General features: G+C 39.7%; 4 long non-coding RNA genes across 8 annotated transcripts; 2 read left to right on the forward strand and 2 right to left on the reverse strand.

Moving 5' to 3' along the window:
* Positions 1 to 5,765: 5,765 nt before the first annotated feature.
* Positions 5,766 to 11,303, reverse strand: LOC149129206 (uncharacterized). The gene is made up of 2 exons (XR_016240267.1): positions 11,189 to 11,303; positions 5,766 to 7,675 (listed from the first exon to the last, which is right to left on the reverse strand). It is a non-coding gene; the product is annotated as an uncharacterized LOC149129206 (long non-coding RNA).
* On the forward strand, positions 10,267 to 74,029 carry LOC149129207 (uncharacterized). 2 transcript variants are annotated; one of them, XR_016240265.1, is made up of 3 exons: positions 10,267 to 10,759; positions 11,214 to 11,328; positions 69,987 to 74,029. It is a non-coding gene; the product is annotated as an uncharacterized LOC149129207 (long non-coding RNA). The 2 variants fall into 2 exon arrangements; XR_016240264.1 differs by lacking the exon at positions 10,267 to 10,759 and adding an exon at positions 10,850 to 11,130.
* Positions 74,030 to 75,511: 1,482 nt separating this feature from the next.
* LOC149129208 (uncharacterized) lies at positions 75,512 to 99,908 on the reverse strand. Of its 4 annotated transcripts, none has more exons than XR_016240263.1 (3): positions 99,774 to 99,908; positions 79,649 to 79,816; positions 75,512 to 77,300 (listed from the first exon to the last, which is right to left on the reverse strand). It is a non-coding gene; the product is annotated as an uncharacterized LOC149129208 (long non-coding RNA). The 4 variants fall into 4 exon arrangements; XR_016240262.1 differs by lacking the exon at positions 99,774 to 99,908 and adding an exon at positions 95,106 to 95,650; XR_016240261.1 differs by lacking the exon at positions 99,774 to 99,908 and adding an exon at positions 95,102 to 95,650.
* Positions 92,182 to 95,982, forward strand: LOC149129209 (uncharacterized). The gene is made up of 2 exons (XR_016240266.1): positions 92,182 to 93,030; positions 95,645 to 95,982. It is a non-coding gene; the product is annotated as an uncharacterized LOC149129209 (long non-coding RNA).
* Positions 99,909 to 118,097: the final 18,189 nt, after the last annotated feature.

Genomic DNA, 118,097 nt, shown 5'->3' on the forward strand with positions numbered 1-118,097 from the left:
GCGGCAAGAAGGGCATCCAACTGTAGAATCAAACCACAAGTGAACCCATTAGCTTGCTTACCAACCACACGGTTCCGGGTTCATTCCCTCTGCGTGGCACCTTGGGCAAGTGTCTTCTACTATAGCCTCGGGCCCACCAAAGCCTTGTGAGTGGATTTGGTAGACGGAAACTGAAAGAAGCTCGTCGTATATATATATATATATATATGTGTGTGTGTGTGTGTGTGTGTGTGTGAAACAGGTAAAAGAGAGTAAAGATTATCTATATATATAAAAATGAGAATGTGTGTCTGTCTGTCTGTCTGTCTGTCTGTGTGAATCCCTAAAACTCGAGAACTACACAACCAATTCCATTCAAATTTTACACATGCCTTACTTAGGGTTCCAGTTGTGTTTTAGTCAAAAAAAATTATTAACTTGTTGCAGAGTTCGAGCACACGGCAACATAATATCTCCTCCACTATTACGTGTCAAAAGTGAAACAAAAACACTCATGTCAAATACTTTCACTTTAAAAATGAAACTATTCCACTAACTGAAACAATCACATTTCGATACTGTAGTGACAGATACTTTCACAGAGAGAGAAAGAGAGAAAGAGAGAGAGAGAGATGTATATGTATACATATATATGTATATGTACACCATTTCGATACTGTAATGACAGATACTTTCAGAGAGAGAGAAAGAGAGAGAGAGATGTATATGTATACATATAGATTTACACGTATATGTATATATATATAGATCTATATATACATGTATATGTATACATATGTGTAGATGTATATATATATATATATATATATAGATGTACATGTAATATGTACACATATATACATATATACATGCATACAGATATCTATACATATATACACCCATCACACACACATACACATGCACACAAACACACACATGCACACAAACACACACATTAGTCATTTGTTTTCTTATCCAAAACTACGTCAAAAGTACTGAATGGATCTTTATGAAATTTGGAAATTATACTCTTTGCATATATTTTTGATGTTGATGAAATTTTAACCCGAACATAACAGATGAGCATTATTTAGAAAATGATGTCACACGTTATCGAGGCTACCATTCTTTCTGGATTTGCAAAAGGGGATGACGTCTTTATTCCAAGAATTCCTCTTACTCCATCAGGAGCAGACATTCCTTTTACATTCAGAAGACTAGAATTCCCCCTTCGTGTGACTTTTGCCATGTCCATAAACAAATATCAGGGCCAAACACTGTCTGTAGCTGGTCTTCTCTTGGAAGAGCCCTGCTTCTCACATGGACAACTGTATGTTGGCTGCTCAAGAGTGGGAAGCAACAAAAAACCTATTTGTATATGCTCCACAAGGGAAAACAAGGAACATAGTTTACAATGAGGTGTTATAATCACAACAGCAAGAAAGTATGTACATGATCACCTTCTTTAACGAAACTTCATTGACTTTCATATATTTATATTGATATACATATATATATACATGTGTTTGGGTGCGTGTGTGTATATACATCTCTATATATAAAGATGATGCGTAGTCTAGACAGCGTTTTTAGATTTCATTATTCTCTTTAACCCGGGCAACGCCGGGTATTTCTGCTAGTGTATATATATATATATGTATATCTGCTTATCTGTCTGTCAGTCCATCCCCCTATCTATCTGTCTGACTGTCCGTCAGTACACCCATCTGTCTGTCTATCTGTCGGCTGTTTGTTACGTTGACTTCCGTAAGCTGAAGTCATTTTTCTCTGTTAAAAAGCTGCCCAACAACTTTTGCCTGGCCTCAAGCGAGGCTTTCACCCTTTAAAGGGTGAATTTTCGAATTTAAAACATTTCATAAAAATGTTTTTCATCTGTCTAGAAAAATGGACAGCCTTTCTAAGACTGCCAAGTGTTTCGGTCTTTAAATTAAAATTGGGATTTCCACCATTGCCGCCGACGAGGCAGACTTCAAATAACACTCAACACATTGAGACACCGTCACACTCACCCTTTTGAATAAGGACAATACACATACTGATACAAGTGGGAAGGGGAGGCAGAAACAACGAAGACACTGATGAAACAACGAGCAGCAGGGCAACCCCGACTATCACTTCTCCTCTCACCACTACTCTCACTTCCGTCCTGAAAACTGCCATCACCGAACAACAAACAATGTCACGGACAAACTAAATGATTTTGCTTCTGTTTTAAAGCAAAAGAAATATTTAAAGTCCTTCTCAAAGGAAGAACTTCTACAATGTAAACAATTATTACATAAAGAAGACAGAACCATTAAACTGAACACCTCACACAGCATTTTGTAAGACATCCCCACCCCAAAAAACCCCATTATTTACAAAACCCTGAACATAAAAAATAAGATATTAGAAGGGGCCACTTAAGAAACAGTTGGGAAATGTGTACAGGTCATAATGAGCATTCAAAACATATATTGCAAGAGTGCAAAGATTTGCCTGGATCGAGGTTAGATTTGATACGGAAGAACGGGCAAAGGGACACTCGACAAAAAGTGTTTGGATTGCAGGGGATTTCTAAGGATTCCCACTTACCTTGGTTATCGGGTGACAACGGTAAAAATTAAAAGAAGAATGGCAAATGGCCATGGAGGGGGGGGGGGGAGAAGAAAAAGGGGAAAGAAAAGAGACATAAAATCAAACAAAGCAGGGAGGGTTCACCGCTCAGAAGAGCAAAACTCCCACACAAAATAAAAAAGATTGACAGCAACACTACAAACACACGAATACCAAATGGCCCTACGAAAGTTGATAGCAATAAACACAAACAATTCAGACCTAATGTAATACACCAACAGAAGTGAATGTGAAAACAAACAATCACCCATGCACAACACAAAAAAACCTCCTTCACGTGACACAAAACATACTGAAATCTCTCTACCTTGATGCAGGAGGGAGATTTCAAAAGTAATTAACAGGAAAAAAAAAATGGACAAAAAACATTCTGAGAAATGATTTTGAAGAGGGGAACAACCAACCTTCAAACAGTGACTTTCTCTCTCTCTCTATCTCTCTCTCTCTCTCTCTCTCTCTTTCTCTCTCTCTCTCTCTCTCTCTTTCTCTCTCTCTCTCTCTCTCTCTCTCTCTCTCTCTCATTCTTTTCCTTTTGTTTGTAAAACACAACTTTCGATAGGAACATGCTTAGAATAGGTTGTATAAATGTGCGTGGCTTGGGGTCCCCATGGAAACAAGGCTGTCTGTTAAATGAGATCGAGTCACAGAATAGACATATAGCCATCAGTGAGACCAGACTCCACAACCCACGGTCTCCCCAACACATGTTCAGCAGACAATTTGACGTTTGTTTTTCTCCGTGTCTGCCAAGAATGGGAGGAGGTGGTACCATGGTGCTTTTAGGAAGAGTCTGGACCTCAAAGTAAGAGCAATATTCCTAGACCCGGAGGGTAGGCTGGTCGTTTTGGATGTCAATGGTAGTAATGGGTGTGCTTTTCGACCGATAACAATTTATGCACCGTCCTTAACAGGTCAGCTGGATTTCTTTCGACGTCTAGAGGTTTTCCTGGGAACGTCTCGACTTTTACTTTCAGTGGGGGATTGGAACGCTACCTTGGACATGCAACTAGACTACGTGGGTAGAGATAGAAATAGAAGGGGATGTAAATGCTTCAAAGACCCACTCAGACATTTCCAACTGTCTGATAGGTACCGACTGGACCACTTGAATGCACTAAAGTGGACATGGACCAATCGCATCGGGCCATCCTGATCATAGTTAGATAGTGTTCTACAGGACAGTGGATAGGGATAGTGTAGGTTGTCCACAGTTTCATATAGTCAGCTACACAGGTCATAAATTTGTGACTTGTATGTTTGACTTAGATAAGAGTCATAGGCAGGGTCCCAGTTACTGGAAACTAGATGCGTTATTCACGGCGTGCCAGGCTTATAGAGACCGGATTAGCACACTAGTTAAGAGGGCGTTGACGGGCACCAGCATCAACAATAGATGGTGGTATGCCCTAAAGAAAGCAATTAAAATAAACTCGGTTAGGTATAAAAAGGCTCTAGTGATAGATCGAAATAGAATAGAGGGAGACCTAGTTAAGAAATTAGAAGAGGCACATACATGTGGCATCATGTCCAATGTGTTGGCAGTGAGGTTGGCCCATGACCAACATTTCAACGCCAAACACGAAGGATATGTTGTCAGAGCTAGGATGAGTGCTCTGGGAAACGAAGGAGTTGGAGCCACCTGAGAGGTCAAAGTGGCAGAGGCGCAACAAGGCAACAAAGCCACCATTCGGTCTCTGACAGATGAACAGGGGCGCGAATTACTCGAGCCCGAAAGGATGTGTGAGGCCTTTCAACAGTAATTTGCCCGACTGTACGGGACAACTGGTGGGTCAGAATGCAGGGTGGACTTTAGTGCCTACCTGCATGGCTTGGAGTGTATGTGGTGCAATGACAGGCTGGGCTTGGACGGTCTGCCTTACGAGCCTTATTGTCATATTCCAGACTTGTTTGGAGGCATTTTGGCTGCAGTCTACTGTCACTGGCATCAAAATGGGAGTATCCGCAGTTTTGTGAGGTGGGGAGCGGTGGTAGCGTTAAAGAAAGATCCAAACAAGGAGATTGTTATAGATCATTTTCAGCCCATCACTCTGCCCAACGCGGATTTGAAAATTTTGGCCACGGTGCTAGCCGAGAGGTTGGAGCTTATCGTTGAGACGCAAACATGCGCTGTGCCGGACAGGAGTATCCATGACAACTTCCATCTGATGCGTTACATCATAGACAGGGTAGTTAAGGAATCGTGCATGGTTGGGGGCACCGATCAGTTTGAATCAATCGAAAGCCTTCGATAAGGTTGACCATCGTTACTTAGAAGCTGTCCTTAGGGCACTGGTTTCGGTTCCTTGCCTGAGGTCACCGTGGTCTTTTTCGCAGACTCCTCTTTCCACAGATAAACTTAATTTGTTTTACCTTTTTACTCCACTTTATTTTGCTGTTTACACGCCCCAAACTTTTTTAATCGTTTTTGTTTTCCTTTCTTTCTTTCGAATAGAAAAGTTCTACATTGTATTTTCCCCTCTGTATACGGCCCTGTGTAGCTAATAAAGAAATCTATCTGTCTGTCTAACGGTCTACGTTCTGTCTGTCTATCTACACACACACACACACACACACACACCTATCTATGAAGGGTTACGTAAGTTACTCAAGAGTTTCGTAATTCAGACTCGTCAAACTTTGACGAAATCCATTCACGGAACTCTCGCACTTTCCCTCATTTATTTAACTTAACAACTAAATCTTAAATAGATTTTACTCAAATTTACTGCTCCCCGCCTCTTCTTTTATATATATATATAAATTTGTGGGCTTCTATGAAGCACATACACGCTATATATATGTATGTGTGTATATATATATAAATATAAACAGGCATATATACAAGGGCCGGGAACAGGGGGTGCAGCGGGTGCACCCACACCCCCTAGAGTTTTCAGGGGTTGCAAGATCAAAATTTGCATCCCCTACAAAATCTTACCAGTTGCAGAAAAAAAGTGTTTAAAATCTATCGGTATAAAATGCTTAAGTTCGATCTCGTTTCAAAACAAAGAAAAAAATAAACATATAAATAAATAAAAGTAATGAAGCTGGCATAAAATTCCCTAGGGAGTTTAGAACCACTAACTTCTGAACTGAAGGCAAATAGCGTCAAAATACCAAAACTTAATTGACAATAACAACAGTAGCAGCAACAATAACAACAAAACCAGCATGTATGGTTAATTTTGAATATATAGCATTACTTGAATTCTTGAAGACAGCTCCCACCTAGTTTCTGTCTGTCAATACTTCTCTCCATCTTTTAGTACCACTCCCAAGTTCTTTGTAATTGGTGTTGCTAAAGACTTAAAACACGGTTGACTGGATTCGACCGTTTGACCCCAGTCTAAAAATAAAACCCCTTCAAAATTCTTTCAATACAAAACGACCATTTAATACTCCATACCATTATTTGCTTGACCACTGCCTGGGTAAGTGCCTTTTTTTTCAACTCCAACCTGATTCACCTTTTCATTAAATCTTTACTTTCCTTTTGTCTTTATTCCTCTCTATCTGCTTGAGTTCCTTAGGAAATAGTTTCCTTTTTGCGTTACTACTAACAAATCGTATCTTAAAGACGTAGTTTAGGCAGAATACCTTATATATTGACAACTTTCATTTTTTATCTTGCCTTAATTCTGTCATATTATTAACCAAAATTCTTCCCGCCTATATATAAAATAGTATCTGCGTCATATCTGTTTCCGATACTGTCCTGCTTTTTCGTTTTATATAGAAAACGTTGATTTAATTAGTTTGATAAGTGCCTCTGCACGAAACTCTCGAACCTTCAGTCACTATGTAACTTTCTCCGATGAATAAATCTATACTTATTGAGACTGACTCAACATAAATTCTATTTTTCATGTTTGATGAGAACCCAATAATGTTCGGAAATCGATTACAGTTGTTCATCTTTTTTTTCAATCTACGGAGAAATGGCTAATTTTGCCCTCTTTATAAATATACGATATATATATAAATCTAAATAGACCTCGATAATCGGCTCGGGAATCTCCCCAATGACTTTACAAAGGTCACTTGGGGCCCCAATTCGCCGTGAAACCATTTGGAAGCTGGTATCGTTACGAGGTCTATTTATATTTACCCACTTCTCTACTTGGAGAGTAAGCTCCCCTCCGGTTATATGGTTTTACCGTATATTATCACATATGTATATATATATATATATATCTCTATATATATATATATGTATATATGTGTGTGTGGAGAGAGAGAGAGGGAGAGAGAGACGTAGGTAGGTACATATGTAAGCACACAAACACGCACGCATATATATACGAATGTATGTATTTGTGTGTCTGTATGTCACCCCACCATCGCCGTATAACTAATGTTGATGCGATTATGCCCCTGTAACTTGTCGGTTCGAAAAAAGAGGCGTATAGGCTACTTTTGTATTATAGTGTGCGTGTTGTTATTTAACCCAGGGTCAAACCTGACTGAGCAGGCTCGTGCTCAAAGTCACTCTGGCCGTGACCATCCCATCCTATTCCTACGTCTCTGCTTGAAGTAGTTGTGTGGGATTTTAATCGAGATTTGGTTACTACTTCTAGCAGTTCGAGCCAAAACGTATAGGCCAGTTGTTGTTGTTTAATCCCAGGTCAGTCCTGATCCGGGCAGCTCTACAATCAAAGATGTTCCAGCAATGACCATCCCTTCTGTTATTCAGACAGAGTGTATCTAGGACTACATTGTGTAATGTATAGTATAGTGTTCAGTCTTAATAGCTACAGTTGTAGTTAGTTCCGTCTTGGTTCAACTTGCGCTTGGTCGCCTCTTCGTTTACACCCTTTAAATCCCACTTCAACTCAACAAAACTCTGTTACACACACACACACACACATACATGCAGAGCCACCTTTGAAAGTGTCAGTCTTTAAGGGATTATGTTCGTCCACCACTGTTTGGCCTTCATTGCTGCACATTCTCTGTGTGTTTTGTGGATAAAGTTTCCTTTCGATCTCAGCAGAACTTTTTGCCAGACACTTTGTTCACGTCGATTGAAGCAATGACAAATAAAGGGTCTTCAATGTACCTGAAAATTGAAGGAAAAGATGATGGATAATGAAACGAATAATGCATGGCAAATTGAATGCAATTTAATAAATGATAATATACGTGTGTTTAATTGTAATCGTCTAAGCCCTCTAACCACTAAGCTACACACCTGCACTTGTACGTATCTCCTGGTAGTTTTGTCTCTTGCATGTGAGATATCTCTGTGGGTTTAAGTGGAGCGGGGTCAGTTGTCTGATGTTCCATGGGGTTTGCTGCTAAGAAATCAGATAGGGTTTGGCAGTCTGTTATTTTGGAACCAGTTTTCTTGGTGATTTATCCAGGGTTGAAATAGTTGCCTGGCAATGTCTGGGGGACAAAGGATTAGATGTCGGTTGATTATCCTGTTATGTTGTTATTTTATAGGTGTGTGGCTCCTGGTTAGGAGATTCAGCTCATAATCGTAAGGGTGTGGGTTTGGTTCCCACACTTTACTTCAGCTCACTCAGCTGGCAGAAATGAGTCATACCTGTAATTCAGTGGACCAGCTTATCATGTTCTGTGTTCTGTGTTGGATTTCCCTGAGAACTACATCTACCGTATGCATGTCAGTCGCATCTTGTCTTCTACTATAGTCTCAGGTTAAGCAAATCCTTGTGAGTGGATTTGGTAGAAAGAAACTGGAAGAAGCCCATCACATATATGTGTGTCTTTGTGTTTGTCCCCACCATTCCTTGACAGCCAATGCTGGTGTGTTTGTGTCCCTGTAACCTAGTGGTTCAACAAAAGAAAGCGATAGAATAAGTTCTGAGGTTGATTTCTTCGACTAACACTCTTTAAGGCGATGCTCCAGCATGACTACAGTCAAATGGCTGAAGCATATAGAAAACAGTAAAAAATGTCTGTGGTGCACTTAGCCACTTGCTTGTTAATTTCACGAGCAGGCTGTTCCAGTGATCGGAACAATCCTAATTGACCAACAGCATTTTTAGATGGTGTTGGATCACTTGACACTTTGGTTTGCCCTCATTCTGCGCTGTGGTTCTGTCTTCAAGTGGTTGTGAAGTGTTTTGTTTGCCAGATGGGAATGTGGTTGAACACCATCCTCTTTTCTGATGTTGTGAGGATGCTGAAGGATTAAGGGGGGAGTGTGGTGGCTGTTGTTGTTGGTGTTGTTTAACCTCAGGTTAGTCCAGATTTAGCAAAATCCATGATCAAAAGTATCACAGCCATGACCATCCTGTCATTAACAAATCCAGAACCACATGACACAGCATATCCTGAGTCTAGCCACCATGTAGTGGTCTCCCTCATTGGCTCATACATACATACATACATATATATATATATATATAGATAAGAGAGTAGGGTGTGATTTGAGGGAGATTTGGCTGCTATTTCTAGCAGGTCCAGCTACCATGTAGAGGTCTCCCTCATTGGCTCATACATACATATATACATAGGGAAGAGTGTAGGGTGTGATTTGAGGGAGATTTGGCTGCTATTTCTAGCAGGTCCAGCTACCATGTAGAGGCCTCCCTCATTGGCTCATACTTACATATATACATCGATAAGAGAGTAGGGTGTGATTTGAGGGAGATTTGGCTGCTATTTCTAGCAGGTCTAGCTACCATGTAGAGGCCTCCTTCATTGGCTCATACATCATCATCATCATCACCATCGTTTAACGTCCGCTTTCCATGCTAGCATGGGTTGGACGATTTGACTGAGGACTGGTAAAACCGGATGGCAACACCAGGCTCCAATCTAATTTGGCAGAGTTTCTACAGCTGGATGCCCTTCCTAACGCCAACCACTCAGAGAGTGTAGTGGGTGCTTTTACGTGTCACCTGCACGAAGGCCAGTCAGGCGGTTCTGGCAATGGCCACGCTCAAAATGGTGTCTTTTATGTACCACCCGTACAAGAGCCAGTCCAGGGGCACTGGCAACGATCTCGCTCGAAAATCCTATGAAGGCCAGTCAGGCGGTACTGGCAACGGCCACGCTCAAAATGGTGTCTTTTATGTGCCACCCGCACAAGAGCCAGTCCAGGGGCACTGGCAGCGATCTCACTTGGCTTGCCGGGTCTTCTCACGCACAGCACATTTCCAAAGGTCTCGGTCAGTAGTCATCGCCTCGGTGAGGCCCAATGTTCGAAGGTCTTGCCTCACCACCTCAGCCCAGGTCTTCCTGGGCCTACCTCTTCCACGGGTTCCCTCAACTGTTAGGGTGTGGCACTTTTTCACGCAGCTATCCTCATCCATTCTCACCACATGTCCATACCAGCGCAATCGTCTCTCTTGCACACCACAACTAATGCTTCTTATGTTCAGCTTTTCTCTAAAGATACTTACACCCTTTCTCTCAAGATACTTACACCCTGACGGGTATGCACACTGACATTACACATCCAGCGGAGCATACTGGCTTCATTCCTTGCGAGCTTACGCATGTCCTCAGCAGTTACAGCCCATGTTTCACTGCCATGTAGCATGGCTGTTCAATGAATTTTCAATAATTCTAGTCGTTCTATTGACGGGATTTTGTCAAAAGAAAGTGAGCTAAAAGTAAAAAAGATACAATTCCTCTTTCCATCAGGAAAGGAACCTTTGGAGAAAACTCCAAGCTGCCATTATATGGAATTTTTTTTTTTATTTAGTGTTTAATTTTATTTTTCATTCTCGAATTAACTGTCACGATATCTGCAAGAATAAATTGCATTGATATAAGAACTGCCGTTCAGTGGCACCAGTTCTGTAGAGATGTTTGTTTGGCAAAAAACTGGTGCCGGACAAAACTCCAATTGCTGGTCCGGACCATAGAGTGGAGTTCCATGAAAGTTTGTTCTTCAAAAAGAAGAACAATGGACGACGAATGTGTCGCAAAACTTGGGTTGTTGGATGTTATGACACCACAACCAGAAAAAGGATTTCTTCAACGTCTACCCGATAGGAGTGCAGAGATGTTGGAGAATGTTATCAGACAAAACGTTCTTGCAGAAAATTTATGACTGACAATTTGGCAAGCTATTGGAATCTGCATATACTCGGTTCCATTCACCAGACAGTAAATCGTTCCCCAAATTTCTTAGATCGGTCATCGGGGCATGTAAAAATCAGCGGAGGTAAAGATTATGGGAGATTATTTTTGTTGGTTTTATTTTGAAATGAAAACATTATATCAAGGTACGATTCAAGAAGATTGGATCCAGGTCGCGCATCCGCGCATGCGAGACGTGACTAGTGGATCCTACGACTACCTAGCGCGCGTGCGCCACGCACAAAACATGTATGAGGGTGTTTGCGTTTTGTTTACAATGTGTTTTATTTCCTTTGTTCAAAAAACCCAAAACAAACCGTCCTGCATGTTTTGTGCATACATGCATTGGCAATAGATTGTTATTGTAGGATCGACTAGTCACGACTCGCGTGCGCGTGCGCAATAGCAGGTGTGTGCGCATATTAATGGCGGTGAATTCGAACGTGTGAAAAAAAGGTAAATTTCAACATTTCTCTCGTTCAACACCCGACAAAGCATAAACCACAAAATTCACCTTTATTCTGTAATTCTATCTCCAGAAAATCGAAAAATACAAGTTATTCGCTGAAAAATTCTGCGCCAGAAATCGCAAAAGAAGCCAAAACCATTTCACAGCTGATGTCTTCTGCTGAATCGCAGACATTTTCGAACAAGGTAAGGCAAAGAGATTTCCTTTTAATTGGCTTTCGCTTGTTTCAATAAAGACAAAACAAAACACTAACATGCTTTTGCTTTTGTTCAGACTTCGGTACTACTAATTTTTATAATTTCAGCATTCGTTTATTATTGTTTTCAAACGTATTTCTGCCAAATGTCATTTATAAAACATGTTTAAAGAAAAAGGGTGCGGATGCAGTCACGCCCCTCACCTTCGAAAATGTGTTTTTTAGTGAAAGGTTTTTAAGGAAACGTGTCTGTTTATTATTACATGTGTGTTTATATAGATGTCTGTAGGTATATAACGTGTGTATTTGTCTTTCTATAGCTCGAGAGAGAGAGAGAGAGAGAAAGTTGTAATGGAATTGAAGGCTTGTAATGGCTGTGGAGTATCTCTGGGTCAGTTCGTCGTACTTTATATTGTCTGATATCGTCTTTAAATCACATTTCACCTTCCAACACTTATAACCCCTCCTGAATCTCAATATTTCGTCGTCTTTTTGGCTTTCGGACATCGACATGCACAAATCTTGCGGTCCTCCATTTTGTTCTCTTCTGGATCCCTTCTTGGTCTACGCCTTTCAAACACGCGCGAAACAATTTCCAGTGGGAGGGGGGGAGCCTGTTGAGCCTTGTGTTTTTTTGTATTTGTTTTTTTTTCACTTGCTTTGTATCGGAGGGGAATGGGTGGAGGGGGGGGGATGAGAAGGTGGGGTGGGACGGGGTGTATGGCTTGGGGTTCTAATTCAATCTGTCCTTTCTTCCTCTTCCTTCAGCTACCATCCACTGTTCTTTGTTTCTCTTTTCTTCCTGTTGCACCTTCTCCGGCCCCTTTCTAACTTCTTCCTGACTTCTCTGCTTCTGCAGAGGCCTTTTTTAGCCACATTTAAAGCAACGAGGGGTTCTGCCCTCCACCCCCACTCTCAACACTACGTCTCCAATGGTCACCGTTTCCACCATATTTTCAGTGGTTCTGCCAATACCCAATATGATCAGGTCCAATGTTTGCTCTTTCCATACAGAATTTTCTGTTTTCGTGGCCTGCAGGACGGCTATTTCTTCTTTACTTCCGAGAAGAACAGCCGCCACAACCCAAGCCACATCTGTTTCTGGTGGGATTCTCTCCACCCTAATCCTGGAAGTCCTTCTTCCAAGATATGTAGGTTACTGTGGTTACAGCATATTCTTTTGCCTTTCCTGCCTTCTTGAACCACAATTGTTCCAAATCTGCTTCCTCTGCCTCAACGTTTTCAATTTTCCTTTCTTCCACTGAGTACACCTTATATATTTACTGTTTTCTTACCCATATTTTCCAATACTTTCTGGAGTAGGGACAACTTAGCATCACCACCGATCCTACATGCCATCTCCTCATATTTCTCCATGTTTGTCAGGTCCACCTCCTTTTTTGTGACTTCTGTCACTTCAGCAAATCTTTCTTCTTCCTTAAACACTTGTCCATTCTATCAACTGCTCATACGAGCCACTCCTCCGAAGAGGACAATTCGGACCCCCTAAGGTCTGAATAGAACATGTTCCTTACTGTTGGCATTGCTGATCCTGCTTAAGGCGGAGAGAAAGCACAAGACAGTCGACCCCTCCTCACACAATCAACAAATACACCAACACTATGTAAAAGCGTGAGAGGAAATGGGAAAGAAGAAAGAGAGCGAATGTCTTAATTCTCCTGCTTAAATAGTCTTGCCGATGAGAGTCTTGCTGTTGTATTAGATTGATAGATAGAGAGATATTGATATATGTAAATATATATGTGTGTATATATTTAAGTGCAAGATCTCAGGATCAAGGTGTAGGAAGTGAGTAAGCTTCAAGCAGTCCATAGTAGAAAGTATAAAAAGCAACTTTGAAGAACATTAGTGGTTTATTGTCAAAGAAGATTGTAAATGTTTTCGAAAATTAGGGAACAGAGGAGATAAAATCACCAGCAGAACCTCAGAAATAGTAATTAGCCTAACGAGGGGTACTCCACTAGCTACTGATAAGAGTGAATACACCTTAGTTAAATGAAGGTTACATTGTTGTCAAAATATCTCAAGAGAATAAGGTTCTGCTAGCTGGGAGACATATGTTACTGGGATTTTCACCTGTTCCAATCCCTAAATTTGCATGTGTCTGTAGTTATATGTGTGTTTGTGCATGTGTGTGTGTGTGTGTGTGTGTGTGTGTGTGTACATGTATGTAGAAGAGAAGAGATGAGAAAGGAATAAACGATCATCTTCTGAACTTTCTAGGATGATTGCTCCTTCCTTTGTCATTCCTTTTCTTATTACTGCTCCCTACTTGACTAATGTGTCATTCTGGTGTATATTCAGTTTCACACCAGGTTATTTGGATCTCAATGCCTTAGCAATATATTCTTTTACTTGTTTCAATCATTTTGATTGTGGCCACGCTGGAGCACCACCATTTAGTCAAAGAAATCGACCCCGGGACTTATTCTTTGCAAGCCTAGTACTTCTGTCGGTCTCTTTTAATGTATTTTAATTATCATGTGCTTTTCAAGAGGCTTTTATAATTGAAGATTTCAACTTCACAATTCAGTCTTAATTCACTGTGAGATACATGTTTCAAGGTTGTATTAATGTCCAACAGAAGTGTACCCCAACACCGTAACTTTGTTTCCTCATAGCTGCATGCAACAAACATGAATATTTGAAGATAAAATTCTTTACAAATGGAGTAGATTACAATTTTATCTGGATTTGTTGTGAAAAAAAGTTTTGAAGGAGGGTGAAAAGAGGAGTTTCAGATAAATCACCCATGGGTTGTGAATAAAAATAGGGAAACAGAATACTTTGAGAGAAAAACCCCACCCTTTTTTTTTTTAAAGCTAATTTCAATAAGGCAAACCCCCATCTGTGTCATAAACAGATTCACTGTAGACACAATAAACATATGGTCCTGTGATATTGGACTGGGGTGGAACAGTTCTCCACTATCTACTTGAAGCTCTTCTATAGGCACTGTACTAAAAATAGCAACCCTTTATATTCTTAAGGTAGTGATATACAAAAAAGAAAACTTAATAAATTTATCATACAGACAGAGACATGGCTGTGTGGGAAAGAAACTAATTTTGTAATCTCATGGCTTCAAGTTCAGTCCCACTGCATAGCACCTTGGGAAAGCGTGTGTATATATATATATACATATATATATTGATTGAAGTGTACAGTATTATAGTACTATGTATCCATTGTGGCCATCCTTACCAGTCGGTTTTGCACTTGGGGCTTAATAGGTTGTTAGATAACAGTCCAATTATGTAACCCTGCACTCTTCAGAGCAGCTCTACTGTCTGTTTTGTATGGTTTCTATGACTGAATGCCCTTCCTAACTAATGCCAGCTACTTTACAGAGTGAACTGAGTTCCTTTTTATGTGGTGCCCATGCACATATGTTAGTACATTACAATATTAGAGAAGTATTTCAGTTGATTTCACCAATCAGGCTCCCACACAACAGCAGAAAATCCCAATCCTGGTGCTTGTTAGAAGAAGGGCTCATGCAAACAAAGAAGATTGTGCTGAAATGGATTTGTTGTATATATATAATATATATACATGGGTTGCATGGAGGCAAAGTGACTGAGTCCCTTTCAAGTGTTGGGCCTCATGGAGGCAATGACTGAGAAGACCCATCAAGCTGAGCAAAACCGCAGTTGTGGCAGATACTGGTACAGTACAAATTGGCATGTAAGGGCATCCAGCTATAGAAAACCATGCCAAATCAGAGAGGAGCCTGGTGCAGCCTTCCAGTGTGCCAACCCAGTCAAACCATCCAACCCATACCAGCATGGACAATGGATGCTAAATGATGATGATGATGACACACACACAATAAATACATATGTGTGTATAAATATATATATATATATATATATATATACATACATATAATTATATATATATATTTCGTTTTTTTGGATTTGGTTCCCAAGACTTATTTTATGTCATTTCGTGTGTTGAAGCATCTTCTGTTGTGTCTGGGGAGAGTCATTTTCTTATTGTGCCTTCAAATTTAACACTCACCGGTAACATTTCCACTTATTTCTTATTTTAATTTTCCTAAAACTTTCGTTGCGTCTTGCAAACTTATCAATAGTCTTGACTCTGTCCGTTATTTATGCATGTGTGTGTCTCAGTGTGTGTGTATGTATGCGTGCATGTGTGTGTATGTATGTCTGTGTGTGTGTGCATATGTATATATGTATGTATGGGTGTGTATGCATACATGTATGCATGTATGTATTCTGCATATTCCTGTGTTTGTGTGTGTTTTTATGTATATGTGTGTATATGTATGTATGTACCTCTGTCTCCTTGTGTGTGCATGTCTGAGTGTGTGTGTGTGTGTGTTTTGCTGCTATGTACCATGTTTTTATGTATGGGTGTATACACATGTGTGTGTGTGAGTGTATCTGTGTGTATGTATGTATATATGTATACTTGTGTGGGTGTGTGTACGTATGTTTGTAAGTATATATGTGTGTATATGTGTACATATCTATGTATATGTATATATAATTGTGTATGTATTTGTATAAATCCATATGTATGAGTTATTAGGTTCTGTATGTATGTACATATATCTGTATGTATGTGTGTATATATGTATGTATGCGTGTATGTGTGTTTGTGTGTATATATATGTATGTATATGTGTATATATATATATATATATACATATATATATATATATATATGTATGTGTATGTGTATGTATGTATATATGAAAACACTTGAGTTCTTTTTCTTTTATATATATGTATTTGTATGTATGTATGTATGTGCATGCGTGTGTTTACGTATGTGTTTGTATACATGTATGTATATGTATATGCGAATCTGTTTATTCGGTTATAGGCGTAGATGTATATGTATGAGTATATGTATGTGTCTATTTCTATTTATACATGTGTATATATATATATGTATATATGTGTGTATGGGGACATGCACACATATGGGTATATTTGTATAGGCATGGGTACGTATGTGCATATGTGTAAATGTGGACGTATGCGTGTATACGTGTGTGTGTGTATATATATATATATATATATATATATATATATATATGTGTATATATATGTGTATATATATGTGTATATATATGTATGTATATGTGTATATGTCTTTATGTATGCATGTATGTTTTCACACAGTTATATGTATGTGTTGTCCAACCCACTATCCGGTAGCGTCCAATTCTCTAACGGTTTTTTTCAAATGAATCAAGTCATAACCTTATCCATCTATTGTTTTCATAATCGGTCATAAAGTCTTACGTTTAAGATGATTCCATGCATTCCCTGAAGAGAAGGTTACAATTTTAATATCACAGATCCCTATGGATCACACAGGTTGTAATCCTTTGAAACATATGTAGGAATAAAGTATGCAATTATAACATGCGTTTTCTCCATTCCTTAAATTTTTAATATATATATATATATATATATATATATATATATATATATATATATATATATATATATATATATATGTATGTATGTATGAGCCAATGATGGAGACCTCTGCATGGTGGCTACACCTGTTAGAAGTAGCAGCCAAATCTTCCTCAAATCACACCTTACTCTCTTATATTTTAGATGAGGAAAGTATTTGAATATCCCAGGAGATTCTTGTGGTGGTGGTGTGGTGGTGGTGGTGTATAGGGCAATCATTGTTAAGAGGAAGGGCTGCAGAACTGTCCCTGAATACTTAAGGGATTACGTAGTAGAGATACAGCCAATCCAGGGAGGGTCCTGCAACGTTGTGTGAATGTAGTTCCTTGTTTTTGTGTGTTGACTGTGACCTTGAGCATGATAAGAGGGTCTGCCATGTTGTTTAACCCTAGGGCAATACTGATCCAGTAGACCTATGATGGTGGGTGTTACAACTATGATTATCTTGATTTTGTTTGGTTTTAATTCAGCCCTAGTGTATCTTGGAATATATAATTTAATGGGTCTTTCCAACTTTAAGACAGCTAAGCAGTGATTTCAGGGAGAGTTAGCTGCTATTTCTTGTAAAGTAAGGTACCACATAAAAGTTACTCACCAATTTTTGATGATGATGATGGTGATGATAGTGGTAGTAGTGGTGGTAGTGGTGATGATGATGATGATGACAATGATGGTGGTAGTAGTAGTGGTGGTGGTCATGACGATGATAGCAGTAATGCTGGTGACAGTGATGATGATGATGATGATGGTGAATGCGATGGTTGTGGTGGTGGTGGTGGTGGTGTTAAGTAGAACACAATGAATCGCCCCCAAGAGGCTCTGTGTGAAGGAAGTAAAACAGCAGACTATTTTCTTAGGACACCCAAGAGAGAGGAGGGGGGTGCAATGGGGTGGGGGTGGGGGGATATAACATTTCACTGTTGTCATGTTGACGTGGGTGGTGCATATATATATATATACACACACACGTATGCATGATATAATCTCGTATATATATATACATAGATATATTCACTCCCTCACACCCTCTCCCCTCATACACGGCTTTTTTTTCCTCGAAGTGTCTTGAAGTACACAGAGGAAGCTATAAATAAGGCCTTGTAAATACTGAGTTGAGAAAACTATTTTGGACCCCAAAAAAAAAACAAATCAGTTTCTAAAATGCTTTGGTCCAATGGTAGAACATCTGTCATGTTCAAAGATGTGGGTTTGAGTCTCACTGGCAGCCTCTTTGATTTTTACTCTCCAAATAGTTTCCATGTTTCTATTTATTAGCTTCACGTTTGTGCTTCGAAATCCACCATTTCCCAAAAAAAGGGATTCTTTTACATTCGTCGAAAAATTTATTACAAGAAGGCAAAGCTGTGTGGTCAGGAAGACCCCTTTGTAGCCAGTTGGTTTTGGGTTCAGTCCCACTGTGTGGTACCTTGGCTAAGTCTTTTATACTATACTGTCAGACCAATCAATGCCTTAGACATGAATTTTGTAGATGGAAACTGGAAGGAAGCCTATTCTACTGGGTTGGCCATATGATTCAGATACCAAGTAGCCAGTTCCCAAAGATGGTCCTCTTCAGCAAGATTCAGACTGGAAGTTGGCCCCGTCGACTTTCGAAAGTTTGTTTTGCTGCAGGTCTCAAGTGGTCTCTCATTTTACGTAGTATCCTTCCCAATTGGCGAGGGTCCCTGGCTGTTAATTGGAAGCCATGCAAGTCCTTGTGCTTTTACCTGTCTCTTCTCAAAGCTCGTTACTCCAGCGTTCACCACATCAGCTCGTTAAGTCTCAACAGTCCTCACCGTTTGTTTTTACTGTTTTGTTCTTGTTGTTCTGTTTTTGTTACCACTTTAACCTTCTGCGGGAAGGACTGTTTTAACGAAGTCTCATCTGGTCCCTGCCTTTGAAATGCGGAGTATATAAAACAGGGGGCAACTGATGAAGGGAATGTTCTTTATGTTGCCTGTTTCGTTTCTCTATTTGTTTCTTTCTTTGTTCATTGTTTGTGATTTTTTTATGTTCTCGTTTCTCTTTTTGTTCACATTTCTTTGATGCCCTGTACCAATATATGCATGTATATATATACATATATAAGTAGGCATGTACATGTATGTGTGTACATATGCATATACTTATATGTTGCTTTCCAGAATTCTTTGCTACCAGCATAAATAAGTTATTGATAAAATGGCAAAATTGTGTTGATGATTTAGGTGCATTCTTTGATTAACTGCATTGCTTTTCGTTGAGATAAAGTAAAATAAACTTTCAGTTCAAAATCGGATCATTTCATTCTTAACGACCTGATATAATGTAGCCCTGTACGTTTACTTTAAATCCACAGGTTGGTCGTGAGTGGAACACCTTTGTTCATTGAACAGCCGTATCAGGGTTGGCCTAGGGCTAAACAATCACAACACCCACAGATTTCCATAACAATACAATCATTGGCATTTGGGGTGGCCACCAGTTGCAAACAGATGGTGCACTTTGAGTGCAAACATGTACACACACTTTTACTGTCCTTGTTGTTTTTGTTGTTGTTGGTGGCGGTGGCGGCGGTGGTGGTGGGGTGTTGTCCCTGTTTGGTGTCAATGTTGTTTTCTTTGTCTTTCATGGATTATTTAATGAAATATATTTATACGTACATAGACGCATACACAAACACACACACACACATTCATACACATACCTATATATATCTTGCATTCATGCATACACACACAGTACATGCATACATGTATAGTGACATGCAATGACATTAACTCCCACATACATGTTAGTCAATACACACACAGCCTGGAAGACTTCCTAAAAAAAAAAAAACCCCAGATATCACAACACCACCACCACCACCACTACCACCTCAGCCACCACTGTCACCACTACCAACACCACTACAAGTGCTGCAACATATACCATCACAAAATTGCCACCAGAACTACCACCACCACCACCACCACTGCCACCGCCCTACTCGCTACTCACTTCATAACCACTGCTACTATCACCTAAGCTGCAACTCCTACTTTCACCACCACCACTTTCCACCACAAACCAATGAGGGAGATCCGCCACTACTAACTACATTATTAGAAATAGCAGCTAAATCTCCCTCAAATCACACCCTACTCCTCTCTTATGTATGGACCAATGTGGGAGGCATCTACATGGTAGCTAGAGCTGGGAGAAATAGCAGCCAAATCTCCCTGAAATGGCTCCCATTTTAGAAATAGTTACATTGTATAAACAAAATTTTAGGGGAAAGGCAAGATGGTCACAGCTGGAGTGTCTGCTGTGACTGGATTGACCTGGGACTAAACTACCACCACCACCATGTTGTTATTATTCATGTCAACATTTCCATGGCAACAGAAAACTCTTCACACACAACACGGTGGGGGAGGTCAGTGTGTGTGTGTGTGTGTGTGTTTATCTGGTGCCTGGTGGTGATGGAGACATCCTGTTCTATAAGTGTCACTGTTGGTTTTTCGTTGTTTAACCCTAGGCCAGCCTCGGTGGAGAAGGTCTATGACCACAGATGCCTCAACCATGACCATCTCATATTTAGAAGTGCATGACTTCAGGTGTCCTCCTTTCTTTATTGAAGAAGTTCAGAAGTGAGGTGAGGATCATTTAGCTGTTATTTTCAGCAGATAGAGCAACCATACAACAGCTCTCATTTTCCTGTGCCTGGTTTCAGCTGCAGTCAGAGTCTTGACTTATGATCAAAGGGTTTCCATCCTTGACCATCCAACATGATCTCGTGTTTTTTGAAGACAGCAATGTGGTGTGATTTTGAGGGAGATTTGTCTGCTATTTCTAAATGAAGACCAGTTCCCACATGTGGGCTGATTTGTGTCAGGAGCAGTGGGGAGAGGCAGGGTGATAGGGTGGGGGGCAGATATCGTGTGCTTATGTTGTCATTTTGCTCCAGCTAAACCCTGAGTAAGCAGAAGTATGATCACAGGCAATCCAGTTGTGACTATCCCCTCTGTCTCCGATGTTTAGGGAGCCAAAGCTCCCATTAGCAAGTAAGCATGATTTGTAGGAGATTGTGGAGTGAAGGAGGAATTGCGAGAAAGAGAAGAGACGTGGATTGGTTTGTCGAGGTAGGGTGAGGGCAAAATGTTCTTGTTATGTGTTGGTGGAACATCCAGGTTGGGGGGGGGGTCTAGCAGATGGCAATACTAGAGTGAGAGAAGGCATGTGGGTAGAATACACAGGTCGGGGGCAAGCAGAGAGTAAGGATACAGTGGCCCTGGGCCAAGAGGACAACAAGATTGGGGAGTGAGAGGTAATCATAATGCGTGAGAAAGAGATGTAGTTTGGTTCATTGTGTAAGAAGTTTTCTTGTTAAGTGTAGGTGGGACACACAGCACTTGTAGAACTCAGTTTCACTGATGTGGGTGGGACAGATTGAAGGATGTGCTGAAACGATTGTCATGATGAATAAAAGATTCTAAATCCATCTTCTGTTTCTTTTATCAACAATAAACACAACAAACATTGTGGGTTTCCTGACATAAATCCAGTGAAAATTGTAGAGTTTCTGTGGAGGATGACATCAGGTAGCCTGAAACGGTGAATGTGCTTTGACTGACATAAGAATAGGCATATACTCAAAGTCCAAATAGTTACATGTGTGTGTGTATATATGCATCTGTGTGCGTGTGTATATATATATATTTATATATATATATATATATATATATATATATATATATATATATAGCAGTGTATATGTCTGTGTGTGTATATATATATATATATATATATATATATATATATGTATATATATAACTTTTATGAGTAATATTCTAAAAGAATATATAATTGAACTTATGTTGAGTGCTCAATTATCTTGAGCAAATAAATGTGTATATATGTGATTTTATATTATTAATTCATCAATAATATATTTAGGAAATCAATATTTAGTATTTCAAAAGATATATATCCAACATAACATGGTAGCATAATAAATTTAAAAGTTTAAAACATAAAAATAAAAATATGGAATATAAATATCGATACATATAAAAATATAAAAATAGATAAATATATGTTTAAATATATATGCGTATAAAAATTTATGTGTAAATAAGCATGAATATTATGTTTATTTTTATGTTTTAAACTTTTAAATTTATTATGCTACCATGTTATGTTGGATATATATCTTTTGAAATACTAAATATTGATTTCCTAAATATATTATTGATGAATTAATAATATATATATATATATATATATATATATATATATATGTATATATATATATATATATATATGTATACCCATGCACTTTTACACCCTGATGTGGGCTGATGCAAACAAACAGCCAAAGAAACTGAGTCAGTGACTGCGTGCGCGTGTATGTATGTGTGTATCTGTGTTCTACATGATACGGGGAGGGGGGACAGTTATGTGGTGGTGGTGGTGTGGGGGGATCATGTTTCAAGTGAGACTGGGAAGGAAGTTGAGGCAGGGTAACCCACATAGACGCCCCCCCCCCCCTTGCCACCCCATTCCGATGGTGGGACAGACCCAGACAAACACACACACCAACGACAAGGAGTTCATATGGGGTGGGGGTGGGGGGGTAAGTATTGGGTGGCTGGTGAGGTGGGAGTGGGGGCTAAGGAATGCCCAGCAAACACAATAACATATACTCACTCCCTCACACACACACACACCTACCCAAGCAGCCAGAAAGGCAAAAACACACACAAAACCAAGTCTTAAAAGCTGAGGAAGCTCTGACCTGATGTGAGTTCTTTTTACTTGCTAAAAATAGCAGTCAAATTTCCCCTGTCACATGATGAAAAGAAGAACACATAGCATCATGGGCTTGTTGATAGAAGAAGAAATGGGGGGGGGGTCAAAGATGGAACCCTTATGACTAAAGCTCTGCTCAGGCTGGTTTAGCCTGGGGCTAAACGAATACAACATTTCCATGGAGCGCACAGGCATATATACACATACGTATATAAACAAGCACTCCTTTGTTTACAACGACAAGTGTTCCGGTTGATCTGATTCACGGAACAACCTCCTTCAATTGGATCAGTGCCCTACACACACCTGCACCATTAACATAGTTCTCAGGAGAATTCAGTGTCACACAGAATGGGACAGGATTGGTCCTTTGAAATACAAGTACGACTCTTTTTTGCCGGCTGAGTGGACTGGGGCAATGCAAAATAGAGTGTCTTGCTCAAGGATACAACGCACCATTAAGGATCGAATTGTTGACCGTATGATTGTAAGCTCAACACCCTAACCAGTAAGCCATGTGCCTTCACCATATATATCATCATCATCATCATCATCATCGTTTAACGTCCGCTTTCCATGCTAGCATGGGTTGGACGATTTGATTGAGGACTGGTGCAACTGGATGGCTACACCAGGCTCCAATCTAATTTGGCAGAGTTTCTACAGCTGGATGCCCTTCCTAACGCCAACCACTCAGAGAGTGTAGTGGGTTCTTTTACGTGTCACCCGCACGAAAACGGCCATGCTCGAAATGGTGTCTTTTATGTGCCACCCGTACAAGAGCCAGTCCAGGGGCACTGGCAACGATCTCGCACAAAAACCCTACAAGGCCAGTCAGGTGGTACTGGCAACGGTCATGCTCAAAATGGTGCATCTCATGTGCCACCCGCACAAGAGCCAGTCCAGGGGCACTGGCAACGATCTCACTTGGCTTGCTGGGTCTTCTCACGCACAGCACATTTCCAAAGGTCTCGGTCAGTAGTCATCGCCTCGGTGAGGCCCAATGTTCGAAGGTCTTGCCTCACCACCTCAGCCCAGGTCTTCCTGGGCCTACCTCTTCCACGGGTTCCCTCAACTGTTAGGGAGTGACACTTTTTCACGCAGCTATCCTCATTCATTCTCACCACATGTCCAAACCAGCGCAATCGTCTCTCTTGCACACCACTACTGACGCTTCTTATGTTCAGCTTTTCTCTCAAGATACTTACACTCTGATGGGTATGCACATTTACATTACACATCCAGCGGAGCATACTGGCTTCATTCCTTGCGAGCTTACGCATGTCCTCAGCAGTCACAGCCCATGTTTCACTGCCATGTAGCATGGCTGTTCGTACACATGCGTTATACAGTCTGCCTTTTACCCTGAGTGAGAGTCCCTTTGTCGCCAGCAGAGGTAAGAGCTCTCTAAACTTGGCCCAGGCTATTCTTATTCTAGCAGTTACACTTTCAGCGCACCCACCCTCACTACTAACTTGGTCACCCAGATAGCGGAAGCTATCAACTACCTCTAGTTTTTCTCCCTGGAATGAGATAGAAGTTGTTTCCTGTTTGTTCACAGTGTTTATTGCACCTGAACATCTGCCACATACAAAGACTAACTTTGTAGTTAATCTGCTTTGATATTGCTGCACCTCTTATGTGTCCATAGCTTGCACCGGGTACATCTTATAGAGTTACTGCCTACTCCTTTACTGCATACTGAGCAGGGCCATCTACCTGAAGGGGTTTGTGTTTTATCTACCTTCCTACTTATTAGGATTTTGGTTTTTGCTAGGTTGACTCTAAGGCCCTTCGATTCTAGTCCTTGCTTCCACACCTTAAACTTCTCCTCTAGTTCTGATAGTGACTGCGCAATTAGTGCAAGGTCATCAGCATAGAGGAGCTCCCAGGGGCAACCTGTCTTGAATTCCTCTGTGATCACCTGGAGGACTATGATAAATAGGAGGGGGCTGAGGACGGAACCTTGGTGGACCCCTACCTCTACCCGGAATTCATTACTGTACTCATTTCCAACCTTCACCTTACTGACAGCATCTCTGTACATGGCTCGCACAGCTCTCACTAACCATTCTTCTATCCCAAGTTTCCTCATTGACCACCAGATAAGGGATCGGGGGACCCTGTCAAAGGCTTTCTCCATGTCAACAAAGGCCAGGTACAGAGGTTTATCCTTGGCTTATTTCTCCTGCAACTGTCTCACTAGAAATATGGCATCAGTGGTGCTTTTACCTGGCACGAACCCAAACTGCATCTCATCTAAATTGATTCGCTCCCTAATTAGTTGGGCTATGACCCTCTCCGTAACTTTCATAACCTGATCTAACAGCTTGATGCCTCTGTAATTATTAGTGTCTAAAGCATCACCTTTACCTTTGTAGCAGTTGACTATGGTGCTGCTACACCAGTCATTGGGTATGACTCCTTCGTGTATCACCTGGTTCGTAATACGGGTGACTAGGCTGTAGCCAACACTGCCAGATATTTTGAGCATCTCTGCAGTGATTCCTGATGGGCCGGGGGGTTTCCCTGTCTTCATACTCTTGATTGCTTTATCTACCCTGGTACTGTCAACTCGGATAGCTGGTCCCTCTGTTGGGTCGACATACGGCAGGCTCTATTTCTCCCATTCATTCTCTTTATTAAGCAATCTATCGTAGTGGCATCTCCAGACCTCTTTCTTTGCAGCCTCATTTAGTGCAAGCGTACCGTCATCCATGCGAACACATTTCTCTCCTACAACATCACTATTCTCTCTCCTACACTGTCTTGCAACACGAAATACCTCGAGTCTTTGGTCCTCACGGCGCAGAACATTGGCAAATCTTTTCTTATCTGCTTCCCCTCTGGCTAAATAAACCTGTCGCCTAGCTTCCCTTCTGGCAGATTGGTACAATTCCCTGCTACCACCGTTCTTCCAGTCCTTCCAAGCCTGTTTCTTTTGTCTAATAGCCCCGTCTACATCCTTGTTCCACCACCACATATATATATATATATATATATATATATATATATATATATATATATATATATACATGTATATATACATGTATATATACACACACATGTACATACATATATATGTGTGTATATATATATATATATATATATTATTATTATTATGTAACTTAGATAGAACCATCCCTATAAGAGTTTTTTATTCTCATATTGACTGAATATATGTATGTATGTATGTATGTATGTATGTATGTATGCGCCTTTGTGTGCCTTTGTGTCTGTCTCTCCTACTAGATAACAACAGCTGTTGGTTTGTTCCACCCTACCCTCATAACTTAGCACAAAAAACCCCCCAAAAACCCTGCACTAAAGACAAAACTTGAAACGTGGAATGAAATAAAAAATCTATATTAATGACAACCAGTGAAGAGAAACATAACGAGAGTGTTACGAGACTGAAAGATTATGGGTGGAAGTTAATGAAGAAGCTGGAGTGAGTTTCAATTTGGAGTCCATGTTGAAAGAAAGAGATTTGGAAGAAGACAACGAAGAGGAATAGAAAACTAATTGTATTCAATGAAATGTATCTGAGAAAGATGTTGAGAGCACACTGGCAGATCAGGTCAGAAACAAAGAGATTCTGAGAAGAGCGAGGTTGTGACCATTGCAAGGGATTCCATCTGGCTGGCTCCATTCTGTACCTAACCAATCAGCAGGACTTGAAAACAACCATGGCTTGAGTACTACCTGATAACGAGTGTGAAAAAAGGGAGGCCAAAGATCCCATGCTACCCGGTGGTGGCCATTTCAAGATGACCCGAAGACTTGCTGGGGCTGCCTACTGGACCCTAGCAGCGGGAAATTTAGACACTGTCACGTGACAACTTGCTGGGGCAGCCTGCTGGAGCCTAGCAGCAGGTATAAAAAGGGGAATTTGACAAGACAATCAGTCGGACGCTGACACTCGTTGATGCTGCATTGAAGAGGCCAGGGAATAGAAGAAAGAAGACATGCACCCAACACCGGAGCTGAAGACACCTCCGGAGGGGGGGGGAGGCGCCATGTCAAAATGGTAGGGGAGTAGGGGCCGAAACCGGACGTGGATCCTCCTGATGATGTCTTGAGCTAACTGGATCCTATAAAGGAGCTGTTGTGGTAGCAGACCACGAAACATGGTTGAAATTCCTCAGCATTATGTAGAATGGATGTGTGACGATAGAAGCTGAATGGAACCCACTGGAGGAGGCTGGTTGCCCACTGCCCTGAGCAAAAGTCAGTTTGCTTTGAATTGTAGACATTGAATGAAGTTTTAATTATCCGTTTCCTAAGCAACAAGCAGAGCATCAACGATGTTCCTAATCATGTGATATAAAAGCATTTTGTCGTTTGTTTTAAAAGCTGGGACAAAGACCGTTTAAAAAAGTCTGTGTTTCCGACCACTTGGATAAAAACCTGAAACTATCGCGTAAAAGTAGTTGACAAGTGATAAATATAGATTAATGTATAATAGAGTCTATGAGACTGTGTGTGGGTGAATAATTAGCTGTTTGTTGTTGGTTTGAATAAAATTAAACATCATTTAACACACGCACACAGATGTACATCAGGTGGAACATGAGACTAACTTTAATGAATGCTTTTAATCTCATAGGATACATATATATATATATATATATATATATATATCATCATCATCATCATCGTCGTTTAACGTCCGCTTTCCATGCTAGCATGGGTTGGACAATTTGACTGAGGACTGGTGAAACCGGATGGCTACACCAGGCTCCAATCTGATTTGGCAGAGTTTCTACAGCTGGATGCCCTTCCTAACGCCAACCACTCTGAGAGTGTAGTGGGGGATTTTTATGTGCCACCAGCACAAAGGACAGTCAGGCGGTACTGGCAACGGCCACGCTCAGAATGGTGTATTTTACGTGCCACCTGCAAAAGAGCCAGTTCGAGGGCACTGGCAACGATCTCACTTGAATGTCTTTACACGTGCCATCTGGCACAAGTGCCAGGAAGGCGACGCTGGGCACAGGTGCCATTAACGGTGCTCGAAACGTCAAAGACTTTCTCTATTCCCGAGCGTTAAACTAATACATCCTTTTGTTGTTTACACCACCTGTCCTCGTCTGTTGTTTTTTTCGTAAATTCTCCCATTTATATGTATGAATGTATTTATGTGTGTATATATGTGTGTGTGTGTGTGTGTGTGTGTGTACGTATGCATATGTAACTAACAGGCATTCCCGTCAGTTATGACGATGAGTGCTCAATGATCTGATCAATGGAACGACTTGCTTGTGAAATTAGCATACAAGTGGCTGAGCACTCCACAGACATTGCATAATCCTTAACATAGTTCTCATGGAGGTTCAGTGTGACTGAGAATGGGACAAGAGTGGCCCTTTTTGAATCCCATGTACAACTCCTTTCTGCCAGCTGAATGACAGGACACAACACCACCACCGGGAACTCACAGCCTTGCAATTGAGGGCAGGACACACTGCAACCACTAAGCCACAGGCCTCTACGATGCAAACACATACATACATACATATATACATGTATATATGTATATACAGTGGCATGTAAAAAGCACCATTTGAGCATGGTTGTTGCTAGTGCTGCCTGACTGGCCCACGTAAAAGCACCCACTTCACTCTTGTAGTGGTTGGCATTTGGAAGGGCATCCAGCTGTAGAAACCTTACCAGATCAGAATGAAACCTGGTACAGCCTGCTGGCTTGCCAGTCCTCAGTCAAACCATCCAACCCATGCCAGCATGGAAAGTGAACATTAAACAATGATGATGATGATGATGATGCATATGTACATATGTATATCTTAGATAAAACTTTGATATGTTTCAACCAAAGATTGGTCCAGGCCATGTCCAATTTAATAGCACCATCTGATAGGATTATCTAAATCCTTTTAAAGCCAAGTTTTGCGGTATCGTGGTCCACTCAAGTGGGGAGTTCTTGTTGAGTGAGTAGTACCCAGGTATGGGTGGCTCACCTGGTATTCCTTGAAAAAGCTGATAGGATCCTTTTCCTCTTTGATCAGTTTTGGGACAATGTTAAATAAGGCAGGGCCCGTTGAGGCCCAAATATTCTGTTTTAGGTTCAAACTGGCCAGATCTGGCCACTCACACCTCCCTAACAATGCCATTCCAAAAAGGAACAATTACATCGCATATAAATAAAAGTTGGTTCTAACTATGATATTAATGTCATCTTCATATCTGCTGTAAAGTAGAAGAGTTGTGGACCGTTCTGCTAACATATGTTTGAGTTTTCTGTCCCAACAGGTCATGAAGAGGCCGGCCACATCTCCAGCTACACCAATGCCGATGGCTGCACCTTGAACCTGCATGTATAGTTTTTTGTTGAACTTTACTATGTGGTTCTTCAAGGTGGTTTTTATACTGGCCCCTATTGCATGAGCCATCATTTCCTTCACCTGATTGCTGTTCTCAGGTTTTGGGTGGGTGCAGTCCAGCCACTCCAGCGTTGAGTGGTGCTTCTTTTTCACTGCTGAAGTGATGATGGGTGGTCTTCTCCTCTGTGGCCTGGTGGGGCAGAATCTACTGAGGTCATGGTCATCCAAATAGTTACTGTCGTAGCTTAGTCTGAGGAGGAGGCCCAGTTCCCTCGTGTTGACCTTGCGGAACTCCACTTCACTCTCACAGATCACCTGAATGCATATCCCCACAGCAAAATCTATGTCTATAGATGGGTAGAGTGAAATCACATCCATACTACCCACTACACAACCTGTGAGGTCGTCGGAGTAGTTGCAAGTACTGATTCTACTGAGGAGATCTTCCATGCTTATACAGACATCTGGAGACATCTCTATGAGAGGTCGTAATACTTGTGAGAGGAAGTAGGACAGTGTACAGTTGCTGGAGATATTTGCTCCACAAACTGGTCTGGTTGGAGGTCCCATGACAGGGTTTATGTAGGGTTTGTGGTCTTTGCGTAACCCGTATAGTGTAGGAATGTCGTTGTTGGTAGCTTGGAAATTGTGTGCTGTCCTTTTTGTACGTTGGAGTATGTTGCACCACATTCCCATGTGTGCGTTGAGGATTTTTTTCCACTTTTTCATGTTCTTGTGTAACTTCTCTCATGTTACTGATGTGTTGTTGCATGGTTTGGACATAGTTCTGACGGCTGTCTATTGACAGTCTGCCAGACTTGTCCGTAGGGAGGCACACTAATTCCCTGTTCCTAATTCGCTGTCTCAGTTTATGTAGGCCTCTGTTAACAGAGGAGCTGATTTGGTGGGTCCCCTCCTCACTATGTTTTTTAGTGGATTTGTTGTATTAGTCTAAGATATGTCGGAGTCTATTTCTTGCTAAGGAGATCTTTGCTTCTGTTTCACTGTCGATTTGGGGTGGGATACATGCCCTTTTGTTGAAGGGTAAGTCTGTGGGGGAGATCCTTGTCATGTCATAAGATTAGTTGTTAGGGTTAGGGTTGTAGAAGGCAGAGTGTAGGGTGTTACTATCATTGTGGTTGTTGTTGTTGTTGTTATAATAATAATAATAATAAATAAGTAATCATCATTTTCTCCATACTAGCACGGGTTGTATGTGTCCTGTTGATATCTGTTTCAGTTTAATTCCTTTTGCAATGTTTTCATAAAATACAGTTGTTCCTTGGCTTACACAGTTTTCTGTTTCTTAGTTTCACTTTAGCAACGAAAATGTGATAATTAGATGCGGGGTAGCCATGTGCTTTCTCTGCAGCAACACACCTCTATCTGTCCCTCTATCATACTACAGCTGAGGATGAAGCCACCTCTCTCACTACTAGCAATCTACTCTGCCTTGAAATTTACTTGGTAATTTTACTTGTGTCAGTGTTACCGAAACTGTTTCTCAGACATAGAGAAACCATGTCAAAACACACATTAGAGCTAAGTGTAGTAATTCGTCTCAGATCATGTGAAATAGTCCAACCCATGACAGCCTGAAAAACGAATGTTAAATGATGATGATGATACATATACATGTTAATTGTATTTCTTATTTTCATTGCAATAATTAATTTGTTTCTATTATAAATAAAAACATCAACTTCATTTCGCATGATAATGATTAGCTTGATGACTTGTGGATGCAATGCACTTTCACGTGTGTCGCAGGCACAGATGCCAGGAAGGCGACGCTGGTAACGATCCCGCTCAAAAGGTGCTATTTACATGCCTTCTACCTTACAATTAACTAAATTGGCATAGAATAATGGTTCATATTTTTTTATAATTAAGATCTAAACTGTTAATATATGAATGCAAAAGAGATTGTTGAAGAACTGCGAACCTACTTTTGGGTCCCCCTGTATATAGTAATTTCATTCTAAGACAATGTGGTAAGAACCTTATGTGGTTGATAAGTTTCGATAAAGAATACTGTGTGAATACAAGGACAACTGTATTTAGTAAACAAGTGTATTTCATGATTCAACACATTAAAAAAATCAAAAAAATCTGACGTTCAAATGTTGTTGGTTGATATTTTGCTCGTTGTTTGTATATCATGTTTTCTGTTATAGTTGGCAAATTGCCAAAGGTAAGTAGTTTTTCTATTTCATGATTCGACATAAGAAACAAAAAAAAAAAAACAATCTGACTTTAAAAATTAAAAATTTGACTTTAACCCTTTCGTTACTATATTTCTGGCCAAAATAGACCCCTCATGAGTTTCAATTAAATTCTAAAATAATCATGAATTTAGACTAGTCTCATTAAACACCTGTAACTTTTTTATTTATCAACATATTAATGTGATATTTGGAACATAATTAAAGAAAGGGTTCTTAATCAATTCTATTGCATAAGTTTTGTCTCAAAGTTCTCCACGTACTGGGGGGGGGGTACTGCTAGTGTCTCTCACATGTAAATATTGGTTCAGCTTCACGAATCGTACTCGTTCATAATACTGGAAATATATTCATCGCCAAAAGGTTCCTGATCGCTCCAGTAATTTGTTATTCTGGGTAACTGTCTAATATCCATGATAATATTTATGGCAAAAAATGCCCGTATTTCATCTGCAGTTTCAGGAAACTGCAAGCTATCTTTTTTTTTCCCGGTTCGTTTACATTCTTCGTAACGGTTTGTTTCCGCAGTAATCAGTTGAAACAAGCATGAAAAGGAAGTCTAAAGGTTTCGCTTCCTGAGAAAGACTATGGCTAGACCCTGTTTCCTCACAAAAATTGTTAATAAAAACGTTTGTTTTAATTTTTACTCCATTCTGGTGTAAAATCATCCTCGCTGTCACCGTCGCCGCTTTCAGAATCACTGATTTCGGTTTCGGATCCAGAAATATCCGATTCATTATCGTTCACCACGTGCTTTTGTAGCTCATTCATTCTTTTCTTCGATATCTCCATATCTTCTGTTGAAAAACCTTCAAATTCGGAATCACTGCTTGATAGCATGAAACTCCTCTCCATCTTCAAAGTTGAAAAAAATCAACGCCGCAAAAAATGTGGAAAGAAATCTTCCAAAATTCACTGAGTTCAAATATCAGGCCAAACAATGTGGGAGACAATAACTCAACTGTTTGCAAAGTGAAATCAGGTGTTTTAACGACTGTATTAACGAGATTTGGGTTCAAATATACATTTAAATAACAATGGGTATGCTCGGCCGGCTACGGCCGGGTTAGTCTTATGAACCAAAAATTTTTTGGGCCGGCTACGGCCGGGTTAGTAATGAAAGGGTTAAAAAAAAAAAAATAATAATCTGAATTTAAAAAAAAAAAACAATCTGACTTTAAAAATAAAAAATTTGACTTTAAAAAAAAAAATAATAATCTGACTTAAAAAAAAAATCTGACGTTCAAATGTTGTTGGTTGATATTTTGCTCGTTGTTTGCATATCATGTTTTCTGTTATAGTTGGCAAATTGCCAAAGGTAAGTAGTTTTTCTTATTTTGTTGAGTATTTGCTGTTTTTCTTATTTTGTTGAGGGTTTGTTGTTAGGATTGGGGTTCAGACTATATTAGGGTTAGCTTGGGGATTTGTGAACGGTTTTTAGAGAGAATAGTTAGGTAAGAGATCAAAGTTTGAACTAGGGGTTAGGCTTTGTGGCGATGGGGAGGGTAGAGATTAAACAGGATCAGTACTGAAGATGAAGGTTTATTGCGAGTGTTGATCATGGTTTAATGTTGGGTTTAGCAGTGAAAGACAGGGATGAGGGCTAAGGTGAATGTTTTGTGCGATCATGCCTCATCCCCTACTAGAATAGGAGGGAAGAGGTAGGCCCAGGAAGACCTGGGATGAGGTGGTGAGGCACGACCTTCGCACATTGGGCCTCACCGAGGGATGACTTCTGACTGAGACCTTTGGAAATATGCTGTGCGCGAGAAGACTCGGCAAGCCAAGTGAGACCTAAATCTAAGGCCTCAGCCAGTCCACTTATGCGTACCTTCCTTCATTGGACACTAAACTCCACTTGCGAAGACCAGTTGAGGCAAGTGAAATTGAAATGGAGTTGAATTGGACGCTAAACTCCACTTGCGAAGACCGGTTGAGGCAAGTGAAATCGAAATCGAAATCGAGTAAAATTCGATGATTGGCACCCATGCCAATGTCGTCTCCTTCATTAGACACACAACTCAGCTTGCGAAGACTTATTGGGGCAAGCGAAAGCGAAATTGTGATGGCACCTGTGCCCAGCGTCGCCTTTCTGGCACTTGTGCCTGCGGCATATGTAAGGACTTTCGAGCGAGATCGTTGCCAGTGCCCCTGGACTGGCTCTTGTGCGGGTGGCACATAAAATACACCATTTTGAGCATGGCCGTTGCCAGTACAGCATGACTGGCCTTCGGGCCGGTGGCAAGTAAGAAACACCCACTACACTCTCTGAGTGGTTGGCGTTAGGAAGGGCATCCAGCTGTAGAAACTCTGCCAAATCAGATTGGAACCTGGTGTAGCCATCTGGTTTCACCAGTCCTCAGTCAAATTGTCCAACCCATGCTAGCATGGAAAGCGGACGTTAAACGACGACGATGATGATATATATATATATATATATATATATAAATTGGAAATGTAAAATAAAAACAAAAGAGAAAGGATTCTGTATATATATATATATATATATATATATATATATATATATATATATATATACACTATATATATATAAATATATATATATATATATACATGTATACTCTTTTACTCTTTTACTTGTTTCAGTCTTTTGACTGTGGCCATGCTGTAACACCACTTTTAGTCGAGCAAATCGACCCCAGGATTTATTCTTTGGAAGCCTAGTACTTATTCTATCGGTCTCTTTTTGCCGAACCGCTAAGTTACGGGGACATAAACACACCAGCATCGGTTGTTATGTGATGTTTGGGGGACAAACACAGACACTCATACACACATACATAGATATATACGACGGGCTTCTTTCAGTTTCCGTCTACCAAATCCACTCGTACATACATCTATACATATATATATATACATATGTATGTATATATATATATATATATGTATGCATGTACATATGTATGTATGTATGTATATATATATATATATATATATATATATATATATATATGTATGTATGTATGAATGCATGTATGTATGAATAAATGAGTGTGTGGGTATGTATGTAGATATGTATGTATGTATGTATGAATAGACAGACATACATGAGGTGTGTCTGACAGATAGTGTCAGGCTCCATTAAACTTGAAATATGATATCCCTGGAGTGACTGGTCATCCATGGGATAATTACAATTTAAGTAGAGAGATTTTTTATTCTATTTGTCTATACCACTTGTCTAGAAGATAAAAGGATGTGTGTATATATGTAAATGTATGTAAATGGTAATTAGAAGTATATAAAACCCAAAAGAATGAAGAATTCGAATAATAATGAAACTAAACTTAAAAATATAAAGAAACATATATATGGTGCCGGGGTGGCTATGTGAATGGGCGAAGGGGTGGCTGTGTGGTAAGTAGCTTGCTTACCAACCATATGGTTGTGGGTTTAGTCCCACTGCATAGTACCTTGGGCAAGTGACTTCAACTATAGACTCGGGCCGACCAAAGCCTTGTGAGTCGATTTGGTAGACGGAAACTGAAAGAAGCCCGTCGTATCTATCTATCTATATATATATATATATATGTGTGTTTATGTTTGTGTTTGTGCCCCTAGCATTGCTGGACAACCGATGCCGGTGTGTTTACGTCCCCGTAACTTAGTGGTTTGGCAAAAGAGACCGATAGAATAAGTCCTGGGATCATTGTGCTCAGCTAAAGGTGGTGCTCCAGCATGGCCGCAGTGAAATGATTGAAACAAGTAAAAGAGAAAAGATATGTATATATATATTATTAATTTTTCTATATGTGATAGTGGATTTTCATCGATGAGTTCTTGAAAATTGGTTCTTTTCTTGAATGGATACAACGAATGTATGCATATATGCACATATATAACCTTGCTTATATGCACATATATAACCTTGCTTATACATATATACAAGTACACACAATCATATTGTCACTCACACACACTCACACACGCTCACAAATATACGTATAATCTTAAAGTATGCACACATATACGCTTATCCATCACTACACCTATACATATATACACATATATACACACACACATACATATATACAAATATATATGACACTAATACAAGGATAACGGTTAAAATTCAAATATGCATTTTTTTAATATTGTTATTTTATTATAACCTTTTTTTTAACACACATAAACATGCCACACATAGATGTATCTACACATACTCATATCTACACATGTTCATACGCACATAGTCATATACACAACGCGCAACACATACACACACGTGCACACACATATGCATCTGCACATACGTACATACATATCAAACTATATACGCTCATACGGTTATATATAACTACATATATGTATGTATTATGCATCTCAACATGTATGTAGGGAATGGAATTCCACATGTAAAAGAGAGAGGAGGGTGATTATAGAGGTGTACTCCCGAGTGGAATCTGGATGTTACCCCACTCGCATTTACGGTTGAGAGAGGGTTTGTATTCCTGTATACAGACAGCTTCAGTGACTTGTCTCAGCATTGCATCAGTGGGATGTGTGGATAAGATATTTAAATTAAGTCTCCCTAACGAGCCCTTGTGGCAGTCTACAGCATGCTGGTAGAAGATGGAGTTTGGTTTCTTTTCAATGCAGTTGTCCAGGTGTTCTTTGAACCTATCATTGATACTCCTAGAAGTCTCATCAATGTATGACCCTGGGTTAGTCGCGCAAGCTCCTTCTTGGCACTTGATCTGGTATACAGTGTTCTTGGTTTTGCAGTTCACGTGTGGGTTTGTAGGACATACTGCACAATTATTTTGACAGATGATTCTATCAAACGGATATGATCTACATAATACAGATTTGATAGTCCTACCAGTCTTTTCTACAACTTTGATATTAAGGCCAGTTGTGTGCAGGATTTTCTTGAATGCCTTACTTAATACGTTCATAGGTGTAGCATCAACAAACATTACACTGTGAAACTTCTTGTTATCATACGAAGTATCGTTCTTATTTCTTTTGTTGGCCTCCCCCTCTAACCTATTCCAGAACTTGTTGCGGTACAGGGGCCATATACCGTTTTCAGCATCTCTTAGGATGTGTTCGAATTTTGTTTTCGCTCCATTGTACACCCTGATTCTATAATGCTGTGTGTATCCGGAACGTTGCATTCGGAATATATGGTGCTGGATGTGTTGTTGTCGTTGTTGTGGTTGGCATAGTGGCGATACTTTCCTCATTACACCAACTAAGGCTGCTACGAGGATGTTGACCTTGGCAGTACTTGACATCGCAGAGTCACTACGGGTTACCCGTGGATCAGCCACAGGTTTAGAGTAGTGTGAGTGGAGTAGACAGGGTTGAACAGTTCCATCAATTCTAGTATTTTCTCTCCAGAGCTCAGTATCTAGGACGGGTAACTGTTACTGGGGTGTTTAGAGCGGTAGTCTACGGTAGCCGTTCTACTGCTGCTATGGATAGGGTCAGCCATGTGTTGTATAGCTGTCATCACCTGTTGCTCATTTAGGGGAGTGTTCGTATCTGTATGTGTATCTGTATTATTATTACATTTCACGACGAGGTTAATGTGGTCGACGTATCGAGAGTACATAGCTAAGTGGATGTTACGGGTCGCAAAGCACTCTGTAAAATTAGCTATGCACTTAGCTATGTACACTCGATACGTTAACGACAGTACCTTCCTTGTGTTTCACACCACAAGACGGACGTTTTGCGGAGGTTGTGAGTTCGAAACTCACTCGGGGCACAATTTTTTTGTTTCTTTCTACTGTGAATCTTTAAATATATTATATCTACATATATATATATGTAAACATGACAGGACCATTTACGTATATAGAGATATATTTCATGCACGTGTGTGTATATACATATACGTATACTTTCGACTAAATAGATTTGAGTGGGTACGACCTTGAAGATCAACATTGAAGTTAGACAGAATTTCTGAGGTCAAAACTCGTTAGGAGCACAAATTTTTTTTTAACGTACTTTTATCATCAAACTTTAGATATATCATTTTGTAGAAATATGTAAATATATTTGACGATTTAAGTATCTGTATATTTAACGTGAATGTATATATAACGTTCATATATATATATATATATATATATACAGAGAGAGAGAGAGGGGGGCACACACATATACTTATATCGCATAATCATCTGTGTACATGCAAATTGGTGGGTTAGGGTTAGAGTTAGGGTTAATTGTTTCAGAATCGTTTGTTTATGTAGTCGGCACTTAATGTATATCGGCTGAATGGACATCAGTGATTGGCTGAAATTATCGAAAAAAGACAATTTTTTACATGAAATAAATTCGAATACAAAAATATTTTTCTGTTCTACAACATAAAATAGATAAGTATACGAAGTTTGAAAGTCTTTCGGTACCAAAAACACTACGTAAAACATTAATGAAAAATGTGGCCCCCGTTTTAAAAAAGATCCTATATATATATATATATATATATATATATATATATATATATATATATATACAATGATAATAATAAAGTGACAACAAAAGAATGAAACCTCAATATTAGGTAAATATAGCATTATTTATATATGTATATAGATAGGACAATCAGTAAGTTCTCATAATAGTGTTTGGAGTGTGGATATGTGTATACATATGAGTACGTACATGCACATATATGTTTGTGTGTGTATGCCCATATACATGTTTGTGTGAGTGTGGATGTATGTAGACATTATGAACACAGGAGGTGTTTCTTTCTTTTTTTTATAAATCTCCTTTTACAAAACCACTACATTATAGGGATGTCAAAAAACCGACACCGGCCCCTAAGTGATGGCCTTGAAAAATTCTGTTTTAGTCGAATGAATCGAATCCAGCACTTATTTTGGTCTGCTTTGCTGAACTGCTAGGTTATAGGAGCATAAACACCAACACCAGTTATCAAGCAGTGATGGGAGACAGACACACAGACATGAGGAGACACACACACACATATATATATTCGATGGGCTTCTTTCAGTTTCCATCCACCAAAACCACTCACAAGGCTTTGGTCGGCTTGAGACTATAGCAGAAGACACTTGCTCAAGGTGGCACGCAGTGAGACTGAACCCAGAACCATGTGGTTGGGAAGCAAGCCTCTTACTACACATAATATATGACAAAGATGGTGGGATAGGCTGGAAGTATAAGGTAAGTGATGACGTATGAACGGTCAAGGGGCCTTGCAAGTAAGACAGACATGTAAGCAGAAGGACAACTAGTGCGTATGACTTTTGCTTTCGGGCTTTCGCTTGGGACAGACATGGTGACCCCGCAAGAGTTTAGGGAAATTGGCGTTAGGTTCTGGCCAGAGGTTATGTCGGTGTATCCTAAGTGGACAGTATAAATGTTGCGAGAGGACCCATGTGACAGATGAACCAAGCTTTTTAGCCCATTTCACACACCTGCTTATACCCACTGATCCACTGACTTGTACGAGTTAAGGCAGCTGGTGTATATATATATATACAAACATATATGCTGTGTGTAGCATCGTGTGAAAGAGGGAGGCTAGTATATATTATATAAAAAAAACTTTAAGGCGCTACTCCAGCATGGCCGCAGTCTAATGAATGAAACAAGTAAAAGAAAGAAAGGAACATGAGAAAAAAAAACCCATACATTTCGTACGTATACCTGCGGCTAAAGACACGCAGCTAGCTTTACTGATTGAGTGTGACAAGGGACGGATTGATGTCTAGCAAGATATATTTAAACGAAGTCTATGAAAAGCATTCGACAATCCAGAATCGACCCACCCTCTCTGATCGAAGTAACCAAGTCTCGAAGGTAAATTCTTCCATTTATTGTGAGATGATGGGGGGGGTGGATTGGTTCGCAAAAGTTTTGCTTCGTCTCGACGTTTCCATGGAACCTTTGATTTCTTTGTAGGATGCCAAGAAGATTCCGTCCAGATTCTCTGTTGTCGGCTGAATTCCTGATTGTTGTTTCTAAGTTATTTGGGGATGTAAGGTCGGTGGAGTTGCCTCCCCTTGTCCGTCTCTGGTTTGTGTTCGATAAGCTTGGGTTCATTTCTGTGTATGTTTTTGGTTTATTTTCCTTCAGCAAGGGCTTATCCGATGCCTATTCTACGATGAACTGTCTTTCGTAGTTAATAAACAAATTGCTTTGTCTTTGCCAGCCTTGTAGCGAGTTTGTTTCTTCAGCTTCACAAGTTGTTTGCCACAGTTTAAAGACACTTTCCAAGCGTTGACCATCTCAATGTTTCTTTAATTCGTTGTAGATTTCCTCATCTATGTTCTTCAATTTTTCTTCATTGCTCAGCGCTCTAAGCTTAAGCAGTTCTATTTCTGTCTTCATGTTTTCCAAGTGTTAGTTTCTCCCATAATTGTCTTTGTTGGTCCTGTTCGTTTGGAATACGTTTAATTTGGAGTTTATGAGGCAGAATTTAACCAGTGTTCATAAATTTCTGCCTTGTGCTTGTTTTTGATGATGTTCCAGAAAGTAACCTTTCTGGCTTTAAGTTTTTCATTCTATATGTGTATAATGCGGTTTTTAGTTGCTAGTGGAGGGGGATGGGCTTCTATCTTGTGTATCATCTTTAGGTGGATTTTCATTTAAGCAATTATTATGTGGTAAAGAATGAAGAGTGGTGCATAATTTGGATAAATGTTGATTGAGCTGTTGCAGGGATTGTTCTTTCTCTTCTTTTCCTCTTGTGTGGAGCGAGTGAGTTCATCAGTGTTGCTAATCAAAAGTCTCAAATTCGTGTTCATCTCTCTCAGTTCCTTAAGAGTCTCTTCATTCCTTAAGAGTCTCTTCGTCTCAAGAAGATTAAGTTTGTCCAAAGACACCTGGAAAAGGTTTAGTTTTTGAAAGCATTATATTTCGGTTGCCTACTTCCATGAGAGTTACCTTGTCTGTTGGAATACATTTTTAGATTACTGGCGTGTACAATACATGCTCACACATGTATGTATGTATATATATATATATATATATATATATATATATATATATATAGGTAAGTGGTAGGTTTGCCTCGATCCTTCAGGGGTAGTCTGAAGCATCCAAGCAACCAGGGGATGTTTAAATCCGGAGGCACTCCTGGGGATCACCTGTATGGGTACCGTCATGGGAAGAGGGCGTCCAGAGGCAGGTAATATGTTGCTTAAACCGTAGTTTATGCATTTACTTGGAGGACAATCAGTAAGTTGTCATAATAGTGTTTGGAGTGTGGATATGTGTATACATATGAGTACGTACATGCACATATATGTTTGTGTGTGTATGCCCATATACATGTTTGTGTGAGTGTGTTTGTATGTAGACATTATGAACACAGGAGGTGTTTCTTTCTTTTTTTTATAAATCTCCTTTTACAAAACCACTACATTATCGGGATGTCAAAAAACCGACACCGGCCCCTAAGTGATGGCCTTGAAAAATTCTGTTTTAGTCGAATGAATCAAATCCAGCACTTATTTTGGTCTGCTTTGCTGAACTGCTAGGTTATAGGAGCATAAACACCAACACCAGTTATCAAGCAGTGATGGGAGACAGACACACAGACATGAGGAGACACACACACACATATATATATTCGATGGGCTTCTTTCAGTTTCCATCCACCAAAACCACTCACAAGGCTTTGGTCGGCTTGAGACTATAGCAGAAGACACTTGCTCAAGGTGGCACGCAGTGAGACTGAACCCAGAACCACGTGGTTGGGAAGCAAGCCTCTTACTACACATAATATATGACAAAGATGGTGGGATAGGCTGGAAGTATAAGGTAAGTGATGACGTATGAACGGTCAAGGGGCCTTGCAAGTTAGACAGACATGTAAGCAGAAGGACAACTAGTGCGTATGACTTTTGCTTTCGGGCTTTCGCTTGGGACAGACATGGTGACCCCGCAAGAGTTCAGGGAAATTGGCGTTAGGTTCTGGCCAGAGGTTATGTCGGTGTATCCTAAGTGGACAGTATAAATGTTGCGAGAGGATCCATGTGACAGATGAACCAAGCTTTTTAGCCCATTTCACACACCTGCTTATACCCACTGATCCACTGACTTGTACGAGTTAAGGCAGCTGGTGTATATATATATATATATATACAAACATATATGCTGTGTGTAGCATCGTGTGAAAGAGGGAGGCTAGTATATATTATATAAAAAAAACTTTAAGGCGCTGCTCCAGCATGGCCGCAGTCTAATGAATGAAACAAGTAAAAGAAAGAAAGGAACATGAGAAAAAAAAACCCATACATTTCGTACGTATACCTGCGGCTAAAGACACGCAGCTAGCTTTACCGATTGAGTGTGACAAGGGACGGATTGATGTCTAGCAAGATATATTTAAACGAAGTCTATGAAAAGCATTCGACAATCCAGAATCGACCCACCCTCTCTGATCGAAGTAACCAAGTCTCGAAGGTAAATTCTTCCATTTATTGTGAGATGATGGGGGGGTGGATTGGTTCGCAAAAGTTTTGCTTCGTCTCGACGTTTCCATGGAACCTTTGATTTCTTTGTAGGATGCCAAGAAGATTCCGTCCAGATTCTCTGTTGTCGGCTGAATTCCTGATTGTTGTTTCTAAGTTATTTGGGGATGTAAGAGAGGTGCAATTGTATCCCCTAGACCGTCCCTGGTTTGTTTTCGATAAGCTTGGGTTCATTTCTGTGTATGTTTTTGGTTTATTTTCCTTCAGCAAGGGCTTATCCGATGCCTATTCTACGATGAACTGTGTTTCGTAGTTAATAAACAAATTGCTTTGTCTTTGCCAGCCTTGTAGCGAGTTTGTTTCTTCAGCTTCACAAGTTGTTTGCCACAGTTTAAAGACACTTTCCAAGCGTTGACCATCTCAATGTTTCTTTAATTCGTTGTAGATTTCCTCATCTATGTTCTTCAATTTCTCTTCATTGCTCAGGGCTCTAAGCTTAAGCAGTTCTATTTCTGTCTTCGTGTTTTTCAAGTGTTAGTTTCTCCCATAATTGTCTTTGTTGGTCCTGTTCGTTTGGAATACGTTTAATTTGGAGTTTATGAGGCAGAATTTAACCAGTGTTCATAAATTTCTGCCTTGTGCTTGTTTTTGATGATGTTCCAGAAAGTAACCTTTCTGGCTTTAAGTTTTTCATTCTATGTGTGTATAATGCGGTTTTTAATTGATAGTGGAGGGGGATGGGCTTCTATCTTGTGTATCATCTTTAGGTGGATTTTCATTTAAGCAATTATTATGTGGTAAAGAATGAAGAGTGGTGCATAATTTGGACAAATGTTGATTGAGCTGTTGCAGGGATTGTTCTTTCTCTTCTTTTCCTCTTGTGTGGAGCGAGTGAGTTCATCAGTGTTGCTAATCAAAAGTCTCAAATTCGTGTTCATCTCTCTCAGTTCCTTAAGAGTCTCTTCATTCCTTAAGAGTCTCTTCGTCTCAAGAAGATTAAGTTTGTCCAAAGACACCTGGAAAAGGTTTAGTTTTTGAAAGCATTATATTTCGGTTGCCTACTTCCATGAGAGTTACCTTGTCTGTTGGAATACATTTTTAGATTACTGGCGTGTACAATACATGCTCACACATGTATGTATGTATGTATATATATATATATATATATATATATATATATATATATATATATGTATATATATATATATAGGTAAGTGGTAGGTTTGCCTCGATCCTTCAGGGGTAGTCTGAAGCATCCAAGCAACCAGGGGATGTTTAAATCCGGAGGCACTCCTAGGGATCACCTGTATGGGTACCGTCATGGGAAGAGGGCGTCCAGAGGCAGGTAATATGTTGCTTAAACCGTAGTTTATGCATTTACTTGGAGGACAATCAGTAAGTTGTCATAATAGTGTTTGGAGTGTGGATATGTGTATACATATGAGTACGTACATGCACATATATGTTTGTGTGTGTATGCCCATATACATGTTTGTGTGAGTGTGTTTGTATGTAGACATTATGAACACAGGAGGTGTTTCTTTCTTTTTTTTATAAATCTCCTTTTACAAAACCACTACATTATCGGGATGTCAAAAAACCGACACCGGCCCCTAAGTGATGGCCTTGAAAAATTCTGTTTTAGTCGAATGAATCAAATCCAGCACTTATTTTGGTCTGCTTTGCTGAACTGCTAGGTTATAGGAGCATAAACACCAACACCAGTTATCAAGCAGTGATGGGAGACAGACACACAGACATGAGGAGACACACACACACATATATATATTCGATGGGCTTCTTTCAGTTTCCATCCACCAAAACCACTCACAAGGCTTTGGTCGGCTTGAGACTATAGCAGAAGACACTTGCTCAAGGTGGCACGCAGTGAGACTGAACCCAGAACCACGTGGTTGGGAAGCAAGCCTCTTACTACACATAATATATGACAAAGATGGTGGGATAGGCTGGAAGTATAAGGTAAGTGATGACGTATGAACGGTCAAGGGGCCTTGCAAGTTAGACAGACATGTAAGCAGAAGGACAACTAGTGCGTATGACTTTTGCTTTCGGGCTTTCGCTTGGGACAGACATGGTGACCCCGCAAGAGTTCAGGGAAATTGGCGTTAGGTTCTGGCCAGAGGTTATGTCGGTGTATCCTAAGTGGACAGTATAAATGTTGCGAGAGGACCCATGTGACAGATGAACCAAGCTTTTTAGCCCATTTCACACACCTGCTTATACCCACTGATCCACTGACTTGTACGAGTTAAGGCAGCTGGTGTATATATATATATATACAAACATATATGCTGTGTGTAGCATCGTGTGAAAGAGGGAGGCTAGTATATATTATATAAAAAAAACTTTAAGGCGCTGCTCCAGCATGGCCGCAGTCTAATGAATGAAACAAGTAAAAGAAAGAAAGGAACATGAGAAAAAAAAACCCATACATTTCGTACGTATACCTGCGGCTAAAGACACGCAGCTAGCTTTACTGATTGAGTGTGACAAGGGACGGATTGATGTCTAGCAAGATATATTTAAACGAAGTCTATGAAAAGCATTCGACAATCCAGAATCGACCCACCCTCTCTGATCGAAGTAACCAAGTCTCGAAGGTAAATTCTTCCATTTATTGTGAGATGATGGGGGGGTGGATTGGTTCGCAAAAGTTTTGCTTCGTCTCGACGTTTCCATGGAACCTTTGATTTCTTTGTAGGATGCCAAGAAGATTCCGTCCAGATTCTCTGTTGTCGGCTGAATTCCTGATTGTTGTTTCTAAGTTATTTGGGGATGTAAGGTCGGTGGAGTTGCCTCCCCTTGTCCGTCTCTGGTTTGTGTTCGATAAGCTTGGGTTCATTTCTGTGTATGTTTTTGGTTTATTTTCCTTCAGCAAGGGCTTATCCGATGCCTATTCTACGATGAACTGTCTTTCGTAGTTAATAAACAAATTGCTTTGTCTTTGCCAGCCTTGTAGCGAGTTTGTTTCTTCAGCTTCACAAGTTGTTTGCCACAGTTTAAAGACACTTTCCAAGCGTTGACCATCTCAATGTTTCTTTAATTCGTTGTAGATTTCCTCATCTATGTCCTTCAATTTTTCTTCATTGCTCAGCGCTCTAAGCTTAAGCAGTTCTATTTCTGTCTTCGTGTTTTCCAAGTGTTAGTTTCTCCCATAATTGTCTTTGTTGGTCCTGTTCGTTTGGAATACGTTTAATTTGGAGTTTATGAGGCAGAATTTAACCAGTGTTCATAAATTTCTGCCTTGTGCTTGTTTTTGATGATGTTCCAGAAAGTAACCTTTCTGGCTTTAAGTTTTTCATTCTATATGTGTATAATGCGGTTTTTAATTGATAGTGGAGGGGGATGGGCTTCTATCTTGTGTATCATCTTTAGGTGGATTTTCATTTAAGCAATTATTATGTGGTAAAGAATGAAGAGTGGTGCATAATTTGGACAAATGTTGATTGAGCTGTTGCAGGGATTGTTCTTTCTCTTCTTTTCCTCTTGTGTGGAGCGAGTGAGTTCATCAGTGTTGCTAATCAAAAGTCTCAAATTCGTGTTCATCTCTCTCAGTTCCTTAAGAGTCTCTTCATTCCTTAAGAGTCTCTTCGTCTCAAGAAGATTAAGTTTGTCCAAAGACACCTGGAAAAGGTTTAGTTTTTGAAAGCATTATATTTCGGTTGCCTACTTCCATGAGAGTTACCTTGTCTGTTGGAATACATTTTTAGATTACTGGCGTGTACAATACATGCTCACACATGTATGTATGTATGTATATATATATATATATATATATATATATATATATATATATATATATATATATATATATATATATATATAGGTAAGTGGTAGGTTTGCCTCGATCCTTCAGGGGTAGTCTGAAGCATCCAAGCAACCAGGGGATGTTTAAATCCGGAGGCACTCCTAGGGATCACCTGTATGGGTACCGTCATGGGAAGAGGGCGTCCAGAGGCAGGTAATATGTTGCTTAAACCGTAGTTTATGCATTTACTTGGAGGACAATCAGTAAGTTGTCATAATAGTGTTTGGAGTGTGGATATGTGTATACATATGAGTACGTACATGCACATATATGTTTGTGTGTGTATGCCCATATACATGTTTGTGTGAGTGTGTTTGTATGTAGACATTATGAACACAGGAGGTGTTTCTTTCTTTTTTTTATAAATCTCCTTTTACAAAACCACTACATTATCGGGATGTCAAAAAACCGACACCGGCCCCTAAGTGATGGCCTTGAAAAATTCTGTTTTAGTCGAATGAATCAAATCCAGCACTTATTTTGGTCTGCTTTGCTGAACTGCTAGGTTATAGGAGCATAAACACCAACACCAGTTATCAAGCAGTGATGGGAGACAGACACACAGACATGAGGAGACACACACACACATATATATATTCGATGGGCTTCTTTCAGTTTCCATCCACCAAAACCACTCACAAGGCTTTGGTCGGCTTGAGACTATAGCAGAAGACACTTGCTCAAGGTGGCACGCAGTGAGACTGAACCCAGAACCACGTGGTTGGGAAGCAAGCCTCTTACTACACATAATATATGACAAAGATGGTGGGATAGGCTGGAAGTATAAGGTAAGTGATGACGTATGAACGGTCAAGGGGCCTTGCAAGTTAGACAGACATGTAAGCAGAAGGACAACTAGTGCGTATGACTTTTGCTTTCGGGCTTTCGCTTGGGACAGACATGGTGACCCCGCAAGAGTTCAGGGAAATTGGCGTTAGGTTCTGGCCAGAGGTTATGTCGGTGTATCCTAAGTGGACAGTATAAATGTTGCGAGAGGACCCATGTGACAGATGAACCAAGCTTTTTAGCCCATTTCACACACCTGCTTATACCCACTGATCCACTGACTTGTACGAGTTAAGGCAGCTGGTGTATATATATATATATACAAACATATATGCTGTGTGTAGCATCGTGTGAAAGAGGGAGGCTAGTATATATTATATAAAAAAAACTTTAAGGCGCTGCTCCAGCATGGCCGCAGTCTAATGAATGAAACAAGTAAAAGAAAGAAAGGAACATGAGAAAAAAAACCCCATACATTTCGTACGTATACCTGCGGCTAAAGACACGCAGCTAGCTTTACTGATTGAGTGTGACAAGGGACGGATTGATGTCTAGCAAGATATATTTAAACGAAGTCTATGAAAAGCATTCGACAATCCAGAATCGACCCACCCTCTCTGATCGAAGTAACCAAGTCTCGAAGGTAAATTCTTCCATTTATTGTGAGATGATGGGGGGGTGGATTGGTTCGCAAAAGTTTTGCTTCGTCTCGACGTTTCCATGGAACCTTTGATTTCTTTGTAGGATGCCAAGAAGATTCCGTCCAGATTCTCTGTTGTCGGCTGAATTCCTGATTGTTGTTTCTAAGTTATTTGGGGATGTAAGGTCGGTGGAGTTGCCTCCCCTTGTCCGTCTCTGGTTTGTGTTCGATAAGCTTGGGTTCATTTCTGTGTATGTTTTTGGTTTATTTTCCTTCAGCAAGGGCTTATCCGATGCCTATTCTACGATGAACTGTCTTTCGTAGTTAATAAACAAATTGCTTTGTCTTTGCCAGCCTTGTAGCGAGTTTGTTTCTTCAGCTTCACAAGTTGTTTGCCACAGTTTAAAGACACTTTCCAAGCGTTGACCATCTCAATGTTTCTTTAATTCGTTGTAGATTTCCTCATCTATGTCCTTCAATTTTTCTTCATTGCTCAGCGCTCTAAGCTTAAGCAGTTCTATTTCTGTCTTCGTGTTTTCCAAGTGTTAGTTTCTCCCATAATTGTCTTTGTTGGTCCTGTTCGTTTGGAATACGTTTAATTTGGAGTTTATGAGGCAGAATTTAACCAGTGTTCATAAATTTCTGCCTTGTGCTTGTTTTTGATGATGTTCCAGAAAGTAACCTTTCTGGCTTTAAGTTTTTCATTCTATATGTGTATAATGCGGTTTTTAATTGATAGTGGAGGGGGATGGGCTTCTATCTTGTGTATCATCTTTAGGTGGATTTTCATTTAAGCAATTATTATGTGGTAAAGAATGAAGAGTGGTGCATAATTTGGACAAATGTTGATTGAGCTGTTGCAGGGATTGTTCTTTCTCTTCTTTTCCTCTTGTGTGGAGCGAGTGAGTTCATCAGTGTTGCTAATCAAAAGTCTCAAATTCGTGTTCATCTCTCTCAGTTCCTTAAGAGTCTCTTCATTCCTTAAGAGTCTCTTCGTCTCAAGAAGATTAAGTTTGTCCAAAGACACCTGGAAAAGGTTTAGTTTTTGAAAGCATTATATTTCGGTTGCCTACTTCCATGAGAGTTACCTTGTCTGTTGGAATACATTTTTAGATTACTGGCGTGTACAATACATGCTCACACATGTATGTATGTATGTATATATATATATATATATATATATATATATATATATATATATATATATATGTATATATATATATATAGGTAAGTGGTAGGTTTGCCTCGATCCTTCAGGGGTAGTCTGAAGCATCCAAGCAACCAGGGGATGTTTAAATCCGGAGGCACTCCTAGGGATCACCTGTATGGGTACCGTCATGGGAAGAGGGCGTCCAGAGGCAGGTAATATGTTGCTTAAACCGTAGTTTATGCATTTACTTGGAGGACAATCAGTAAGTTGTCATAATAGTGTTTGGAGTGTGGATATGTGTATACATATGAGTACGTACATGCACATATATGTTTGTGTGTGTATGCCCATATACATGTTTGTGTGAGTGTGTTTGTATGTAGACATTATGAACACAGGAGGTGTTTCTTTCTTTTTTTTATAAATCTCCTTTTACAAAACCACTACATTATCGGGATGTCAAAAAACCGACACCGGCCCCTAAGTGATGGCCTTGAAAAATTCTGTTTTAGTCGAATGAATCAAATCCAGCACTTATTTTGGTCTGCTTTGCTGAACTGCTAGGTTATAGGAGCATAAACACCAACACCAGTTATCAAGCAGTGATGGGAGACAGACACACAGACATGAGGAGACACACACACACATATATATATTCGATGGGCTTCTTTCAGTTTCCATCCACCAAAACCACTCACAAGGCTTTGGTCGGCTTGAGACTATAGCAGAAGACACTTGCTCAAGGTGGCACGCAGTGAGACTGAACCCAGAACCACGTGGTTGGGAAGCAAGCCTCTTACTACACATAATATATGACAAAGATGGTGGGATAGGCTGGAAGTATAAGGTAAGTGATGACGTATGAACGGTCAAGGGGCCTTGCAAGTTAGACAGACATGTAAGCAGAAGGACAACTAGTGCGTATGACTTTTGCTTTCGGGCTTTCGCTTGGGACAGACATGGTGACCCCGCAAGAGTTCAGGGAAATTGGCGTTAGGTTCTGGCCAGAGGTTATGTCGGTGTATCCTAAGTGGACAGTATAAATGTTGCGAGAGGACCCATGTGACAGATGAACCAAGCTTTTTAGCCCATTTCACACACCTGCTTATACCCACTGATCCACTGACTTGTACGAGTTAAGGCAGCTGGTGTATATATATATATATACAAACATATATGCTGTGTGTAGCATCGTGTGAAAGAGGGAGGCTAGTATATATTATATAAAAAAAACTTTAAGGCGCTGCTCCAGCATGGCCGCAGTCTAATGAATGAAACAAGTAAAAGAAAGAAAGGAACATGAGAAAAAAAAACCCATACATTTCGTACGTATACCTGCGGCTAAAGACACGCAGCTAGCTTTACTGATTGAGTGTGACAAGGGACGGATTGATGTCTAGCAAGATATATTTAAACGAAGTCTATGAAAAGCATTCGACAATCCAGAATCGACCCACCCTCTCTGATCGAAGTAACCAAGTCTCGAAGGTAAATTCTTCCATTTATTGTGAGATGATGGGGGGGTGGATTGGTTCGCAAAAGTTTTGCTTCGTCTCGACGTTTCCATGGAACCTTTGATTTCTTTGTAGGATGCCAAGAAGATTCCGTCCAGATTCTCTGTTGTCGGCTGAATTCCTGATTGTTGTTTCTAAGTTATTTGGGGATGTAAGGTCGGTGGAGTTGCCTCCCCTTGTCCGTCTCTGGTTTGTGTTCGATAAGCTTGGGTTCATTTCTGTGTATGTTTTTGGTTTATTTTCCTTCAGCAAGGGCTTATCCGATGCCTATTCTACGATGAACTGTCTTTCGTAGTTAATAAACAAATTGCTTTGTCTTTGCCAGCCTTGTAGCGAGTTTGTTTCTTCAGCTTCACAAGTTGTTTGCCACAGTTTAAAGACACTTTCCAAGCGTTGACCATCTCAATGTTTCTTTAATTCGTTGTAGATTTCCTCATCTATGTCCTTCAATTTTTCTTCATTGCTCAGCGCTCTAAGCTTAAGCAGTTCTATTTCTGTCTTCGTGTTTTCCAAGTGTTAGTTTCTCCCATAATTGTCTTTGTTGGTCCTGTTCGTTTGGAATACGTTTAATTTGGAGTTTATGAGGCAGAATTTAACCAGTGTTCATAAATTTCTGCCTTGTGCTTGTTTTTGATGATGTTCCAGAAAGTAACCTTTCTGGCTTTAAGTTTTTCATTCTATATGTGTATAATGCGGTTTTTAATTGATAGTGGAGGGGGATGGGCTTCTATCTTGTGTATCATCTTTAGGTGGATTTTCATTTAAGCAATTATTATGTGGTAAAGAATGAAGAGTGGTGCATAATTTGGACAAATGTTGATTGAGCTGTTGCAGGGATTGTTCTTTCTCTTCTTTTCCTCTTGTGTGGAGCGAGTGAGTTCATCAGTGTTGCTAATCAAAAGTCTCAAATTCGTGTTCATCTCTCCCAGTTCCTTAAGAGTCTCTTCATTCCTTAAGAGTCTCTTCGTCTCAAGAAGATTAAGTTTGTCCAAAGACACCTGGAAAAGGTTTAGTTTTTGAAAGCATTATATTTCGGTTGCCTACTTCCATGAGAGTTACCTTGTCTGTTGGAATACATTTTTAGATTACTGGCGTGTACAATACATGCTCACACATGTATGTATGTATATATATATATATATATATATATATATATATAGGTAAGTGGTAGGTTTGCCTCGATCCTTCAGGGGTAGTCTGAAGCATCCAAGCAACCAGGGGATGTTTAAATCCGGAGGCACTCCTGGGGATCACCTGTATGGGTACCGTCATGGGAAGAGGGCGTCCAGAGGCAGGTAATATGTTGCTTAAACCGTAGTTTATGCATTTACTTGGAGGACAATCAGTAAGTTGTCATAATAGTGTTTGGAGTGTGGATATGTGTATACATATGAGTACGTACATGCACATATATGTTTGTGTGTGTATGCCCATATACATGTTTGTGTGAGTGTGTTTGTATGTAGACATTATGAACACAGGAGGTGTTTCTTTCTTTTTTTTATAAATCTCCTTTTACAAAACCACTACATTATAGGGATGTCAAAAAACCGACACCGGCCCCTAAGTGATGGCCTTGAAAAATTCTGTTTTAGTCGAATGAATCGAATCCAGCACTTATTTTGGTCTGCTTTGCTGAACTGCTAGGTTATAGGAGCATAAACACCAACACCAGTTATCAAGCAGTGATGGAAGACAGACACACAGACATGAGGAGACACACACACACATATATATATTCGATGGGCTTCTTTCAGTTTCCATCCACCAAAACCACTCACAAGGCTTTGGTCGGCTTGAGACTATAGCAGAAGACACTTGCTCAAGGTGGCACGCAGTGAGACTGAACCCAGAACCATGTGGTTGGGAAGCAAGCCTCTTACTACACATAATATATGACAAAGATGGTGGGATAGGCTGGAAGTATAAGGTAAGTGATGACGTATGAACGGTCAAGGGGCCTTGCAAGTAAGACAGACATGTGAGCAGAAGGACAACTAGTGCGTATGACTTTTGCTTTCGGGCTTTCGCTTGGGACAGACATGGTGACCCCGCAAGAGTTTAGGGAAATTGGCGTTAGGTTCTGGCCAGAGGTTAGGTCGGTGTATCCTAAGTGGACAGTATAAATGTTGCGAGAGGACCCATGTGACAGATGAACCAAGCTTTTTAGCCCATTTCACACACCTGCTTATACCCACTGATCCACTGACTTGTACGAGTTAAGGCAGCTGGTGTATATATATATATATACAAACATATATGCTGTGTGTAGCATCGTGTGAAAGAGGGAGGCTAGTATATATTATATAAAAAAAACTTTAAGGCGCTGCTCCAGCATGGCCGCAGTCTAATGAATGATACAAGTAAAAGAAAGAAAGGAACATGAGAAAAAAAACCCCATACATTTCGTACGTATACCTGCGGCTAAAGACACGCAGCTAGCTTTACTGATTGAGTGTGACAAGGGACGGATTGATGTCTAGCAAGATATATTTAAACGAAGTCTACGAAAAGCATTCGACAATCCAGAATCGACCCACCCTCTCTGATCGAAGTAACCAAGTCTCGAAGGTAAATTCTTCCATTTATTGTGAGATGATGGGGGGGGGTGGATTGGTTCGCAAAAGTTTTGCTTCGTCTCGACGTTTCCATGGAACCTTTGATTTCTTTGTAGGATGCCAAGAAGATTCCGTCCAGATTCTCTGTTGTCGGCTGAATTCCTGATTGTTGTTTCTAAGTTATTTGGGGATGTAAGGTCGGTGGAGTTGCCTCCCCTTGTCCGTCTCTGGTTTGTGTTCGATAAGCTTGGGTTCATTTCTGTGTATGTTTTTGGTTTATTTTCCTTCAGCAAGGGCTTATCCGATGCCTATTCTACGATGAACTGTCTTTCGTAGTTAATAAACAAATTGCTTTGTCTTTGCCAGCCTTGTAGCGAGTTTGTTTCTTCAGCTTCACAAGTTGTTTGCCACAGTTTAAAGACACTTTCCAAGCGTTGACCATCTCAATGTTTCTTTAATTCGTTGTAGATTTCCTCATCTATGTCCTTCAATTTTTCTTCATTGCTCAGCGCTCTAAGCTTAAGCAGTTCTATTTCTGTCTTCGTGTTTTCCAAGTGTTAGTTTCTCCCATAATTGTCTTTGTTGGTCCTGTTCGTTTGGAATACGTTTAATTTGGAGTTTATGAGGCAGAATTTAACCAGTGTTCATAAATTTCTGCCTTGTGCTTGTTTTTGATGATGTTCCAGAAAGTAACCTTTCTGGCTTTAAGTTTTTCATTCTATATGTGTATAATGCGGTTTTTAATTGATAGTGGAGGGGGATGGGCTTCTATCTTGTGTATCATCTTTAGGTGGATTTTCATTTAAGCAATTATTATGTGGTAAAGAATGAAGAGTGGTGCATAATTTGGACAAATGTTGATTGAGCTGTTGCAGGGATTGTTCTTTCTCTTCTTCTCCTCTTGTGTGGAGCGAGTGAGTTCATCAGTGTTGCTAATCAAAAGTCTCAAATTCGTGTTCATCTCTCTCAGTTCCTTAAGAGTCTCTTCATTCCTTAAGAGTCTCTTCGTCTCAAGAAGATTAAGTTTGTCCAAAGACACCTGGAAAAGGTTTAGTTTTTGAAAGCATTATATTTCGGTTGCCTACTTCCATGAGAGTTACCTTGTCTGTTGGAATACATTTTTAGATTACTGGCGTGTACAATACATGCTCACACATGTATGTATGTATGTATGTATATATATATATATATATATATATATATATATATATATATATATATGTATATATATATATATATATAGGTAAGTGGTAGGTTTGCCTCGATCCTTCAGGGGTAGTCTGAAGCATCCAAGCAACCAGGGGATGTTTAAATCCGGAGGCACTCCTAGGGATCACCTGTATGGGTACCGTCATGGGAAGAGGGCGTCCAGAGGCAGGTAATATGTTGCTTAAACCGTAGTTTATGCATTTACTTGGAGGACAATCAGTAAGTTGTCATAATAGTGTTTGGAGTGTGGATATGTGTATACATATGAGTACGTACATGCACATATATGTTTGTGTGTGTATGCCCATATACATGTTTGTGTGAGTGTGTTTGTATGTAGACATTATGAACACAGGAGGTGTTTCTTTCTTTTTTTTATAAATCTCCTTTTACAAAACCACTACATTATCGGGATGTCAAAAAACCGACACCGGCCCCTAAGTGATGGCCTTGAAAAATTCTGTTTTAGTCGAATGAATCAAATCCAGCACTTATTTTGGTCTGCTTTGCTGAACTGCTAGGTTATAGGAGCATAAACACCAACACCAGTTATCAAGCAGTGATGGGAGACAGACACACAGACATGAGGAGACACACACACACATATATATATTCGATGGGCTTCTTTCAGTTTCCATCCACCAAAACCACTCACAAGGCTTTGGTCGGCTTGAGACTATAGCAGAAGACACTTGCTCAAGGTGGCACGCAGTGAGACTGAACCCAGAACCACGTGGTTGGGAAGCAAGCCTCTTACTACACATAATATATGACAAAGATGGTGGGATAGGCTGGAAGTATAAGGTAAGTGATGACGTATGAACGGTCAAGGGGCCTTGCAAGTTAGACAGACATGTAAGCAGAAGGACAACTAGTGCGTATGACTTTTGCTTTCGGGCTTTCGCTTGGGACAGACATGGTGACCCCGCAAGAGTTCAGGGAAATTGGCGTTAGGTTCTGGCCAGAGGTTATGTCGGTGTATCCTAAGTGGACAGTATAAATGTTGCAAGAGGACCCATGTGACAGATGAACCAAGCTTTTTAGCCCATTTCACACACCTGCTTATACCCACTGATCCACTGACTTGTACGAGTTAAGGCAGCTGGTGTATATATATATATATACAAACATATATGCTGTGTGTAGCATCGTGTGAAAGAGGGAGGCTAGTATATATTATATAAAAAAAACTTTAAGGCGCTGCTCCAGCATGGCCGCAGTCTAATGAATGATACAAGTAAAAGAAAGAAAGGAACATGAGAAAAAAAACCCCATACATTTCGTACGTATACCTGCGGCTAAAGACACGCAGCTAGCTTTACTGATTGAGTGTGACAAGGGACGGATTGATGTCTAGCAAGATATATTTAAACGAAGTCTATGAAAAGCATTCGACAATCCAGAATCGACCCACCCTCTCTGATCGAAGTAACCAAGTCTCGAAGGTAAATTCTTCCATTTATTGTGAGATGATGGGGGGGTGGATTGGTTCGCAAAAGTTTTGCTTCGTCTCGACGTTTCCATGGAACCTTTGATTTCTTTGTAGGATGCCAAGAAGATTCCGTCCAGATTCTCTGTTGTCGGCTGAATTCCTGATTGTTGTTTCTAAGTTATTTGGGGATGTAAGGTCGGTGGAGTTGCCTCCCCTTGTCCGTCTCTGGTTTGTGTTCGATAAGCTTGGGTTCATTTCTGTGTATGTTTTTGGTTTATTTTCCTTCAGCAAGGGCTTATCCGATGCCTATTCTACGATGAACTGTCTTTCGTAGTTAATAAACAAATTGCTTTGTCTTTGCCAGCCTTGTAGCGAGTTTGTTTCTTCAGCTTCACAAGTTGTTTGCCACAGTTTAAAGACACTTTCCAAGCGTTGACCATCTCAATGTTTCTTTAATTCGTTGTAGATTTCCTCATCTATGTCCTTCAATTTTTCTTCATTGCTCAGCGCTCTAAGCTTAAGCAGTTCTATTTCTGTCTTCGTGTTTTCCAAGTGTTAGTTTCTCCCATAATTGTCTTTGTTGGTCCTGTTCGTTTGGAATACGTTTAATTTGGAGTTTATGAGGCAGAATTTAACCAGTGTTCATAAATTTCTGCCTTGTGCTTGTTTTTGATGATGTTCCAGAAAGTAACCTTTCTGGCTTTAAGTTTTTCATTCTATATGTGTATAATGCGGTTTTTAATTGATAGTGGAGGGGGATGGGCTTCTATCTTGTGTATCATCTTTAGGTGGATTTTCATTTAAGCAATTATTATGTGGTAAAGAATGAAGAGTGGTGCATAATTTGGACAAATGTTGATTGAGCTGTTGCAGGGATTGTTCTTTCTCTTCTTTTCCTCTTGTGTGGAGCGAGTGAGTTCATCAGTGTTGCTAATCAAAAGTCTCAAATTCGTGTTCATCTCTCCCAGTTCCTTAAGAGTCTCTTCATTCCTTAAGAGTCTCTTCGTCTCAAGAAGATTAAGTTTGTCCAAAGACACCTGGAAAAGGTTTAGTTTTTGAAAGCATTATATTTCGGTTGCCTACTTCCATGAGAGTTACCTTGTCTGTTGGAATACATTTTTAGATTACTGGCGTGTACAATACATGCTCACACATGTATGTATGTATATATATATATATATATATATATATATATATAGGTAAGTGGTAGGTTTGCCTCGATCCTTCAGGGGTAGTCTGAAGCATCCAAGCAACCAGGGGATGTTTAAATCCGGAGGCACTCCTGGGGATCACCTGTATGGGTACCGTCATGGGAAGAGGGCGTCCAGAGGCAGGTAATATGTTGCTTAAACCGTAGTTTATGCATTTACTTGGAGGACAATCAGTAAGTTGTCATAATAGTGTTTGGAGTGTGGATATGTGTATACATATGAGTACGTACATGCACATATATGTTTGTGTGTGTATGCCCATATACATGTTTGTGTGAGTGTGTTTGTATGTAGACATTATGAACACAGGAGGTGTTTCTTTCTTTTTTTTATAAATCTCCTTTTACAAAACCACTACATTATAGGGATGTCAAAAAACCGACACCGGCCCCTAAGTGATGGCCTTGAAAAATTCTGTTTTAGTCGAATGAATCGAATCCAGCACTTATTTTGGTCTGCTTTGCTGAACTGCTAGGTTATAGGAGCATAAACACCAACACCAGTTATCAAGCAGTGATGGAAGACAGACACACAGACATGAGGAGACACACACACACATATATATATTCGATGGGCTTCTTTCAGTTTCCATCCACCAAAACCACTCACAAGGCTTTGGTCGGCTTGAGACTATAGCAGAAGACACTTGCTCAAGGTGGCACGCAGTGAGACTGAACCCAGAACCATGTGGTTGGGAAGCAAGCCTCTTACTACACATAATATATGACAAAGATGGTGGGATAGGCTGGAAGTATAAGGTAAGTGATGACGTATGAACGGTCAAGGGGCCTTGCAAGTAAGACAGACATGTGAGCAGAAGGACAACTAGTGCGTATGACTTTTGCTTTCGGGCTTTCGCTTGGGACAGACATGGTGACCCCGCAAGAGTTTAGGGAAATTGGCGTTAGGTTCTGGCCAGAGGTTAGGTCGGTGTATCCTAAGTGGACAGTATAAATGTTGCGAGAGGACCCATGTGACAGATGAACCAAGCTTTTTAGCCCATTTCACACACCTGCTTATACCCACTGATCCACTGACTTGTACGAGTTAAGGCAGCTGGTGTATATATATATATATACAAACATATATGCTGTGTGTAGCATCGTGTGAAAGAGGGAGGCTAGTATATATTATATAAAAAAAACTTTAAGGCGCTGCTCCAGCATGGCCGCAGTCTAATGAATGATACAAGTAAAAGAAAGAAAGGAACATGAGAAAAAAAACCCCATACATTTCGTACGTATACCTGCGGCTAAAGACACGCAGCTAGCTTTACTGATTGAGTGTGACAAGGGACGGATTGATGTCTAGCAAGATATATTTAAACGAAGTCTACGAAAAGCATTCGACAATCCAGAATCGACCCACCCTCTCTGATCGAAGTAACCAAGTCTCGAAGGTAAATTTTTCCATTTATTGTGAGATGATGGGGGGGGGTGGATTGGTTCGCAAAAGTTTTGCTTCGTCTCGACGTTTCCATGGAACCTTTGATTTCTTTGTAGGATGCCAAGAAGATTCCGTCCAGATTCTCTGTTGTCGGCTGAATTCCTGATTGTTGTTTCTAAGTTATTTGGGGATGTAAGGTCGGTGGAGTTGCCTCCCCTTGTCCGTCTCTGGTTTGTGTTCGATAAGCTTGGGTTCATTTCTGTGTATGTTTTTGGTTTATTTTCCTTCAGCAAGGGCTTATCCGATGCCTATTCTACGATGAACTGTCTTTCGTAGTTAATAAACAAATTGCTTTGTCTTTGCCAGCCTTGTAGCGAGTTTGTTTCTTCAGCTTCACAAGTTGTTTGCCACAGTTTAAAGACACTTTCCAAGCGTTGACCATCTCAATGTTTCTTTAATTCGTTGTAGATTTCCTCATCTATGTCCTTCAATTTTTCTTCATTGCTCAGCGCTCTAAGCTTAAGCAGTTCTATTTCTGTCTTCGTGTTTTCCAAGTGTTAGTTTCTCCCATAATTGTCTTTGTTGGTCCTGTTCGTTTGGAATACGTTTAATTTGGAGTTTATGAGGCAGAATTTAACCAGTGTTCATAAATTTCTGCCTTGTGCTTGTTTTTGATGATGTTCCAGAAAGTAACCTTTCTGGCTTTAAGTTTTTCATTCTATATGTGTATAATGCGGTTTTTAATTGATAGTGGAGGGGGATGGGCTTCTATCTTGTGTATCATCTTTAGGTGGATTTTCATTTAAGCAATTATTATGTGGTAAAGAATGAAGAGTGGTGCATAATTTGGACAAATGTTGATTGAGCTGTTGCAGGGATTGTTCTTTCTCTTCTTCTCCTCTTGTGTGGAGCGAGTGAGTTCATCAGTGTTGCTAATCAAAAGTCTCAAATTCGTGTTCATCTCTCTCAGTTCCTTAAGAGTCTCTTCATTCCTTAAGAGTCTCTTCGTCTCAAGAAGATTAAGTTTGTCCAAAGACACCTGGAAAAGGTTTAGTTTTTGAAAGCATTATATTTCGGTTGCCTACTTCCATGAGAGTTACCTTGTCTGTTGGAATACATTTTTAGATTACTGGCGTGTACAATACATGCTCACACATGTATGTATGTATGTATGTATATATATATATATATATATATATATATATATATATATATATATATGTATATATATATATATATATAGGTAAGTGGTAGGTTTGCCTCGATCCTTCAGGGGTAGTCTGAAGCATCCAAGCAACCAGGGGATGTTTAAATCCGGAGGCACTCCTAGGGATCACCTGTATGGGTACCGTCATGGGAAGAGGGCGTCCAGAGGCAGGTAATATGTTGCTTAAACCGTAGTTTATGCATTTACTTGGAGGACAATCAGTAAGTTGTCATAATAGTGTTTGGAGTGTGGATATGTGTATACATATGAGTACGTACATGCACATATATGTTTGTGTGTGTATGCCCATATACATGTTTGTGTGAGTGTGTTTGTATGTAGACATTATGAACACAGGAGGTGTTTCTTTCTTTTTTTTATAAATCTCCTTTTACAAAACCACTACATTATCGGGATGTCAAAAAACCGACACCGGCCCCTAAGTGATGGCCTTGAAAAATTCTGTTTTAGTCGAATGAATCAAATCCAGCACTTATTTTGGTCTGCTTTGCTGAACTGCTAGGTTATAGGAGCATAAACACCAACACCAGTTATCAAGCAGTGATGGGAGACAGACACACAGACATGAGGAGACACACACACACATATATATATTCGATGGGCTTCTTTCAGTTTCCATCCACCAAAACCACTCACAAGGCTTTGGTCGGCTTGAGACTATAGCAGAAGACACTTGCTCAAGGTGGCACGCAGTGAGACTGAACCCAGAACCACGTGGTTGGGAAGCAAGCCTCTTACTACACATAATATATGACAAAGATGGTGGGATAGGCTGGAAGTATAAGGTAAGTGATGACGTATGAACGGTCAAGGGGCCTTGCAAGTTAGACAGACATGTAAGCAGAAGGACAACTAGTGCGTATGACTTTTGCTTTCGGGCTTTCGCTTGGGACAGACATGGTGACCCCGCAAGAGTTCAGGGAAATTGGCGTTAGGTTCTGGCCAGAGGTTATGTCGGTGTATCCTAAGTGGACAGTATAAATGTTGCAAGAGGACCCATGTGACAGATGAACCAAGCTTTTTAGCCCATTTCACACACCTGCTTATACCCACTGATCCACTGACTTGTACGAGTTAAGGCAGCTGGTGTATATATATATATATACAAACATATATGCTGTGTGTAGCATCGTGTGAAAGAGGGAGGCTAGTATATATTATATAAAAAAAACTTTAAGGCGCTGCTCCAGCATGGCCGCAGTCTAATGAATGATACAAGTAAAAGAAAGAAAGGAACATGAGAAAAAAAACCCCATACATTTCGTACGTATACCTGCGGCTAAAGACACGCAGCTAGCTTTACTGATTGAGTGTGACAAGGGACGGATTGATGTCTAGCAAGATATATTTAAACGAAGTCTATGAAAAGCATTCGACAATCCAGAATCGACCCACCCTCTCTGATCGAAGTAACCAAGTCTCGAAGGTAAATTCTTCCATTTATTGTGAGATGATGGGGGGGGGGGGGGGTGGATTGGTTCGCAAAAGTTTTGCTTCGTCTCGACGTTTCCATGGAACCTTTGATTTCTTTGTAGGATGCCAAGAAGATTCCGTCCAGATTCTCTGTTGTCGGCTGAATTCCTGATTGTTGTTTCTAAGTTATTTGGGGATGTAAGAGAGGTGCAATTGTATCCCCTAGACCGTCCCTGGTTTGTTTTCGATAAGCTTGGGTTCATTTCTGTGTATGTTTTTGGTTTATTTTCCTTCAGCAAGGGCTTATCCGATGCCTATTCTACGATGAACTGTGTTTCGTAGTTAATAAACAAATTGCTTTGTCTTTGCCAGCCTTGTAGCGAGTTTGTTTCTTCAGCTTCACAAGTTGTTTGCCACAGTTTAAAGACACTTTCCAAGTGTTGACCATCTCAATGTTTCTTTAATTCGTTGTAGATTTCCTCATCTATGTCCTTCAATTTTTCTTCATTGCTCAGCGCTCTAAGCTTAAGCAGTTCTATTTCTGTCTTCGTGTTTTCCAAGTGTTAGTTTCTCCCATAATTGTCTTTGTTGGTCCTGTTCGTTTGGAATACGTTTAATTTGGAGTTTATGAGGCAGAATTTAACCAGTGTTCATAAATTTCTGCCTTGTGCTTGTTTTTGATGATGTTCCAGAAAGTAACCTTTCTGGCTTTAAGTTTTTCATTCTATATGTGTATAATGCGGTTTTTAATTGATAGTGGAGGGGGATGGGCTTCTATCTTGTGTATCATCTTTAGGTGGATTTTCATTTAAGCAATTATTATGTGGTAAAGAATGAAGAGTGGTGCATAATTTGGACAAATGTTGATTGAGCTGTTGCAGGGATTGTTCTTTCTCTTCTTTTCCTCTTGTGTGGAGCGAGTGAGTTCATCAGTGTTGCTAATCAAAAGTCTCAAATTCGTGTTCATCTCTCTCAGTTCCTTAAGAGTCTCTTCATTCCTTAAGAGTCTCTTCGTCTCAAGAAGATTAAGTTTGTCCAAAGACACCTGGAAAAGGTTTAGTTTTTGAAAGCATTATATTTCGGTTGCCTACTTCCATGAGAGTTACCTTGTCTGTTGGAATACATTTTTAGATTACTGGCGTGTACAATACATGCTCACACATGTATGTATGTATGTATATATATATATATATATATATATATATATATATATATATATATATATATGTATATATATATATATAGGTAAGTGGTAGGTTTGCCTCGATCCTTCAGGGGTAGTCTGAAGCATCCAAGCAACCAGGGGATGTTTAAATCCGGAGGCACTCCTAGGGATCACCTGTATGGGTACCGTCATGGGAAGAGGGCGTCCAGAGGCAGGTAATATGTTGCTTAAACCGTAGTTTATGCATTTACTTGGAGGACAATCAGTAAGTTGTCATAATAGTGTTTGGAGTGTGGATATGTGTATACATATGAGTACGTACATGCACATATATGTTTGTGTGTGTATGCCCATATACATGTTTGTGTGAGTGTGTTTGTATGTAGACATTATGAACACAGGAGGTGTTTCTTTCTTTTTTTTATAAATCTCCTTTTACAAAACCACTACATTATCGGGATGTCAAAAAACCGACACCGGCCCCTAAGTGATGGCCTTGAAAAATTCTGTTTTAGTCGAATGAATCAAATCCAGCACTTATTTTGGTCTGCTTTGCTGAACTGCTAGGTTATAGGAGCATAAACACCAACACCAGTTATCAAGCAGTGATGGGAGACAGACACACAGACATGAGGAGACACACACACACATATATATATTCGATGGGCTTCTTTCAGTTTCCATCCACCAAAACCACTCACAAGGCTTTGGTCGGCTTGAGACTATAGCAGAAGACACTTGCTCAAGGTGGCACGCAGTGAGACTGAACCCAGAACCACGTGGTTGGGAAGCAAGCCTCTTACTACACATAATATATGACAAAGATGGTGGGATAGGCTGGAAGTATAAGGTAAGTGATGACGTATGAACGGTCAAGGGGCCTTGCAAGTTAGACAGACATGTAAGCAGAAGGACAACTAGTGCGTATGACTTTTGCTTTCGGGCTTTCGCTTGGGACAGACATGGTGACCCCGCAAGAGTTCAGGGAAATTGGCGTTAGGTTCTGGCTAGAGGTTATGTCGGTGTATCCTAAGTGGACAGTATAAATGTTGCGAGAGGACCCATGTGACAGATGAACCAAGCTTTTTAGCCCATTTCACACACCTGCTTATACCCACTGATCCACTGACTTGTACGAGTTAAGGCAGCTGGTGTATATATATATATATACAAACATATATGCTGTGTGTAGCATCGTGTGAAAGAGGGAGGCTAGTATATATTATATAAAAGAAACTTTAAGGCGCTGCTCCAGCATGGCCGCAGTCTAATGAATGATACAAGTAAAAGAAAGAAAGGAACATGAGAAAAAAAACCCCATACATTTCGTACGTATACCTGCGGCTAAAGACACGCAGCTAGCTTTACTGATTGAGTGTGACAAGGGACGGATTGATGTCTAGCAAGATATATTTAAACGAAGTCTATGAAAAGCATTCGACAATCCAGAATCGACCCACCCTCTCTGATCGAAGTAACCAAGTCTCGAAGGTAAATTCTTCCATTTATTGTGAGATGATGGGGGGGGGGTGGATTGGTTCGCAAAAGTTTTGCTTCGTCTCGACGTTTCCATGGAACCTTTGATTTCTTTGTAGGATGCCAAGAAGATTCCGTCCAGATTCTCTGTTGTCGGCTGAATTCCTGATTGTTGTTTCTAAGTTATTTGGGGATGTAAGAGAGGTGCAATTGTATCCCCTAGACCGTCCCTGGTTTGTTTTCGATAAGCTTGGGTTCATTTCTGTGTATGTTTTTGGTTTATTTTCCTTCAGCAAGGGCTTATCCGATGCCTATTCTACGATGAACTGTGTTTCGTAGTTAATAAACAAATTGCTTTGTCTTTGCCAGCCTTGTAGCGAGTTTGTTTCTTCAGCTTCACAAGTTGTTTGCCACAGTTTAAAGACACTTTCCAAGCGTTGACCATCTCAATGTTTCTTTAATTCGTTGTAGATTTCCTCATCTATGTTCTTCAATTTTTCTTCATTGCTCAGCGCTCTAAGCTTAAGCAGTTCTATTTCTGTCTTCATGTTTTCCTAGTGTTAGTTTCTCCCATAATTGTCTTTGTTGGTCCTGTTCGTTTGGAATACGTTTAATTTGGAGTTTATGAGGCAGAATTTAACCAGTGTTCATAAATTTCTGCCTTGTGCTTGTTTTTGATGATGTTCCAGAAAGTAACTTTTCTGGCTTTAAGTTTTTCATTCTATATGTGTATAATGCGGTTTTTAGTTGCTAGTGGAGGGGGATGGGCTTCTATCTTGTGTATCATCTTTAGGTGGATTTTCATTTAAGCAATTATTATGTGGTAAAGAATGAAGAGTGGTGCATAATTTGGACAAATGTTGATTGAGCTGTTGCAGGGATTGTTCTTTCTCTTCTTTTCCTCTTGTGTGGAGCGAGTAAGTTCATCAGTGTTGCTAATCAAAAGTCTCAAATTCGTGTTCATCTCTCTCAGTTCCTTAAGAGTCTCTTCGTCTCAAGAAGATTAAGTTTGTCCAAAGACACCTAGAAAAGGTTTAGTTTTTGAAAGCATTATATTTCGGTTGCCTACTTCCATGAGAGTTACCTTGTCTGTTGGAATACATTTTTAGATTACTGGCGTGTACAATACATGCTCACACATGTATGTATGTATGTACATATATATATATATATATATATATATATACGTATATATATATATATATATATATATATAGGTAAGTGGTAGGTTTGCCTCGATCCTTCAGGGGTAGTCTGAAGCATCCAAGCAACCAGGGGATGTTTAAATCCGGAGGCACTCCTAGGGATCACCTGTATGGGTACCGTCATGGGAAGAGGGCGTCCAGAGGCAGGTAATATGTTGCTTAAACCGTAGTTTATGCATTTACTTGGAGGACAATCAGTAAGTTGTCATAATAGTGTTTGGAGTGTGGATATGTGTATACATATGAGTACGTACATGCACATATATGTTTGTGTGTGTATGCCCATATACATGTTTGTGTGAGTGTGTATGTATGTAGACATTATGAACACAGGAGGTGTTTCTTTCTTTTTTTTATAAATCTCCTTTTACAAAACCACTACATTATAGGGATGTCAAAAAACCGACACCGGCCCCTAAGTGATGGCCTTGAAAAATTCTGTTTTAGTCGAATGAATCGAATCCAGCACTTATTTTGGTCTGCTTTGCTGAACTGCTAGGTTATAGGAGCATAAACACCAACACCAGTTATCAAGCAGTGATGGGAGACAGACACACAGACATGAGGAGACACACACACACATATATATATTCGATGGGCTTCTTTCAGTTTCCATCCACCAAAACCACTCACAAGGCTTTGGTCGGCTTGAGACTATAGCAGAAGACACTTGCTCAAGGTGGCACGCAGTGAGACTGAACCCAGAACCATGTGGTTGGGAAGCAAGCCTCTTACTACACATAATATATGACAAAGATGGTGGGATAGGCTGGAAGTATAAGGTAAGTGATGACGTATGAACGGTCAAGGGGCCTTGCAAGTAAGACAGACATGTAAGCAGAAGGACAACTAGTGTGTATGACTTTTGCTTTCGGGCTTTCGCTTGGGACAGACATGGTGACCCCGCAAGAGTTTAGGGAAATTGGCGTTAGGTTCTGGCCAGAGGTTAGGTCGGTGTATCCTAAGTGGACAGTATAAATGTTGCGAGAGGACCCATGTGACAGATGAACCAAGCTTTTTAGCCCATTTCACACACCTGCTTATACCCACTGATCCACTGATTTGTACGAGTTAAGGCAGCTGGTGTATATATATATATATACAAACATATATGCTGTGTGTAGCATCGTGTGAAAGAGGGAGGCTAGTATATATTATATAAAAAAAACTTTAAGGCGCTGCTCCAGCATGGCCTCAGTCTAATGAATGAAACAAGTAAAAGAAAGAAAGGAACATGAGAAAAAAACCCCCATACATTTCGTACGTATACCTGCGGCTAAAGACACGCAGCTAGCTTTACTGATTGAGTGTGACAAGGGACGGATTGATGTCTAGCAAGATATATTTAAACGAAGTCTATGAAAAGCATTCGACAATCCAGAATCGACCCACCCTCTCTGATCGAAGTAACCAAGTCTCAAAGGTAAATTCTTCCATTTATTGTGAGATGATGGGGGGGGGGGGATTGGTTCGCAAAAGTTTTGCTTCGTCTCGACGTTTCCATGGAACCTTTGATTTCTTTGTAGGATGCCAAGAAGATTCCGTCCAGATTCTCTGTTGTCGGCTGAATTCCTGATTGTTGTTTCTAAGTTATTTGGGGATGTAAGGTCGGTGGAGTTGCCTCCCCTTGTCCGTCTCTGGTTTGTGTTCGATAAGCTTGGGTTCATTTCTGTGTATGTTTTTGCTTTATTTTCCTTCAGCAAGGGCTTATCCGATGCCTATACTACGATGAACTGTGTTTCGTAGTTAATAAACAAATTGCTTTGTCTTTGCCAGCCTTGTAGCGAGTTTGTTTCTTCAGCTTCACAAGTTGTTTGCCACAGTTTAAAGACACTTTCCAAGCGTTGACCATCTCAATGTTTCTTTAATTCGTTGTAGATTTCCTCATCTATGTTCTTCAACTTTTCTTCATTGCTCAGCGCTCTAAGCTTAAGCAGTTCTATTTCTGTCTTCATGTTTTCCTAGTGTTAGTTTCTCCCATAATTGTCTTTGTTGGTCCTGTTCGTTTGGAATACGTTTAATTTGGAGTTTATGAGGCAGAATTTAACCAGTGTTCATAAATTTCTGCCTTGTGCTTGTTTTTGATGATGTTCCAGAAAGTAACCTTTCTGGCTTTAAGTTTTTCATTCTATGTGTGTATAATGCGGTTTTTAATTGATAGTGGAGGGGGATGGGCTTCTATCTTGTGTATCATCTTTAGGTGGATTTTCATTTAAGCAATTATTATGTGGTAAAGAATGAAGAGTGGTGCATAATTTGGACAAATGTTGATTGAGCTGTTGCAGGGATTGTTCTTTCTCTTCTTTTCCTCTTGTGTGGAGCGAGTGAGTTCATCAGTGTTGCTAATCAAAAGTCTCAAATTCGTGTTCATCTCTCTCAGTTCCTTAAGAGTCTCTTCATTCCTTAAGAGTCTCTTCGTCTCAAGAAGATTAAGTTTGTCCAAAGACACCTGGAAAAGGTTTAGTTTTTGAAAGCATTATATTTCGGTTGCCTACTTCCATGAGAGTTACCTTGTCTGTTGGAATACACTTTTAGATTACTGGCGTGTACAATACATGCTCACACATGTATGTATGTATGTATATATATATATATATATATATATATATATATATATATATATATATCATCATCATCATCATCATCATCATCGTTTAACGTCTGCTTTCCATGCTAGCATGGGTTGGACGATTTGACTGAGGACTGGTGAAACCGGATGGCAACACCAGGCTCCAGCCTGATTTGGCAGAGTTTCTACAGCTGGATGCCCTTCCTAACGCCAACCACTCAGAGAGTGTAGTGGGTGCTTTTACGTGTCACCCGCACGAAAACGGCCACGCTCGAAATGGTGTCTTTTATGTGCCACCCGCACAAGCTAGTCCAGGGGCACTGGCAACAATCTCGCTCGAAAATCCTACAGGAGCCAGTCAGGCGGTACTGGCAACGGCCACGCTCAAAATGGTGCATCTCATGTGCCACCCGCACAAGAACCAGTCCAGGGGCACTGGCAACGATCTTACTTGGCTTGCCGGGTCTTCTCACGCACAGCACATTTCCAAAGGTCTCGGTCCGTAGTCATCGCCTCGGTGAGGCCCAATGTACGAAGGTCTTGCCTCACCACCTCAGCCCAGGTCTTCCTGGGCCTACCTCTTCCACGGCTTCCCTCAACTGTTAGGGTGTGGCACTTTTTCACGCAGCTATCCTCCTCCATTCTCACCACATGTCCATACCAGCCCAATCGTCTCTCTTGCACGCCACAACTGATGCTTCTAATGTTCAGCTTTTCTCTCAAGATACTTACACTCTGACGGGTATTCACATTGACATTACACATCCAACGGAGCATACTGGCTTCATTCCTTGCGAGCTTACGTATGTCCTCAGCAGTTACAGCCCATGTTTCACTGCCATGTAGCATGGTTGTTCGTACGCATGCGTCATACAGTCTGCCTTTTACTCTGAGTGAGAGTCCCTTTGTCGCCAGCAGGGGTAAGAGCTCTCTAAACTTTGCCCAGGCTATTCTTATTCTAGCAGCTACACTTTCAGCGCACCCACCCCCACTACTAACTTGGTTGCCCAGATAGTGGAAGCTATCAACTACCTCTAGTTTTTCACCCTGGAATGAGATAGAAGTTGTTTCCTGTTTGTTTGCAGTCTTTATTGCACCTGAACATCTGCCACAAACAAAAACTAACTTGCTAGTTAACCTGCCTTTGATGTTGCTGCACCTCTTATGTGTCCATAGCTTGCACCGGGTACATCTTATAGAGTTACTACCTACTCCTTTTCTACATACTGAGCAGGGCCATCTACCTGAAGGGGTTTGTGTTTTATCTACCTTCCTACTTATTAGGCCCTTCAATTCTAGACCTTGCTTCCACACCTGAAACTTCTCCTCTAGTTCTGATAGTGACTCCGCAATTAGGGCAAGGTCATCAGCATAGAGGAGCTCCCAGGGGCAACCTGTCTTGAACTCCTCTGTGATTGCCTGGAGGACTATGGTAAATAATAGGGGGCTGAGGACGGAACCTTGGTGGACCCCTACCTCTACCCGGAATTCATTGCTGTACTCATTTCCAACCCTCACCTTACTGGCAGCATCTCTGTACATGGCTCGCACAGCTCTCACTAACCATTCTTCTATCCCAAGTTTCCTCATTGACCACCAGATAAGGGATCGGGGGACCCTGTGAAAGGCTTTCTCCATGTCAACGAAAGCCAGGTACAGAGGTTTATCCTTAGCTAGGTATTTCTCCTGCAACTGTCTCACTAGAAATAAGGCATCAGTAGTGCTTTTACCTGGCACGAACCCAAACTGCATCTCATTTAATTGATTCGCTCCCTAATTAGTTGGGCTATGACCCTCTCTGTAACTTTCATAACCTGATCTAACAGCTTGATGCCTCTGTAATTATTTGTATCTAAAGCGTCCCCTTTACCTTTGTAGCAGTTGACTATGATGCTGCTACACCAGTCATTGGGTATGACTCCTTCGTGTATCACCTGGTTCGTAATACGGGTGACTAGGCTATAGCCAACACTGCCAGATATTTTGAGCATCTCTGCAGTGATTCCTGATGGGCCGGGGGCTTTCCCGGTCTTCATACTCTTAATTGCTTTATCTACCCTGGTACTATCAACTCGGATAGCTGGTCCCTCTATTGGGTCGACATACGGCAGGCTCTCTTTCTCCCATTCATTCTCTTTATTAAGCAATCTATCGTAGTGGCATCTCCAGACCTCTTTCTTTGCAGCCTCATTTAGTGCAAGCGTACCATCATCCATGCGAACACATTTCTCTCCTACAACATCACTATTCTCTCTCCTACACTGTCTTGCAACATGAAATACCTCGAGTCTTTGGTCCTCACGGCGCAGAACATTGGCAAATCTTTCCTTATCTGCTTCCCCTCTGGCTAAATAAACCTGTCGCCTAGCCTCCCTTCTGGCACATTGGTACAATTCCCTGCTACCACCGTTCTTCCAGTCCTTCCAAGCCTGTTTCTTTTGTCTAATAGCCCTGTCTACCTCCTTGTTCCACCACCACGTTACTCTGGGTCGGGAGGGGACCTTACACCACCCACAAATCTGGTCGGTGGCTTTCAACAGGTTGTCCCGCAGAAATCTCCAATTGTCTTCCACGTTGTATGATGCTTTTTAGCCCATTTCACACACCTGCTGTAAAGCGGTTGGCATTTGGAAGGGCATCCAGCTGTAGAAACCTTGCCAAATCAATTTGAGCGTGGTGCAGCCTCTTAGCTTGCCAGTCCTCAGTCAAACCGTCCATGGGAAGCAGAATTAAATGATGATGCTTTATTCACAATTTTATAAACTTCTCTCTCACTCTTCCCCTCTTTTTCTCTCTTGTTCTTCACTTTTCCCTTCAACCAATCACATGAAGAAGGCATTACAGTCAGACGAAATAACTAAGGAATAAGACTGAGTTAAAAAGAATTCCACGTTTCACTCCCAGCCTCCCCGACTTCAGCCAATCACATGACAGCCTCACGAATGGGCTGAGTAACGGAGGAAGAAGCAGAATTATTATAAGATTGAATTTTCGTTACCAGCCCGGCTGAAACTGGCTCTGGCTCCAACTACAAATGTTGTGTTGTTTTTAGAAGTTCTCAATTAAAATCTCCCACCATACCTTAGTCACGTTCTGTTCCTAAAACTGGCTGAATGATAACTGAGTTATTCAACACAGAGCATCTCGAAATAAATGCACCACTGGGAATGATGTATATTGGCTAATACTGGGTTGGGTACACAAGAAAGTTTTAATATAGAGTTGCACATATTAGTGGATGATCAGTTTGTAATTCTGGATCATTTCCTTGTATCCAGAATAATGTGGCTCCTGGCCTTGCCCGGTTCCATGGTGGTAATGTAAAAAGCATCCTGAACACTATTTATTTATTTACTTATATATTTATTCATTTATTTATTTATGTATTTATTAATTTATATATATATATTCTTTATTTATCTATATTTTTATTTATTTATTTATTTATATATATATATATATATTTATTTATATGGTGTGGCTCCTGGCCTTGCCCAGTTGCTCCCAAGATGTCCAGCCGATGCCAGCAGACAAAATGGATGGTAAATGAGGATAGAATTTATCTATTTTGTATTGTTTTATTGTCTAATCTTTTTTTCTTTTTTTTTCTTTGCAGCTTTTCCACATAGATGTTGGTATATATAACATTATACATTACATAAATGTGTATGTGCGTGTACAACATGTCCATATACGCATGCATATATACACAGACTGAGAGAAGAAGAGTTAGCTGCCTGCTTATATTTGTACTGATGATGTTATTGAAATTACAATAATTATTATTCTTATTAATCTCCCTTCCAACATTCTTGCCTCCTGTTTTCATTTCTTCCTTATTCCTCCTCTTCCTCCCCATCATACCACAACCTCTGACCCCTTGCTGCTTCTCCTTAACCATTTATAGACACGCTCGTGCACATAGACGTCATCTGCCAAATTTCTTTTCTGCTGTGGTGGCGGCAGTGCTGGTGTTGTCCTTTTCTCTCACTATCAGCTTGGTGTAATAATATTTTTCCTTCATAAATGGTAGCTGACCGCACCATACAGTAAGGTTTTAGCAAAGTTGTATTGGAATAATGGGGCTGGGGAGCGGGACATCTTTAAAAATGTGTGTGTGCATGCGTCTTTCTGTAAAAATATATACAAGTTGAGGGGGGGGGGGCCAAAGGTCATGTGCCAAGATTAAGACTCTAATATCTCTATTGCACATTTCAAAAACAACCCATTTATATTTAATTAGAAAGCAAAACAAATTAGCAAATGTCTGTAGCTTTTATTCTTCGTTGCATTGTTGTGTGAGGAATATCAACTCCCTGTGACAATGTGTGCACGAATTTCTTTGGACTTTTTTTCTTTTTAAAGCCTCTTTCTGACAGAGACATCTCGGTGGTGAGGGGTCCACTTTGCTATGTGTTGGGCACACCGTATTGCATGAACTTCTCGGACAAATTGACCGGCCGTTGTATGCGATGTTGCTTTTTCTCACGATGCTTTTGGTTGGAGATGTCCACAACTGTTCTGTTCTGTTTTGTTGCACCATCGCAACCAGACTGAAAAACAAGTCCAATGTGCTCCGGAATTGTCAAAGACGTGTTTCAGTTTTTCTAAAATGGAGTGAAATAAAATAATAATAATAATGATTTCTTGTTACTCTTATCAAACTCATTGGGCCCCAGGTTAAGCTAAACTCTCCTTATTCTCCCCACCAAAGTGAGGGAGTTTGTGTGTGCTCAATGTTTTCCCATTTGATAGTCTGGTAGGTCTGTTGTCCCTTCATTTAGTTCCTTAGCCATCATAACTGCCCCCGTTTCTCTCTCTCTCTGCCTCTTCAGTATGTATGTGTTGGGGGAGTCTGTAATGTCGTCATGGTTACTGTTTTTTTTTTTCGTTTGTTTTTTCACCACCACAGCTTTACTATTAACAATATTTCAGTCGCATTTTTAAATCTGATAATTTCAGGGCAGGAAACTCATGATTGTCACCTCATCCCTCCCTCCCTCCTTATTTCTAATATCTTTCTAAATTCTGTTGCTACAACTACTTTGACGACGACGACCACCACCCACAAGTACTGCTACTACTACTACTACTACTGTCATGTCTCTGAATCGGCAGAGCGTCAGACAAAAGGTGCTTTATGGGTAGGTAAGTCTGTTTCCCTTGCTAGCTTTGAATCTGTCAAAATACAGGATGGGCCCAAAGTCACACACTGAGACCCCCCTCTCCCCCATATTTCAAAAACAGCACTTTATGGTTAATTACAACACAAAACTAATTAGGAAATGTCAACATCCTGATTACAAGGGTTCGAAACATTCACCATTTGCAGATTTTTTTATTGTTTGTTGTACAAGGAACAGAATTTCCTGCAGAGATCTTTGCACAGGTAGGGGAGGGGGCAACCATTGGTATTTGTCCTGCACACTGCATGTTGCATGGACTCTTTGCACTAATCAAGCGCAGGCTGTGTGGTAAAGAAGCTTGCTTTCCAACCACATGGTTCCTGGTTCAGTCCCACTGTGTGGCACTTTAAATAAGTGTCCACTAAGCCTCGGGCCAACCAAAGCCTTGCGAGTGGATTTGGTTGACAGAAACTGAAAGAAGCCCGTCGTGTGTATATATATATATATATATATATATATATATATATGTGTGTATGTACATGTGAGTGTATCTGTCTGTCCCTGCCACCATTGTTTGATAGCCGATGGTGTGTTTACGTCCCCCGTAACTTAGCAGTTTGGCAAAAGAGATAGAATAAGTACTAGGCTTAGAAAAAATAATTCCTAGAGTCAATTTGTTCGACTGAGAGGCAGTGCTCCAGCATGGCTGCAGTCATGTGACTGAAACAAATAAAACAATAATCGACCAACAGTGTTTCAATGTTACACAAAATAATAATGATGATTAATAGTAGTATAAGATGTTATATTTTCGTGTGTGACTTTTGGCCCACCCTGTACCCAGAAATATGACCACCACCACAAAAAATAATATTTTTTTTTGCTATTGAAGTATCGAACGGGGTAGACAACTCTAGATATGTTTTGCTCTTATTTGACCTCCGTGAATTACAGCTTGTTTTTGCCAGATGGTAAGATGCATCTGTATACACACACATATACATACATGCTGCTGCATGCAGATAGAGAGATTTGAGTGCACACGGAATTACATTGTGTGTGCATGGTGCGAGATATATAAATTCTGTGCACACATACTTCATGTATATCTCTAGTCTTTAAACATATTTAAAGCTGTGGTCATGCTGGGGCACCACCGTTGCCTGTGCTACACTATTATTTGGAACCTCCTCTGATAGGTGGCATTTGGTCAATGAGAGAGTCTGATCACTGCTGCTCTCACCTGCCGTGAAGTAGTCTCATCTGGAACCCTTGGCAGGAAGAGACCCCGTTTTGTGTGTATATATATATCTAAATGTATATGTATAAATCTTGTGTGATCTTAGTTATTGTCTGGTTGCTTGAGGAGGTCAATAACACTGAAACCTATCCAAGGTTGTCCCCCCACTATTGCAATTTATTTTAATTTCTAAACCTTCTTTCTCATTTAATTTACCTTTGTTGGGTTCGTTCTCTTCAAATGAACCTTCATACTTAATTACTTCTTCTCTCGTTATGGATGTAACTTCTGTAATAAAAGTCAGTGGTAGTTTTAACTCTGGGGCAGTGTTCCAACCATGGCCATCTCGTCTTAGAGGGGAATATCTAGCATTTTAATCTATTGTTTTTTTTTTCATTCTTTATTCAAAGCAATTAGAGCGGAAGGGTTGATTGGTCACTATATCTAGCGAGGGAGAGGTTAGTAGTTGTGGTGGGAGTAGTGTGAAGCACAGCAGAAGCTGTTGTAACCATTAACAACTTGGATCATTACCATAGTAACTGGTTGTGGTGGTAGTAACAGCAGTTTGGGTTAGTGGATGTCTAAGTGCACCTTAGTAAGTGGTTGATGGAAGGTGACAGCAGAAGCAACTAGTGGTCAAGGGTCCTTTTTCTTCTTCCTCCCATCCACTCCATGCCAATCACTCCCCCCTTCTATCATGTATACATACCTCTTCCTTCATCATTTCAATTTCAACTCTATTTTGAGAGGGTAAAAAAAAAAAAGGATTGACCCTCCCACTTACAGTGTTTGTCTTTTTTATTTGACTGGTGGGTCCACCTGCTGTGTGGTCCTGATCCCTTTCGTCTTTGGACAAAAGGATTCTAGCTGTAGTGAATTATTTTGACTGTGGCCATGTTGGAGCAAATCAACCCTGGGACTTCTGAAGCCTAGTACTTATTATTCTATTGGTCTCTTGTTAAACTGCTAAGTTATGGGGGACGTAAACACACCAACATTGGTTGTCAAGCGATGGGAAAGTGTCTTCTACTTATAGCCTCAGGCCAATCAAGGCCTGGAGGAAGCCTGTCGTATCTATGTGTATGTTTGTCTCTCCACCATCGCTTGGCAACCAATGTTGGTATGTTTAGCAAAAAGAGACGGTACTAGACTTACAAAGTGTATGTCCTGGGGTCGAATTGGTTTGACTGAGCATGGCTGCAGTCAATTGACTGAAAACAAATAAAAGAATGTCTACATAGTCTTTTTTATCATCGAAAATATGTTTTTCTCGAATAAAAAAAATCATTTAAAGATGTTTTTTGTTGAATAAATAAAATAAAAACCACAAAAATTATGCAAAGAAGAAGAATCCACTGCAACAGGAAGAAGAAAACAAGTCTTAATCCAGAAAATCCCATCGTGGGACGCGCGGAAGGTAATAATGTCAAATCGATAATGTTTATAGTATAACCAATAGGTGAGGAGTAGCTAAAAACAAAAAAAACGACGCCATTATAAGGCCCCCCCCTTAAAAATTTTTCCGGGTTTTGACACTTTAGCGACATCAAATCTCGAAAATCTTCTGGAGAAAATCTGGGGATCCGATGTCGCTAAAGTGTCAAAATTTTCTAAGTTTTGACACTTTAGCGACATCGGATCCCCAGATTTTCTCCAGAAGATTTTCGAGATTTGATGTCGCTAAAGTGTCAAAACCCGGAAAAATTTTTAAGGGGGGGGGGCCTTATAATGGCGTCGTTTTTTTTGTTTTTTAAACATACTCCTCCCGTATTTTTCGATTTTCTGGTTATCGGAAAGACACCGGGTTTCCTACACATTTTTTATTATTTTTATTTTTATTTCCAGGTAATTAAATAATATTTTTAATTAAGATAATTAAATAAATATTACATTTTGGAAATGCTTCGCTTAGGGGACAATTGGATCTTGTCGCGTTGGTTTCAAGGGAGGTAACTCTCTGCAATTTCCATTCTGTTTGGTGGTCAAGAGATAAATAAAATAAAACTATATCTACGTTGTGATTTCGAATCCTGGCTTTGTCAGCTTTATTTTTCAAGTTTCTACAACATTTAAGTATGATAATTTAGTGTCTACAATGTCTAGTAATGTATGTGTATATATTATGAATCAAGTAGTAATGTGTGTATATTATGAACCTAGTGATCTATGTATGTGTATATATTATGAATCGAGTAATGTATGTGTATATATTATGAATAGCGTAATATATGTGTATATATTATGAATCGAGTAATGTGTGTGTGTATATATTATGAACCTAGTGATCTATGTGTGTGTATATATTATGAATCTAGTAAGGTGTGTGTACATATTATGAATCGAGTAACGTGTGTGCATATATTATGAATCGAGTTATGTATGTATATATTATGAATCTAGTAATGTATGTGTATATATTATGAATCGAATAATGTGTGTATATATTATGAATCAAGTAATGTGTGTGTGTATATATTATGAATCGAGTAATGTATGTATATTATGAACCTAGTAATGTATGTGTATATATTATGAATTGAGTAATGTGTGTGTGTGTGTGTATATATTATGAATCGAGTAATGTATATGCTTGTGTGTATATATTATAAATCTAGTAGTGAGAGTGTGTGTGTATATATTATGAATCTAGTAGTGTATTATGAATGGAGTAATGTGTGTGTGTATATATTATGAATCGAGTAATGTATGTATGTGTATATATTATGAATCTAGTAATGTATGTGCTTGTGTGTATATATTATGAATCTATTAATGTATGTGTATATATTTGTCAGCTTTATTTTTCAAGGTCAATAAAACAGTATGAAGCGAAAGTGACATATCGATTACAATTCAATCAACAGAAAATTAGCATGCAAGTGGCTCAGTACTCCGCAGACACGTCTTCTTCACGTAATTTACAAAGAAATACAATGTGACAAGGCCGGTCCCTTTGAATTACAGGTGTAAGTGATTTTTGCCAGGTAAGTGGACTGGGGCACGGTGAAATTAATGTTTAAGTGGCTGTGTATTCCACAGACGTGTTCCCTGTGAACGGTTTTCGTCGAACGAATCAAACTTAATAAATTATCGAAAAGAAAATAAAATGTCTGGTCCTGGGGTTGTAAACAAGTGATGGCGGATACAAATACTGACTGAAACCGGTCAAAGAAATAAGACAGAGAAAGAAATAAAGACCGTAAGGAGTGGATTTGGTAGGCGGAAACTGAAAGAAGCCCGTTGTATATATGTATGTGTGTGTATATGTTTGTGTGTCTGTTTGTCCCCACCTCCCAACATCGCTTGACAACCGATGCTGGTGTGTTTACGTCAACGTAAATTAGCGGTTTCGGCAAAAGAGACCGATAGAATAAGTACCAGGCTTACAAAGAGTAAGTCCTGCGGTCGATTTGACCGACTATAAAGGCGGTGCTCCAGCTTGGACGCAGTCAAAAGGACTGAAACAAGGAAAAGAGTAATTTTAACGAGTTCCTACCGCCATCTTCACCGCCATTGCTATGACAAACCAACAACAAACACCAGCGCCATCTATCTGTAACGTCTCTATTTTACTCTGGCTTCTCCGAGTTACTTCCCTTTGTTTCTCTGCGATCAGAATCTTTATTTCGCTGGACGAATGTGTTTTAGCTTCTAAGATCCTTCTGGGACCGATTATTAATTAAAAGACGAACATTGAGGGGTCAATGTAATTAACTACCCCCGCCCATGCGTATAATTGAAAGGATTACGAACATTATTATTATTTTTAAAGGCAGAATCGTTAGCACGCCGGAGAAAGTGCTTAACGGTGTTCAGTCCGTCTTTACGTTCTGAGTTCAAATTCCGCCGATGTCGACTGTTCCTTTCAACCTATAAGGGTTAGGGTAATTAAAACGCTAGGGGGTCAACATAATCGACTAGTCCCCTCCCTCAAAATATGTAGGTGTGTTTGTGTGTCTGTGTTTGTCCCCCCACCATCGCTTGACAATCGATGCTGGTGTGTTTACGTCCCCGTAACTTAGTGGTTTCGGCAAAAGAGAATAAGTATTAGGCTTACAAAGAATAAGTCCTGGGGTCGGTTTACTCGACTATAAAGGCGGTGCTCCAGCATGGCCGCAGTCAAATGAGTGAAACAAGCAAAGGGAGCTGGCTGAGTCGTTAGCACGTGTGGGCGAAATGTTTGGCAGCCGTTCGTTTGTCTTTATGTTTCGAGTTCAATTTCCAGAGGCCTCTCGTTCTTTCGGGGGTCGATAAAATAGGTGCCAGTTGACCACTGGAGTCCATGTAACCAACTAGTCCAACATTTTAGGCGTTCTACCCCCACAAGCCACATTCCTAGCGCTCCCCACCCCCATCTAACCATTACAAACATGCATACAATTCGTATAAATTAATTAAAGAAACTGTCCCTGTCAGATGACCGCACAGACCTATTATGGGGCCAACTGACCCCATAATGGTTTCTGTCAAATGATGTAAGATTAAAAGAAAAAATTCCTGAGGTTGATTCATTTGGTTGTAGAATTCTTCAAGGTGGTACTCCAGCATGGCCACGGGCTCGTGCCTAAAACAAGTGAAAGATAAAAGAAATATAGATTTCTAAGTGTCCGGAGATGCCTGTTCGTGGAATTGCAGTCTTACTTTCGGCTAATTACTCTTAATTGATTTAATTAAAATATATGTTCAGTAATTTCCTTAATTAAGATTTAAACAAACATTAAATAATTTAATGAGTAACAATATTATTATTATAGGTTGTGTGTGAGTAAAAGATGGGATGGTCACAACTGGAACGTCTGACTGGATCAGGAGTGACCTGGGGCTAAAGAACGACTACAGCCACTAATACTAACTGCTACGCTGTACATTAGATAATGTAGTTCTAGATACACTATGCCTGAATATAAGGTGGGGTGGTCACGACTGGAACATGTTTAATCGTAGGTCTGCCTGGATCAGGACTGACCTGGGGTGAAATAACAATAATTAATTAAAGAATACAATTAATTAATGAAATGAATCTTTCTGTTTCATCACTGTGTACTTTAAATTAATTAAAATGTTTCCGTTAATTATAATTACAGTAATCTTCACCATTTGGCCTCAGTTCAGTGACCTGGCAACATTTCTAGCACCCTGGACAAAATGCTTGGCTGCAGCCATGCTGGAGCACCACATTCAAAGGTTGAACCATTCAAGTCAAACCTGGCAGTGTTTTATTTTTAAAGTTCAGTTCTTATTCTATCAGTTTTCTTCTGCCAAACCACTAAGTGATGGGGCCATAAACACACCAACACCGGCTGTGAAGTGGTGGCGGAGGACAAACACAGATGCAAAGAGAATCTGGAACTCGACTGAGGAAAGAAAACTCCGAATGACCCATCCTTGATTTCTTTGTATCATCTCTCTGGATGTTTTGCGTTCTTGTCCCTTTTTTGTATTTTACATATATATATATAATAATACAAAGGATATATATGCATGTATACACACATATATGTACATACTCACATTTACATGTGTATAGAGATGCATATCAGGGTACAGGACGTTAGAACAATGAACTACAGACAACGGAACGAACACATAAGAAAACAGAAAGCCACTTGGAATTATTCCTTCGTCAGCTGCCTCTATTCTAACTAGACGTTTCGAAGATATGGAGCCTGGTGTAGCCATCTGGTTTCACCAGTCCTCAGTCAAATCGTCCAACCCATGCTAGCATGGAAAGCGGACGTTAAACGACGATGATGGTGATTCACAAAAAGTATGGGGGTTTAGTTTACAGGTGATTTAAATGATTAGGTACACTAGATAAGTACTGTAACGGATTACTAGGGCTCCAGGGGTTATAGCCGGGACGGTATTTATGGACTCATTGCAGATTTCCAATGCATCGGATACATAACTTTTAAACCGGACACTAAACATTAAGGCAAGGCAAACATTTCAAGACATATACAATATTATTATTACAGGAAGAAATTCAAAATCTATATAAGATACAAATAAGGAAATAATTTTATTCTCAAATGCAGGATAAACGCTCGGCAATAGAGAAAGACTTTGACGTTTCGAGCCTACGCTCTTCAACTAAAATAAAAAAAAAATATATATATATATATATATATATATATATATATATATATACACATACAAACTCCACAGGCTTTTTTCAGTGTCCGTCAACCAAATCCACTCACCAGGCTTTGGTTGGCCGAGGGCTATAGTAGAAGACACTTGCCCAAGGTGGCATGCAGTGGGACTGAACCCAGGACCATGTGGTTGGTCAGCAGGCTAAGTACCACACAGCCACTCCTGCACCTATACATATGTATGTAGTTTATAGATTAGAGACAGGTAGTCTCAACATAGAATACACTTCATAGTGTTCAAGAGATTTCAACTTGAGCAGGAAGAGGAGTAAATGTAAGGAGAAGCAAGTTAGACATGTTGGTATACAAAAAATATACACATGTATGCAGATAAAAAGGTCCGACTTACACAGAATATAAATGGTATCAGGAATTAAAGGGGTTGACTAAGAGCTTTGAGAATCCAGCAGTTGTTTGTGGAGGAGGGGCTTGGTGGTCCAAAATAATGATTGTAACTTGATTCCATCATTGGGTAACACCAGCCTCTGTCTTCAGGGAAGAATTTTACATTTGGGGTGTTGACAGAATGCACTGTGCTTTTTTATTAACCACAAGGGGCCACAAAGAGGGGACAAACAAAGTATGTGGGGACATATAACATATGAAATGAATTTATACAAATGAGGATGAGACGTCCACCCTGGCCCCACTGCAGGGTGGTTATGTCTTTACAATTAATTTCATCGTTTATTGTCTATTTACAATTATATCCATTTTTTTTTCAAACAATTTTTTTCTCAATAAATTTTTGACTTACCATTTGATTGTCATGTTGTATTTCATCGTATTCTGGGGGGACGAGGTTCATTTTTCTCCTCTGGCCCCAATGGGGTTTACTTCCAATGGAAACGATTCTTCATCTGATGATGATGATGACGACTGAGGAGACAACCCATCAAGGAGTGGGGCGACTCCTTTACTGAAACTGAAAAGAAAAATGAGAAGCAAAAAAAAAAAAAAACCCCAAAAAGTACTTTTTACAAATAAATAAAAGTGACAGGTGGTGGTGGGAATAAGGGACAGCAGGGGAGACCCTAATATGTCTCCCTTCCCCTGTCTGGAAAAATTTGCCAGAAGAGAAATTCATCATAAGACAATTCATTGTGACCATATTATCTTTTATTTGTTTTGGTTCATTAGACTGTGGCCCTGCTGGAGCAGCACCTTTAGTTGAACGAAGCGACCCCAGGACTTATTCTTTGTAAGCCTAGTACTTGTTCTATCAGTCTCTTTTGCCGAAACGCTAAGTTACGGGGATGCAAACACACCAGCATCGGTTGTCAAGCGATGGTGGAGGGACAAACAGACACGCATATATATATATATATATATATATATATATATATATATATATATATATATACATACATACATACATACATACACAACAGGCTTCATTCAGTTTCCATCAACCAAATCCACTCACAAAGGCTTTGGTCGGCTTAAGGCTATAGCAGAAGACTCATGCCCAAGGTGCCATGCAGTGGGACTGAACCTGGAAGCATGAGGTTGGAAAGCAAGCTTCTTACCACACAGCCACTCCTATATGATATATATATATATATATACAACATTTAAGTATGATAATTTAGTTTCTACAACATTCAAGTATGATAATTTAGTGTCTACAATGTTTAGATATGATTACTTTCTATATATTTAGTTTCTACAACATTCAAGTATGATAATTTAGTGTCTACAATGTTTAAATATGATTACATTCTATATATTTAGTTTCTACAACATTCAAGTATGATAATTTAGTGTCTACAATGTTTAAATATGATTACATTCTATATATTTAGTTTGTACAACATTCAAGTATGATAATTTAGTGTCTACAATGTTTAAATATGATTACATTCTATATATTTAGTTTGTACAACATTCAAGCATGATAATTTAGTGTCTACAATGTTTAAATATGATTACATTCTATATATTTAGTTTGTACAACATTCAAGCATGATAATTTAGTGTCTACAATGTTTAAATATGATTACATTCTATATATTTAGTTTCTACAACATTCAAGTATGATAATTTAGTGTCTACAATGTTTAAATATGATTACATTCTATATATTTAGTTTCTACAACATTCAAGTATGATAATTTAGTGTCTACAATGTTTAAATATGATTACATTCTATATATTTAGTTTCTACAACATTCAAGTATGATAATTTAGTGTCTACAATGTTTAAATATGATTACATTCTATATATTTAGTTTGTACAACGTTCAAGTATGATAATTTAGTGTCTACAATGTTTAAATATGATTACATTCTATATATTTAGTTTCTACAACATTCAAGTATGATAATTTAGTGTCTACAATGTTTAAATATGATTACATTCTATATATTTAGTTTCTACAACATTCAAGTATGATAATTTAGTGTCTACAATGTTTAAATATGATTACATTCTATATATTTAGTTTCTACAACATTCAAGTATGGTAATTTAGTGTCTACAATGTTTAAATATGATTACATTCTATATATTTAGTTTCTACAACATTCAAGTATGATAATTTAGTGTCTACAATGTTTAAATATGATTACATTCTATATATTTAGTTTCTACAACATTCAAGTATGATAATTTAGTGTCTACAATGTTTAAATATGATTACATTCTATATATTTAGTTTCTACAACATTCAAGTATGATAATTTAGTGTCTACAATGTTTAAATATGATTACATTCTATATATTTAGTTTCTACAACATTCAAGTATGATAATTTAGTGTCTACAATGTTTAAATATGATTACATTCTATATATTTAGTTTGTACAACATTTAAGTATGATAATTTAGTGTCTACAATGTTTAAATATGATTACATTCTATATATTTAGTTTGTACAACATTCAAGTATGATAATTTAGTGTCTACAATGTTTAAATATGATTACATTCTATATATTTAGTTTCTACAACATTCAAGTATGATAATTTAGTGTTTACAATGTTTAAATATGATTACATTCTATATATTTAGTTTCTACAACATTCAAGTATGATAATTTAGTGTCTACAATGTTTAAATATGATTACATTCTATATATTTAGTTTGTACAACATTCAAGTATGATAATTTAGTGTCTACAATGTTTAAATATGATTACATTCTATATATTTAGTTTGTACAACATTCAAGTATGATAATTTAGTGTCTACAATGTTTAAATATGATTACATTCTATATATTTAGTTTCTACAACATTCAAGTATGATAATTTAGTGTCTACAATGTTTAAATATGATTACATTCTATATATTTAGTTTCTACAACATTCAAGTATGATAATTTAGTGTCTACAATGTTTAAATATGATTACATTCTATATATTTAGTTTCTACAACATTCAAGTATGATAATTTAGTGTCTACAATGTTTAAATATGATTACATTCTATATATTTAGTTTGTACAACATTCAAGTATGATAATTTAGTGTCTACAATGTTTAAATATGATTACATTCTATATATTTAGTTTGTACAACATTCAAGTATGATAATTTAGTGTCTACAATGTTTAAATATGATTACATTCTATATATTTAGTTTCTACAACATTCAAGTATGATAATTTAGTGTCTACAATGTTTAAATATGATTACATTCTATATATTTAGTTTGTACAACATTCAAGTATGATAATTTAGTGTCTACAATGTTTAAATATGATTACATTCTATATATTTAGTTTGTACAACATTCAAGTATGATAATTTAGTGTCTACAATGTTTAAATATGATTACATTCTATATATTTAGTTTCTACAACATTCAAGTATGATAATTTAGTGTCTACAATGTTTAAATATGATTACATTCTATATATTTAGTTTCTACAACATTCAAGTATGATAATTTAGTGTCTACAATGTTTAAATATGATTACATTCTATATATTTAGTTTGTACAACATTCAAGTATGATAATTTAGTGTCTACAATGTTTAAATATGATTACATTCTATATATTTAGTTTCTACAACATTCAAGTATGATAATTTAGTGTCTACAATGTTTAAATATGATTACATTCTATATATTTAGTTTCTACAACATTCAAGTATGATAATTTAGTGTCTACAATGTTTAAATATGATTACATTCTATATATTTAGTTTGTACAACATTCAAGTATGATAATTTAGTGTCTACAATGTTTAAATATGATTACATTCTATATATTTAGTTTCTACAACATTCAAGTATGATAATTTAGTGTCTACAATGTTTAAATATGATTACATTCTATATATTTAGTTTCTACAACATTCAAGTATGATAATTTAGTGTCTACAATGTTTAAATATGATTACATTCTATATATTTAGTTTGTACAACATTCAAGTATGATAATTTAGTGTCTACAATGTTTAAATATGATTACATTCTATATATTTAGTTTCTACAACATTCAAGTATGATAATTTAGTGTCTACAATGTTTAAATATGATTACATTCTATATATTAAGTTTGTACAACATTCAAGTATGATAATTTAGTGTCTACAATGTTTAAATATGATTACATTCTATATATTTAGTTTCTACAACATTCAAGTATGATAATTTAGTGTCTACAATGTTTAAATATGATTACATTCTATATATTTAGTTTCTACAACATTCAAGTATGATAATTTAGTGTCTACAATGTTTAAATATGATTACATTCTATATATTTAGTTTCTACAACATTCAAGTATGATAATTTAGTGTCTACAATGTTTAAATATGATTACATTCTATATATTTAGTTTCTACAACACTCAAGTATGATAATTTAGTGTCTACAATGTTTAAATATGATTACATTCTATATATTTAGTTTGTACAACATTCAAGTATGATAATTTAGTGTCTACAATGTTTAAATATGATTACATTCTATATATTTAGTTTGTACAACATTCAAGTATGATAATTTAGTGTCTACAATGTTTAAATATGATTACATTCTATATATTTAGTTTGTACAACATTCAAGTATGATAATTTAGTGTCTACAATGTTTAAATATGATTACATTCTATATATTTAGTTTCTACAACATTCAAGTATGATAATTTAGTGTCTACAATGTATAAATATGATTACATTCTATATATTTAGTTTCTACAACATTCAAGTATGATAATTTAGTGTCTACAATGTTTAAATATGATTACATTCTATATATTTAGTTTGTACAACATTCAAGTATGATAATTTAGTGTCTACAATGTTTAAATATGATTACATTCTATATATTTAGTTTCTACAACATTCAAGTATGATAATTTAGTGTCTACAATGTTTAAATATGATTACATTCTATATATTTAGTTTGTACAACATTCAAGTATGATAATTTAGTGTCTACAATGTTTAAATATGATTACATTCTATATATTTAGTTTCTACAACATTCAAGTATGATAATTTAGTGTCTACAATGTTTAAATATGATTACATTCTATATATTTAGTTTGTACAACATTCAAGTATGATAATTTAGTGTCTACAATGTTTAAATATGATTACATTCTATATATTTAGTTTCTACAACATTCAAGTATGATAATTTAGTGTCTACAATGTTTAAATATGATTACATTCTATATATTTAGTTTCTACAACATTCAAGTATGATAATTTAGTGTCTACAATGTTTTAAATATGATTACATTCTATATATTTAGTTTCTACAACATTCAAGTATGATAATTTAGTGTCTACAATGTCTAAATATGATTACATTCTATATATTTAGTTTCTACAACATTCAAGTATGATAATTTAGTGTCTACAATGTTTAAATATGATTACATTCTATATATTTAGTTTGTACAACATTCAAGTATGATAATTTAGTGTCTACAATGTTTAAATATGATTACATTCTATATATTTAGTTTCTACAACATTCAAGTATGATAATTTAGTGTCTACAATGTTTAAATATGATTACATTCTATATATTTAGGTTGTACAACACTCAAGTATGATAATTTAGTGTCTACAATGTTTAAATATGATTACATTCTATATATTTAGTTTCTACAACATTTAAGTATGATAATTTAGTGTCTACAATGTTTAAATATGATTACATTCTATATATTTAGTTTGTACAACATTCAAGTATGATAATTTAGTGTCTACAATGTTTAAATATGATTACATTCTATATATTTAGTTTGTACAACATTCAAGTATGATAATTTAGTGTCTACAATGTTTAAATATGATTACATTCTATATATTTAGTTTGTACAACATTCAAGTATGATAATTTAGTGTCTACAATGTTTAAATATGATTACATTCTATATATTTAGTTTGTACAACATTCAAGTATGATAATTTAGTGTCTACAATGTTTAAATATGATTACATTCTATATATTTAGTTTGTACAACATTCAAGTATGATAATTTAGTGTCTACAATGTTTAAATATGATTACATTCTATATATTTAGTTTGTACAACATTCAAGTATGATAATTTAGTGTCTACAATGTTTAAATATGATTACATTCTATATATTTAGTTTCTACAACATTCAAGTATGATAATTTAGTGTCTACAATGTTTAAATATGATTACATTCTATATATTTAGTTTCTACAACATTCAAGTATGATAATTTAGTGTCTACAATGTTTAAATATGATTACATTCTATATATTTAGTTTCTACAACATTCAAGTATGATAATTTAGTGTCTACAATGTTTAAATATGATTACATTCTATATATTTAGTTTCTACAACATTCAAGTATGATAATTTAGTGTCTACAATGTTTAAATATGATTACATTCTATATATTTAGTTTCTACAACATTCAAGTATGATAATTTAGTGTCTACAATGTTTAAATATGATTACATTCTATATATTTAGTTTGTACAACATTCAAGTATGATAATTTAGTGTCTACAATGTTTAAATATGATTACATTCTATATATTTAGTTTGTACAACATTCAAGTATGATAATTTAGTGTCTACAATGTTTAAATATGATTACATTCTATATATTTAGTTTGTACAACATTCAAGTATGATAATTTAGTGTCTACAATGTTTAAATATGATTACATTCTATATATTTAGTTTGTACAACATTCAAGTATGATAATTTAGTGTCTACAATGTTTAAATATGATTACATTCTATATATTTAGTTTGTACAACATTCAAGTATGATAATTTAGTGTCTACAATGTATAAATATGATTACATTCTATATATTTAGTTTCTACAACATTCAAGTATGATAATTTAGTGTCTACAATGTTTAAATATGATTACATTCTATATATTTAGTTTGTACAACATTCAAGTATGATAATTTAGTGTCTACAATGTTTAAATATGATTACATTCTATATATTTAGTTTCTACAACATTCAAGTATGATAATTTAGTGTCTACAATGTTTAAATATGATTACATTCTATATATTTAGTTTGTACAACATTCAAGTATGATAATTTAGTGTCTACAATGTTTAAATATGATTACATTCTATATATTTAGTTTCTACAACATTCAAGTATGATAATTTAGTGTCTACAATGTTTAAATATGATTACATTCTATATATTTAGTTTGTACAACATTCAAGTATGATAATTTAGTGTCTACAATGTTTAAATATGATTACATTCTATATATTTAGTTTCTACAACATTCAAGTATGATAATTTAGTGTCTACAATGTTTAAATATGATTACATTCTATATATTTAGTTTCTACAACATTCAAGTATGATAATTTAGTGTCTACAATGTTTAAATATGATTACATTCTATATATTTAGTTTCTACAACATTCAAGTATGATAATTTAGTGTCTACAATGTCTAAATATGATTACATTCTATATATTTAGTTTCTACAACATTCAAGTATGATAATTTAGTGTCTACAATGTTTAAATATGATTACATTCTATATATTTAGTTTGTACAACATTCAAGTATGATAATTTAGTGTCTACAATGTTTAAATATGATTACATTCTATATATTTAGTTTCTACAACATTCAAGTATGATAATTTAGTGTCTACAATGTTTTAAATATGATTACATTCTATATATTTAGGTTGTACAACACTCAAGTATGATAATTTAGTGTCTACAATGTTTAAATATGATTACATTCTATATATTTAGTTTCTACAACATTTAAGTATGATAATTTAGTGTCTACAATGTTTAAATATGATTACATTCTATATATTTAGTTTGTACAACATTCAAGTATGATAATTTAGTGTCTACAATGTTTAAATATGATTACATTCTATATATTTAGTTTGTACAACATTCAAGTATGATAATTTAGTGTCTACAATGTTTAAATATGATTACATTCTATATATTTAGTTTGTACAACATTCAAGTATGATAATTTAGTGTCTACAATGTTTAAATATGATTACATTCTATATATTTAGTTTGTACAACATTCAAGTATGATAATTTAGTGTCTACAATGTTTAAATATGATTACATTCTATATATTTAGTTTCTACAACATTCAAGTATGATAATTTAGTGTCTACAATGTTTAAATATGATTACATTCTATATATTAAGTTTGTACAACATTCAAGTATGATAATTTAGTGTCTACAATGTTTAAATATGATTACATTCTATATATTTAGTTTCTACAACATTCAAGTATGATAATTTAGTGTCTACAATGTTTAAATATGATTACATTCTATATATTTAGTTTCTACAACATTCAAGTATGATAATTTAGTGTCTACAATGTTTAAATATGATTACATTCTATATATTTAGTTTGTACAACATTCAAGTATGATAATTTAGTGTCTACAATGTTTAAATATGATTACATTCTATATATTTAGTTTCTACAACATTCAAGTATGATAATTTAGTGTCTACAATGTTTAAATATGATTACATTCTATATATTTAGTTTCTACAACATTCAAGTATGATAATTTAGTGTCTACAATGTTTAAATATGATTACATTCTATATATTTAGTTTCTACAACATTCAAGTATGATAATTTAGTGTCTACAATGTTTAAATATGATTACATTCTATATATTTAGTTTCTACAACATTCAAGTATGATAATTTAGTGTCTACAATGTTTAAATATGATTACATTCTATATATTTAGTTTCTACAACATTCAAGTATGATAATTTAGTGTCTACAATGTTTGAATATGATTACATTCTATATATTAGTTTCTACAACATTCAAGTATGATAATTTAGTGTCTACAATGTTTAAATATGATTACATTCTATATATTTAGTTTCTACAACATTCAAGTATGATAATTTAGTGTCTACAATGTTTAAATATGATTACATTCTATATATTTAGTTTCTACAACATTCAAGTATGATAATTTAGTGTCTACAATGTTTAAATATGATTACATTCTATATATTTAGTTTCTACAACATTCAAGTATGATAATTTAGTGTCTACAATGTTTAAATATGATTACATTCTATATATTTAGTTTCTACAACATTCAAGTATGATAATTTAGTGTCTACAATGTTTAAATATGATTACATTCTATATATTTAGTTTCTACAACATTCAAGTATGATAATTTAGTGTCTACAATGTTTAAATATGATTACATTCTATATATTTAGTTTGTACAACATTCAAGTATGATAATTTAGTGTCTACAATGTTTAAATATGATTACATTCTATATATTTAGTTTCTACAACATTCAAGTATGATAATTTAGTGTCTACAATGTTTAAATATGATTACATTCTATATATTTAGTTTGTACAACATTCAAGTATGATAATTTAGTGTCTACAATGTTTAAATATGATTACATTCTATATATTTAGTTTCTACAACATTCAAGTATGATAATTTAGTGTCTACAATGTTTAAATATGATTACATTCTATATATTTAGTTTCTACAACATTCAAGTATGATAATTTAGTGTCTACAATGTTTAAATATGATTACATTCTATATATTTAGTTTGTACAACATTCAAGTATGATAATTTAGTGTCTACAATGTTTAAATATGATTACATTCTATATATTTAGTTTCTACAACATTCAAGTATGATAATTTAGTGTCTACAATGTTTAAATATGATTACATTCTATATATTTAGTTTGTACAACATTCAAGTATGATAATTTAGTGTCTACAATGTTTAAATATGATTACATTCTATATATTTAGTTTCTACAACATTCAAGTATGATAATTTAGTGTCTACAATGTTTAAATATGATTACATTCTATATATTTAGTTTGTACAACATTCAAGTATGATAATTTAGTGTCTACAATGTTTAAATATGATTACATTCTATATATTTAGTTTGTACAACATTCAAGTATGATAATTTAGTGTCTACAATGTTTAAATATGATTACATTCTATATATTTAGTTTCTACAACATTCAAGTATGATAATTTAGTGTCTACAATGTTTAAATATGATTACATTCTATATATTTAGTTTGTACAACATTCAAGTATGATAATTTAGTGTCTACAATGTTTAAATATGATTACATTCTATATATTTAGTTTCTACAACATTCAAGTATGATAATTTAGTGTCTACAATGTTTAAATATGATTACATTCTATATATTTAGTTTCTACAACATTCAAGTATGATAATTTAGTGTCTACAATGTTTAAATATGATTACATTCTATATATTTAGTTTGTACAACATTCAAGTATGATAATTTAGTGTCTACAATGTTTAAATATGATTACATTCTATATATTTAGTTTGTACAACATTCAAGTATGATAATTTAGTGTCTACAATGTTTAAATATGATTACATTCTATATATTTAGTTTGTACAACATTCAAGTATGATAATTTAGTGTCTACAATGTTTAAATATGATTACATTCTATATATTAAGTTTGTACAACATTCAAGTATGATAATTTAGTGTCTACAATGTTTAAATATGATTACATTCTATATATTTAGTTTGTACAACATTCAAGTATGATAATTTAGTGTCTACAATGTTTAAATATGATTACATTCTATATATTTAGTTTCTACAACATTCAAGTATGATAATTTAGTGTCTACAATGTTTAAATATGATTACATTCTATATATTTAGTTTCTACAACATTCAAGTATGATAATTTAGTGTCTACAATGTTTAAATATGATTACATTCTATATATTTAGTTTCTACAACATTCAAGTATGACAATTTAGTGTCTACAATGTTTAAATATGATTACATTCTATATATTTAGTTTCTACAACATTCAAGTATGATAATTTAGTGTCTACAATGTTTAAATATGATTACATTCTATATATTTAGTTTCTACAACATTCAAGTATGATAATTTAGTGTCTACAATGTTTAAATATGATTACATTCTATATATTTAGTTTCTACAACATTCAAGTATGATAATTTAGTGTCTACAATGTTTAAATATGATTACATTCTATATATTTAGTTTGTACAACATTCAAGTATGATAATTTAGTGTCTACAATGTTTAAATATGATTACATTCTATATATTTAGTTTCTACAACATTCAAGTATGATAATTTAGTGTCTACAATGTTTAAATATGATTACATTCTATATATTTAGTTTCTACAACATTCAAGTATGATAATTTAGTGTCTACAATGTTTAAATATGATTACATTCTATATATTTAGTTTCTACAACATTCAAGTATGATAATTTAGTGTCTACAATGTTTAAATATGATTACATTCTATATATTTAGTTTCTACAACATTCAAGTATGATAATTTAGTGTCTACAATGTTTAAATATGATTACATTCTATATATTTAGTTTCTACAACATTCAAGTATGATAATTTAGTGTCTACAATGTTTAAATATGATTACATTCTATATATTTAGTTTGTACAACATTCAAGTATGATAATTTAGTGTCTACAATGTTTAAATATGATTACATTCTATATATTTAGTTTCTACAACATTCAAGTATGATAATTTAGTGTCTACAATGTTTAAATATGATTACATTCTATATATTTAGTTTCTACAACATTCAAGTATGATAATTTAGTGTCTACAATGTTTAAATATGATTACATTCTATATATTTAGTTTCTACAACATTCAAGTATGACAATTTAGTGTCTACAATGTTTAAATATGATTACATTCTATATATTTAGTTTCTACAACATTCAAGTATGATAATTTAGTGTCTACAATGTTTAAATATGATTACATTCTATATATTTAGTTTGTACAACATTCAAGTATGATAATTTAGTGTCTACAATGTTTAAATATGATTACATTCTATATATTTAGTTTGTACAACATTCAAGTATGATAATTTAGTGTCTACAATGTTTAAATATGATTACATTCTATATATTTAGTTTCTACAACATTCAAGTATGATAATTTAGTGTCTACAATGTTTAAATATGATTACATTCTATATATTTAGTTTCTACAACATTCAAGTATGATAATTTAGTGTCTACAATGTTTAAATATGATTACATTCTATATATTTAGTTTCTACAACATTCAAGTATGATAATTTAGTGTCTACAATGTTTAAATATGATTACATTCTATATATTTAGTTTGTACAACATTCAAGTATGATAATTTAGTGTCTACAATGTTTAAATATGATTACATTCTATATATTTAGTTTGTACAACATTCAAGTATGATAATTTAGTGTCTACAATGTTTAAATATGCTTACATTCTATATATTTAGTTTGCACAACATTCAAGTATGATAATTTAGTGTCTACAATGTTTAAATATGATTACATTCTATATATTTAGTTTGTACAACATTCAAGTATGATAATTTAGTGTCTACAATGTCTAAATATGATTACATTCTATATATTTAGTTTCTACAACATTCAAGTATGATAATTTAGTGTCTACAATGTTTAAATATGATTACATTCTATATATTTAGTTTGTACAACATTCAAGTATGATAATTTAGTGTCTACAATGTTTAAATATGATTACATTCTATATATTTAGTTTGTACAACATTCAAGTATGATAATTTAGTGTCTACAATGTTTAAATATGATTACATTCTATATATTTAGTTTCTACAATATTTAAGTATGATAATTTAGTGTCTACAATGTCTAAATATGATTACATTCAATATATTTAGTTTCTACAACATTTAAGTATGATAATTTAGTGTCTACAATGTTTAGATATGATTACTTTCTATATATTTAGTCTCTACAACATTTAAGTATGATAATTTAGTGTCTACAATGTCTAAATATGATTATATTCTATATATTTAGTTTCTACAACATTTAAGTATGATAATTTAGTGTCTACAATGTCTAGTAATGTATGTGTATATATTATGAATCAAGTAGTAATGTGTGTATATTATGAACCTAGTGATCTATGTATGTGTATATATTATGAATCGAGTAATGTGTGTGTATATATTATGAATCAAGTAATGTTTGTATGTGTATATATTATGAATCGAGTAATGTATGTGTATATGTTATGAATCGAGTAATGTATGTGTATATATTATGAATAGCGTAATATATGTCTAGTAAGGTGTGTGTGTATTATGAATGGAGTAATGTGTGTGTGTATATATTATGAATCGAGTAATGTATGTATGTGTATATATTATGAATCTAGTAATGTGTGTGTGTGTGTGTGTGTATATATTATGAATCGAGTAATGTATGTATGTGTATATATTATGAATCTAGTAATGTATGTGCTTGTATGTATATATTATGAATCTAGTAATGTATGTGCTTGTGTGTATATATTATGAATCTAGTAATGTATGTGCTTGTGTGTATATATTATGAATCTAGTAATGTATGTGTATATATTTGTCAGCTTTATTTTTCAAGGTCAATAAAACAGTATGAAGCGAAAGTGACATATCGATTACAATTCAATCAACAGAAAATTAGCATGCAAGTGGCTCAGTACTCCGCAGACACGTCTTCTTCACGTAATTTACAAAGAAATACAATGTGACAAGGCCGGTCCCTTTGAATTACAGGTGTAAGTGATTTTTGCCAGGTAAGTGGACTGGGGCACGGTGAAATTAATGTTTAAGTGGCTGTGCATTCCACAGACGTGTTCCCTGTGAACGGTTTTCGTCGAACGAATCAAACTTAATAAATTATCGAAAAGAAAATAAAATGTCTGGTCCTGGGGTTGTAAACAAGTGATGGCGGATACAAATACTGACTGAAACCGGTCAAAGAAATAAGACAGAGAAAGAAATAAAGACCGTAAGGAGTGGATTTGGTAGGCGGAAACTGAAAGAAGCCCGTTGTATATATGTATGTGTGTGTATATGTTTGTGTGTCTGTTTGTCCCCACCTCCCAACATCGCTTGACAACCGATGCTGGTGTGTTTACGTCAACGTAAATTAGCGGTTTCGGCAAAAGAGACCGATAGAATAAGTACCAGACTTACAAAGAGTAAGTCCTGCGGTCGATTTGACCGACTATAAAGGCGGTGCTCCAGCTTGGACGCAGTCAAAAGGACTGAAACAAGGAAAAGAGTAATTTTAACGAGTTCCTACCGCCATCTTCACCGCCATTGCTATGACAAACCAACAACAAACACCAGCGCCATCTATCTGTAACGTCTCTATTTTACTCTGGCTTCTCCGAGTTACTTCCCTTTGTTTCTCTGCGATCAGAATCTTTATTTCGCTGGACGAATGTGTTTTAGCTTCTAAGATCCTTCTGGGACCGATTATTAATTAAAAGACGAACATTGAGGGGTCAATGTAATTAACTACCCCCGCCCATGCGTATAATTGAAAGGATTACGAACATTATTATTATTTTTAAAGGCAGAATCGTTAGCACGCCGGAGAAAGTGCTTAACGGTGTTCAGTCCGTCTTTACGTTCTGAGTTCAAATTCCGCCGATGTCGACTGTTCCTTTCAACCTATAAGGGTTAGGGTAATTAAAACGCTAGGGGGTCAACATAATCGACTAGTCCCCTCCCTCAAAATATGTAGGTGTGTTTGTGTGTCTGTGTTTGTCCCCCCACCATCGCTTGACAATCGATGCTGGTGTGTTTACGTCCCCGTAACTTAGTGGTTTCGGCAAAAGAGAATAAGTATTAGGCTTACAAATCTCTCTATCTGCATGCAGCAGCATGTATGTATATGTGTGTGTATACAGATGCATCTTACCATCTGGCAAAAACAAGCTGTAATTCACGGAGGTCAAATAAGAGCAAAACATATCTAGAGTTGTCTACCCCGTTCGATACTTCAATAGCAAAAAAAATTATTATTTTTTGTGGTGGTGGTCATATTTCTGGGTACAGGGTGGGCCAAAAGTCACACACGAAAATATAACATCTTATACTACTATTAATCATCATTATTATTTTGTGTAACATTGAAACACTGTTGGTCGATTATTGTTTTATTTGTTTCAGTCACATGACTGCAGCCATGCTGGAGCACTGCCTCTCAGTCGAACAAATTGACTCTAGGAATTATTTTTTCTAAGCCTAGTACTTATTCTATCTCTTTTGCCAAACTGCTAAGTTACGGGGGACGTAAACACACCATCGGCTATCAAACAATGGTGGCAGGGACAGACAGATACACTCACATGTACATACACACATATATATATATATATATATACACACGACGGGCTTCTTTCAGTTTCTGTCAACCAAATCCACTCGCAAGGCTTTGGTTGGCCCGAGGCTTAGTGGACACTTATTTAAAGTGCCACACAGTGGGACTGAACCAGGAACCATGTGGTTGGAAAGCAAGCTTCTTTACCACACAGCCTGTGCCTGATTAGTGCAAAGAGTCCATGCAACATGCAGTGTGCAGGACAAATACCAATGGTTGCCCCCTCCCCTACCTGTGCAAAGATCTCTGCAGGAAATTCTGTTCCTTGTACAACAAACAATAAAAAAATCTGCAAATGGTGAATGTTTCGAACCCTTGTAATCAGGATGTTGACATTTCCTAATTAGTTTTGTGTTGTAATTAACCATAAAGTGCTGTTTTTGAAATATGGGGGAGAGGGGGGTCTCAGTGTGTGACTTTGGGCCCATCCTGTATTTTGACAGATTCAAAGCTAGCAAGGGAAACAGACTTACCTACCCATAAAGCACCTTTTGTCTGACGCTCTGCCGATTCAGAGACATGACAGTAGTAGTAGTAGTAGTAGCAGTACTTGTGGGTGGTGGTGGTGGTCGTCAAAGTAGTTGTAGCAACAGAATTTAGAAATATATTAGAAATAGGGAGGGAGGGATGAGGTGACAATCATGAGTTTCCTGCCCTGAAATTATCAGATTTAAAAATGCGACTGAAATATTGTTAATAGTAAAGCTGTGGTGGTGAAAAAACAAACGAAAAAAAAAAAAACAGTAACCATGACGACATTACAGACTCCCCCAACACATACATACTGAAGAGGCAGAGAGAGAGAGAGAGAAACGGGGGCAGTTATGATGGCTAAGGAACTAAATGAAGGGACAACAGACCTACCAGACTATCTAATGGGAAAACATTGAGCACACACAAACTCCCTCACTTTGGTGGGGAGAATAAGGAGAGTTTAGCTTAACCTGGGGCCCAATGAGTTTGATAAGAGTAACAAGAAATCATTATTATTATTATTTTATTTCACTCCATTTTAGAAAAACTGAAACACGTCTTTGACAATTCCGGAGCACATTGGACTTGTTTTTCAGTCTGGTTGCGATGGTGCAACAAAACAGAACAGAACAGTTGTGGACATCTCCAACCAAAAGCATCGTGAGAAAAAGCAACATCGCATACAACGGCCGGTCAATTTGTTCGAGAAGTTCATGCAATACGGTGTGCCCAACACATAGCAAAGTGGACCCCTCACCACCGAGATGTCTCTGTCAGAAAGAGGCTTTAAAAAGAAAAAAAGTCCAAAGAAATTTGTGCACACATTGTCACAGGGAGTTGATATTCATCATGCAACGAAGAATAAAAGCTACAGACATTTGCTAATTTGTTTTGCTTTCTAATTAAATATAAATGGGTTGTTTTTGAAATGTGCAATAGAGATATTAGAGTCTTAATCTTGGCACATGACCTTTGGCCCCCCCAACTTGTATATATTTTTACAGAAAGACGCATGCACACACACATTTTTAAAGATGTCCCGCTCCCCAGCCCCATTATTCCAATACAACTTTGCTAAAACCTTACTGTATGGTGCGGTCAGCTACCATTTATGAAGGAAAAATATTATTACACTAAGCTGATAGTGAGAGAAAAGGACAACACCAGCACTGCCGCCACCACAGCAGAAAAGAAATTTGGCAGATGACGTCTATGTGCACGAGCGTGTCTATAAATGGTTAAGGAGAAGCAGCAAGGGGTCAGAGGTTGTGGTATGATGGGGAGGAAGAGGAGGAATAAGGAAGAAATGAAAACAGGAGGCAAGAATGTTGGAAGGGAGATTAATAAGAATAATAATTATTGTAATTTCAATAACATCATCAGTACAAATATAAGCAGGCAGCTAACTCCCCTTCTCCTCTTCTTCTTCTCTCAGTCTGTGTATATATGCATGCGTATATGGACATGTTGTACACACACACGCACATACACATTTATGTAATGTATACCCCCCCCCCCCCCGGCCCATCAGGAATCACTGCAGAGATGCTCAAAATATCTGGCAGTGTTGGCTATAGCCTAGTCACCCGTATTACGAACCAGGTGATACACGAAGGAGTCATACCCTATGACTGGTGTAGCAGCATCATAGTCAACTGCTACAAAGGTAAAGGGGACGCTTTAGATACAAATAATTACAGAGGCATCAAGCTGTTAGATCAGGTTATGAAAGTTACAGAGAGGGTCATAGCCCAACTAATTAGGGAGCGAATCAATTTAGATGAGATGCAGTTTGGGTTCGTGCCAGGTAAAAGCACTACTGATGCCTTATTTCTAGTGAGACAGTTGCAAGAGAAATACCTAGCTAAGGATAAACCTCTGTACCTGGCTTTCGTTGACATGGAGAAAGCCTTTGACAGGGTCCCCCGATCCCTTATCTGGTGGTCAATGAGGAAACTTGGGATAGAAGAATGGTTAGTGAGAGCTGTGCGAGCCATGTACAGAGATGCTGCCAGTAAGGTGAGGGTTGGAAATGAGTACAGCAATGAATTCCGGGTAGAGGTAGGGGTCCACCAAGGTTCCGTCCTCAGCCCCCTATTATTTACCATAGTCCTCCAGGCAATCACAGAGGAGTTCAAGACAGGTTGCCCCTGGGAGCTCCTCTATGCTGATGACCTTGCCCTAATTGCGGAGTCACTATCAGAACTAGAGGAGAAGTTTCAGGTGTGGAAGCAAGGTCTAGAATTGAAGGGCCTTAGAGTCAACCTAGCTAAAACCAAAATCCTAATAAGTAGGAAGGTAGATAAAACACAAACCCCTTCAGGTAGATGGCCCTGCTCAGTATGTAGAAAAGGAGTAGGTAGTAACTCTATAAGATGTACCCGGTGCAAGCTATGGACACATAAGAGGTGCAGCAACATCAAAGGCAGGTTAACTAGCAAGTTAGTTTTTGTTTGTGGCAGATGTTCAGGTGCAATAAAGACTGCAAACAAACAGGAAACAATTTCTATCTCATTCCAGGGTGAAAAACTAGAGGTAGTCGATAGCTTCCGCTATCTGGGCGACCAAGTTAGTAGTGGGGGTGGGTGCGCTGAAAGTGTAGCTGCTAGAATAAGAATAGCCTGGGCAAAGTTTAGAGAGCTCTTACCCCTGCTGGCGACAAAGGGACTCTCACTCAGAGTAAAAGGCAGACTGTATGACGCATGCGTACGAACAACCATGCTACATGGCAGTGAAACATGGGCTGTAACTGCTGAGGACATACGTAAGCTCGCAAGGAATGAAGCCAGTATGCTCCGTTGGATGTGTAATGTCAATGTGAATACCCGTCAGAGTGTAAGTATCTTGAGAGAAAAGCTGAACATTAGAAGCATCAGTTGTGGCGTGCAAGAGAGACGATTGCGCTGGTATGGACATGTGGTGAGAATGGAGGAGGATAGCTGCGTGAAAAAGTGCCACACCCTAACAGTTGAGGGAACCCGTGGAAGAGGTAGGCCCAGGAAGACCTGGGCTGAGGTGGTGAGGCAAGACCTTCGTACATTGGGCCTCACCGAGGCGATGACTACGGACCGAGACCTTTGGAAATGGGCTGTGCGTGAGAAGACCCGGCAAGCCAAGTAAGATCGTTGCCAGTGCCCCTGGACTGGTTCTTGTGCGGGTGGCACATGAGATGCACCATTTTGAGCGTGGCCGTTGCCAGTACCGCCTGACTGGCTCCTGTAGGATTTTCGAGCGAGATCGTTGCCAGTGCCCCTGGACTGGCTTGTGCGGGTGGCACATAAAAGACACCATTTCGAGCGTGGCCGTTTTCGTGCGGGTGACACGTAAAAGCACCCACTACACTCTCTGAGTGGTTGGCGTTAGGAAGGGCATCCAGCTGTAGAAACTCTGCCAAATCAGGCTGGAGCCTGGTGTTGCCATCCGGTTTCACCAGTCCTCAGTCAAATCGTCCAACCCATGCTAGCATGGAAAGCAGACGTTAAACGATGATGATGATGATGATGATATATATATATATATATATATATATATATATACATACATACATACATGTGTGAGCATGTATTGTACACGCCAGTAATCTAAAAATGTATTCCAACAGACAAGGTAACTCTCATGGAAGTAGGCAACCGAAATATAATGCTTTCAAAAACTAAACCTTTTCCAGGTGTCTTTGGACAAACTTAATCTTCTTGAGACGAAGAGACTCTTAAGGAACTGAGAGAGATGAACACGAATTTGAGACTTTTGATTAGCAACACTGATGAACTCACTCGCTCCACACAAGAGGAAAAGAAGAGAAAGAACAATCCCTGCAACAGCTCAATCAACATTTGTCCAAATTATGCACCACTCTTCATTCTTTACCACATAATAATTGCTTAAATGAAAATCCACCTAAAGATGATACACAAGATAGAAGCCCATCCCCCTCCACTATCAATTAAAAACCGCATTATACACATATAGAATGAAAAACTTAAAGCCAGAAAGGTTACTTTCTGGAACATCATGAAAAACAAGCACAAGGCAGAAATTTATGAACACTGGTTAAATTCTGCCTCATAAACTCCAAATTAAACGTATTCCAAACGAACAGGACCAACAAAGACAATTATGGGAGAAACTAACACTTGGAAAACATGAAGACAGAAATAGAACTGCTTAAGCTTAGAGCGCTGAGCAATGAAGAAAAATTGAAGAACATAGATGAGGAAATCTACAACGAATTAAAGAAACATTGAGATGGTCAACGCTTGGAAAGTGTCTTTAAACTGTGGCAAACAACTTGTGAAGCTGAAGAAACAAACTCGCTACAAGGCTGGCAAAGACAAAGCAATTTGTTTATTAACTACGAAACACAGTTCATCGTAGAAAAGGCATCGGATAAGCCCTTGCTGAAGGAAGATAAAGCAAAAACATACACAGAAATGAACCCAAGCTTATCGAACACAAACCAGAGACGGACAAGGGGAGGCAACTCCACCGACCTTACATCCCCAAATAACTTAGAAACAACAATCAGGAATTCAGCCGACAACAGAGAATCTGGACGGAATCTTCTTGGCATCCTACAAAGAAATCAAAGGTTCCATGGAAACGTCGAGACGAAGCAAAACTTTTGCGAACCAATCCACCCCCCATCATCTCACAATAAATGGAAGAATTTACCTTCGAGACTTGGTTACTTCGATCAGAGAGGGTGGGTCGATTCTGGATTGTCGAATGCTTTTCATAGACTTCGTTTAAATATATCTTGCTAGACATCAATCCGTCCCTTGTCACACTCAATCAGTAAAGCTAGCTGCGTGTTTTTAGCCGCAGGTATACGTACGAAATGTATGGGGTTTTTTTTCTCATGTTCCTTTCTTTCTTTTACTTGTTTCATTCATTAGACTGCACCCATGCTGGAGCAGCGCCTTAAAGTTTTTTTTATATAATATATACTAGCCTCCCTCTTTCACACGATGCTACACACAGCATATATGTTTGTATATATATATATATACACCAGCTGCCTTAACTCGTACAAGTCAGTGGATCAGTGGGTATAAGCAGGTGTGTGAAATGGGCTAAAAAGCTTGGTTCATCTGTCACATGGGTCCTCTCGCAACATTTATACTGTCCACTTAGGATACACCGACCTAACCTCTGGCCAGAACCTAACGCCAATTTCCCTGAACTCTTGCGGGGTCACCATGTCTGTCCCAAGCGAAAGCCCGAAAGCAAAAGTCATACGCACTAGTTGTCCTTCTGCTCACATGTCTGTCTTACTTGCAAGGCCCCTTGACCGTTCATACGTCATCACTTACCTTATACTTCCAGCCTATCCCACCATCTTTGTCATATATTATGTGTAGTAAGAGGCTTGCTTCCCAACCACATGGTTCTGGGTTCAGTCTCACTGCGTGCCACCTTGAGCAAGTGTCTTCTGCTATAGTCTCAAGCCGACCAAAGCCTTGTGAGTGGTTTTGGTGGATGGAAACTGAAAGAAGCCCATCGAATATATATATGTGTGTGTGTGTCTCCTCATGTCTGTGTGTCTGTCTCCCATCACTGCTTGATAACTGGTGTTGGTGTTTATGCTCCTATAATCTAGCAGTTCAGCAAAGCAGATCAAAATAAGTGCTGGATTCGATTCATTCGACTAAAACAGAATTTTTCAAGGCCATCACTTAGGGGCCGGTGTCGGTTTTTTGACATCCCTATAATGTAGTGGTTTTGTAAAAGGAGATTTATAAAAAAAAGAAAGAAACACCTCCTGTGTTCATAATGTCTACATACATACACACTCACACAAACATGTATATGGGCATACACACACAAACATATATGTGCATGTACGTACTCATATGTATACACATATCCACACTCCAAACACTATTATGACAACTTACTGATTGTCCTCCAAGTAAATGCATAAACTACAGTTTAAGCAACATATTACCTGCCTCTGGACGCCCTCTTCCCATGACGGTACCCATACAGGTGATCCCCAGGAGTGCCTCCGGATTTAAACATCCCCTGGTTGCTTGGATGCTTCAGATTACCCCTGAAGGATCGAGGCAAACCTACCACTTACCTATATATATATATATATATATATATATATATATACACATACATACATGTGTGAGCATGTATTGTACACGCCAGTAATCTAAAAATGTATTCCAACAGACAAGGTAACTCTCATGGAAGTAGGCAACCGAAATATAATGCTTTCAAAAACTAAACCTTTTCCAGGTGTCTTTGGACAAACTTAATCTTCTTGAGACAAAGAGACTCTTAAGGAATGAAGAGACTCTTAAGGAACTGAGAGAGATGAACACGAATTTGAGACTTTTGATTGGCAACACTGATGAACTCACTCGCTCCACACAAGAGGAAAAGAAGAGGAAAAGAAGAGAAAGAACAATCCCTGCAACAGCTCAATCAACATTTGTCCAAATTATGCACCACTCTTCATTCTTTACCACATAATAATTGCTTAAATGAAAATCCACCTAAAGATGATACACAAGATAGAAGCCCATCCCCCTCCACTATCAACTAAAAACCGCATTATACACATATAGAATGAAAAACTTAAAGCCAGAAAGGTTACTTTCTGGAACATGATCAAAAACAAGCACAAGGCAGAAATTTATGAACACTGGTTAAATTCTGCCTCATAAACTCCAAATTAAACGTATTCCAAACGAACAGGACCAACAAAGACAATTATGGGAGAAACTAACACTTGGAAAACATGAAGACAGAAATAGAACTGCTTAAGCTTAGAGCGCTGAGCAATGAAGAAAAATTGAAGAACATAGATGAGGAAATCTACAACGAATTAAAGAAACATTGAGATGGTCAACGCTTGGAAAGTGTCTTTAAACTGTGGCAAACAACTTGTGAAGCTGAAGAAACAAACTCGCTACAAGGCTGGCAAAGACAAAGCAATTTGTTTATTAACTACGAAACACAGTTCATCGTAGAATAGGCATCGGATAAGCCCTTGCTGAAGGAAAATAAAGCAAAAACATACACAGAAATGAACCCAGGCTTATCGAAAACAAACCAGGGACGGACAAGGGGATACAATTGCACCTCTCTTACATCCCCAAATAACTTAGAAACAACAATCAGGACTTCAGCCGACAACAGAGAATCTGGACGGAATCTTCTTGGCATCCTACAAAGAAATCAAAGGTTCCATGGAAACGTCGAGACGAAGCAAAACTTTTGCGAACCAATCCACCCCCCATCATCTCACAATAAATGGAAGAATTTACCTTCGAGACTTGGTTACTTCGATCAGAGAGGGTGGGTCGATTCTGGATTGTCGAATGCTTTTCATAGACTTCGTTTAAATATATCTTGCTAGACATCAATCCGTCCCTTGTCACACTCAATCAGTAAAGCTAGCTGCGTGTCTTTAGCCGCAGGTATACGTACGAAATGTATGGGTTTTTTTCTCATGTTCCTTTCTTTCTTTTACTTGTTTCATTCATTAGACTGCGGCCATGCTGGAGCAGCGCCTTAAAGTTTTTTTTATATAATATATACTAGTTTCCCTCTTTCACACGATGCTACACACAGCATATATGTTTGTATATATATATATACACCAGCTGCCTTAACTCGTACAAGTCAGTGGATCAGTGGGTATAAGCAGGTGTGTGAAATGGGCTAAAAAGCTTGGTTCATCTGTCACATGGGTCCTCTCGCAACATTTATACTGTCCACTTAGGATACACCGACATAACCTCTGGCCAGAACCTAACGCCCATTTCCCTGAACTCTTGCGGGGTCACCATGTCTGTCCCAAGCGAAAGCCCGAAAGCAAAAGTCATACGCACTAGTTGTCCTTCTGCTCACATGTCTGTCTTACTTGCAAGGCCCCTTGACCGTTCATACGTCATCACTTACCTTATACTTCCAGCCTATCCCACCATCTTTGTCATATATTATGTGTAGTAAGAGGCTTGCTTCCCAACCACATGGTTCTGGGTTCAGTCTCACTGCGTGCCACCTTGAGCAAGTGTCTTCTGCTATAGTCTCAAGCCGACCAAAGCCTTGTGAGTGGTTTTGGTGGATGGAAACTGAAAGAAGCCCATCGAATATATATATGTGTGTGTGTGTCTCCTCATGTCTGTGTGTCTGTCTCCCATCACTGCTTGATAACTGGTGTTGGTGTTTATGCTCCTATAACCTAGCAGTTCAGCAAAGCAGACCAAAATAAGTGCTGGATTCGATTCATTCGACTAAAACAGAATTTTTCAAGGCCATCACTTAGGGGCCGGTGTCGGTTTTTTGACATCCCTATAATGTAGTGGTTTTGTAAAAGGAGATTTATAAAAAAAAGAAAGAAACACCTCCTGTGTTCATAATGTCTACATACATACACACTCACACAAACATGTATATGGGCATACACACACAAACATATATGTGCATGTACGTACTCATATGTATACACATATCCACACTCCAAACACTATTATGACAACTTACTGATTGTCCTATCTATATACATATATAAATAATGCTATATTTACCTAATATTGAGGTTTCATTCTTTTGTTGTCACTTTATTATTATCATTGTATATATATATATATATATATATATATATATATATATATATATAGGATCTTTTTTAAAACGGGGGCCACATTTTTCATTAATGTTTTACGTAGTGTTTTTGGTACCGAAAGACTTTCAAACTTCGTATACTTATCTATTTTATGTTGTAGAACAGAAAAATATTTTTGTATTCGAATTTATTTCATGTAAAAAATTGTCTTATTTCGATAATTTCAGCCAATCACTGACATCCATTCAGCAGATATACATTAAGTGCCGACTACATAAACAAACGATTCTTCGTTTTATTTGCTTTTTTCGTTTTAAATTGGGAAAGCACTTTACTGTGTGGGAAAGCACTTTACGGTGTGGGAAAGCACTTTACGGTGTGGGAAAGCGCACCGTGTGGGAAGGTGGTTCACCGTGTGGGGAAGTGCCTCACCGTGTGGGGAAGTGCCTCACCGTGTGGGGAAGTGCCTCACCGTGTGGGGAAGTGCCTCACCGTGTGGGGAAGTGCCTCACCGTAGGGCGAAGTGCCTCACCGTAGGGCGAAGTGCCTCACCGTCGGGCGAAGTGCCTCACCGTCGGGCGAAGTGCCTCACCGTCGGGCGAAGTGCCTCACCGTCGGGCGAAGTGCTTCACCGTAGGGCGAAGTGCTTCACCGTAGGGCGAAGTGCTTCACCGTAGGGCGAAGTGCTTCACCGTAGGGCGAAGTGCTTCACCCTAGGGCGAAGTGCTTCACCCTAGGGCGAAGTGCTTCACCGTAGGGCGAAGTGCTTCACCGTAGGGCGAAGTGCTTCACCGTAGGGCGAAGTGCTTCACCGTAGGGCGAAGTGCTACACCGTAGGGCGAAGTGCTTCACCGTAGGGCGAAGTGCTTCACCGTAGGGCGAAGTGCTTCACCGTAGGGCGAAGTGCTTCACCGTAGGGCGAAGTGCTTCACCGTAGGGCGAAGTGCTTCACCGTAGGGCGAAGTGCTTCACCGTAGGGGGGAGTGCTTCACCGTAGGGGAAAGTGCTTCACCGTAGGGCGAAGTGCTTCACCGTATGGGCGAAGTGCTTCACCGTATGGGCGAAGTGCTTCACCGTATGGGCGAAGTGCTTCACCGTATGGGAAAGTGCTTCACCGTATGGGAAAGTGCTTCACCGTAGGGGAAAGTGCTTCACCGTAGGGCAAAGTGCTTCACCGTAGGGCAAAGTGCTTCACCGTAGGGCAAAGTGCTTCACCGTAGGGCAAAGTGCTTCACCGTATGGGAAAGTGCTTCACCGTATGGGAAAGTGCTTCACCGTATGGGAAAGTGCTTCACCGTATGGCAAAGTGCTTCACCGTATGGGAAAGTGCTTCACCGTATGGGAAAGTGCTTCACCGTATGGGAAAGTGCTTCACCGTAGGGCAAAGTGCTTCACCGTATGGGAAAGTGCTTCACCGTAGGGCAAAGTGCTTCACCGTATGGGAAAGTGCTTCACCGTATGGCAAAGTGCTTCACCGTACCGTAGGGCGAAGTGCTTCACCGTATGGGAAAGCGCTTCACCGTATGGGAAAGCGCTTCACCGTAGGGCAAAGCGCTTCACCGTAGGGCAAAGCGCTTCACCGTAGGGCAAAGCGCTTCACCGTAGGGCAAAGCGCTTCACCGTAGGGCAAAGCGCTTCACCGTAGGGCAAAGCGCTTCACCGTAGGGCAAAGCGCTTCACCGTAGGGCAAAGCGCTTCACCGTAGGGCAAAGCGCTTCACCGTAGGGCAAAGCGCTTCACCGTAGGGCAAAGCGCTTCACCGTAGGGCAAAGCGCTTCACCGTAGGGCAAAGCGCTTCACCGTAGGGCAAAGCGCTTCACCGTAGGGCAAAGCGCTTCACCGTAGGGCAAAGCGCTTCACCGTAGGGCAAAGCGCTTCACCGTAGGGCAAAGCGCTTCACCGTAGGGCAAAGCGCTTCACCGTAGGGCAAAGCGCTTCACCGTAGGGCAAAGCGCTTCACCGTAGGGCAAAGCGCTTCACCGTAGGGCAAAGCGCTTCACCGTAGGGCAAAGCGCTTCACCGTAGGGCAAAGCGCTTCACCGTAGGGCAAAGCGCTTCACCGTAGGGCAAAGCGCTTCACCGTAGGGCAAAGCGCTTCACCGTAGGGCAAAGCGCTTCACCGTAGGGCAAAGCGCTTCACCGTAGGGCAAAGCGCTTCACCGTAGGGCAAAGCGCTTCACCGTAGGGCAAAGCGCTTCACCGTAGGGCAAAGCGCTTCACCGTAGGGCAAAGCGCTTCACCGTAGGGCAAAGCGCTTCACCGTAGGGCAAAGCGCTTCACCGTAGGGCAAAGCGCTTCACCGTAGGGCAAAGCGCTTCACCGTAGGGCAAAGCGCTTCACCGTAGGGCAAAGCGCTTCACCGTAGGGCAAAGCGCTTCACCGTAGGGCAAAGCGCTTCACCGTAGGGCAAAGCGCTTCACCGTAGGGCAAAGCGCTTCACCGTAGGGCAAAGCGCTTCACCGTAGGGCAAAGCGCTTCACCGTAGGGCAAAGCGCTTCACCGTAGGGCAAAGCGCTTCACCGTAGGGCAAAGCGCTTCACCGTAGGGCAAAGCGCTTCACCGTAGGGCAAAGCGCTTCACCGTAGGGCAAAGCGCTTCACCGTAGGGCAAAGCGCTTCACCGTAGGGCAAAGCGCTTCACCGTAGGGCAAAGCGCTTCACCGTAGGGCAAAGCGCTTCACCGTAGGGCAAAGCGCTTCACCGTAGGGCAAAGCGCTTCACCGTAGGGCAAAGCGCTTCACCGTAGGGCAAAGCGCTTCACCGTAGGGCAAAGCGCTTCACCGTAGGGCAAAGCGCTTCACCGTAGGGCAAAGCGCTTCACCGTAGGGCAAAGCGCTTCACCGTAGGGCAAAGCGCTTCACCGTAGGGCAAAGCGCTTCACCGTAGGGCAAAGCGCTTCACCGTAGGGCAAAGCGCTTCACCGTAGGGCAAAGCGCTTCACCGTAGGGCAAAGCGCTTCACCGTAGGGCAAAGCGCTTCACCGTAGGGCAAAGCGCTTCACCGTAGGGCAAAGCGCTTCACCGTAGGGCAAAGCGCTTCACCGTAGGGCAAAGCGCTTCACCGTAGGGCAAAGCGCTTCACCGTAGGGCAAAGCGCTTCACCGTAGGGCAAAGCGCTTCACCGTAGGGCAAAGCGCTTCACCGTAGGGCAAAGCGCTTCACCGTAGGGCAAAGTGCTTCACCGTATGGGAAAGTGCTTCACCGTATGGGAAAGTGCTTCACCGTATGGGAAAGTGCTTCACCGTATGGGAATGTGCTTCACCGTATGGGAAAGTGCTTCACCGTAGGGCAAAGTGCTTCACCGTATGGGAAAGTGCTTCACCGTATGGGAAAGTGCTTCACCGTATGGGAAAGTGCTTCACCGTATGGGAAAGTGCTTCACCGTATGGGAAAGTGCTTCACCGTATGGGAAAGTGCTTCACCGTATGGCAAAGTGCTTCACCGAATGGGAAAGTGCTTCACCGTATGGGAAAGTGCTTCACCGTATGGGAAAGTGCTTCACCGTATGGGAAAGTGCTTCACCGTATGGGAAAGTGCTTCACCGTATGGGAAAGTGCTTCACCGTAGGGCAAAGTGCTTCACCGTATGGGAAAGTGCTTCACCGTATGGGAAAGTGCTTCACCGTATGGGAAAGTGCTTCACCGTATGGGAAAGTGCTTCACCGTATGGGAAAGTGCTTCACCGTAGGGGAAAGTGCTTCACCGTATGGGAAAGTGCTTCACCGTAGGGCAAAGTGCTTCACCGTATGGGAAAGTGCTTCACCGTATGGGAAAGTGCTTCACCGTATGGGAAAGTGCTTCACCGTAGGGCAAAGTGCTTCACCGTATGGGAAAGTGCTTCACCGTATGGGAAAGTGCTTCACCGTATGGGAAAGTGCTTCACCGTATGGGAAAGTGCTTCACCGTATGGGAAAGTGCTTCACCGTATGGGAAAGTGCTTCACCGTATGGGAAAGTGCTTCACCGTATGGGAAAGTGCTTCACCGTATGGGAAAGTGCTTCACCGTATGGGAAAGTGCTTCACCGTATGGGAAAGTGCTTCACCGTATGGGAAAGTGCTTCACCGCATGGGAAAGTGCTTCACCGTAGGGCAAAGTGCTTCACCGTATGGGAAAGTGCTTCACCGTATGGGAAAGTGCTTCACCGTATGGGAAAGTGCTTCACCGTATGGGAAAGTGCTTCACCGTATGGGAAAGTGCTTCACCGTATGGGAAAGTGCTTCACCGTATGGGAAAGTGCTTCACCGTATGGGAAAGTGCTTCACCGTATGGGAAAGTGCTTCACCGTATGGGAAAGTGCTTCACCGTATGGGAAAGTGCTTCACCGTATGGGAAAGTGCTTCACCGTATGGGAAAGTGCTTCACCGTATGGGAAAGTGCTTCACCGTATGGGAAAGTGCTTCACCGTATGGGAAAGTGCTTCACCGTATGGGAAAGTGCTTCACCGTATGGGAAAGTGCTTCACCGAAGGGCAAAGTGCTTCACCGTATGGGAAAGTGCTTCACCGTATGGGAAAGTGCTTCACCGTATGGGAAAGTGCTTCACCGTATGCGAAAGTGCTTCACCGTATGGGAAAGTGCTTCACCGTATGGGAAAGTGCTTCACCGTATGGGAAAGTGCTTCACCGTATGGGAAAGTGCTTCACCGTATGGGAAAGTGCTTCACCGTATGGGAAAGTGCTTCACCGTATGGGAAAGTGCTTCACCGTATGGGAAAGTGCTTCACCGTAGGGCAAAGTGCTTCACCGTATGGCAAAGTGCTTCACCGTATGGCAAAGTGCTTCACCGTATGGCAAAGTGCTTCACCGTATGGCAAAGTGCTTCACCGTATGGGAAAGTGCTTCACCGTATGGGAAAGTGCTTCACCGTATGGGAAAGTGCTTCACCGTATGGGAAAGTGCTTCACCGTAGGGCAAAGTGCTTCACCGTATGGCAAAGTGCTTCACCGTATGGGAAAGTGCTTCACCGTATGGGAAAGTGCTTCACCGTATGGGAAAGTGCTTCACCGTATGGGAAAGTGCTTCACCGTATGGGAAAGTGCTTCACCGTATGGGAAAGTGCTTCACCGTATGGGAAAGTGCTTCACCGTATGGGGAAAGTGCTTCACCGTATGGGAAAGTGCTTCACCGTATGGGAAAGTGCTTCACCGTATGGGAAAGTGCTTCACCGTATGGGAAAGTGCTTCACCGTATGGGAAAGTGCTTCACCGTATGGGAAAGTGCTTCACCGTATGGGAAAGTGCTTCACCGTATGGGAAAGTGCTTCACCGTATGGGAAAGTGCTTCACCGTATGGAAAGTGCTTCACCGTATGGGAAAGTGCTTCACCGTATGGGAAAGTGCTTCACCGTATGGGAAAGTGCTTCACCGTAGGGCAAAGTGCTTCACCGTATGGGAAAGTGCTTCACCGTATGGGAAAGTGCTTCACCGTATGGGAAAGTGCTTCACCGTAGGGCAAAGTGCTTCACCGTATGGGAAAGTGCTTCACCGTATGGGAAAGTGCTTCACCGTAGGGCAAAGTGCTTCACCGTATGGGAAAGTGCTTCACCGTATGGGAAAGTGCTTCACCGTATGGGAAAGTGCTTCACCGTATGGGAAAGTGCTTCACCGTATGGGAAAGTGCTTCACCGTATGGGAAAGTGCTTCACCGTAGGGCAAAGTGCTTCACCGTATGGGAAAGTGCTTCACCGTATGGGAAAGTGCTTCACCGTATGGGAAAGTGCTTCACCGTATGGGAAAGTGCTTCACCGTATGGGAAAGTGCTTCACCGTATGGGAAAGTGCTTCACCGTATGGGAAAGTGCTTCACCGTATGGGAAAGTGCTTCACCGTATGGGAAAGTGCTTCACCGTAGGGCAAAGTGCTTCACCGTATGGGAAGGTGCTTCACCGTATGGGAAAGTGCTTCACCGTATGGGAAAGTGCTTCACCGTATGGGAAAGTGCTTCACCGTATGGGAAAGTGCTTCACCGTATGGGAAAGTGCTTCACCGTATGGGAAAGTGCTTCACCGTATGGGAAAGTGCTTCACCGTATGGGAAAGTGCTTCACCGTATGGGAAAGTGCTTCACCGTATGGGAAAGTGCTTCACCGTATGGGAAAGTGCTTCACCGTATGGGAAAGTGCTTCACCGTATGGGAAAGTGCTTCACCGTATGGGAAAGTGCTTCACCGTATGGGAAAGTGCTTCACCGTATGGGAAAGTGCTTCACCGTATGGGAAAGTGCTTCACCGTATGGGAAAGTGCTTCACCGTATGGGAAAGTGCTTCACCGTATGGGAAAGTGCTTCACCGTATGGGAAAGTGCTTCACCGTATGGGAAAGTGCTTCACCGTAGGGCAAAGTGCTTCACCGTATGGGAAAGTGCTTCACCGTATGGGAAAGTGCTTCACCGTATGGGAAAGTGCTTCACCGTATGGGAAAGTGCTTCACCGTATGGGAAAGTGCTTCACCGTATGGGAAAGTGCTTCACCGTATGGGAAAGTGCTTCACCGTATGGGAAAGTGCTTCACCGTAGGGCAAAGTGCCTCACCGTATGGGAAAGTGCTTCACCGTATGGGAAAGTGCTTCACCGTATGGGAAAGTGCTTCACCGTAGGGCAAAGTGCTTCACCGTATGGGAAAGTGCTTCACCGTATGGGAAAGTGCTTCACCGTATGGGAAAGTGCTTCACCGTATGGGAAAGTGCTTCACCGTATGGGAAAGTGCTTCACCGTATGGGAAAGTGCTTCACCGTATGGGAAAGTGCTTCACCGTAGGGCAAAGTGCCTCACCGTATGGGAAAGTGCTTCACCGTATGGGAAAGTGCTTCACCGTATGGGAAAGTGCTTCACCGTATGGGAAAGTGCTTCACCGTATGGGAAAGTACTTCACCGTAGGGCAAAGTGCTTCACCGTATGGGAAAGTGCTTCACCGTATGGGAAAGTGCTTCACCGTATGGGAAAGTGCTTCACCGTATGGGAAAGTGCTTCACCGTATGGGAAAGTGCTTCACCGTAGGGCAAAGTGCTTCACCGTATGGCAAAGTGCTTCACCGTATGGCAAAGTGCTTCACCGCATGGCAAAGTGCTTCACCGCATGGCAAAGTGCTTCACCGTATGGGAAAGTGCTTCACCGTATGGGAAAGTGCTTCACCGTATGGGAAAGTGCTTCACCGTATGGGAAAGTGCTTCACCGTAGGGCGAAGTGCTTCACCGTATGGCAAAGTGCTTCACCGTATGGCAAAGTGCTTCACCGTATGGCAAAGTGCTTCACCGTATGGGAAAGTGCTTCACCGTATGGGAAAGTGCTTCACCGTATGGGAAAGTGCTTCACCGTATGGGAAAGTGCTTCACCGTATGGGAAAGTGCTTCACCGTATGGGAAAGTGCTTCACCGTATGGGAAAGTGCTTCACCGTATGGGAAAGTGCTTCACCGTATGGGAAAGTGCTTCACCGTATGGGAAAGTGCTTCACCGTATGGGAAAGTGCTTCACCGTATGGGAAAGTGCTTCACCGTATGGGAAAGTGCTTCACCGTATGGGAAAGTGCTTCACCGTATGGGAAAGTGCTTCACCGTATGGGAAAGTGCTTCACCGTATGAGAAAGTGCTTCACCGTATGGGAAAGTGCTTCACCGTAGGGCAAAGTGCTTCACCGCATGGGAAAGTGCTTCACCGCATGGGAAAGTGCTTCACCGCATGGGAAAGTGCTTCACCGCATGGGAAAGTGCTTCACCGCATGGGAAAGTGCTTCACCGCATGGGAAAGTGCTTCACCGCATGGGAAAGTGCTTCACCGCATGGGAAAGTGCTTCACCGTATGGGAAAGTGCTTCACCGTATGGGAAAGTGCTTCACCGTATGGGAAAGTGCTTCACCGTATGGGAAAGTGCTTCACCGTATGGGAAAGTGCTTCACCGTATGGGAAAGTGCTTCACCGTATGGGAAAGTGCTTCACCGTATGGAAAGTGCTTCACCGTATGGGAAAGTGCTTCACCGTAGGGCAAAGTGCTTCACCGTATGGCAAAGTGCTTCACCGTATGGGAAAGTGCTTCACCGTATGGGAAAGTGCTTCACCGTATGGGAAAGTGCTTCACCGTATGGGAAAGTGCTTCACCGTATGGAAAGTGCTTCACCGTATGGGAAAGTGCTTCACCGTATGGGAAAGTGCTTCACCGTATGGGAAAGTGCTTCACCGTATTGGAAAGTGCTTCACCGTATGGGAAAGTGCTTCACCGTATGGGAAAGTGCTTCACCGTATGGGAAAGTGCTTCACCGTATGGGAAAGTGCTTCACCGTATGGGAAAGTGCTTCACCGTATGGGAAAGTGCTTCACCGTATGGGAAAGTGCTTCACCGTATGGGAAAGTGCTTCACCGTATGGGAAAGTGCTTCACCGTATGGGAAAGTGCTTCACCGTATGGGAAAGTGCTTCACCGTATGGGAAAGTGCTTCACCGTATGGGAAAGTGCTTCACCGTATGGGAAAGTGCTTCACCGTATGGGAAAGTGCTTCACCGTATGGGAAAGTGCTTCACCGTAGGGCAAAGTGCTTCACCGTATGGGAAAGTGCTTCACCGTATGGGAAAGTGCTTCACCGTATGGGAAAGTGCTTCACCGTAGGGCAAAGTGCTTCACCGTATGGAAAGTGCTTCACCGTATGGGAAAGTGCTTCACCGTAGGGCAAATTGCTTCACCGTATGGGAAAGTGCTTCACCGTATGGGAAAGTGATTCACCGTATGGGAAAGTGCTTCACCGTATGGGAAAGTGCTTCACCGTATGGGAAAGTGCTTCACCGTATGGGAAAGTGCTTCACCGTAGGGCAAAGTGCTTCACCGTATGGGAAAGTGCTTCACCGTATGGGAAAGTGCTTCACCGTATGGGAAAGTGCTTCACCGTATGGGAAAGTGCTTCACCGTATGGGAAAGTGCTTCACCGTATGGGAAAGTGCTTCACCGTATGGGAAAGTGCTTCACCGTATGGGAAAGTGCTTCACCGTATGGGAAAGTGCTTCACCGTAGGGCAAAGTGCTTCACCGTATGGGAAGGTGCTTCACCGTATGGGAAAGTGCTTCACCGTATGGGAAAGTGCTTCACCGTATGGGAAAGTGCTTCACCGTATGGGAAAGTGCTTCACCGTATGGGAAAGTGCTTCACCGTATGGGAAAGTGCTTCACCGTATGGGAAAGTGCTTCACCGTATGGGAAAGTGCTTCACCGTATGGGAAAGTGCTTCACCGTATGGGAAAGTGCTTCACCGTATGGGAAAGTGCTTCACCGTATGGGAAAGTGCTTCACCGTATGGGAAAGTGCTTCACCGTATGGGAAAGTGCTTCACCGTATGGGAAAGTGCTTCACCGTATGGGAAAGTGCTTCACCGTATGGGAAAGTGCTTCACCGTATGGGAAAGTGCTTCACCGTATGGGAAAGTGCTTCACCGTAGGGCAAAGTGCTTCACCGTATGGGAAAGTGCTTCACCGTATGGGAAAGTGCTTCACCGTATGGGAAAGTGCTTCACCGTATGGGAAAGTGCTTCACCGTATGGGAAAGTGCTTCACCGTATGGGAAAGTGCTTCACCGTAGGGCAAAGTGCCTCACCGTATGGGAAAGTGCTTCACCGTATGGGAAAGTGCTTCACCGTATGGGAAAGTGCTTCACCGTAGGGCAAAGTGCTTCACCGTATGGGAAAGTGCTTCACCGTATGGGAAAGTGCTTCACCGTATGGGAAAGTGCTTCACCGTATGGGAAAGTGCTTCACCGTATGGGAAAGTGCTTCACCGTATGGGAAAGTGCTTCACCGTATGGGAAAGTGCTTCACCGTATGGGAAAGTGCTTCACCGTAGGGCAAAGTGCCTCACCGTATGGGAAAGTGCTTCACCGTATGGGAAAGTGCTTCACCGTATGGGAAAGTGCTTCACCGTATGGGAAAGTGCTTCACCGTATGGGAAAGTACTTCACCGTAGGGCAAAGTGCTTCACCGTATGGGAAAGTGCTTCACCGTATGGGAAAGTGCTTCACCGTATGGGAAAGTGCTTCACCGTATGGGAAAGTGCTTCACCGTATGGGAAAGTGCTTCACCGTATGGGAAAGTGCTTCACCGTATGGGAAAGTGCTTCACCGTAGGGCAAAGTGCTTCACCGTATGGCAAAGTGCTTCACCGTATGGCAAAGTGCTTCACCGTATGGCAAAGTGCTTCACCGTATGGCAAAGTGCTTCACCGTATGGGAAAGTGCTTCACCGTATGGGAAAGTGCTTCACCGTATGGGAAAGTGCTTCACCGTATGGGAAAGTGCTTCACCGTAGGGCAAAGTGCTTCACCGTATGGCAAAGTGCTTCACCGTATGGCAAAGTGCTTCACCGTATGGGAAAGTGCTTCACCGTATGGGAAAGTGCTTCACCGTATGGGAAAGTGCTTCACCGTATGGGAAAGTGCTTCACCGTATGGGAAAGTGCTTCACCGTATGGGAAAGTGCTTCACCGTATGGGAAAGTGCTTCACCGTATGGGAAAGTGCTTCACCGTATGGGAAAGTGCTTCACCGTATGGGAAAGTGCTTCACCGTATGGGAAAGTGCTTCACCGTATGGGAAAGTGCTTCACCGTATGGGAAAGTGCTTCACCGTATGGGAAAGTGCTTCACCGTAGGGCAAAGTGCTTCACCGCATGGGAAAGTGCTTCACCGCATGGGAAAGTGCTCACCGCATGGGAAAGTGCTTCACCGCATGGAAAGTGCTTCACCGCATGGGAAAGTGCTTCACCGCATGGGAAAGTGCTTCACCGCATGGGAAAGTGCTTCACCGTATGGGAAAGTGCTTCACCGTATGGGAAAGTGCTTCACCGTATGGGAAAGTGCTTCACCGTATGGGAAAGTGCTTCACCGTAGGGCAAAGTGCTTCACCGTATGGGAAAGTGCTTCACCGTATGGGAAAGTGCTTCACCGTATGGGAAAGTGCTTCACCGTATGGGAAAGTGCTTCACCGTATGGGAAAGTGCTTCACCGTATGGGAAAGTGCTTCACCGTATGGGAAAGTGCTTCACCGTATGGGAAAGTGCTTCACCGTATGGGAAAGTGCTTCACCGTATGGGAAAGTGCTTCACCGTATGGGAAAGTGCTTCACCGTATGGGAAAGTGCTTCACCGTATGGGAAAGTGCTTCACCGTATGGGAAAGTGCTTCACCGTATGGGAAAGTGCTTCACCGTAGGGCAAAGTGCTTCACCGCATGGGAAAGTGCTTCACCGCATGGGAAAGTGCTTCACCGCATGGGAAAGTGCTTCACCGCATGGGAAAGTGCTTCACCGCATGGGAAAGTGCTTCACCGCATGGGAAAGTGCTTCACCGCATGGGAAAGTGCTTCACCGTATGGGAAAGTGCTTCACCGTATGGGAAAGTGCTTCACCGTATGGGAAAGTGCTTCACCGTATGGGAAAGTGCTTCACCGTATGGGAAAGTGCTTCACCGTATGGGAAAGTGCTTCACCGTAGGGCAAAGTGCTTCACCGTAGGGCAAAGTGCTTCACCGTATGGGAAAGTGCTTCACCGTATGGGAAAGTGCTTCACCGTATGGGAAAGTGCTTCACCGTATGGGAAAGTGCTTCACCGTATGGGAAAGTGCTTCACCGTATGGGAAAGTGCTTCACCGTATGGGAAAGTGCTTCACCGTATGGGAAAGTGCTTCACCGTATGGGAAAGTGCTTCACCGTATGGGAAAGTGCTTCACCGTATGGGAAAGTGCTTCACCGTAGGGCAAAGTGCTTCACCGTATGGCAAAGTGCTTCACCGTATGGGAAAGTGCTTCACCGTATGGGAAAGTGCTTCACCGTATGGGAAAGTGCTTCACCGTATGGGAAAGTGCTTCACCGTATGGGAAAGTGCTTCACCGTATGGGAAAGTGCTTCACCGTATGGGAAAGTGCTTCACCGTATGGGAAAGTGCTTCACCGTATGGGAAAGTGCTTCACCGTATGGGAAAGTGCTTCACCGTAGGGCAAAGTGCTTCACCGTATGGGAAAGTGCTTCACCGTATGGGAAAGTGCTTCACCGTATGGGAAAGTGCTTCACCGTAGGGCAAAGTGCTTCACCGTATGGGAAAGTGCTTCACCGTATGGGAAAGTGCTTCACCGTAGGGCAAATTGCTTCACCGTATGGGAAAGTGCTTCACCGTATGGGAAAGTGCTTCACCGTATGGGAAAGTGCTTCACCGTATGGGAAAGTGCTTCACCGTATGGGAAAGTGCTTCACCGTAGGGCAAAGTGCTTCACCGTATGGGAAAGTGCTTCACCGTATGGGAAAGTGCTTCACCGTATGGGAAAGTGCTTCACCGTATGGGAAAGTGCTTCACCGTATGGGAAAGTGCTTCACCGTATGGGAAAGTGCTTCACCGTATGGGAAAGTGCTTCACCGTATGGGAAAGTGCTTCACCGTATGGGAAAGTGCTTCACCGTAGGGCAAAGTGCTTCACCGTATGGGAAGGTGCTTCACCGTATGGGAAAGTGCTTCACCGTATGGGAAAGTGCTTCACCGTATGGGAAAGTGCTTCACCGTATGGGAAAGTGCTTCACCGTATGGGAAAGTGCTTCACCGTATGGGAAAGTGCTTCACCGTATGGGAAAGTGCTTCACCGTATGGGAAAGTGCTTCACCGTATGGGAAAGTGCTTCACCGTATGGGAAAGTGCTTCACCGTATGGGAAAGTGCTTCACCGTATGGGAAAGTGCTTCACCGTAGGGCAAAGTGCTTCACCGTATGGAAAGTGCTTCACCGTATGGGAAAGTGCTTCACCGTATGGGAAAGTGCTTCACCGTATGGGAAAGTGCTTCACCGTATGGGAAAGTGCTTCACCGTATGGGAAAGTGCTTCACCGTATGGGAAAGTGCTTCACCGTATGGGAAAGTGCTTCACCGTAGGGCAAAGTGCTTCACCGCATGGGAAAGTGCTTCACCGCATGGGAAAGTGCTTCACCGCATGGGAAAGTGCTTCACCGCATGGGAAAGTGCTTCACCGCATGGGAAAGTGCTTCACCGCATGGGAAAGTGCTTCACCGCATGGGAAAGTGCTTCACCGCATGGAAAGTGCTTCACCGTATGGGAAAGTGCTTCACCGTATGGGAAAGTGCTTCACCGTATGGGAAAGTGCTTCACCGTATGGGAAAGTGCTTCACCGTAGGGCAAAGTGCTTCACCGTATGGGAAAGTGCTTCACCGTATGGGAAAGTGCTTCACCGTATGGGAAAGTGCTTCACCGTATGGGAAAGTGCTTCACCGTATGGGAAAGTGCTTCACCGTATGGGAAAGTGCTTCACCGTATGGGAAAGTGCTTCACCGTATGGGAAAGTGCTTCACCGTATGGGAAAGTGCTTCACCGTATGGGAAAGTGCTTCACCGTATGGGAAAGTGCTTCACCGTATGGGAAAGTGCTTCACCGTATGGGAAAGTGCTTCACCGTATGGGAAAGTGCTTCACCGTATGGGAAAGTGCTTCACCGTATGGCAAAGTGCTTCACCGCATGGGAAAGTGCTTCACCGCATGGGAAAGTGCTTCACCGCATGGGAAAGTGCTTCACCGCATGGGAAAGTGCTTCACCGCATGGGAAAGTGCTTCACCGCATGGGAAAGTGCTTCACCGCTATGGGAAAGTGCTTCACCGTATGGGAAAGTGCTTCACCGTATGGGAAAGTGCTTCACCGTATGGGAAAGTGCTTCACCGTATGGGAAAGTGCTTCACCGTATGGGAAAGTGCTTCACCGTATGGGAAAGTGCTTCACCGTATGGGCAAAGTGCTTCACCGTATGGGAAAGTGCTTCACCGTATGGGAAAGTGCTTCACCGTATGGGAAAGTGCTTCACCGTATGGGAAAGTGCTTCACCGTATGGGAAAGTGCTTCACCGTATGGGAAAGTGCTTCACCGTATGGGAAAGTGCTTCACCGTATGGGAAAGTGCTTCACCGTATGGGAAAGTGCTTCACCGTATGGGAAAGTGCTTCACCGTATGGGAAAGTGCTTCACCGTATGGGAAAGTGCTTCACCGTATGGGAAAGTGCTTCACCGTATGGGAAAGTGCTTCACCGTATGGGAAAGTGCTTCACCGTATGGGAAAGTGCTTCACCGTATGGGAAAGTGCTTCACCGTATGGGCAAAGTGCTTCACCGTATGGAAAGTGCTTCACCGTATGGGAAAGTGCTTCACCGTATGGGAAAGTGCTTCACCGTATGGGAAAGTGCTTCACCGTATGGGAAAGTGCTTCACCGTATGGGAAAGTGCTTCACCGTATGGGAAAGTGCTTCACCGTATGGGAAAGTGCTTCACCGTATGGGAAAGTGCTTCACCGTATGGGAAAGTGCTTCACCGTATGGGAAAGTGCTTCACCGTATGGGAAAGTGCTTCACCGTATGGGAAAGTGCTTCACCGTATGGGAAAGTGCTTCACCGTATGGGAAAGTGCTTCACCGTATGGGAAAGTGCT

This window comes from Octopus bimaculoides, unplaced genomic scaffold, assembly GCF_046866305.1.
Source record: "Octopus bimaculoides isolate indiv1 unplaced genomic scaffold, ASM4686630v1 contig112, whole genome shotgun sequence".
Lineage (NCBI taxonomy): Eukaryota > Metazoa > Mollusca > Cephalopoda > Octopoda > Octopodidae > Octopus > Octopus bimaculoides.